Consider the following 134,317-nt stretch of genomic DNA (forward strand, 5'->3'; position numbering starts at 1 on the left):
CTAACCCATCTGGACAAGAGGAATACCTACGTAAGATACCTATGTATATACCTATGTAAGAATGCTGTTCATCGATTACAGCTCAGCATTTAACACCATAGTACCTTCCAAACTCAAACTCAACAACATCTACCCCTCGCTGATCCTCAACACTGGGTCCCCTCAAGGGTGCGTTCTCAGCCCTCTCCTGTACTCCCTGTTCACCCATGACTGCGTGGCCATGCACGCCTCCAACTCAATCATCAAGTTTGCAGACGACACTATAGTGGTAGGCTTGATCAACGACGAGACGGCCTACAGGGAGGAGGTGAGGGCCCTCAGTGTGGTGTCAGGAAAACAACCTCACACTCAATGTCAACAAAACAAAGGAGATGATCTTGGGCTTCAGGAAACAGCAGAGGAAGCACCCCCCTATCCACATCAACGGGACAGTAGTGGAGAAGGTGGAAAGTTTTTAGTTCCTCTGTGTACACATCACGGACAAACTGAAATGGTCCACACACACAGACAGCGTGGTGAAGAAGGCGCAACAGCTCTTCATCCTCAGGAGGCTGAAGAACTTTGGCTTGTCACCGAAAACACTCACAAACTTTTACATATGCACAATCAAGAGCGTCCTGTCGGGCTGTATCACCGCCTGGTACGGCAACTGCCGTAAGGCTCTCCAGAGGGTAGTGAGGTCTGCACAACGCATGCCCTCCAGGACACCTACACCACCCGATGTCACAGGAAGGCCAAAAAGATCAAAGGACAACAACCACCCGAGCCACTGCCTGTTCACCCTGCTATCATCCAGAAGGCGAGGTCAGTACAGGTGCGTCAAAGCTGGAGAGACTGAAAAATAGCTTCTATCTCAAGGTCATCAGACTGTTAAACAGCCATCACTAATATTGAGTGGCTGCTGCCAACATACTGATTCAAATCTCTAGCCACATTAATAATAAACAATTTGATGTAATAAATGTATCACTAGTCACTTTAAATAATGCCACTTTATATAATGTTTACATACCCTACATTACTCATCTCATATGTATATACTGTGCTCTATACCATCTACTGCATCTTACCTATGCCGCACGGCCATCGCTCGTCCATATATTTTTATGTACATATTCTTATTCATTCCTTTACACTTGTATAAGGTAGTTGTTGTGAAATTGTTAGATTACTTGTTAGATATAACTGCACGGTCAGAACTAGAAGCACAAGCATTTCGCTACACTTGCATTAACATCTGCTAACCATGTGTATGTGACCAATAAAATAGGATTTGATTTTGACACACACACACACACAATCCAAGCATGCACACACACACAAACAGGCATATACACACAGATGAGGGCTATTTCTCTCTCTCTCTCTCCAATTTCATTTAATTACATTTCAATATAAGGGGCCTTATTGGCATGGGAAACATATGTTATATTTAAAGTACAAAAGGGTAAATAAATAAACATAAATAGGGGTTGTATTTAAAATTGTTGCCCTATTCTTGTGGCAACAGGTCACAAATCTTGCTGCTGTGATTGCACACTGTGGTATTTCACCCAATACATATGGGAGGTTATCAAAATGTATTTGTTTTCAAGTTCTTTGTGGGTCTGTGTAATCTGAGGGAAATAATTATGTGTCTCTAATGTAGCCATACATTTGGCAGGAGGTTAGGAAGTGCAGCTCAGTTTCCACCTCATTTTGTGGGCACATAGTCTTTCTCTTGAGAGCCAGGTCTGCCCATGGCAGCCTTTCTCAATAGCAAGACTTTGCTCACTGAGTCTGTACATAGTCAAAGCTTTACTTAATTTTGGGTCAGTCACAGTGGTCAGGTATTCTGCCAGTGTTTCTCTCTGTTTAGGGCCAAATAGCATTCTAGTTTGCTCAGTTTTTTGTTAATTCTTTCCATTTGTCAAGTAATTATAGTTTCTCATGATTTGGTTGGGTCTAATTGTGTTGCTGTCCTGGGGCTCTGTTTGTGAACAGAACCCCAGGACTAGCTTACTTAGAGGACTCTTCTCCAAGTTCTTCTCTCTGTAGGTGATGACTTTATTATGGAATGTTGTGAATCACTTCCTTTTTATTTATTTTTTATTGAACCTGTATTTAACTAGGCAATCCAGTAAAGAACAAATTCTTATTTTTCCATTACTATGACCTACCCCAACCCGGATAGCGCTGGGCCAATTGTGGACTCCCAATCACGGCCGGTTGTGGTACAGCCCGGGATCGAACCAGGGTCTGTAGGGACACCTGTAGCACTGAGATGCAGCACCTTAGACCTCTGTGCCACTCGGGGGTTGTTGAATTAAATGTCTCTTTTCTGGATTTTTATCATTAATGGGTATCGGCCTAATTCTGCTCTGCATGCATTATTTGGTGTTCCACATTGTACACTGAGGATATTTTAGCAGAATTCTTCATGCAGTTTCAAAGGTTCTACAGCCTCAACATCGAGAGCATCCTGCCCAAAACATCACTAGGGCTAAGCTGCCTGCCATCCTGGACTTCTACACCAGGCGGTATCAGAGGAAGGCCCTAAAAATTGTCAAAGACCCCAGCCACCCCGTCATAGACTGTTCTCTCTACTACCGCATGGCAAGCGGTACCAGAGCTCCAAGTCTTGGACCAAAAGGCTTCTCAACAGTTTTTACCCCCAAGTCCTAAGGCTCCTGAACAAGTAATCAAATTGCTACCCGGACTATTTGCATTGCCGTCGTCCCCCCAACCTCTCTTTTATGCTGCTGCTACTCTCTGTTAATCTTATATGCATTCTCACTTTAACTATACATTCATGTACATACTACCTCAATTAGCCCGACTAACCGGTGCCCCCGCACATTGGCTACCTGGACTATCTGCATTGTGTCCTGCCACCCACCACCTACCTCAATTAGCCCTGTATATAGCCTCACTACTGTTATTTTTCACTGTCTTTTTACTGTTGTTTTTATTTCTTTACTTATCAATTGTTCACCTAATACCTTTTTATTTAAACTTAAAAATCGCACTGTTGGTTAGGGCCTGTAAGTAAGCATTTTACTGTCAGGTAAACCTGTTGTATTCTGCACACATGACAAATAAACTTTGATTTTATTTGAATTTGGTGTTTGTCCCATTTTGTGAATTTTTGGTTGGTGAGCAAACCCCAGACCTCACAACCATGAAAGGCAATGGGTTCTTTAACTGATTGAAGTATTTTTAGCCAGATCCTAATAGGCTCTATGCATTATAGCGCCTCCCACATTCTATTTTACTTCCTACCGGGTTGCTGACTTCCGGAGCGATTTACGCTATTGTTTTTACCATTAGCTTATTAGCTAGCTAACAGTCGTCGATGCATTTCTGACTGAAATAGTTTGCAATGCCTACGTTCAAATTACAGCCCCGCGAAGGACGTGCTAATGAACATTGTTCAGTGCCTCTGTGTTCAGGTTCTTCAAAATGTAATGGTATTGTGAGCTTCCGTAGTTTCCCAGTCGATGTAGAGCTCAGGAAGCGGTGGTTGGCGGCAGAACGTCGTGACAACTTTACTGTCACCAAACGCGCAAAGGTGTGTAGTACACATTTCGTCAAGAGTGACTTTGTCCATCTTTAGATTTGCAAACTACACCCACCTGATTGACTTCTGGCACTTGATTGAGCGGGCAGCAGAGACCAAGTTTATAAGAGTCACAAACACCAATCCATCTGAAACAAGTATTACTTGAAGAAAACCAGTAAGGGACAACTTAATTAAATGCAGTACTTAATATAGAATATTATTTGCTCTTACTGTAACTGTTCAACAGTATTAACGTTTTGTGCTATGGACTGAATGTAAGGACTTTATTGTACTAAAACGGTTTTCTTTATGTTCAGACCCTGCCATCAATCGACTAGTTCTTCATGTTTATTACTCATCTGTCACTGGGTCTGAAGCAGAAGGATTTGGCCCATCGGTTCAGGATCTAGCAATAGACAGTGAGACAGATTATCATCTTCCTCCGCTGTCTGCTTGGATCAGCACGGATATGGATCCCCAAGGAAATATCAACGTGCAGCTGCCACCTGAGTTTCAAGGACTATCCAGACACCCAGGTAGTGATCGACTGCACTGAACTCCGCTGCCAGACACCATCTTCACTGCTACTGCGGAGTGAGGTGTTTTCTTCCTACAAGTCACACTGTACCTTTTAAGGGCATGTTGGGAATGTCACCACATTGAGCTGTCACTTATGTGTCATTGTTGTATGCTGGATCTGTGAGTGACAAGGAGATAATCAAGTAGTCTGGAATTATTTCCTTACTCACCCCTGACATCAGCATTATGGTGGAAAAGGGCTTTCTAGTAGATTATATTGTTCCGTGCAAGGTCTACCAGCCAGCCTTTCTGTCAAGACACACACAGATACCAGCGCATGAGGTTAGGAAGACCCAATCCATTGCCAGGCTGAGAGTGCATGTTGAATGAATGATCCACAGAGTAAAGGAGCATAAGCTGTTTGACACAGTCGTCCCCCTGACCATCTCAGGCAGCATCAACCAATTATTTGCAGTGGCGTGCCTGTTGGTCAACTATCAAAATGGACCTTGGGTCAGAGCATAGGCCAAGCCAGTGTAAATGTACGCGTTTATTTGCTAGCAGCAAAATAATAATTTGTTTATCTATGACATGTATCAATAATTTGTATTGTAGAGAATATCTGTTTGTGTGGAGCTTGTATTGGCTTTAATTAGGCAGAGTTTAGGGGTGGGGGAAAGAAATAATTTAAACACAGAATAGCCAGAATGCAAGATTGAATACAATATTAGAGGTGTAATTGATTAACTGAACTGTTGAACATTTGCTGAAATACATTTTTTTTAACAAATCTATTCTACTGTAGTTTTCTTCACAAGAACATCAAAACTTATTTTTCATGATACCACTAAACTTGGCACACATTCAGGTGCGATAGAGACACTTCTGAAAGTGGTGGTAAAAAGAAAAGTGATCAACCTTCTCTCTTATAGTTTTTGAAACCTGTAGATCTTTATATATCCTTTCAACTAGGATGTCCTCATGTGCATAGATGACAGACACACCAGCTACAACCTGTGAGAAGGATTTGACCTTGCACCTGCCAGTAGTAAGCATGAGATCTCTTCAACTTCAGCTCTCCATTCTATATCTTCAGGTAAGGGCAGTCAACATAACTTGGTACATTTGGGCACTTGACCTCTAAGAGTCCAAAGTGCGGTCTCACACTGGGATCAAATATGATGCCATCTGGAGAGGATCCTAACCACGGAGCATCTGGGTGCACTACGAAGCCACACGGAAAGAGGTTAACATTCTTCAGTGTGCAGTACTCCTGTACAGCCCCTGGATCCATGGCTAGCCCCCTCTTCAGCTAGGCGGTCAGCTGAGGTCTCTCCCCGGACATGGCAAACCTCTCGAAAATGAGAGGATGTTATTCTCATTTTCCTGAGCTGATGCCATTCTGGGCTGCTGCTCTGCTCCCTTGTAGCAACCTCGACTTTGTGTGACATCTCTTAGGTTGTCTCTAATGCCTTGGCGTGGAACTGCTCCTGATGGCTAAGGACGTAAGCCCACTGGGAAGACTGAAGCCTGTAGCCATCTAATGGAAGTATTGGTGGAGCAGGGGCATCGTCAATCTTCACAATTTCACTGGTCTTTGGCTGTGGAAGTATAGGACAGCACACTGCCAGCTTGCAATGGCCCAAAGGCGGACTCAACCAGGGGCACGTCAGCTGACAATTCCATTGTTGTCACAAGAGGGGCAGTAAGAGGAGTAAAGTTGGCATACGTTTCTGAGATGCAGAGAAAGTCCATGTCAGGCATGTATCCATTGAGTGCTTTGTAGAGAGAACTTCTGTAAAACATTTTAAAACCTTAACATCCGGTTGGAGAGGTTACTATGACAAAGACTCATGTAACTTCTCCAGAAACCACAAGCCCGAAGGTTAAAATGAAATGGATTAAATATACAGATATTTTTCCCCCCAGTCTTTGTTCCAAACATTTGTCATTGCATCGTAAAGACGCCACTGTTTAGGCTTATCATCTGGATACAAAAAAATAACAAGAAAATTAGAAATAGAAGTAAGGTATTGTTTGCTTGCTAGGCACAGGTAATGGTTTGATGCTTAAACCTGTTGGATTGAGTTCAGTGGAGCACATCATAGCAACACTTTATAAAACAGAAAATGAAAATGAGCATTTCTTATTGGACTAGTCCCTCCATATTTTAGTCAATGTTCTGACATTTAGTGCAGAATGAACACTATAAAATATATTTTAAAATACATATTTAAACATATACACTGAGTGTACAAAACATAAGTATATCCATGAAAGACTGACCAGTTGAATCAAACCAAAATCTAATCGTAGTTGTCACGGGGCGGCAGGGTAGCCTAGTGGTTACCCTGCCACTAGGTAGCCTAGTGGTTAGAGCGTTGGTCTAGTAACTGGAAGGTTGCAAGTTCAAACCCCCGAGCTGACAAGGTACAAATCTGTCGTTCTGCCCCTGAACAGGCAGTTAACCCACTGTTCCTAGGCCGTCATTGAAAATAAGAATTTGTTCTTAACTGACTTGCCTAGTTAAATAAAGGTAAAATAAAACATGTGCCGAATACAACAGGTGTAGGTAGACCTTACCGTGAAATGCTTACTTTCAAGCCCTTAACCAACAATGCATTTCAAGAAATACAGTTAAGAAAATATTTACTAAAGAAACTAAAGTGAAGAAAAAAAATCTAAAAGTAACACAAGGAAATGACATAAAAATAGCATGCCTATATATAGGGGGTACTGGTACCGAGTCAACGTGCGGAGGTACAGGTTAGTCGAGGTAATTTGTAAAGTGACTATGCATAGATAGTAAACAGAGAGTAGCAACAGTATAAAAACAAAGGTGGGGTCAATGTAAATAGTCCGGGTAGGCATTTGATTAAATGTTCAGCAGTCTTATGGCTTTGGTTAGAAGCTATTAAGGAGCCCTTTGGTCCTAGACTTGGCACCCCGGTACCGCTTGCCGTGCGGTAGCAGAGAGAACAGTCTGACTTGGGTGATGAGTATTTGACCATGTTTTGGGCCTTCCTCTGACACCGCCTAGTATATAGGTCCTGGATGTCAGGAAGCTTGGTCCCAGTGATGTACTGGGCTGTACGCACTACCCTTACCACCTGGGGGCGGCCCGTCAGGAAGCCCAGAATCCAGATGCAGAGGGAGGTGTTTAGTCCCAGGGTCCTTAGCTTAGTGATGAGCTTCGTGGCTACTATGGTGTTGGACGCTGAGCTGTAGTAAATGAACAGCATTCTCAAAATAGGTGTTCCTTTTGTCCAAGTGGGAAAGGGCAGTGTGGAGTGCGATTGAGATTGCGTCATCTGTGGATCTATTGGGGCGGTATGTGAATTGGAGTGGGTCTAGGGTATCCTTGAGGATGCTGTTGATGCGAGCCATGACCAGACTTTCAAAGCACTTTGGCTACTGACGTGACTGCTACGGGGCAGTAATCATTTAGGCAAGTTACCTTCACTTCGTTGGGCACAGGGACTATGGTTGTCTGCTTAAAACATAGAGGTATTACAGACTCAGTCAGGGAGAAGTTGAAAATATTAGTGACGACACTTGCCAGTTGGTCCGCCCATGATTTGAGTACACATCCTGGTAATCCATCTATCCCTGCGGCTTTGTGAATGTTGACCTGTTTAAAGGTCTTTCTCACATCGGTGACCGAGAGTATTATCACACAGTCATCCAGAACAGCTGGTGCTCTCATGCAAGCTTCAGTGTTGCTTGCCTCGAAGTGAGCATGAAAGGCATTTAGCTCGTCTGGTAGGCTCGCGTCACTGGGCAACTCGCGTCTGGGTTTTCCTTTCTAGTCCGTAATAGTTTTCAAGCCCTGCCACATCCAACGAGCATCACAGCCGGTGTAGTAAGATTCAATCTTAATCCTGTATTGACACTTTGCTTGTTTGATGGTTTGTCTGAGGGCATAGCGGGATTTCTTATAGGCGTCCGGATTAGTGTCGTGCACCTTGAAAGCGTTAGCTTCTAGCCTTTAGCTCGATGCAGATGTTGCCTGTAATCCATGGCTTCTGGTTGGGATGAGAACGTATGGTCAGTGTGGGGATGACGTCGTTGATGCACTTATTTATGAAGCCGATGACTGGGGTGGTATACTCCTCAAAGCCATTGGATGAATCCTGGAACATATTCCTGTCTGTGCTAGCAAAACAGTCCTGTAGCATAGCATCCGTGTCATCTGAGCACTTCCGTATTGAGCGAGTCACTGGTACTTCCTGCTTTAGTTTTTGCTTGTAAGCAGGAATCAGGAGGATAGAATTATGGTCAGATTTGCCAATGGAGGGCAGGGAGAGCACCAGCTGTTATTGACACACAGACACACAGCCCCAACCCTTGTCTTACCAGACGTAGCTTCTCTGTTCTGCCGGTGCATTGAAAATCCCTCCAGCTCTATATTATCCATTTCGTCGTTCAGCCTCCACTTCGTGAAACATAAGCTATTACAGTTCTTAATGTTCTGATGGTAGGATAATTGTAATCATCAACTTTATTTTCCAATGATTGCATGTTAACAAGTAGAATTGATGGCAGTTGGAGTTTAGTCGCTCGTCACGGATTCTCAAAAGGCAGCCCAATCTGCGTCCTCTTTTCCTCCATCTTTTCTTCATGCAAATGTATCTGGGCCTGTTCCCGGGAGAGCAGTATTTCTTTCTCGTCTGAAATGTTAAAGGAAAAAGCTTATTCCAGTTCGTGGAGAGTAAACCTAGTTCTGATGTCCATAAGTTATTTTCGGTCATAAGAGATGGTAGAAGCAACATTATATACAAAATAAGTTTAAAAAATAATTTATAAACAATGCAAAAAAATGAACAAAATATCACAATTGGTTATGGATTGTAAAATGCATACAGTTGAAGTCGGAAGTTTAGATACACCTTAGCCAAATACATTTAAACTCAGTTTTTCACAATTCCTGACATTTAATCCTAGTAAAAATTCATTGTTTTAGGTCAGTTAGGATCACCACTTTAATTTAAGAATGTGAAATGTCAGAATAATAGAAGAGTGATTTATTTCAGCTTTTATTTCTTTCATCACATTCCCAGTGGTTTAGAAGTTTACATACACTCAATTAGTATTTGGTAGCATTGCCTTTAATTGTTTAACTTGGGTCAAACATTTTGGGTAGCCTTCCACAAGCTTCCCACAATAAGTTGGGTGAATTTTGGCCAGAGCTGGTGTAACTGAGTCAGGTTTTGTAGGCCTCCTTGCTCGCACACGAGTTTTCAGTTCTGCCCACAAATTGTCTATAGGATTGAGATCAGGGCTTTGTGATGGCCACTCCAATACCTTGACTTTGTTGTCCTTAAGCCATTTTGCCACAACTTTGGAAGTATGCTTGGGGTTATTGTCCATTTGGAAGACCCATTTGCGACCAAGCTTTAACTTCCTGACTGATGTCTTGAGATGTTGCTTCAATATATCCACATAATTTTCCTGCCTCATGATGCCATCTATTTTGTGAAGTGTACCAGTCCCTCCTGCAGCAAAGCACCCCCACAACATGATGCTGCCACCCCGTGCTTCACGGTTGGGATGGTGTTCTGTCTTGCAAGCCTCCCCCTTTTTCCTCCAAACATAACGATGGTCATTATGGCCAAACAGTTGAATTTTCGTTTCATCAGACCAGAGGACATTTCTCCAAAAAGCACGATCTTTGTCCCCATGTGCAGTTGCAAACCATAGTCTGGCTTTTTTATGGCCAATTTGTAGCAGTGGCTTCTTCCTTGCTGAGCGGCCTTTCAGGTTATGTCGATATAGGACTCGTTTTACTGTGGATATATATATTTGTGTACCTGTTTCCTCCAGCATCTTCACAAGGTCCTTTGCTGCTGTTCTGGGATTGATTTGCAGTTTTCGCACCAAAGTACGTTCTTCTCTAGGAGACTAAACACATCTCCTTCCTGAGTGGTATGACGGCTGCGTGGTCCCCTGGTGTTTATACTTGCGTATTATTGTTTATACAGATGAACGGGGTACCTTCAGGCGTTTGGAAATTGCTCCCAAGGATGAACCAGACTTGTGGAGGTCTACAATTTATTTTTCTGAGGTCTTGGCTGATTTCTTTTGATTTTGCCATGATGTCAGGCAAAGAGGCACTGAGTTTGAAGGTAGGCCTTGAAATACAGCCACATGTACACCTCTAATTGACTCAAATTATGTCAATTGTAAGTAAGAATTTCACGGTAAGGTCTACATCTGTTGTATTCGGCGCATGTGTCAACTAACATTTTATTTTATTTGAATTGAGGCTGTTCTGAGAGCAAAAGCGGTTGCAACTCTATTAGAAAGATATACCAAATTTTTTGCACACTCAGTGTATTAAAAACGAATGAGCATTGAGTAGTGAATTTAGTGTGATTTTATTTGAAGGTGCTTATGTGGTAGGTGTGAGCAATTGTGACTTAACTCTTTCCTCTTCTTTTATCGTCAGCCATTCTGTATGCATACATTTCTCCTGCACCTGCGGAAAACACACCCACCCCAACAACACCACCTACAAACCCAGAGGCTACTACTACCGATGTGTCCACCTTCGCATCTTCCACTGCTGATACTTACACCTCTACTCCAGTGACCGACCCAACATCTAACCCCACAGAGGCCACCCCCATATCCACCCAGGCCAACGAGGGAGCCCCAGAGCCAGTATTGTCAACTGGCCAGACAGTGAGTGTAACGCACACAGACACACACACCTTATCTATTCATTAACAGAACAGAGGAAGGGGGAACCCAATGAACCCAATGAAAGTGATACCACACTGGTTTATTGGCCATCATGTTTGTGTGTAACCAAATTCATTCAAATGCTACTATTCAAATTACTCTATTAGGCGGGAGCAGCAGTCCCAACTGCCAAATCAGAGGACAAAGTAGGTAAATAGATACAAAATGACGTAAAAGCGAAATAAAGTACAAATAAAACAGACAAACAAGGAGTTATACATCTGTCAATGAAAATGCCTGCTCTAGGCTACTCTGGCACCTGCAATCGTTTTTTTAATATTTTTTATAAACAAGTCCAAGTAGTCCTCCCTCTTTCAGCCGTTTACTTCCATTTGGTTCTTATTTAATATTTACCTGGTTGTACTGTAGGTACAGTGCATTTGGAATGTATTCAGACCCCTTGACTTTTTCCACATTTTGTTATGTTACAGCCTTGTACTGAAATTGATTAAATCGTTTTCTCCCTCAATCTACACACAATGCCCCATAATGACAAGCAAATACAGTTTTTTTGAAATATTTATTAAAAAACTGGAAGTATCACATTTACATAAGTATTCAGACCCTTTTCTAAATACTTTGTTGAAGCACCTTTGGCAGTGATTACAGCCTCGAGTCTACAGCTTGGCACCTGTATTTTGGGAGTTTCTCCCATTCTTCTCTGCAGATCCTCAAGCTTTGTTCAGTTGGATGGGGAGCTTCGCTGCACAGCTATTTTCAGGTCTCTCCAGAGATGTTGGATTGGGTTCAAGTCTGGGCTCTGGCTGGGCCACTCAAGGACATTCAGAGACTTGTCCCAAAGCCACTCCTGCATTGCCTTGGCTGTCTGCTTAGGGTTGTTGTCCTGTTGGAAGGTAAACCTTTGCCCCAGTCTGAGGTCCTGAGTGCTCTGGAGCAGGTTTTCATCAAGAATCTCTCTGTACTAGTCTCCTAGTACCTGCTGCTGAAAAACATCCCCACAGTATGATGCTGCCACTACCATGCTTCACCGTAGGGATGGTGCCAGGTTTCCTCCAGACGTGAAGCTTGGCATTCGGGCCAAATAGTTAAATCTTGGTTTCATCAGACCAGAGATAGTGTCGTATGTTTTTCCCCCAACACCACGTTCCCTCAATTTGTGTAGCAGACCCTCATGCCAAATTGAGTCAAAAGCTTTTTTTAAATCAACAAAGCATGACAAGACTTTGCCTTTGTTTTGGTTTGTTTCTTAATTAAGGTGTGCAGGGTCAATACATGGTCTGTCATAAGAACAAGGCTTCCCTGCTAAAAAAAGGTTGGAACCCAGTGTAAATCAATGATGCCTCTAGCCTCCCGTGTGGCGCAATGGTCTAAGTCACTGCATCGCAGTTTCCAGTGCTTGAGGCGTCACGACAGACGCGGGTTCGATCCCAGGCTGTGTCACAGCTGGCCATAACCGGGAGACCCATAAGGCGGCGCACAATTAGCCCAGCGTCTTCCTGATAGGCGAGGGTTTGGCTGGCTGGGATTTCCTTGTCACGTGGCGCTCTAACGACTACATCTGGACAGTGTTTCCTCCGACACATTGGTGCGGCTGGCTTCTCGGTTAAGTAAGCAGTGTCAAGAAGCAGTGCGGCTTGTGCGGTTTAGTAGGATGCATGGCTCTCGACCTTCACCTCTCCTGAGTCCGTAGGGGACTTGCAGCGATGAGACAAGATTGGGGAGAAAAAGGGGTAAAAATAGAAAATAATTCAGTTCAACACATCAAACTAATCAAATGTCTTGCTTTGGTGGAGGTGCTCACTAGATTAGTGTCGTAGGTGCAACAGTGCGTGAGGATGGTTCTGAAAGATGTGCCAGGGCTGTCTCGATCTCCTCAAGTACCAAAAGAAAGCACGGAGAGTCCAGCGAGACAAGGCCTCTTTCAGGGACCCTGGCTCAGCAACAGACACCTCACAAGTCCAGCTTCATTAAATAATACCCGCAAACACCAGTTTCAACGTCAACAGTGAAGAGGCGAATCCAGGATGCTGGCCTTCTCGGCAGAGTTCCACTGTCGGTGTTCTTTTGCCCATCTTAATCTTTTATTTTTATTGGCCAGTCTGAGATATGGCTTTTTCTTTGCAACTCTACTAGAAGGTCAGCATCCCGGGCTTGCCTCTTCACTGTTGATGTTGAGACTGGTGTTTTGTGTGTACTTTTCAATGAAGCTGCCAGTTGAGGACTTGTGAGGCGTCTGCTTCTCAATCTCGACACTCTGATGTACTTGTCTTTTTGCTCAGTTGTGCACCTCGGGCCTCCCACTCCTCTTTCTATTCTGGTTAGGTCAGTTTGTGCTGTTCTGTGAAGGGAAAAGTACACAGCGTTGTACGAGATCTTCAGTTTCTTGGCAGTTTTATTGCTTCTTTTTAATCAGAACAACAGTTTTCATCTAACATAATTGCAATGGGGTTTTCTAATGATCAGTTAGCATTTTAAAATGATAAACTTGATTTTGCTAACACAACGTGCCATTGGAACACAGGAGTGATGGCTGCTGATAATGGGCCTCTGTACACCTGTGTCGATATTCCATTAAAAAAATCTACCGTTTCCAGCTACAATAGTCATTTACAACATTAACAATGTCTACACTGTATTTCTGATCAATTTGATGCCATTTTAATGGACAAAAATGTAGGAATGAATTTGCTGCATCATTGGCTGTAAGTGACAACAACGAAAGTGATCACTGTATAGTTAAAGTATTCTACCTATGAACAACATAGTTATCTACAGTTCATTTTTGTCAATGGAATAGGCCATGCAGCTACAGGTGAACTTTTGTTTGATTGTTTCTTTGTTTATTACAGTTAGGGTTATGTTTAGGCATTGACCCCAAATTCTTAAGGTTAAGGTTTGGGATAGGCTGAAAACCGAAATATCAAAAACAACTTTCCATCACTGGATTAGAACATGCAACCGTTGGAATCGGAGGCAGCTGCTTGCGCCCATCCACAACGCCTCAGCAAAACCGAAACCTACTTGAACGTCACAGCGCTCACTGTTGCTCCTAGTGGCCGGTTTCCACATCTCCCTCACAAATGGATGTGCGTCTAATATTGACTTCTATCACGGGTGACCTGCTTGTTTACAACTACTTCTGGTACAAAGTCAAGGATACTTTCCTTTGGAAATAATTGGTATATGTCTTCAAGGTAATCGACCCAGAGAAATACCAAAGTATTTGATGCAAGAATTGTGAACACCATGTACGCCTCACAAAAGACCTCATCCAACATCAAGGGGCCCCATGTCCACTTTGACATTGCACAGGAAGTCAGCAGGACCATTGGAGGGCAGACAGACCTCATGCATCGATTTGATTAAGACTGTGAACAGAAGTCAGTCTGGAAAGCCCTCAATCTCAAGTAGATCTGAGGACATCAACCATATAGAAAGTGTGCTTCTTAATCAGAAGGTGTTTGCTTTGACCGCTGGCAGGTTCTACCAAAGCTTCCAGAACTTGGGAATAAACCTGTTGCACAAATTGGACTATGAGGACCTAGTGTTGTGGATCAGCAAACACAAACTGAAAATACACCGTGAAAAGAACACCTGTGTGCGCCATCTCAAGTGCAAGGTCATGTAATTTCTCTCAGGCATTTCCTGTGCTCTTTACTGACCAGCCTATATCTGGGTGGTTATTGTTGTCCTACATGCCTCTCCAAAAGACTTGAATTGCCCTCACATACGTCCTTGCAGTTGCATGAGGTAGCACAATTGTCGCCCCAGTCATGTTTGGGTGATTTTGGTTGCATGACCTTATCAAAGAGCTGTAACAATTTCACCCGCTTGCAGCTGGTACTGTTTGACACATACGCTCTTATCTTATTTAAAACCAACACGCTGTCTTCAATGGTACAGGATAAGTGAATGTGAGCTTGTGCCGTCCCTCCCCTCTCTTCCATGTGCCTGCATGTAGGACTCAAGGTCTTGAGGTGGTCCAGAGTTGACTAGATGACACCCTTAAAGTCTACCCCCATTCCCAGTGCTGAAGTATCCATCACAACTCAGATTAGATTACTCATCTTTCAAGGCTGCGATGATGTGCTCAGGTGTCTGTGTTCTGAGTGGTACGTCAAAAGCCTTTTTCCATTGTGTCCGCTGCTCCTCCTGGATGCACATTTCTCCACAAGGAAATGCTGAAAAACTTGGCTATACAGCAAAGAACAGTCTTCAATTCTCTTAGTATATGACAGTCCTTGCGGTCTCAGGCCCCTTTGGCTCCAACTCTGTGAGCAACCATGAAAACGTCTCTACAGGGTCAGACGACACGTTCACGGCCAGACTGATGTTGTTACTGTCAGGATTTTTCACCACCTCAACACATTGCTGCATGCCCAGGTGCTTCATTATGTTCTTTCTTGTAGCCTTGGAAGCTGTAGCTGTGACAGCCAATACAGGGACTGGAAGGAGTGGCCGCAGCTGTCCAACCACTACACACCACTTCCAAAAGCAGCCTCCTATCCCTGTGCCTTACTACTGGCTTTATAGGAAATGGGATAAAATCATGAAATTATCCATTAGTTGTCATAATAAAGGACTAAATAATACTGGTTCAATGACAATTGTCATGTTGAAGGTAGAGCGTGGCCTTTGTTAATTTAAAGGAGTGTCATTTTAAGAGGAGGTTCAACATAATTAAAAAAAAAGTGATATACTAGAATGCACAGAAACACAACTGATCAAAGAATTGGCACGTTTCAGGCATCACTAATTTTACAAGTCAAATAATCAAATCAAATCACATTTTATTTGTCACATGCACTGAATACAGCAGGTCTACAGTGAAATGTTTACTTATAAGCCCTTAACCAACAATGCAGTTAAAACATTTAAAAAAAAATTAAGCATAAGAAATAAAAGTAACATAATTAAAGAGCAGCAGTAAAATAACAATAGCAAGGCTTTATACAGGGGGTACCAGTTAGTCAAGTTAATTGAGGCCATATGTACATGTAGGTAGAGTTATTAAAGTGACTATGCATAGATAATAACAGAGTAGCAGCAGTGTAAAAGGGGGGGCAATGCAAATAGTCTTGCTTTGCGGTCGGAGGCAGAGCAGTTGCCATACCAGGCAGTGATGCAAAGAGTCAGGATGCTCTCGATGGTGCATCTGTAGAACCTTTTGAGGATCTGATGACCCATGCCAAATCTCTTCAGTTTCCTGAGGGGGAATAGGTTTTGTCGTGCCCTCTTCACGACTGACTTGGTATGCTTGGACCATGTTAGTTTGTTGGTGATGTGGACACCAAGGAACATGAAACTCTCAACCTGCTCCACTACAGCCCTATCGATGAGAATGGGGGCATGGCCTCCCGGGTGGCGCAGTGGTTAAGGGGCGCTGTACTGCAGCGCCAGCTGTGCCATCAGAGTCCCTGGGTTCGCGCCCAGGCTCTGTCGTAACCGGCCGCGACCGGGTCGCCCGGGTTAGGGAGGGCTTGGTCGGTAGGGATGTCCTTGTCTCATCGCGCACCAGCGACTCCTGTGGCGGGCCGGGCGCAGTGCGCGCTAACCAAGGTTGCCAGGTGCACGGTGTACCCTCCGACACATTGGTGCGGCTGGCTTCCGGGTTGGATGCGCGCTGTGTTAAGAAGCAGTACAGCTGTTTGGGTTGTGTATCGGAGGGCGCATGACTTTCAACCTTCGTCTCTCCCGAGCCCGTACAGGAGTTGTAGCAATGAGACAAGATAGTAGCTACTACAACAATTGGATACCACGAAATTGGGGAGAAAAAGGGGTCAAATTAAAAAAATCTAATAAAGAGAATGGGGGCATGCTCGGTCCTCCTTTTCCTGTAGTCCACAGTCATCTCCTGTTATCTTGATCACGTTGAGGGAGAGAATAAGGGCAGTGTGGAGTGCAATAGAGATTGCATCATTGGATCTGTTAGGGCGGTATGCAAATTGAGTGGGTCTAGCGTTTCTGGGATAATGGGATAATGGTGTTGTCAGCCTTTCAAAGCACTTCATGGCTAAAGACGTGAGTTCTACGGGTCGGTAGTCATTTAGTCAGGTTACCTTAGTGTTCTTGGGCACAGGGACTATGGTATTTTTCCACATTCTGTTGTTACAAAGTGGGATTCAATGGATTGAATTGTCATTTGTCAATGATCCACACAAAATACTCATGTCAGAGTGGATGAAAAATTATAACATAAATCTTGATTAGATAAATATTCAATCCCTGACTCAATAAATGTTAGAATCACCTTTGGCAGCAATTACAGCTGTGAGTCTTTCTGGGTAAGTCTCTAAGAGCTTTCCACACCTGGATTGTGTAACATTTGCCCATTATTCTTTTCAAAAATCTTTAACCTCTATCAAATTGGTTCTTGATCATTGCTGGACAACCCTTTTCAGATCTCGCCATAGATTTTCAAGCAGATTTAAGTCAAAACTAAAACTTGGCCACTCAGGAACATTCACTGTCTTCTTCGTAAGCAACTCCATTATAGATTTGGCCTAGTGTTTTAGGTTATTCTCCCAGTGTCTGGTGGAAAGCAGACTGAACCCAGTTTTCCTCTAGGATTTTGCCTGTGCTTAGCGCCATTTAGTTTATTTTTTATCCTTAACAACTCCCCAGTCCGTAATGATTACAAGCATACCCATAACATGATGCAGCCAGCACTAAAATATGTTGAGTGGTACTCAATAATGTGTTGTATTGGATTCGCCCCAAACATAACACTTGGTATTCAGGACAAAAAGTTCATTGGTTCGCCACATTTCTTGCAGTTACTTGTTGCAAACAGGATGCATTTTTTGGAATATTTTTATTCTGTACAGGCTTCATTTTCACTCTGTCAGTTAGGTTAGGTCAGTTAGGTTAGTATTGTGAAGTAACTACAATATTGTTGATCCATTCTCAGTGTTCTCCCATCACAGCCATTAAACTCTAACTGTTTTAAAGCCACAATTGGCCTCATGGTGAAATCCCTAAGCAGTTTCCTTCCTTTACGGTAACTGAGTTAGGAAGGACGCCTCTATCTTTGTGGTGACTGGGTGTATTGATACACCATCCAAAGTGTAATTAATAACTTCATCATGCTCAAAGGGATATTCAATGTGTGTTTTTTAAATATTTATATTTATCCATCTACCAATAGGTGCCCTTCTTTGTGACGCATTGGAAAACTTCCCTGGTCTTAGTGATTGAATCTGTGTTTGAAATTCACTGCTCGACTGAGGGACCTTACAGATAATTGCATGTGTGGGGGTACAGAGAGGAGGTAATCATTCAAAAATCATGTTAAACACTGTTATTGCACACAGAGTAAGTTCATGCAACTTCTGTGTCTTAAGCACATTTGTACTCCTGAACTTATTTTAGCTTGCCATAACATAGGGGTTGAATACTTATTGACTGAAGACATTTCAGCTTTTCATTTTTAATACATTTCTAAAAACATAATTTCACTTTGACATTATGGGGTATTGTGAACTAACACTGGCACTTGCTTCTTTCCGCCCTTACTACTGTAGCTCTGACTTAGCTGATAGCTACTTTATTGAAGAAAAATATACTTACTATGACTGTCGCACCTTGCTATCTCAAGATGAATGCACCAGAGGAGGCTGGTGGGATGAGCTATAGGAGGACGGGATCATTGATTCCACTCGAGCCATTACAATGAAGCGGAGCCAAACACATTGTTTCCATTCATACCATTCCAGCCATTACAACGAGCCCATCCTCCTATAGCTCCCCCCACCAGCCTCCTCTGCAATGCACTAACTGTAAGTCGCTCTGAGTAAGAGAGTGTGCTAAATTACTAAAATGTCAAATGGAAATGTAACCCAGTGACACAAAATCTCAATTGAATCTATTTTAAATTCAGGCTGTAACACAACAAAATGTGGAAAAACTAAAGGGGTGTGAATACTTTCTGAAGGCACTATATACGGCAACTCCAGGGCAGACAGCCAGGATGACAACCGGGATAGTGGACTGTGCACTGGAACATCCCAATACGAATCACAAATGCAGTGAGCCAGCGGAAGGTCATGTTGGATTCAAGCAGTCGTATTGGACTAGCAACGAATCAAAGCTTACTTCTTAATAATAAAGGAGGTGACTTAAGTGTCCAATCCTGGAGGCACACGTTATAACGCAAGTTATAACTGGTCTATAAATCAGCTACCAAAAATTCATAGTTGATATTTCCGCCTATTGTATCTTTGTGTTTAAAGGTCTATATTTCCAAGATGAATTAAGATATCCTAACGCTTTTTATTATTGTGTATATAGTGCAGACAATTGACTACGTGTATTCCACATTTTAGCAATTTATGAGCTTGCAATATTTGATTACATAAGATTTTGTGGCCCACTCTCCTTCAAGCCAGGCATTATTTTGCAGTTTAGAAGGTGTTTAATTTAGAGCCGATTACAATAGCCACAACATTTTTTAAAAATACATGTTTAACTGTATGTATTTCTGTCAGGCATCACCATGCAGCACTGAATGAGAGCACATTTGACTTGAAAAAGGTGTCTGTTAATTAGCTAACAAAAAGTCAAGCTTACATTCATCATAAATATTCATAGTTGATATTTCTGCCGGTTGTATGTCTGTGTTTACAGGTCTATATTTCCAAGATGAATTAAGATATCCTAATGCTGTTTGTGCATATAGGGCAGACAACACACTACTTGTACTGACATTTTTGCAATAGCAGGACAAACATAAGCACCCCCCAAAAAAATTATTATATTATATGTGAGAAACGGCATGGAATGTGTTTACAAATCCGAGCACCGAGAAACTGATGTGTACATGTGTGTATAGAATGTATATTGTATAGAATGTATATTGTGTAGAGTAGTGTAAAGCGAATATTAGCAACTGAGTGTATACAGTTGAAGTCGGAAGTTTACAAACACTTATGTTGGAGTCATTAAAACTAGTGATAGTTTTGGCAAGTCGGTTAGGACATCTACTAGTGTGCATGAAACAAGTACCTTTTCCAACAATTGGCTTTAGAAGCTTCTGATAGGCTAATTGACATCATTTGAGTCAATTGGAGGTGTACCTGCGGATCTATTTCAAGGCCTACCTTCAAACTCAGTGCTTCTTTTGCTTGACATCATGGGAAAATCAAAAGAAATCAACCAAGACCTCAGAAAAAAAAATTGTAGACCTCCACAAGTCTGGTTCATCCTTGGGAGCAATTTCCAAACACCTGAAGGTACCACATTCATCTGTCCAAACAATAGTACGCAAGTATAAACACCATGGGACCACGCAGCGTCATACCCCTCAGGAAGGAGATGAACATACTTTGGTGCGAAAAGTGTAAATCAATCCCAGAACAACAGCAAAGGACCTTGTGAAGATGCTGGAGGAAACCGGTACAAAAGTATCTATATCCACAGTAAAACAAGTCCTATACCGACAACCTGAAAGGCCGCTCAGCAAGGAAGTAGCCACTGCTCCAAAACTGCCATAAAAAAGCCAGACAATGGTTTGCAACTGCACATGGAGACAAATATCGTACTTTTTGGAGAAATGTCCTCTGGTCTGATGAAACAAAAATAGAACTGTTTGGCCATAATGACCATTGTTATTTTTGGAGGAAAAAGGGGGAGGCTTGCAAGACAGAAAAACACTTCCCAACCTTGAAGCACGGAGGTGGCAGCATCATGTTGGGGGGGTGCTTTACGGCAGGAGGGACTGGTGCACTTTACAAAATAGATGGCATAATGAGGCAGGAAAATTATGTGGATATATTGAAGCAACATCTCAAGACATCAGTCAGGAAGTTAACGCTTGGTCGCAAATGGGTCTTCCAAATGGACAATGACCACAAGCATACTTCCAAAGTTGTGGCTGAAGGACAATAAAGTCAAGGTATTGGAGTGGCCATCACAAAGCCCTGACCTCAATCCCATAGAAAATTTGTGGGCAGAACTGAAAAGGCGTGTGTGAGCAAGGAGGACTACAAACCTGACTCAGTTACACCAGCTCTGTCAGGAGGAATGGACCAAAATTCCCCCAATTTATTGTGGGAAGCTTGTGGAAGGCCACCCGAAATGGTTGACCCAAGTTAAACAATTTAAAGGCAATGCTACCAAATACTAATTCAATGTATGTAAACTTCTGATCCACTGGGAATGTGATGAAAGAAATAAAAGCTGAAATAAATCACTCGCCTATTATTCTGGCATTTCACATTCGTAACACTTTGTGGTGATCCTAACTGACCTAAGACAGGGAATTTTCATGATTAAATGTCAGCAATTGTGAAAAACTGAGTTTAAAATGTATTTGGCTAAGGCGTATGTAAACTTCTGACTTCGACTGTACATGTGTCCTTCAAGTTCTATATCAGTGTGAGGGGGCTCCTTGTGAGATCAAATGAGCCCTATATGTCACATGGCATCTAATGCCCAGATTGAGGAAGCGAGAAAGGAACAACATCCCTCTCTCTTTGCCTCTTTCTCGTCCACTCTGCCACTAAGCGAGCAGCCCATAAAAAAATGAATCCGGCTCTGAACAGCTGCTTTCTAAACATGATGCCGATTTTTGTCCTATGCTAATTCGATTTAGACTCTGGGGTGTTAATCCAACACAGCACCCTGTTCAACTAAAGCATCTAAGCAGCACTCACCAGCCTTGAGAAAAGGAAGATGAGTGGAAGCAGAAGAGACAGAGGTTGGGACAAGGGCGAGGGAGCACCGGAGAGGGAGCACCGAGATAAATAAATCTTGCCTCACTTTGGAAAGTAGAAGGAAGATCTGTTCAAGCAACGCTTCTCCCAGTACTTGATTATGGTGATATAATCTACATGCATGCGGCAGCCTCCGTTTTAAAACCTTTAGATTCAGTCTATCATTCAGCACTGAGTTTTATCACTGGGGACGATTTTCGTGCACATCACTGCATTTTGTATAGTTATGTTGGCTGGGAGTCACTGAGTACCAGAAGGGCCCAGCATTGGTTACTTTTTGTAAAGAGGTTCTGCAGGAACTGCAGATGCTTTTAAATGCTTTTAGTTTTTATGCCCCCAGCTCATGGGATAGCCTTCAGGACACCTATGCTCGCTGGTCTCCATTGGACAGTTTAGATTATAAGGGAGGTAATACTGTATGTGAGTTGTTTTTGATTTATTTTGTTGTATTTACTGTATTGATATTCATTGTATGTTTCCTTTTCGCAGAGCTCTCTTGCAGATAAGACCCTGGTCTCAATGGTGACCTATCCTCCTAAATAAATACCCACTTACACAAGCTTGAATATGCACACACACACACACACGTACAGTGGGGCAAAAAAGTATTTAGTCAGCCACCAATTGTGCAAGTTCTCCCACTTCAAAAGATGAGGCATGTAATTTTCATCATAGGTACACTTCAACTATGACAGATAAAATTAGGAAATAAAATCCAGAAAATTACATTTGTAGGATTTTTTATGAATTTATTTTCCACCATAATTTGCAAATAAGTATTTGGTCACCTACAAACAAGCAAGATTTCTGGCTCACAGACCTGTAACAACTTCTTTAAGAGGCTCCTCTGTCCTCCACTCATTTTCTGTATTAATGGCACCTGTTTGAACTTGTTATCAGTATAAAAGACACCTGTCCACAACCTCAAATAGTCACACTCCAACCTCCACTATGGCCAAGACCAAAGAGCTGTCAAAGGACACCAGAAACAAAATTGTAGACCATGCACCAGGCTTGGAAGACTGAATCTGCAATAGGTAAGCAGCTTGGTTTGAAGAAATCAACTGTGGGAGCAATTATTAGGAAATGGAAGACATACAAGACCACTGATAATCTCCCTCGATCTGGAGCACCACGCAAGATCTCACCCTGTGGGGTCAAAATTATCACAAGAGCGGTGAGCAAAAATCCCAGAACCACACGGGGGGGGCCTAGTGAATGACCTGCAGAGAGCTGGGACCAAGGTAACAAAGCCTACCATCAGTAACACACTACGCCGCCAGGGACTCAAATCCTGCAGTGCCAGACGTGTCCCCCTGCTTAAGCCAGTACATGTCCAGGCCCGTCTGAAGTTTGCTAGAGAGCATTTGGATGATCCAGAAGAAGATTGGGAGAATGTCATATGTTCAGATGAAACCAAAATATAACTTTTTGGTAAAAACTCAACTCGTCGTGTTTGGAGGACAAAGAATGCTGAGTTGCATCCAAAGAACACCATACCTACTGTGAAGCATGGGGGTGGAAACATCATGCTTTGGGGCTGTTTTTCTGCAAAGGGACCAGGACGACTGATCCGTGTAAAGGAAAGAATGAATGGGGCCATGTATCGTGACATTTTGAGTGAAAACCTCCTTCCATCATCAAGGGCATTGAAGATGAAACGTGGCTGGGTCTTTCAGCATGACAATGATCCCAAACACACTGCCCGGGCAACGAAGGAGTGGCTTTGTAATAAGCATTTCAAGGTCCTGGAGTGGCCTAGCCAGTCTCCAGATCTCAACCCCATAGAAAATATTTGGAGGGAGTTGAAAGTCCGTGTTGCCCAGCAACAGCCCCAAAACATCACTGCTCTAGAGGATCTGCATGGAGGAATGGGCCAAAATACCAGCAACAGTGTATGAAGACTTGACCTCTGTCATTGCCAACAAAGGGTATATAACAAAGTATTGAGAAACGTTTTATTGACCAAATACTTATTTTCCACCATAATTTGCAAATAAATTCATAAAAAATCCTACACAATTGGTGGCTGACTAAATACTTTTTTTGCCCCACTGTACATGCACCCACACATACCCTCTCTCTCTTTAATACCCACATTAACAAGATCAGTGACATAAGGATTAGTCTCCAGCCAGAAGTCACTGAGAAGAGAAATGGGGTGACTGACCTAGATGTAGAGGCAGGCTGAGGGAGAGAGAAGAGAAAGAGAGGCAGAGTTCAGAGGGAGAGACAGAGAGTAGAGACAGAGCAGTAGAAAGAGAGCACGAAGAAAGGCAGCAGGCAGGTTACCTCCAAATTAGCCCCACGCAAAACAACAACTATCCACTGTGTTTGGGCCAAGCTGCTGCTACTGAGAGGATTTAGACTTGGACTCACACACAATCTCCTATGGGAATATGTTCGTGGGGAGACCACCCCCCAGTGGATCAGGACTGACCTCATGGCCCGTATTCACAAATAGTCTCAGAGTAGGAGTTCTGTTTTTGCTTTATAATATCACAATGAATAAGATTGTATGGACGGGTGGGACCTAGTCCTTGATCAGCAATCCTACTGTGAGACATTTTATTAATACAGGCCTTGGGCATTTAGACATTTAGGGGGGCAGGTGCACAAGACATCCAAATGAATTATTGCCATTAATTTTGCTTAAAAATGCAATCTAATTAGACATCCACATCTCCATAATGGAAAGTGGTAACCCTCTTAGCTTAGCAAACCAAGTGACGGGCTGCCATTGTGTTGTTTTCTGCATTAAGGAATGGGCCCTTAATACTCTGAATTGTTTAAAGTCATGGTTAACTGGGCAACAAAATCCATTTATATAGATCATTTGGACATGACATGTAAAACATGCTTAATGGAGAAGATTAACCTAGATTGGTTTCTGTTTAAAAAATGCTAATAATATTAGCATTTGTTAGCAGAGACTAGTTGAACAAAGTGTGGATTGTAGTCACGGTTTGTCAATAAATTGCTTTCAAGATAAGGGAATAAATATCTAAACATGTAATTTCTCTGAACTGTCCCTTTAGGAGTTCATATTTGGCACAGGTGGAGAAGATTACTATTTTAATCAAAGCCATTTACTGTACAGGTGTGTTTGAATATTAGATAGAAAATTACACCATTTTGAGTCCTTGTTTTGAACAGATCAGGGTCGTAGACACCAAACGGACAAATACAGACCAAATGGGTTAGGGATTAGCTGAATTTGTCCAATAACAAACTCTAGTTTTTGTAGCAAAAAAAACATCTTTATTATTTACATTAATAAATATGACCCTGGGTTCAAATACTATTTTAAATCATTACAAATACTTTAGCTGTGCTTTATTAAGCTCTCCTGTTGCAATGGAACAAATGAAAAGTCACAAACATGCTCTGCAAACCCTGCAAACCTGGCACCCCAGGCAGGCTTAAGCAATACCTCAAAGTATTTGAAAGAGTTTCAAATAGTATAGGAACCCAGGTCAAATACTGTTTGAAGTCATTCCTAGTTATGTTTAAGCCTTTTACAACTGTACGTACAAACACTGACCTCGTTCTACCCCAGATGGTGCTAGACAGTCATCCATCTCTAAAGTCACAAATATGGTGACATTTGTTTAAATAGAATCATTTACAGAACGGAAGGTCAAGTGATAGTCTCATGTCTCAGTGGTGACCTTGAAATGAATGACGAAACTCCGGCTTAGGGTCTTAGAGACCTCGTTGTAGTGCATAAAAAAATAAATATATATTTTCACCGTCGGCATGGCGACTGCGCACGCACACACCCACTCTTCCCAACGTCCCCGGGAGAACCGCTATGGTTGAACCTCAACTCAATATCTGTATCCTGGCAGTGCAGCCTATGTGTTGTAGCTGAATCCATGGTGCCAATGGCTACTGTATACATATATACAGAGCAAGGCTCAAAAGTAAACTATCAGACCAGACACAGGCTTTTTAAGCTCGTTGCATAGGATCCAGGCGCTGTGTAGATCTATGTAGTCCATATATTAGCCGTATGACCAGGCTGCCAGGCTTTACGTAGCCTATATGTCCATGGCATGTAGCTTCACAGGCGTGAATGAGAGGAGGAGGCCAGCTCGTAGAAGAGCACGTAGGCATCACTGCTGCGGACCTGGCTGGATGACATGGGGCTCACCCTGTAGGGAGGACGCAGAGAACAAGTGTGTGTTAGTTAGAGCATTGTTATAGACACAGAGATATAGAAATATAGATAGATAGATAGATGCAGACACAAAACAGAGCCATTGAAAACAGAGCCATTGACTCCGAGTAGTAAAATGTACACCTTAGTGGTAGTATGATAATGTTAGAGGGTTATATAGGGTGGAGGGGGCATCATTACATACCTGGAGTCATTGTAGCTGTACCACTCCCCCAGGGCTGGGTTCCTGCAGTAGGCTGTGTAGTGGCCACCCAGTGTGTTCCCAGAGTGGTTGGACACCGCATAGAGATTATACACTGCATTCACTACACACACACACACACACACACACACACACACACACACACACGTGTTATGTCATTGACATCAGAGGCCTTCATTCAGTTTCAACAGATACCCTATCATTATTGAAAGACAATGCCTGTTTTAAGCCTGATTTACAAAGAGGATGGCAAATCTATAGACTATAAAGCAAGTCAGTTGAACTGTGTGGGTGTGTGTACTGTATGTGTCCTGAGTTCAATGAAGCCAGTTGATCTAGTCAGTCGAGCCAGTGCTTATATTAGACCACTCAATAATCAAGAAATGGCACTAAAAGCAATTCAAAAAATATTAAAGTAGCTGGAGACAGAGTGCTAGCCTATTTACAGGTCTTGTTGCGTGTGTGTGGGTACTACTTACTGCTGTTCTCGGAGGCAAATTCCCTCATGTCCAGCTCTTTGAGGGGGAAGTTGACATAGGTAGAGAGTTTACTGGTTCGGATGCGGTTCTCTGAGAAGCGCTTGAGGTCTGGGAGACAGGCTCCGTCAAGGACAAGCACATGTACAGCTCGAGCATAGTAGCATAGATACAGTAGCTATTGATAGCATGGTAGAATAGACAGCTATTGATAGCATAGCAGCATATATAGATATTGAAGTAGCGTTGAGCTATACCTGGCTTCCGTAGCTCAGCCAGCTACTGGGTTAACCCCAGAACCATAGACATTCATTACACTGTTTGAAACATAACATTACAATGATTTTGCCTGCAAAGTTCCTAGAATTAGTTAATTAGAAACAATTAATTCTAGCTCTGGTTATACTGTGTTATTGCTACTCTTCTACATCCTATGAAGTTGTCCTACTACTACAAGATTGAGAGTAATTTAATTGTTGGGGGAACCAATGTTGGGGAGGCCAATATGATGTAGTAGAAAGGATACGAAGCACAAGGATCTGGGGGAACTTCTGGATGGTGAACTTCTTCGTGCATTTCCTTCTGGCTTTACACCTGCAGCATGTCTAGAGGAGAGGAAGAGAGGGTTTGGTCATTACATGTAGAAACTCACAGTCTCACTCACTCACACACACACACTCACCCACCCACACCAAGTGCAGTAGACCCTTACCGGTTTTTCATCTCCATCCAGTACATCTTCTTTGGTGAAGAATCGCATGCAGTCTGTCAGACTCACCTCCCCTGAACCTTTCTGCGGACACAAACACCCTCAGTCAGACACAACTTTCACTGTTTCTTTGTGTGGGTGTGTACATGTATGTACACTGACCTTAGCGATGGGTAGTGACAAGTCCCAGAATGGATCGAACACTGTGGAGCAGTAACCACACTCACTGCAGGTCAGAGAGCTCTTCAGCTGGCCAACAAACAGATCTACACAGAGAAACAGACACACGATTATACACATAGGACATTACACACACACACACGTAATACACACTTTTTCTCAGTCACTCACCGACCACTTTGCTGTCCTCTCTCTCTAGGTATTTGTTCCACATTTTCTTCCCTTTCTCATTGTCACTGTGGAGGAGACAAACACAGATCCCAGGTGAGTTTACAGTCAAACAAGTTGTCCTCTAGAACAGACACACACTCACTCTAACATAGATCCTGGGTCAGTTTACATTAAACAAGCTGTCCTGTAGAACAGACACATTCCTCTCTAATACAGATCCCAGGTCAGTTTACAGTCAAACAACCTGTCCTCTAGAACATACTAGCACATAACGGTCTGAGAACCATATGTTTCTTAGAGTTTGGTGAAAGTGTGGTTGTCCTATGGTTATTTTGCATACAACCTTCCCACAACTTTCTGGGAATGGTCCAGGACAGTTGCTTGGCTTTTGGAAGATCCTCAGAACATTAAGGGAACTTGAAACCCCCCCAGTATTTTTGTGGTATTTCATTACTTTAACAGAACGTTTCCCATAAGTTCAAACATTTCATTTAAATTTTTGTAATGTTCTAGGAACGTTCTCCAACTGGTTTGACATTGTGAATGTTCTGAAATAGTTAAGACATTAAGATGCACACACTGGTTGAATCAATGTTGTTTCCATGTCATTTCATTGAAATGACATGGAAATTGACGTCTGTGCCCAGTGGGAATGTTCTTCTGTGGGAATTTCAGTATTTCGGCATGTTTCCTAATGGTTCTATTTAAAGTAATGTTCTCAAATCGATAAGAAACAATGTTCTTCCGTAGGAATTTCAGTACCTCGCCATAACTTTTTCTGCAGGTTTACTCATGGTTATATTTCAAATGATGTTCTAAGAAACAACGTTCTTCTGTGGGGATTTCAGTACTTCAGCAGAACGTTTTCTGCATGCTTCTATTTACAGTAATGTTCTCAGAACATTAAGAAAACATTCCATAAAAAACACAAAATAGCATTTTCATAATGTTATTGAAAAACATATACATTCTGTTCTGTGTCAAAAAAAACGATCCTCTTCTTGTTAAGTGTATTGAGGTGATATTAATGACTTTGTTTCCTTTGAAATAGGGTCCGTTTGAATTCACTACAATGAACAGCATTGTATGCGTAAAAAAACATGGCATCCTGGTGGCGTAGTGGACTAATTCCATGGATAGAGAACAGAAAATCATAGGTTAATGCCTAAGCAAATTCATTTCCATGTGTCCTATCAGTGCTTGGAGCTCAAAACCGTTACCCCAAATTAAGCTAGCAGTGTTATTAAGTCTTATTGCAACATGTTCTCAGAATGTTATTTAATTACCTTCAAATAACCTAGAATTTCCATTCTCAGAACGTTAATAAAACCTTCCAGGAAAACTTTCAGGGAATCATAGTAAAACATTATCAGAACCTCGCTGAAACCTAAAAATGGATGTTCCCAGAACAGGTCAAATGTTCACTTTAAAAAAAATTATATGATTCCCCTGTCAGGGAGCCATACGTTTCGTTCACAGCACCAATGGGAAACCAAACACATAAATTCCCACAACTTCCAAGGAACCAAATGTGCTAGTTGGGTCCTCTAACACAGATCACAAGTGAGTTTACAATCAAACAAGCTGTCCTCTCCAACAGACACACTCCTCTTTAATACAGATACCAGGTTGGTTTAAACTGGGGCACCCAGTCTTGGTAAAAAAGCACCTAAATACATGCTCTGGTACTTTGCTGACTAGTAAGTATTTTTGAAACCTGCAGCTTTGGGCTGTATATGTGGCAATGTTGTAGTTCATGCATGCATAATCTGTTTACAGAATTACTGACTTACTTCAATCAGCCACGAAGTACCTTGTTTGAAAGCAACTGTTTTCTGGAGGCTGTCCTATGCCATTTACCCCCACGTGGGCCAGCCCCCTAGCAATTCTAGTTACAGCCTCTCGCCAGTTGAGTGAGAGCTAGCAAGATGCACACAGTAGAGGAGAGAGCAATGACGTGGTGCACATATCCACACATTTGTGAAGTAGTGTACAATTTTCAGGGACCACTTTTGGCTCGTACACTACTTTCAGAACTACTGGCTAAAAACTATTCAAAAGTACCAGAGAATATCTTTAACCAATAAAACATGACTCATTATAAAGGCAGTTAACTGCCTGAATGCCATGAGGCATGTCTAGGCATGTCTAATCCGAGGAGAACAGGTCAGGTTCATTATCTACTGGGCACACACTGTTTGAATCAACATTGTTTCCATGAAATGCCGTAGAACCAACTTGGAATAGACGTTGAATTAATGTCTGGGCCCAGTGGGTAGGCACCAAACAGATGAAAACGGATTGAAAAGGTAAGGGACTAACCAGGCTTGTCCACTAAGAAACACAGATTTTCCTTTTCAAAATGGTTAAAACTACTGAACATGTCCCTGGGTTGGTGCTACAGGAGGTGAAACTTACGAGAGGTGGTCAATGTCCTCGGCCGGGAGCCTGGGCCGCACTGTGACCCTGTTGACCTCGTTGTGGAGGCCATCCAATAGGAAACGCAGGAACTCCTGAGCGTCCTGCTGACTAGAGGAGAGAGAGAGAGACTTAATTTCAAAATATTTCTTTTTTTTCAACCACAAAATAAGAAATGAAAATGAAAGATATTAACAGACATTAATGCCTTACTGGGAAAGGGAGAGAGAGCGAGATGCCGTTTTTAATAGCTAACACTAATTTATGAATTTGAGCTGTCGCGGCACACGTATGACCATAGAAATATAATTACTAAAACAGACCACAGCCCTTTTCTGAATTAACCTACTTGTATCCCACAAATTTGGGCGCGTATCTCTGGATCTGGGTCTTGAAGTCTGAGGGACTGATGGCCTCGCTGCTGACTGACGTCCATAGGGTCTGGGTGAGTTTGGCAAACTCTGTGTGTGTGAGAGAGAGAGCGAGAGAGACAGGGGAAAGAAAATGAGACCACTTTTAGAGCCCTTGTACTGTGAAGCAGAGGTCACATTGCAGGGGAGAGGAGCCATGTGAAGAATAACAATCAGGTAGAAGACAGACATTAGCTACTGATCAAATGTTAATAATTTCCAAACCGTGTGTGTGTGTGTGTGTGTGTGTGTGTGCTTGCGCAGAATAGCTCCTATAAATTTCAAATGAATTTATGACACAATCTGTCCAAGTATTAAGCATAGAGGTTATGTTACACATTAGAGGTCAGTATTATAGTGTCCCCAGGTGGTTCTGGAAATATTCTTAGGATGATAATTATGCTGCATAATCATAGTTAGTGCTTCTTTACACAATGTTGTCCTAAGGGAAATAACGGATTATTATTATGTTTTATTACCAAATAGTCCACACTGGCCCACTTCCAACCTTCTCAGAATTTGACAGTTGGTAACGTCCCAATGTTATTCTAACAATGCACTTTACACTCAGGCTTAAGTAAAGTGCTCCTTGTTGGATCAGTAGTGTGCCTTACCCTCCATGAGAGCGGCCTTGGCCCTGCAGTTGTTGTTGAGGTCGGTGCGGTGCGTGTTCCTCAGACAGTAGTCCCTCAGGTCAGGAGTGTTGCTCAGACACTGCAGGATTGAGTTCATGAAACACTACACCAGGACAGAGAGAGAGAGGAGAGACGACATCAGATCCACTACCAACCAGACCAGACATAAACAAAGTGTAAAAACAGACTCTTGTTTGAAGTAATGGTTTACTCACGGTGTTGCCGAGGTTTCTCAGTCCCACCAGGCCTTGAGGACTCTTGGAGTTCTTTTGAGGCAAAGAAAAGAGAGAAGCGGGTTAGAGCACAGCAGAAATCTTTCTTCACTCAGTGACACTATGGTACATACAAGAACATGGGACCAAACACGAGGTCACCAGTTTAAGCCTGCTCTTGTGAGTCAGGGAATATAACCCTGAGTACTGAAGTGAGTGAGTACTGAAAGAAACTGGTGGTATTACTATATACCCCTGCGGAGTATTTGACTCTGTTGTGAAAACACGGACATTAGAAACTGGGTAGTTCGAGCCCTGAATGGTGATGAAAGCCAATGACAAAACATTTATTTTTACTGCTCTAATTACGTTGGTAACCAGTTTATAATAGCAATAAGGGACCTCTGGGGTTTGTGGTATTTTGCCAATATACCACGTCTAAGGGCTGTATCCAGGCACTCCGCTTTGCGCTGTGCGTAAGAACAGTCCTTAGTCATGGTATATTGGCCATATACACCACACCCCCTCGGGCCTTATTGCTTAATTATACACAGTGCGTGAACTATATGGCCTTTGATGACAGTAGTGTACACTGACATGTTGGATGTTCACTGGAGTGGTGTAACGTTGTCTGAAGGGTATGGTATTACTACAGTAACACTACGGTGTAAGCACATAGAGCTGGGATGAGAATAGTCGGCATACTGAACATATGACAGCGTCTGGCGGCGTATACCGCATTCCGCATGTGTGCGAGAGACTCACGGGTTGTCACCCTGTCACACGGATCACATATGACATAGTATCACTGGAGAAATCTGCCACTGCTCTGCTAATCGTCACCATTCCAACAGGCTCCTATCACATGGTGATGTCACAGACCCTTTTTTATTTGTATTTATTTAATTTAACTAGGCAAGTCAGTTAAGAACAAATTCTTATTTACAATGACGGCCTAGGAACAGTGGGTTAACTGCCTTGTTCAGGGGCAGAACGACAGATTTTTACCTTGCTAGCTCAGGGATTCGATCTAGCAACCTTTTGGTTACTGGCCCACCGCTCTAACCACTAGGCTACCTGCCGCCCTTGAGGTGATAACTTTATAGCAGCCCACGTGATAGAATTCCGAGCAATGCCAAGCGTCAGCTGGAGTGGTGTGAAGCTCGCGGCCATTGGACTCTGGAGCAGTGGAAACGCGTTCTCTGGAGTGATGAATCACGCTTCACCTGCTGGCAGTCCGACAGATGAATCTGGGTTTGGCAGATAGAACGCTATCTGGCCAAATGCATAGTGCCAACTGTAAAGTTTGGTGGAAGAGGAATAATGGTCTGGAGCTGTTTATCATGGTTTGAGCTAGGCCCCTTAGCTTTAAGATTTCCCTTCACTGGAACTATGACATTCTAGATGATTCTGTGCTTCCAGCTTTGTAGCAAAAGTTTGGAGAAAGGCCTTTCCTGTTTCAGCGCGACAATGCCCCCGTGCACAAAGTCTAACCTTACGGGAACCCACTAGACAGACCAGGTCTTCCTTGAATACTGGGTTAAGCCATAAGCATATAGTTGCTTTACTCTATAAACTATAGACTTTTAATATAATTGTACATTACATTAATCAAATGTATTCATGAATCCCTTTTTACATCAGCAGGTCACAAAGTGCTATACAGAAACATAACATTTTAATAATTTAGCTGATGCTTTTATCCGAGCAAATTACAGTTAGTGCATTCATCTTAAGATAGCTAGGTGAGACAACCACATATCACCCCCCCCCCCCCCCATCAGCCATAATGTGTTAACATAATCTTCCCTGAATACTGGGTTACACCAGTTCTGGGTTAAGCAGGTTTAATGGATAATGCTGCTTTTCTGAGCTAACTGCTACATGTAACCCACTGTATACAGTGTCCCCGTAATACACATTGCTGTAATGGAGGGACATTTCCGGGAATTGGAAATTCTTGGAAGTTACACATTAATATGAAATATTCCTCTAGTGTTCTAGCTAGACTAGTCCAGATTGAAGTGGAGGGTTTGGTGAAAGTACATCTGCTCATCTGCTGACGAATGAAACACCTACGGGAGGCAGCACCCGCCTGACAGGACTGGGGTGGCATCACACGTGCATGTGGGTACAATATAAATACAAACAGTCAGGCACACACAGGCTTAAAAAGAACATGCACACACACACACACATGCCATAGAAACACACACGCCATAGACACACACACTGAATGAAGTAGAAACAGCAGTCAGATGCATGTGAGTCAGTGACTTTCTCCTGTCCCACCCCAAACCACTCCACATACTGTACAGTATGTAGCACCACAATGTCACTTCTCACACCCATACAGGTACCAAATTCCTCATACTTCTTTCTCAGAGTTCACTTTCCACTAGGAGAGCAGTGCAGGCACTGACTAAAGGCCAAATTCATTGAGCTGGAGTGCGAGTACTGAGTACAGACAGTGCTGCTTTACATGGCCCTTCAGAGAGCGTGTCTGGGCCCACTCCTCATCGTTAGCGCTGAGACGGACCATATGGCTTGAGCCGCATGCACAGGTCAGTTTCTCACACCCTGGGTAGAAATAGCACCAGAGCCAGGGACACTGTTACAGTGATTACTGAGGAGAGGCCTGTAGAGAATGGGCTCTATTGGCATGTGGCTCACTCAGAACATGGAGGGGGGGTCCAACAATAAAGGGCCCTGATTGGATAACGGCCCATCTGTTCTGAGGAGGCAGATATTCCATTGGTTGGCACAGGTTGAAAGTGTAAGAGTGGTGAGAACGCTGTGTTCTCCAACCTTGCTTTGCAGGACTAGTCACAGCCAAACAACTTGTGACTGGGCGCACACACGCACGCACACACACAAAACCCGCTTCATAGCTCTTTCATACACACACTCATACCCACATAAAGTTGGCATTTGGTGCACCACCCAGCAGCCACACCACCATAGGCGGACTGTACTGCCCATACCAATAAGACTAAAAACTGTGGAGGATAAAGAATTGATAACGTATTAGAACCATAGATAATGTTGTCAAAGCAGCAATAATGTTGCATTACGGTTATGCGATGGTTGTCACTGTGACGGTGCTGACTGAGGAACATTCTGCTCTCTAGATGTCCCAGTAAAGGACATCCATATCTTTAGGCCCTCAGCCCATTCTGAGGACCGACCCATGCACCCAGTCACCCACAGCTTACTGTACAGTACATGAGATAAGACAAGACGTTCTTGGAGACACAGGCTGACATTCCTTATCTATTGGTGTTCGTGCAACGTCATAAAACAACGTCACGCCCCTAATTGTTAGTATGACCCAGGCCAAATGGTGTTAAGTGTTCTCGATACCCTAACGTGTGTTGAGGTTATGTAACAATAGGCAAAATCAGGATATCTTCACCCACAAGTGCTGATGGGAATTTCCTCTATCAACCAGAGAACACGGTGAGGTAAGACAGTGTTCTTGGTCAAGTGTATACTGCGGTACGTTTGACTTTGAAGGGCTAAGCCGCAGTCACTGATGGCAATGATTATGAATGGTGGTTTGTTTGGTGTTTCATTGCGAGGTTTTGTGTTGAGAACTTGACTGATGGAAGGAATGATAGACAAGGTGCTATCGGGCATTGTGAGACTTTGGTTTGTCCACTAGGGGTCATCCTGTCATTTCCTCAGGGTTATTCATGTAAGGATTAATGAGCCGGTATTCATAAAGGGTCTCGGAGTAGGAGTGCTGATCTACGATCAGTTCCCCCATGTCCATGTAATCGTATTCTGTATGATCTTAAAAGCAAAACTAATCCTATATCAAAATCATACTCAGATGCTTGATACATACGGCCCCTGTCTATGTTGTATGTTATACAGGCCTTTAGGCCATTATCCATATATTTAAAAAAATACATTATTTCAAGAACGACTAAAGTACTGTGTAGTGTTAACGTAGTCTGTGCCACATCAGATTATCTTTTTCTTTAGGCCTAATTGTTCTCCTTTCAGTAGACTATAGTGCATGTTGCATTGGAGCTTCAGAAGGGAAAGGCACAAATTTGTCCCCGTCACTAATTCTCTGTACTGTACAGTGTAGCCTACATTCAGGGCCAAAAAAGAACAGCTGGAACGGAAGAAAGCAGGCCTATATTATGTGCATTACGGCCAGCGGTGCACAAACTCCTACTAGAGCAGTGGTTCCCAACCTTTTGCTGTTACTTCCCAGAGTAACCCAGGGGGTCCTGGTTGAGAAACGCTTGTGTACAGGATGCTCTGAGCTCTGTAAAAACTGCAGATTATGTAACCAAATAAACTGCACGAGGTTACAGTAAATTGACAGGCAGGCAGCTGTTTCGAGCACTGTTTTCAGATGCCCGATGACTTGAACATAATGCGAAACTATTCCTATTGGATTGAAACGATTGCTATTGAATGCTGTCATACCATATTTGGATCCACATTTGTTAACAACGCAACAACCTTGAGCCTATATTGGCCTGTGTAGGATGACAACATTCCACCACACAAAAGTGTAATTCTATTATTTTATATTATCACGGGTGTCGAAATAACATGTCACTTTTTTTTGGAGAGGATGTAGGCTTGCCTATTCGACCTACAGGTGCCGAATTTAAGTTAGCCTTGCTTCACTTTTGCTTTGGCAAATCAATAACTAAGCCACGGACCCGTCAAGATTCCAAGTTCCAACGTGGAAAGTGTAGTTTAAAGGGCTCAAGCTCTAAAAGCCATTTCATAACACATTTGATCTGTTGCTGACAGGGTAAAGTGACATTGTTATGCAAGTACGTAGACTATAGCTGCCAACATGATCCTTTCCTGAGGTTTATGTTGTTGATGGAAATGTCGCCTGTAACTAAAACAAATCTATTCGATGATAAATGTAAATATGAAATAGGCCCATAAGTCGAATATCAAAAATCGTCTGACAATATATTCGCTCAGTCACAATTTGGGCACCGGCTACCTGAATATGCCTTTGCTTGCATACCGAAGAGGCGCACTCACCTTGGCTTGATTAATAAGAAGACCCACAAATGTGGACACCAACATTGAGCGCGACATTGGAGGACTCTTCCTGCGCAGGTCCGTCTTTCGGAAGGGGAATGCGGTGACCGGCGGCTCCTCGGGCACGGTGACGGTGTACGAATGTCGCATACTAGGCATGATGGCGGTGTAGGCTACGGTCTATACAGCAGACGATACAATCAATTAGAGGTGGCGATGCTGAAAAGTTGTCTACCGCGGGTGCAACAGTAGCTGGTCCCTGTGTAACGTGGCTGCACTTGGTAAGGAAAATCCTTCGAAACACTTTAATGATCAAATAAAACAGGCGTTGATGATCAATTGTCGCGATTTGCAGTCCGTCAGAAGTGAGACAACCCGATAGATCAGGTAGTCAAGCCTATATACTAGCCTTTATTTATAAATAAACAGTAACATATAGGCCCCAACCGGCACTTTGCCTACCAGAATAACATTAGACCCCAAACTCAATATGGAATATCACTGCCTGCAGACTGAGGCCGATTCGGTTGTATAAGGTTCCACCTCTCTCAGTGTGGGTTGAATAAACTAGAGTCGGTGTGCAGTGCCCTTTCGTTTTACTATACAGCACACGCCCCCTCGGACTCAATAGACGTCACGAAGTATCTCATGCTTGTCGAGACGTCAAACGGCAGAGGACGAGACGTTCTCCCCATTCACAGAGGAGGATGAGGACTGAGAGGAGGGTGGTGGAAATGCATGACATATCCGTCCGTCTATAATAATATATGCAATTTAGCTAACGCTTTTATCCAAAGCTACTTACTGTCATGCGTACATTTTACGTCTGGCGGTCTCTCTATATAGATCAATTTATCCATCCATATATGTTTATACTTTGCCTTACAGCATTGGCTTCTTCCACCTTGACATGTGAATTTAGCTTGACAATATAATGCATAATATCAATGTAATGTCATAAGTAAAACCTATAACATGGTATGACAAGCATTATGTCATGCTTATGGCATTATGTCAATCAAAAGTCAATAACGTCCAACGTTTGTTGCTTGCAAAATTAGCAAACTAAAGCAACAGTTGATCCTAGCTCAAGCATTGCCATGCGTTTCTCTAGAATATTGTGAATGAATGACAAAACTGAGTCGCATTCACTAAGGATCAAACAGCGCGAAACATGGAGGGATCTGACCAATAAGAAACGTTGTTTTCGTTTTCCGTTATAGAACGTGTTGCTACGGTGTACAGTAATGAATACAACCCTGGGGTACAGTAAGAGCAATGTAACACATTACCCAATCAAACCTTTCCCTGGAACAGAGATTCTTTTTTTTATGCAAACAGATATTTGGCATACCAGGGTAGTGCTCATTAGGGCACACAGTCGAAAAGGGTTTCGCAACCGTGAACGAAAATTTGCTTTCCAGTCCAGGTATTCCCTTCCCCGTTTTCTGCCATTTATGCCGTCTAGATTTTTTCTGTTATGTGCAATTCACGATATATATCTCGATTTAAGTGTTCTCTAAATAAGCTTTTTGTACAATTAAAGGTAAAACACACTGCATTGCAAATAGTCAGCAATAATATAATAAATTCAGGGATTGTGAAATTATACCTAGGCTAAATATGTGCCTTCCACAACCATAAGACCAACTAATGATTTATTATTTTATAAAAAATAGATTAATCTGTCTTTTTTTAAATAATCACTGATCTGGCATTCAAGTCTGTCTATTAAAATGCCCTTTTTGTAAAAAATGCATAATGCACCCTGGGGGAAATGGCCAAAATATCATAAAATGGTATTTAAAAATTGTTTGACAGTATTTTATGTTTTTGAATCATAAAACTCCTACATTTGCTTTGAGTAATGCATGACCCTAGGGTGGCAACACATACTAAGTTATTTCAAATGGGTCTTTCTCCATTCTGATTGTTTTATACTGTTTAATAATAATAATTTCCTGCATTTTCATAACATTTCTCAATTTCCTGCACTCATTTTAGATAATTTCCACACTGTCACATAGGGCTACAAAATATAGAGGCCTTATTTGTAACCCAAATGTTGCAATTGCGATTTGACGTGCGATTTACATGAAAAAAAATGTGTGTGAACTGTTGGAATCATGGAAATATGTTTATTCTAATTCTATAGTTAGAATATAAATAATTGTGGGCACTTTGAATACAGTGCTGTTTGACATGACAACGAATGAAAATGCCAGGAAGGAGTTATTGTGACAGGGTAGGAACCAAAGTGTTGGTCAGTGTTTCCTAGGGGACCCTATAATCTGTGGCTACATGAAATGTTTCTTCATGCAGCCAAAATACTGCTCAAAAAAATAAAGGGAACACTAAAATAACACATCCTAGATCTGAATGAATGAAATATTCTTATTAAATACTTTTTTCTTTACATAGTTGAATGTGCAGACAACAAAATCACACAAAAATGATTAATGGAAATCAAATGTATCAACCCATGGAGGTCTGGATTTGGAGTCACACTCAAAATTAAAGTGGAAAACTACACTACAGGCTGATCCAACTTTGATGTAATGTCCTTAAAACAAGTCAAAATGAGGCTCAGTAGTGTGTGTGGCCTCCACATGCCTGTATGACCTCCCTACAACGCCTGGGCATGCTCCTGATGAGGTGGCGGATGGTCTCCTGAGGGATCTCCTCCCAGACCTGGACTAAAGCATCCGCCAACTCCTGGACAGTCTGTGGTGCAACGTGGCGTTGGTGGATGGAGCGAGAGATGATGTGCTCAATTGGATTCAGGTCTGGGGAACGGGCGGGCCAGTCCATAGCATCAATGCCTTCCTCTTGCAGGAACTGCTGACACACTCCAGCCACATGAGGTCTAGCATTGTCTTGCATTAGGAGGAACCCAGGGCCAACCGCACCAGCATATGGTCTCACAAGGGGTCTGAGGATCTCATCTCGGTACCTAATGGCAGTCAGGCTACCTCTGGCGAGCACATGGAGGGCTGTGCGGCCCTCCAAAGAAATGCCACCCCACACCATGACTGACCCACCGCCAAACCAGTCATGCTGGAGGATGTTGCAGGCAGCAGAACGTTCTCCACGGCGTCTCCAGACTCTGTCATGTCTGTCACATGTGCTCAGTGTGAACCTGCTTTCATCTGTGAAGAGCACAGGGCGCCAGTGGCGAATTTGCCAATCTTGGTGTTCTCTGGCAAATGCCAAACGTCCTGCACGGTGTTGGGCTGTAAGCACAACCCCCACCTGTGGACGTCGGGCCCTTATACCACCCTCATGGAGTCGGTTTCTGACCGTTTGAGCAGACACATGCACATTTGTGGCCTGCTGGAGGTCATTTTGCAGGGTTCTGACAGTGTTCCTCCTGCTCCTCCTTGCACAAAGGCGGAGGTAGCGGTCCTGCTGCTGGGTTGTTGCTCTCCTACGGCCTCCTCCACGTCTCCTGATGTACTGGCCTGTCTCCTGGTAGCGCCTCCATGCTCTGGACACTACGCTGACACACACAGCAAACCTTCTTGCCACAGCTCGTATTGATGTGCCATCCTGGATGAGCTGCACTACCTGAGCCACTTGTGTGGGTTGTAGACTCCGTCTCATGCTACCACTAGAGTGAAAGCACCGCCAGCATTCAAAAGTGACCAAAACATCAGCCAGGAAGCATAGGAACTGAGATGTGGTCTGTGGTCACCACCTGCAGAACCACTCCTTTATTGGGGGTGTCTTGCTAATTGCCTATAATTTCCACCTGTTGTCTTCCATTTGCACAACAGCATGTGAAATGTATTGTCAATCAGTGTTGCTTCCTAAGTGGACAGTTTGATTTCACAGAAGTGTGATTGACTTGGAGTTACATTGTGTTGTTTAAGTGTTCCCTTTATTTTTTTGAGCAGTGTATTTATGCTTTGCCTATTCCTCTTTGATTTATAAGATACTGTTGCACAAACAGCATGCTGATTTAGGCCTACACCATCACTGGTATCAGGCGGTATTAGCTATCTACGTTTGCTCTGACTAAGTATATTTATTAGCTAGATAGCTAGCTAGCTAACTAGTAATTGGCATTAGAGCCTAAAATTATTTAGCTAAACTTTCTAAGAAAAGACAAACTAGCTGTTTGCATATGTAAGAAACACAAATTAATAGTGTAATTATAGAACGCTTGTGGATTTATATTAAGAAGCAAAGTGGAAACAACAGTTGTGATCAACATTGTTGCATGTGTCACTCAATGAACAACAAATGTGTTCATTGAGTGACAGGGGGTGGGGCTAGGTCTGTGTGGAAAGTGGCATGGAGAGAGAGAGGTGAGGGATGACTCAAGTAGCGTGTAAAATATGCACACAGAATTTTGCATTTAACAACAAAAACATTAATATATTGTTATAGAAGGTAAAGTAAAAATCCAAACCGGTCAGTACATCAATACTGGTATATAGTCAAATCCGTTATACTGCCCAGACCTACTAATAATGACTAACTTCTTGTAGCAGGCATTATAGAAAATTAACACAGGTCTCAAACAATCTTCCAAGCACAAGCCAACGTGCTAGTGAGTAGCCAGCAAATCCTTGGGCAGCCAACTTTTTGAAGAAAGCTTGGAGTGATATTTTTACCTAGAAGGAGTCAGGGGGAAGAAAATTGTACTGTTTTAAATCTAATTACCTGGATTTTTACGTATTGGCTTAGGTCTGTGACCAGGGTAAAAAAAAACAGGTCAGGTGTATTCAGAAAAAAAAGTATAACTTTGTTACTCTGAGATTTTGGGGGGGATGAAATTTAAAGTATGCTAATATTTTTTACACATTTTTTAGGTGGTTTGACACTTTATTCAGAAGGTAATGAAATTAGATGGGGAGACAGGCAAATGGGAGAAACCGTGGGAAGGTCGGAAGCACGGATTGATCCCTATTCTCCAGTGGAAAGTTGTAGCTGGTAGACTAGTGGTTAGAGCATTGGGCCAGTAACCAAAAGGTTGCTAGATTGAAGTCTTAATTGAAAGGGAAAGCCTAAAACCTGCAGACACTAGGGCCTCCATGGAATGAGTTTGACACACCTGCACTACACCAATGCTCTGCACAGGAAATACTAATATTAATGGCAGTCGGTAACCAAATCATAGATTGCAGTCTCCTTGTCCATAGACTGCTTTCAAGGCAAGGACACACATTTTGGTGAACTCTCTTTAAATATGGCTTGTGGCCTCTCAGCTGGCGTGGTGGTCTAGGGCAGTGCTAGCTGTGCCACCAGAGACTCTGGGTTTGAGGCCAGGCTCTGTCGCAGCCGGCTGCGACCGGGAGATCCGTGGGGCGAAGCACAATTGGCCTAGCGTCGTCCGGGTTAGGCAGGGTTTGGCCGGTAGGGATATCCTTGTCTCATCGCTAACCAGGTCGCCAGGTGCACAGTGTTTCCTCCGACACATTGGTGCGGCTGGCTTCCGGGTTGGATGCGCGCTGTGTTAAGAAGCAGTGCGGCTTGGTTGGGTTGTGTTTCGGAGGACGCATGGCTTGCGACCTTCGTCTCTCCCGAGCCCGTACGGGAGTTGTAGCGATGAGACAAGATAGTAACTACTAACAATTGGATACCACGAAATTGGGGAGAAAAGGGTGTAAAAACTTTTTTTTAAAGGGCTGGAATAAAACCCTGCTTGCTCTTCAGAATGGTTGTCCACCCCTGATCTGTTTCCCAACTGCTGGGTGTTTGAAAATGTTCTTGTTATAACAATTAATTGATCAAAATCACCCAACCTTGAAGACAAATCTAATGTATATCAATATTTAGGTGGTTAATGCCAACGAGTTGAAGATTCTTGCCATCATCTTACTCGACATAGACAAAATATGATGAGTTTATGAGTTGTGAGTCCCCCCTACCATCTCTGCCTAGCATGTGCACAATACTGAAATGTCAAAATATATATTTGCGGTCTGGAGCATTTAATATGCAGGACGTAATATGTAGGACTTATTCAAAACTGCCCATGAATGGCTGCAGAAATACATAGCCTGATATAATTCATTTTCAAAGAGTCATATCAGATTTAAAATATGTGATTACAGTGGCAAAATTGGGAAGAAGCAGAATACAATAATGTCAGTGTGGGGAATAACATTAGTGTTCTCGCTGACAAGCACATGAATTACCCTTTATTTTAGCCCATTGTTAAGAATAAGAATTGTTCCATTGATCAGACTAAATAAAGTACATTGCTAATGAAATCTCATGACCAAAGTATGTTTATATTCATTATCTCCCCTCTAGAATCAAACGTACACTTTTGGGTTCACAATAACTTTGACAAAATTATGTTCATAGTTACAAATCAGGTCACCCTAGCAAACTTCCCAGCTACAACATACAGTATGTAGCTGCCTTTTAGCTGTCACAGCCTGCCAATCGTCAAACGAGGGGGACTGCAAGTGTGGATTAAATCGACTTTTGTGCATGCTGTTGAAAGGCTGCATTCTGCAATAGGACCCGGAGTAACAGCAACCTAATTTTGTTGACACCATTGTACATAAAACAGCGCTACCGTGCTGCTCTTTTTACAGTTTTATAAAGTCAACGGAGAACGTTCTCTCCATTCAGCTCCACTCTGATTTTGAGGGGCGGTTTTTTAAAACGCGCATCCAACCCCATAGATCCCGTATTTAACAAGACCAATCATATGCTTCAATGTGCCGCGGTTCACAGTGCTGTGACAAGACAAGACAAGACAATGATCGAGGTTCCGCTCTTGATGTAAAATTGAAGTCGCAGATGCCACGATGTCAAAGCGATATGGAGCACAGTTGAAAAGTTAACACTACACAATGGACTCATTAGAAAAATAAAAGCAGTAATTTTCGTTGCGTGATATATAAGAAGTGTGGCGTGCGAGGGTCAATAAATAACGTGTGTCTCACGGCCAATGAGTGAGAGTTGGCAGCTCTGTAATAATTTTATCCAATTTGGATCTATTTTGAAGCTAACAGGGTAGACCAGTTGACTTGTTATAAACACGCCCTTCTGTCCATCTGCAACAGTTTGAACAGAATGCTAGCCTGTCCACTTTGTTCAGATGTTGAAATGTCGAGTGGCTATCCGTATTTCCCCGAATGAGAACGACTTGCCAATTCGTTATATAGTTGTGTTTTATGCTTTAACACAGACTAGACAAATAATATAACAGTATTTGGCTAAAATGCTACTAGCGGTCCGTTTTATCTCAATGCCGCACGCAATAAACTGAGCATTAATTTTCAGGAATCAATGTTCATTGATACTCCCGTTTTTGTAGGTTCTGGTCTGCGCGCAATTTGAGTCTCAGTGTGTTTCGGAATTCATATGACTGATTTTGTTGGACCAAACCTCAAATGCAATTAGTGAGTTAAACCGCTTGTCAGAAAGGAAGAAGTGATCTCTCATCTTGGTTGTTGTGAGTGGCAGGAGGAGGGGCTTGGTGTGTGTGTGTGTTAATGGTAAGGTGCACCCGGACAGAGACCTGTATATAATGGGGAGATGCTCATGTCTCCACCCTAACAATGGGAGTCGTCCCAACGGCGAGAAGGCAGGATACAAGTATAGGTCCAAAATAAGACCATAGAAACACATTGGGTTTATTTTGGACAGTTAGGCGAGAGTAAAAACTCTCGCTTCGCCTCTTCCTCTCTGACACAGCACAGAAGGAGCGAAGGAGAAGAGACCAAAAATACAACATGAGAATAAGCGTACATAAACGCTCGTAAATGTAAAAATAAAACTCGATTAATGCAATACAGGCATACAGGCATCAAATATCGCACAATAAATCATTAAAATTAATTTGATATATCGCCCAGCCATACACTCAATCGTTATTATAAGAACTACGATAAACTGTGTTTACTAGCAGCCTTGAGGGCAGGGTCATAATATGACATATAGCACCTGCTCCAGATATGTATGTAATAGGGGTTAGATATTGAAATATCAGATATTATCATCATCAATAACCTACTGTCCGAACTCAACAGCCTGTCACAGTAAGGAAGCAGATATTTGAACACTATTGAGTGTATCTTACACTTGTCATTGAGTGACAGTGATTGAATGTGAAAAGGCTGCACAGCCCTTAGCCATGGTTTATTGGCCATATACACCTTCTTGGGCCTTATTGCTTAAATAGAACACACCGCCTAAGGGCTGTTCTTAGCATGACGCAACTTGGAGTGCCTGGACAAAGCCCCTAGCAGTGGTATATTGGCCATATATCAATACAGGTGTGCCAAGCTTGTAGCGTCATACCCAAAAAGACTCAAGGCTGTAATCGTTGCCAAAGGTGCTTCAACAAAGTACTGAGTAAAGGGTCTGATAACTTATGTAAATGTAATCTACAGTTGTTATTCATTTGCAAAAATGTCTAAAGGCCTGTTTTTGCTTTGCCATTATGGGGTATGGGGGGGGGGGGGCAATTTAATTTAAAAAAAATTAAAAGGCTGTAACCTAACAAAATCTGCAAATATATATTTTCCAAATGCACTGTATGCTAAAAATTTTTACTCCACTAGCACCCTATCAGTGAGGTATCTGTGTACATCAGAGATGTGTAAAACAGAATAGGTTTTAATAGTGGGAACCAGTTATCGAGATTTATCGGACAGACAGCGCAACTCAGTATGGAGCGCAGTTCACAATGCATGCATCATCTCATCGGCTGGTAACTTTTTTCCTTGTGACAGGTACATTTGCTGCACCATAGTCTATGCTACAGTAATATCAAATTTCATCCAAATAAATAATCCTGTTCAAGATACGTATATCGATGTCATAGCCTACCCCTTTCAGGTAATAATACATTCAATGCACTATTAGCCTTATATTTAGCTAATGATTGAATGATGGGTTAATATGCATAAGCTTCTAACTTATAGCCTCTGTACTGTTCTCTTGCACAATATGCATCTGCTCTCAGCTGTCCTCTCTCCTTCTTTGCAACATGGATTCAGGGGTAGACGTAACATAGTAAACAAAAAACCACGACACTTAAATTGGTATGATATGTTACATATGGTATGTATGAATTTGTCGATGTCCATCATTCATTTAATATGTTATGAATTACAATTCGTATGATACACTACGAATTACAAATCATACAATATGTTACAAATTTGCAATACATTAGCTAGGTTAGGGGTTAAGGTGAAGGTTTATAGTTAGGAGTTCAAGGTTAAAGGTTTAAGGAAAGGTTAACTAACATGCTAAGTACACTTACCAAAAATATAAACGCAACATGTAAAGTGTTGGTCCCCAAATTTATGACCTGAAATTCAAAAAAAATCCTAAAAATTTTCCACATGCACAAAAAGCTTATTTCTCTCAAATTTTTGGCACAAATTTGTTTACATCACTGTTAATGAGCATTTCTCCTATTCCAAGAGAATCCATCCACCTGACAGGAGTGGTATATCAAGAAGCGGATTAAATAGCATGATCATTATACTCTAAAATGTGCAGTTTTGTTACACAACACAATGCCACAGATGTCTCAAGTTGAGGGAGCGTGCAATTGGCATGCTGACTGCAGGAATGTCCACCAGAGCTGATTCCAGATAATTTATGTCTGTAATAAAGCCCCTTTGTTGGGAAAAACTCATTCTGATATGCTGGGCCTGGATCCCCAATGGGTAGGCCTATGCCCTCCCAGGCCAAACCATGGCTGCGCCCCTGCCCAGTCATGTGAAATCCATAGATTAGGGCCTAATTTATTTATTTAAATTGACTGATTTCTCTATATGAACTGTAACTCAGTAAAGTATTTGAAATTGTTGCATGTTGCGTTTAGATTTTTATTCGGGGTAGTTGCAAAGTAGCTAAAAAGTATTTACAAAGTTGATAATTAGCTAAAATGCTAAAGTTGTCCGTGGTGAGATTCGAACATGCAACCTTTGTGTTTCTAGACATTCTCATTATTATAGTTTTTTGCCCTAAGTAACCTTCTGTCTTATGTAACCATACCAAACTGAAAATATCATCCTAATTTGAGTGTCCCGGATTTATTTACTAAATTACGTCTAGTCTACAAGACCAGGCTTTTCTTTTAGCTCTTGTGGAGTCCCAGTAAAAGCTAGACTAGAATAGCTAGTTGAAACCTAGATTTTCCCAAATCTGTGGAGACTGAAAGGATCTTGATTGTTATCCATTCCTGAGAACGGGTTTGGTAACGTATGATTCTGAACTTAATTAATGAAGTTACATATGAAGGGAGTTTCTTTAAGATTGCTTTGTAAATAAATAAAAGAGAATGCAGCTCTCTTCTTACAGACAGAGAGGTCCATCCTACATTTCTATACAGACTACAATGACGAGTCCTAAAATTGTCCCGTGATAAAATTTATTGCGGAATGGTAGACTGCGTCCAAGGGTTCCAAAACAGAGGTTGACACATGCATGTAAACAACACCACCAAAAACCAATACAGGGAGAACCGTTGTTAGAACAAACCTTCTCCAATTGTCAATGCTGAGGCATGATTTATTTCGATATCAAAAATCAGTCTTGGATCTCAGCTTCTTAGTCAGATTTTCTATATGCGTTACAAAGGACAACTTCAGACATCAATCTAGATGGCACTTATATTTAGAAACAATATAATGCAAGCTCTTGTTTGTTCAATGTTAAACACAGCAGCCAAAATAACTCGCTATGAGTTTGAAAGAAGTGCGAGAACGATCAATAGGCTATAGCAGTTATTTATTCAGACCATACCCATTCAATCTTCATGAAGAGAAGCAAAACCCAGGGCGGACTGACCATCTGGCATTCTGTCAGATGGGCTGGTCCATTTTTGCGCAAAATGATCATTAACTGGCTAATAATGGGGACCTCAAGGAAAATAATGGGCCAGTGTGGACACCTCAAGGAAAATAATGTCTGGTGTGTTAGAAATGCCAACACCGGTTTTTGGTCCCAGAGGACAGCTAGTTTCCGTCCTCCTTTGGGTACACTGATTTCAATACAAAACCTAGGAGGCTCATGCTTCTCACGCCCTTCCGTAGATTTAAGGGGTCTACAGACAATACGCATACAGGGACGACTGAGCGTAGCACAGTGTTGCAATCTAATTCTGTGTCACAAAAGGGGCGGATCCTTATAATACGCTCCACAGTTTTTTTTCCTACCTGGAAATTGAGACCCGATGTATCATTTCTTGCGAAGACTGAGGGGCAGTATTGAGTGAGTTTTGCAACGGAAGTCCCGTCCGTGTCTACATCACATGTCCTCTGGTATTCTTTCTGGTAGAAACATAGAAAAGATGGACGTTCTTTTACTACTTGCAAGCTTCCTTTTTTGTGCTTTTTATTTTGAGATTTGCTAAGCGCAATTATGTTTATGTCCAGTTTGGAGGAGCGTCTGTGCGATCTGGTGAGACAATACAAGAACCTTTACAACCCTTCAATGCGGTTGTATTCAGACAAGCTAGCAAAAACAACAGCTGGAGGGAGATATCACGTAATTTAATCACCGATACTGATATCAAAGAAATATGGAGAAAGATTCGGGACCAAGCGGGCTGTGCCTTTTACTGAGGAGTGTCTTCCATCTGGCCACTCTACCATAAAGGCCTGATTGGTGGAGTGCTGCAGTGATGGTTGGTCCTTCTGGAAGGTTCTCCCATCCCCACAGGAACTCTGGAGCTCTGTCAGAGTGACCATCGGGTTCTTGGTCACCTCCCTGACCAAGGCCCTTCTCCCCCGATTGCTCAGTTTGGCCCGGCGGCCAGCTCTAGGAAGAGTCTTGGGGGTTCCCAACTTTTTCCATTTAAGAATGGAGGCCACTGTGTTCTTGGGGACCTTCAAATGCTGCAGACATTTTTTGGTACCCTTCCCCAGATCTGTGCCTTGCACAATCCTGTCTCGGAGCTCTACGGACAATTCCTTCAACCTCATGGCTTGGTTTTTGCTCTGACATGCACTGTCAACTGTAGGACCTTATATAGATAGGTGTGTGCCTTTCCAAATAATCCCCAATCAATTGAATTTACCACAAGTGGACTTTAATCAAGTTGTAGAAACAGCTCAAGGATGATTAATGTAAACAGGATGCACCTGAGCTCAATATCGAGTCTCACAGCAAAGGGTCTGAATACTTCTGTAAATAAGGTATATCTGTTTTTTATTTTTCTAAATCATTTGCAAAAATGTCTCTGAACTTGTTTTTGCTTCGTCATCATGGGTTATTGTGTGTAGATTGATGAGGGGAAAAAATTATTTAATCCATTTTGGAATAAGGCTGTGACATAACAAAATCTAGAAAAAGTAAAGGGATCTGAATAGTTTCTGAAGGCACCGTACATACACACACAAAGTGGCAGCGTTAGAGTATTGAACTGCTGTTTGGGGCCATGTGCCTGACAAATAAGTAACAAATGCTAATAGGAGTGTTAGTACACTGAGACGGAGTACGCACAGTGGTGTGGGCATGTGACCCATGGTGTTGGATGGATGCCACCTCTGGACTGCTGCTGCGAGAGGTGAATGGACTGAGAGAAAGCGAGGGAGAGGGGAGGGGCACAAGTAGAGGGGGAATTAATGAGAGCGAAAAGAGATGGATGAGAGAAAGTGGAGTGGGTGGAGAGAGACAAAGATATTTAAATGGATAGCTCACCCAAATTACATATTGGTTTCTTTACCCTGTAAGCAGTCTATGGACAAGGTATGACAGCAATCCATGCAGCAATCCAACTCACCTCTGTTATAGGCCTATTTCTATTTTGCCCTGTTTATCAAAAGTGTTGGAAAAATGTGTCAATAATCAACTGACTGGCTTTCTTGATGTCTATAGTATTCTCTCTGGTATGAAATCTGGTTTCCGCTCAGGTTATGGATGTGTCACTGTCACCTTAAAAGGTCCTCAATGTCGTCATCATTGCCCTTGATTCTAAGCAATGTTGTGCTGCTATTTTTATTGACTTGGCCAAAGCTTTTGATACGGTAGACCATTCCATTCTTGTGGGCTGGCTAAGGAGTATTGGTGTCTCTGAGGGGTCTTTGGCCTGGTTTGCTAACTACCTCTCTCAAAGAGTGCAGTGTATATAGTCAGAAAATCTGCTGTCTCAGCCACTGCCTGTCACCAAGGGAGTAGCCCAAGGCTCAATCCTAGGCCCCACGCTCTTCTCAATTTACATGAACAACATAGCTCAGGCAGTAGGAAGCTCCCTCATCCATTTATTGGCAGATGATAGTCTTATACTCAGCTTGCCCCTCGCCGGATTGTGTGTTAAATGCTCTACAACAAAGCTTTCTTAGTGTCCAACAAGCTTTATCTACCCTTAACCTTGTTCTGAACACCTCCAAAACAAAAGTCATGTGGTTTGGTAAGAAGAATGCCCCTCGGCCCCACAGGTGTGATTACTACCTCTGAGGGCTTAGAGCTTGAGGTAGTCACCTCATTGAAGTACTTGGGAGTATGGCTAGATGGTACACTATCCTTCTCTCAGCACATATCAAAGCTGGAGGCTAAGTTAAATCTGGACTTGGTTTCCTCTATCGTAATCCGTAATCGTTCCTCTTTCACCCCAGCTGCCAAACTAACCCTGATTCAGATGACCATCCTACCCATGCTAGATTACGGAGACATCATTTAAAGATTGGCAGGTAAGGGTGCTCAAGAGAGGTTAGATGTTCATTACCATTTGGCCATCAGATTTGCCACCAATGCTCCTTATAGACACATCACTGCACTCTATACTCCTCTGTATACCCGTCACGAGACTCACTGGTTGATGCTTCTTTATAAAACCCTCTTAGACCTCACTCCCTCCTATCTGACATGTCTACTGGACCCCTCATCCTCCACATACAACACCCGTTCTGCCAGTCACATTCTGTTAAAAGGTCCCCCAAGCACACACATCCCTGGGTCGCTCATCTTTTCTGTTTGCTGCAGCTAGCGACTGGAACGAGCTGCAACAAACACTCAAATTGGCCAGTTTTATCTCCATCTCTTCATTCAAAGACTCAATCATGGACACACTTACTGACAGTTGTGGCTGCTTTGTGTGATGTACTGTTGTCTGTACCTCCTTGCCCTTTGTGCGGTTGTCTGTGCCCAATAATGTTTGTACAATGTTTTGTGCTGCTACCACGTTGTGTTGCTACCATGTTGCTACCATGCTGTGTTGTCATGTGTTGCTGCCTTGCTATGTTGTAGTGTTGTCTCTCTTGTCATGTGTGTTTGGTCCTATATACTGTATATATATATATATTTTTTTATCCTAGCCCCCGTCCCCGCAGGAGGCCTTTTTCCTTTTGGTAGGCCGTCATTGTAAATAAGAATTTGTTATTAACTGACTTGCCTAGTTAAATAAAGGTTAATAAAAATAATACATTTGGTTTAGTTTCTAAATGCTAACAATTGAGCATTTTTGGCACATATCCCATTCTAGTCATGATACCGATATTAGCATGTTTTGCGCATCATGTTCAAATAATCTTATAATGGATTGGATTTATATAATGAGGCACTCAATGCCCTTTACATAGTAAGGGGTGAAACTCACCTCTTTCACCACCAATGTGTAGCACCGACCTGGGTGATGCACAGCAACCATTTGTGCCAGAGTGCTCACCACACATCAGCAAGCACGGTGGAGAGGTGAGGAGTGATAATTGCCAATTAGGAATGAGGGTAATGTTTAGGTGGCCATGATGGAATTGGGGCCCGGTTGGGAATTTAGCCAGGACACCGGTGTTAACACCCCTACTCTTACAATACGTGCAAAGGGAGATTTAGGACACCCGTTTAACATCCAAAAGACAGAAGTGACAATCAATTTGACATACTTTCGGATGATTTGAACATGATGCACGAAAAATGCTAATACCGGTATGACTGGAATGGGATTTGTGCCACAAATGCTAAAACATTAGCATTTAGAAACAGTGCCAGGAAAATAAAACCAAAGCATGGATAGCTGTCATACCTTGTCCTTTGTAATTTGGGTGAGAGAGCAGTGTTTCACAGACTGCCACGGAACAGGTCCACAACAAACCCGATGTCACTGGTTGCATGCCTGCATCACTGTGTGCATGTGTGTTTTTCTCCTCATTGTTTTTTGTTATTTATTTTAAAAAATAAAAATGTAACCTTCCTTTATGTTTTTCTCATTGAGATAAAATATATATTTTTCAAGAGAGACCTGGTCCACAGCAGCAGGGGGAACAATGTTTCAGACAAAACAACTTCGATACACTAACAACATTGAACAAACCTATAGACACACATACAGTACAACAATTACATATTACGTAAAAAACAAAAAAACAAACAACAACTTCACCTTGTTACTAGGTGAACGTGCACTTGCTGCATCTTTGTGTGTGTGTGTATGTGTGCGTTCACATGCGTGAGTGGGTTTTCATCTCAACAATTCCATTTTAACTTGGCTGGCATTTCATCTTTAAACAACCCACACATCACAAGTATGCAACAAACAAACCAGGCCTGACAGAGGAGGAAGGAAGAGCTCTTACCTACAGTGGAGGAAGGAAGAGCTCATTCAGGAGCTTGTGTCCTGGGCCAAGCACACACATAGACACTCTGAGGAGTTGGCTGTAGAAAATGTCCTGTAATATCCCTTCATGTAGCAATTCAAGTGACAAAGTACCTCTGGTATTTTCAGCAACACAGGCTCACTTACAAGTAAACATGGTCTGACCAACATGTTCTTAACTCCACTGAGCTGAACTTTCTTATGGCCTCAAGGTGTTAAGTCCCTGGCTGTGTCTGATATTGAACATATTCCCTACATTGCACCTTTCTTTTGACCAGGGCCCATAGATCTCTGGTCAAAGGCAGTGCACTGTGTAGGGGTCCTGGTCAAAAGGAGTGCACTGTATAGGGTGCCATTGTGGACGCACCTGTGTGGGGAAGTGGAGAAAAAGGGACTCAAATACAATGTAGGTATAGAAAGAGCCTATAGTGGACTACACATAATATGAGTACAACATGGAACTAGAGTATGGACTGTGTACGTTCACATAAGACTGACACAGTGGCACCGTTATGATGGGAACAGCAACAGCATTGGGCATGGGTACACGGTCAGTTTGTGGCCAAAGTGTAGGACATTACCCAAGAGCTTTTGGTCACTCAATGAAATGAGACTCAGCGGGAGTAAAACAACAGATCCCTTGTTTCACATCGTGTTGAGGCCAAGCAGAATGTTTATGTCTTATGTGGCATTGTGTCAGTCACATGTGAATGTACACAGTCCATGTCTAGTTCCATGTTGTACTCTGCCATGTTATGTGTAGGCCACTATAGGCTCTTTCTATACCAAATCAAATTGTATTGGTCACATACACATGGTTAGCAGAAGTTATTGTGAGTGTAGCGAAATGCTTGTGCTTCTAGTTCCAACACTGCAGTAATATCTAACAAGTGATCTAAAATTCATAGCGACGAGCTTATACACACAAATGTAAAGGGATGAATAAGAATATGTGCATATAAAATATATGGATGAGCGATGGCCGAACAGCATAGTCAAGATGCAGTAGATGATGTAGAATACAGTATATCCGTTGAAGTCAGAAGTTAACATACACCTTAGCCAAATACATTTAAACTCAGTTTTTCACAATTCCTGACATTTAATCCTAGTAAAAATTAATTGTCTTAGGTCAGTTAGGATCACCACTTTATTTTAAGAATGTGAAATGTCATAATAATAGTAGAGAGAATGATTTATTTCAGCTTTTGTTTCTTTCATCACATTCCCAGTTGGTCAGAAGTTAACATACACTGAATTAGTATTTGGTAGCATTGCCTTTAAATTGTTTAACTTGGGTCAACCATTTCGGGTAGCCTTCCACAAGCTTCCAACAATAAGTTGGGTGAATTTGGGCCCATTCCTCCTGACAGAGCTGGTGTAACTGAGTCAGGTTGGTAGACTTCCTTGCTTGCACATGCTTTTTCAGTTCTGCCCACCCATTTTCTATAGGATTGAGGTCAGGGCTTTGTGATGGCCACTCCAATACCTTGACTTTGTTGTCCTTAAGCCATTTTACCACAACTTTGGAAGTATGCTCGGGGTCATTGTCCATTTGGAAGACCCATTTCCAACCAAGCTTTAGTCTTGATGTTGCATCAATATATCCACCTAATTTTCCTGCTTCATGATGCCATCTATTTTGTGAAGTGCACCAGTCCCTCCTGCAGCAAAGCACCCCCACAACATGATGCTTCCACCCCTGTGATTTACGGTTGGGATGGTGTTCTTTGGCTTGCAAGCATCCCCCTTTTCCCTCCAAACATAAATATGGTCATTATGGCCAAACAGTTCTATTTTTTTTCATCAGAGCGGTATGACGGCTGCGTGGTCCCATGGTGTTTATACCCCACTGTATGTATGTATGTATGTATGTATGTATGTATGTATGTATGTATGTATGTATGTAGGTATGTATGTATGTATGTATGTATGTATATATATATAGAAGTTTACATATACACACACATATATACACATACATACATGCATACATACATACATACATACATACATACATACATACATACATACATACATACATACATACATACATACATACATACATACATACATACATACATGTAAATATGTGATTACAGAAGTTTACACATACATACAGTGGGACATAAAAGTATTTAGTCAGCCACCAATTGTGCAAGTTCTCCCACTTAAAAAGATGAGAGAGGCCTGTAATTTTCATCATAGGTACACTTCAACTATGACAGACAAAATGAGAAAAAACATATCCAGAAAATTACATTGTAGGATTTTTAATGAATTTGTGCAAGTGGGAGAACTTGCACAATTGGTGGCTGACTAAATACTTTTTTTGCCCCACTGTACATACATATTGTCATGACGTTGGCCTGGGGGAAGGTTTATGACAGTCATAAATACCTCTTTCCCCCTTTTTCCTCTCTCTACCCTACTGATTTTACATTTGCAAATTCTTGGTTAACAGAGATTCTGGGAACATCAGAAGGTGGGGAGAAATGAACTATATTCTGGTAATCCGACCAATTGAACATATGCGGTGGTACTTACTGAAGATGACAAATTCTACAATGGAAAGTCTACACATCAGAGTTATCGGATTCACATGGAATTGTTGTTCAATTTCAAATGTTTGAATAAGAAATTATTCGATGAAATGTGATTTTAGCTTCTAAAATGTGAGATTTGGGTTTTCATAAGATAGGGCTCTGCTCATCAGTGGCCCGCCCCTGTGAAGGGACATGGGCTATAAAACTTTTCAAACACGCCCTCCTCTCCCTTCCTATATAAAGCACTTAACGACAATATAACCTCCTGTTCCGAGGACGTGAGGACGACGGTCCGATGTCAGAAAGGTTCAGATAATAACTACAGAACGAAGCCAACATCAGCGTGAGCTTTGGTTGTGAATTGTATGAACTTTGAACTCTTATTCACTACAGAAGTGATACCTCCAAGCCGTTGAGTTAGCAACAGCCGCTGCAAACGAGGGTTAGGAAGGAACAGACAGAGTATCCCGTCTACCACACAATGACATTCTTACAACGTATTCAATTTACCAGCAGAGACATTCTTCAAAAGAACAAAGGACTCGGTTGGGCAACACGTTCTTCCATCTACCACCAACCTACCGAAGCGCAGCTCAGAGTAAATATTTATTGTATTATCCTTTTCCAAATGGGCGGTAATTTAGAATGCATAAGATACTGTATTTACGATAGCACAGCTTCGCCCTTTGTTCCTCAGTTTTCTTGCTCTTTCACTCAAACCCAGCCCTTTTCCTTTGTGTAACTAGCTGTCATATCTGTTCCGCCCGCTAGGGACATTTTCCTTTATGACGTAATTTGTAATCAAGTTATGATTAAATATGTGTATGTGTAAATCTGTGTGATTAGTTAGGTATTTAGTAAATAAATAATTAAACCCAATTTTGTATTGCTGATTAACTTCTTCGATATAGGGGGCGCTCTTTTAATTTTTGGATAAAAAAACGTTCCCGTTTTAAACAAGATATTTTGTCACGAAAAGATGCTCGACTATGCATATAATTGACAGCTTTGGAAAGAAAACACTGACGTTTCCAAAACTGCAAAGATATTGTCTGTGAGTGCCACAGAACTAATGCTACAGGCGAAACCAAGATGAAATTTCATACAGGAAGTGCCCCAGATTTTGAATGCGCTGTGTTCGAATGTCTCCTTATACGGCTGTGAATGCGCCAGGAATGAGCCTACACTTTCTGTCGTTTCCCCAAGGTGTCTGCAGCATTGTGACGTATTTGTAGGCATATCATTGGAAGATTGACCATAAGAGACTACATTTACCAGGTGCCTGCTTGGTGTCCTCCGTCAAAATTATTGCGTAATCTCCAGCTGCGTGCATTTTTCCATTTGGTTCAGAGGAGAAACCAAACTGGCACGAATTATTTATCATCGAATATATATGTGAAAAACACCTTGAGGATTGATTCTAAACAACGTTTGCCATGTTTCTGTCGATATTATGGAGTTAATTTGGAAAAAAGTTTGGCGTGGTAATGACTGAATTTTCGTTTTTTTTTCTTAGCCAAACGTGATGAACAAAACGGAGCGATTTCTCCTACACAAATAATCTTTTTGGAAAAACTGAACATTTGCTATTTAACTGAGAGTCTCCTCATTGAAAACATATGAAGTTCTTCAAAGGTAAATTATTTTATTTGAATGCTTTTCTTGTTTTTGTTAAAATGTTGCCTGCTGAATGCTAGGCTTAATGCTATGCTAGCTATCAATACTCTTACACAAATGCTTGTGTAGCTATGGTTGAAAAGCATATTTTGAAAATCTGAGATGACAGTGTTGTTAACAAAAGGCTAAGCTTGTGAGCCAATATATTTATTTCATTTCATTTGCGATTTTCATGAATAGTTCATGTTGCGTTATGGTAATGAGCTTGAGGCTACGCTCCCGGATACGGGATTGCTCGACGCAAGAAGTTAAACTTGTTAGCCAGGGTTCGTGCAGATAACCAAGAATTTACAACTTTCAGATGAGACTGAATTAAGATGACGATTAATATTGACTGCTATTGATGTGAAATATTACTAGGTCTTTAAGAGTTTATTCGGAAGATAACAGCTCTATAAATATTATTTAGTGGTGCCCGACACTCTAGTTAATTACATTTACATGATTAGCTCAATCGGGTAATATTAATTATGGAGAAATTATTTTATAGAATAGCATGTCATATCACTTAATCCGGCATAGCCAAAGACACGACAATATATATATTCACACAGAATACTCACCATGTGGTCATGCTGGAGAGCGGTGCAAACCCATCCCCTGGTGATATTTGTTGGGGTGTGGCTTAAGTCACAATTATTCTACAGTATTTTAATGTGTGTGTGTTTCGGTAGGTATCTCCAATGGTGGGGCAGCATTTATTTTTAGAAATATGTAAAAATAAAAAATAAAATAAAAAACTACTAATTAGATCAGTACAGTGGCTTGCAAAATTATTCACCCCCTTGGCATTTTTCCTATTTTGTTGCCTTACAACCTGGAATTAAACTAGATTTTTGGGGGGGGGGGGGGGGTGGTATCATTTGATTTACACAACATGCCTACAACTTTGAAGATGCAAAATAGTTTTTTTTATTGTGAAACAAACAAGAAATAAGAAAGAACTTGAGCATGCATAACTATTCACCCCCCTACAGTCAACACTTTGTAGAGCCACCTTTTGCAGCAATTTCAGCTGCAAGTCTCTTGGGGTATGTCTCTATAAGCTTGGCACATCTAGCCACTGGGAGTTTTGCCCATTCTTCAAGGCAAAACTGCTCCAGCTCCTTCAAGTTGGATGGGTTCCTCTGGTGTACAGCAATCTTCAAGTCATATCACAGATTCTCAATTGGATTGAGGTCTGGGCTTTGACTAGGCCATTACAAGACATTTCAATATTTCCCCTTAATCCACTTGAGTGTTGCTTTAGGTGTATGCTTAGGGTCATTGTCCTGCTGGACGGTGAACCTCTGTCCCAGTTTCAAATCTCTAGAAGAATGAAACAGGCCTCCCTCAATAATTTTCCTGTATTGAGCACCATCCATCACTCCTTCAATTCTGACCAGTTTCCCAGTCCCTGACGCTGAAAAACATGGATGGTGTTCTCGGGGTGATGAGAGATATTGGGTTTGCACCAGACATAGCGTTTTCCTTGATGGCCAAAAAGCTCAATTTGAGCCGTATCTGACCAGGGTACCTTCTTCCATATATTTGGGGAGTTTCCCCTCATGCCTTTTGGTGAACACCAAACATGTTTGCTTATTTTCTTCTTTAAGCAATGGCTTTTTTTCTGGCCACTCTTCCATAAAGCCCAGCTCTGTGGAGTGTACGGCTTAAAATGGTCCTATGGACAGATACTCCCATCTCTGCTGTGGAGCTTCGCAGCTCCTTCAGGGTTATCTTTGGTCTCTTTGTTGCCTCTGATTAATGCCCTCCTTGCCTGGTCCATGAGTTTTGGTGGGTGGACCTCTCTTGTCAGGTTTGTTATGGTGCCATATTCTTTCTATTTTTTTAACAAGTGACTTAATGGTGTTCCTTGGGATGTTCAAAGTTTCTGATATTTTTTTATAACCCAACCCTGATCTGTACTTCTCCACAACTTTGTCCCTGACCTGTTTGGAGAGCTCCTTGGTCTTCATGGTGCCCCTTACTTAGTGGTGTTGCGGACGCTGGGGCCTTTCAGAACAGGTGTATATATACTGAGATCACGTGACACTTAAATAAAGTCCACCTGTGTGCAATCTAACGAATTATGTGACTTCTGAAGGTAATTGGTCGCACCAGATCCTATTTAGGTGCTTCATAGCAAAGGTGGTGAATACATATGCACGCACCACTTTTCCGTTTGTTTTATTTTTTAAAGTTATTTTCAGATGATCATTTGAATCAGGCGTGTAGTGATAGGGGTGCACATTGTAGTTTTTACCATTTGGGTCTCCAGGAACAGGATTAAGAAACACTGAGTTAATATATTAATAAGAAAGAGAGTTCCAAACCTCTCTGCCAATATCAGCTAGTTTTCAGTTTTCCACTCAGACCACTCCCAGACAGTCCTAGCAAAATTCTTGCTTGAGAAATTGCTCTTTGCTAAGAAGCCATTTGTTTATTTTTTTACCTTTATTTTTTATTTTTTTAAATCAGAGTAAGTTACTTAATTGTTACGCAGAAATGGTTTGATAGTCAGATAAAAATGGCTGCACAGAACCTTTAAACATTTTTTTTTATTGCCTTCGATTTAATTAGAGCATATCATGATGTAAATAAAAGTTTGGAGACTCTGTTGTTTGCATGGTGGTAGGACTGCAATTTGCAGCACTTCTGTAGAACCACCCATATAGTGCACTACTTTTGACCAGATCCCTATGGGTCCTGGTAAAAAGTAGTGCACTTTATAGGACAGGGATCATCAACTAGATTCAGCTGCGGGTCAAATTTTTCTTGAGTGGTTGGTCGGGGGGCCGGACCATAATAAATAACAACATTTAGAAGCCCAAACAGATAATATTTGACTAAAACAATCATTTCAAACCTTGCTTACATTTGTAAACAATCACATTCAGAAAGTATTCATACCCCTTGAATTATTTCACATTTTGTTGTGTTACAGCCTGAATTCAAAATTTTATAAATTTAAGTTTCTCCCTTATCTACAAACAATATCCCATAATGAGAAAGTGAAAACATGTTTTTAGAAATTTTAGCTGATGTATTGAACATAAAATACAGAAATCTCTCATTTACATAACCTTTGGCATCGATTACAGCTGTATTTCTGGGTAAATCTCTAGGAGCTTTCTACACCTGGATTGTACAACATTTGCGCATCATTCTTGTCAAAATTCTTCAAGCTCTGTCAAATTGGTTTTTGATCATTGCTAGACAACCATTTTCAGGTCTCGCCATAGATTTTCAAGCAGATTTAAGTCAAAACTGTAACTCGGCCACTCAGGAATATTCAGTGTCTTCTTGGTAAGCAACTCCAGTGTAGATTTAGTCTTGTGTTTTAGGTTATTGTCCTGCTGATGAATTCATCTCCCAGTGTCTGGTGGAAAGCAGACTGAACCATGTTTTCCTCTAGGATTTTGCCTGTCCATAGCTTCAGTCCATTTCTTTTTTATCCTGAAACTCCCCAGTCCTTAACGACTACAAGCATACCCATAACATAATGCAGCCACCACTATGCTTGAAAATATAGAGTAGTACTCAGTAATGTGTTATGTTGGATTTGCCCCAAACATAATTTGTCTGGAATACAGTGTCAACTGCTTTGTCAATTTTTGGGGGAATTATTACTTTAGTGCCTTATTGCAAACAGGATGCATGTTTTGGAATATTTGCACTCTGTACAGACCTTCCTTCTTTTCACTTTGTCATTTAGGTTAGGATTGTGGAGTAACTACAATGTTGATCCATCTTCTCCTATCTCAGCCATTCAACTCTTTAGCTGTTTCAAATCACCATTGGCCTCATGGTGAAATCCCTGAGCGGTTTCCTTAGTCTCCGGCAACTGAGTTAGGAAGGACGCCTGTATCTTTGTAGTGACTGGGTCTATTGATACACCATCCAAATTGCAATTAATAATTTCACCATGCTCAAAGGAATATTTATGCCTTCTTTTTTTACCCATCTACCAATAGCAGCCCTTCTTTGCGAGCCATTGGAAAACCTCCCTGGTCTTTGTGGTTGAAACTGTGTTTGAAATTCACTGCTCGATTAAAGAGTACAGAGATTATTATTGAGGCTATAACACTTCTTTTGCACACAGAGTGAGTCCATGCACCTTATTATGTGACTTGTTAAGCACACTTTTACTCCTTAACATATTTTGGCTTGCCATAACAAAGAGGTTGAATAATTATTGACTCAAGACATTTCAGATTTGAATTTTTTCCACTTTTTCCAGTTTGACATTCTGGGGCCAGTGACAAAAAAATCTAGATTTAATCAATTTTATATTCAAGCTGTAACACAACAAAATGTGGAACATGTCAATGGGTGTGAATACTTTCTAAAAGGCACTCTGTCTCTCTATTTCCAAAATTAAAATCACTTGGAACTGATTTCCTGGAAAATAAAAAATTCAACTTGAGGGAGCAAATAAAACTATGCTTGGCCACCAGGAACCTTGATATAGAGAATATGTTTCCATTTGAGATGCAGCCCCAGAGTTCCTGACAGGGTCTTCTGACATCATCACCACCACCCACACTCTGCTCTCCGCTCCCAGCCAGCTGTCAATTACCGCTATCGCTACTAAGTCATCTCCCCCAATAGTACACTTTAAGGTGGAACATTAGCTGGTGGTGTTCCTGGGGGTACTGATTGGTTGGTGAGTGTCAGTGCCGTTGCTGCCAGCCAATAGGGCAGCTTTAGGGCGCCACATGTATCTAAACTATTCATTTTGACATGACATAATGTTCAACTTAGAGAACATGGCAATACATAGTCTCTGCTAATATGATCTTTCTGCCTTTTTTAATGGAGAAACAGAGAGAGAGAGAGTGAGCAAGATAAAATAGTGTGAAACAGAGAGAGGCAAAAGAGGGAAAGACAAAGAAAAGGCAATATAGAAAGTTCGAGTAAGAATGTTACTTTCTGGTGCTTATTGAGAAAATGTTGAACTACCTGAAACCAAGTGGTTTATTTCCTACTTGTTTCACTGAATCCCACTGCAATTTAAAAGGAATTTAAGCAGGTAATAATGAGGCAATAAAGCAGTTACCAGAATTTCCAAGTAAACACTACACTCCTAGAAACAGGTTTAGATTCTTAACGGGCTACAAACGCTTGTCACTGTAGTCAACAAAATTAAGGAGATGATTGTGGACTTCAGGAAACAGCAGAAGGAACACCCCTCTATCCACATCGATGGAACAGTAGTGGAGAGGGTAGTAAGTTTTAAGTTCCTCGGCGTACACATCACAGACAAACTGAATTGGTCCACCCACACAGACAGCATCGTGAAGAAGGCGCAGCAGCGCCTCTTCAACCTCAGGAGGCTGAAGAAATTCGTCTTGTCACCAAAAGCACTCAAACTTCTACAGATGCACAATCGAGAGCATCCTGTCGGGCTGTATCACCGCCTGGTACGGCAACTGCTCCGCCCACAACCGTAAGGCTCTCCAGAGGGTAGTGAGGTCTGCACAACGCATCACCGGGGGCAAACTACCTGCCCTCCAGGACACCTACACCACCCGATGTCACAGGAAGGCCATAAAGATCATCAAGGACAACAACCACCCGAGCCACTGCCTGTTCACCCTGCTATCATCCAGAAGGCGAGGTCAGTACAGGTGCATCAAAGCTGGGACCGAGAGACTGAAAAACAGCTTCTATCTCAAGGCCATCAGACTGTTAAACAGCCACCACTAACATTGAGTGGCTGCTGCCAACACACTGACTCAACTCCAGTCACTTTAATAATGGGAATTGATGTAAAATATATCACTAGCCACTTTAAACAATGCTACTTAATATAATGTTTACATACCCTACATTATTTCTCATATGTATACGTATATACTGTACTCTATATCATCTACTGCATCTTTATGTAATACATGTATCACTAGCCACTTTAAACTATGCCACTTTGTTTACATACTCATCTCATATGTATATACTGTACTCGATACCATCTACTGCATCTTGCCTATGCCGCTCTGTACCATCACTCATTCATATATCTTTATGTACATATTCTTTATCCCCTTACACTTGTGTGTATAAGACAGTAGTTTTGGAATTGTTAGTTAGATTACTCGTTGGTTATTACTGCATTGTCGGAACTAGAAGCACAAGCATTTCGCTACACTCGCATTGACATCTGCTAACCATGTGTATGTGACAAATAACATTTTATTTTATTTTATTTGATTTAGTTGTACCCTGTAAGATACATTCTTTGTACCTTTTTTATAGGAACATAAGTGCACCCCAGTTCATACCTCAGATAGTACCTTTCTTACATGTAGTCCACAAGTACAAAAGCATGCCTTTAGATAAAGTACATATAGCCTTTAGATAAAGTACATTTAGCCTTTATAGAGTGCCATCACAGTGACAGAGCCACTTGTTCCTTGTAAGTGGCATAAATGTACCTCTACCATAGACCACTTAAAAACTGGTTCAACACTTCCACTCAAAGGTGGCCAAAAATAACTAACTGAAAGCAACGCCCCCACTAAGCCACGCCGCCATTATAATTTCCCAGTGTGCCTTGCCTTTGAGTAAATTGTAGAGTTACCACCCATGACATGGTTGCTCAATTAGTTTGTTTTCAACCGAATATACAACTCTTTATGACAATAAATTACATCTCATAATGCCTTATTTTGAGGCCTAAATTCACCCTAATACAGTGATCATGAAACTCATGGTTTACAGGCCACATCAGGCCTACAAGTAGGTTTGCAAAATTCCTGTAACTTTACGGAGTTCCTCCTTATTCCCTCCCATTTCAAGGAATTTTCCAACCAAGATCTCTAGAAAAGTTGCAACCCTATCTAGGATATTCAACAGTTGGAATTTTTATTAGCCTGCAACCTGCATTCAGGATGAATGCCAGAATTAGGAACATTATGAGGAGACTACCTAAGCCATTTAAACTAGAAGAACCATTTCAGTAACAGGTGCAAAAAATGGATTAGTTTAGAAATGAGTTATTTATCTTTGTGTAGCATCAATCAATGCACATGCAAAAACACAGATATTTAAAACAATTCTAAAAATCAACCTGCAGTATAGCATGCTGGGAAATATGATCATGATTATAGTACAAATCTTCCTTTTAGGATAGCACCACAGTGACAAAGCCGTTAATTTCAATTGGCAAAAGTTAATTAAGTTAATTTCAAGTGGCAAATTGTATCTTATGGTGGGTATTGAGAGTATTAAGGGTTCACAAAATAAAAGTTTGTACCCTGGAAAACAGAAATGTACCTTCACCGTAGAATGTCATGACTGTACCTTTTACATTCAAAATATTGGGTTAAAAAATGTTCCATTATACTAGATTATCCACACATGTAACCTAAAAGAAAAGGTACCGAACAGTACCATGTGAGATCATTATGTGTACCTCGGAAGGTACATTGTGTATTTGGATCTATCTTTTTGTACGTCAGGGAACAATTTGTACCCTAACCGTACCCTTATTTCTAAGAGTCAGGTAAACACAAATGGTTCCTTGTAAGAAGAAAAGACAGACAGCGAGAGGACTGAGGTGTCTGGGCAGTTCCTTGTATACGTGCTAGAACCCACATGGACCTCCCCAGTCTCTGGTCTCTCTGGGTTCTGTCAGAGGTGGACATTTACATCAAAGAGCAGGTAAATGGTCACGCACACACACGGACACAGGAACAATGAATGTGCTGGTTAGACTAGAAGCCTTCATCCTAGGAGGACTCATCGGCCCTGACATCTATCTATATAGCTAGCGTGACACAGAAAAGCACAGAGGACAGCAGCAATTGTAGCCTTGATTTGATAGAGTCTTTGTTAACCTCACAGCTCTGTACAGACCATTAGGGAGACAGGTAAAGTTAACAGTTTATTGCTGGGTGGCCCAGAGCCATTAAGTGTGCGCTGGGCAGAGTCCAATGCCACGTAACTCCATCATGTACTTTGATGATGAATCAGGTATGATTGGATGGTAGATGACATCTGTCGTAAGTGAGATGTCCTTGATCTCTCTCACACACACACACACTGGATAAACCTGGTTGTTATTCAAGGCACACAATTAAACACGCCGGTTCTCTCCCTCCTGATGTCACCTCACCTCGCCAATATAGTATACCAGGACAGTTTAAGCCTGACCGCATTCCACAATCACTGTGTCACTCCAGGAAAGAGCTGTCTGGGTAAGGAAAGCTAAAAGACTCAAATGGCAGAGTTCCATTCAAGATCAATTTAACAAGGATATTTTAGAGACAGCAGTGGGAACTGAATAGATTTCTGTTAAAACGTTAGCATGGAAACTATTTATTTTGGGGACAATTACATTACCTACAGAATCCTGGGTCATATTCATTAGGGCAAACAATTGAAAACATTTTAGAATGTAAACGAAAATAAGCCTCTCTCATTGGACTGACCAAGTCCAAGTAGTGCCCACAGTTCATTTCAGTCTGTTTATTCTATTAGGTGCCTAATGAACATGCCCATGGTCTCAGTACTTCTCAGAGAAAGAAAAGGAAGAGGAGCGGTGTCTCTGGAAACAGTAACGCTAGGATGTGTCTTATTATTAATAAAGGTTTCCAAAAATGGCTGTAAAATCAAAAACATTACAGAAATGCATTAAAAACAATTCAATTGACCACACATACACTACCGGTCAATTTTTAGATCACCTACTCACTCAAGGGTTTTTCTTTATTTTTTCTATTTTCTACATTGTAGAATAATAGTGAAGACATCAAAACTATGAAACAGGACATATCACATTATATTTGAGATTCTTCAAATAGTCACCCTTTGCCTTGATGACAGCTTTGCACACTCTTGGCATTCTCTCAACCAGCTTCACCTGGAATACTTTTCCAATAGTCTTGAAGGAGTTCCCACATATGCTGAGCACTTGGTGGCTGCTTTTCCTTCACTCTGCAGTCCGATTCATCCCAAACCATCTCAATTTGGTTGAGGTCGGGGATTGTGGAGGCCAAGTAATCTGATGCAGCACTCCATCACTCTCCTTCTTGGTAAAATAGCCCTTACACCACCTGGAGGTGTGTTGGGTCATTATCCTGTTGAAAAACAAATGATACTCCCACTAAGCCCAAACCAGACGGAATGGCGTATTGCTGCAGAATGCTGTGGTAGCCATGCTGGTTAAGTGTACCTTGAATTCTAAATAAATCACCAACAGTGTCACCAGCAAAGCACCCCTACATCATAACACCTCCTTCATGCTTTACAGTGGGAAATCCACATGCAGAGATCATCCATTCACCCACACCGCGTCTCACAAAGACACGGCGGTTAGAACCAAAAATCTCCGATTTGGACTCCAGACCAAATGACAAATTTCCACTGGTCTAACGTCCATTGCTCGTGTTTCTTGGCCCAAGCAAGTCTCTTCTTATTATTGGTGTCCTTTAGCAGTGGTTTCTTTGCAGCAATTCGACCACGAAGGCCTGATTCACAGTCTCCTCTGAACAGTTGATGTTGAGATGTGTCTGTTACTTCATCTCCATGAAGCATTTGTTTGGGCTGCAATTTCTGAGGTTGGTAACTCTAATGAACTTATCCTCTGGAACAGAGGTGACTCTGGGTCTTCCTTTCCTGTGGCTGTCATCATGAGAGCCAGTTTCATCATAGCGCTTGATGGTTTTTGCAACTTCCACGTTGACTGACCTTCATGTCTTAAAGTAATGATGGACTATTGTTTCTCTTTGCTTATTTGAGCTGTTCTTGCCATAATATGGTCTTTTACCAAATACGGCTATCTTCTGTATACCCCCCAACATTGTCACAACACAACTGATTGGCTCAAACGCATTAAGAAGGAAAGAAATTCCACAATTTTACTTTTAAGAAGGCACAGTTGTTAAGAATGCAAAGAGTGTGCAAAGCTGTCATCAAGGCAAAGGGTGGCTACTTTGAAGAAGTAAAATATATTTAGATTTATTTAACACTTTTTTGGTTACTACATGATTCCATGTGTTATTTCATAGATTTGATGTCTTCACTATTATTCTACAATGTAGAAAATAGTAAAATGAAGAAAAAAACATAAATGAGTAGGTGTTCTAAAACTTTTGACCGGTCGTGCACGTGTTATGCAAGCCATAAAACTGAAATGCAAACTTACACACAATAATATTGACACAAACAAACCTACATATACATTAGAATACCTTCTCACCCACAGGCACACACTCTGAAATATCACACCCACTCTCTCTCTGCTCACATCTGAGAGAAAGAACACCAGTCATTACTAATATTCCTGATATTACCCAATAAATCACATGGTCTGCATCTCAAATGGCACCCCTAGTGTACTGATTTTGTCCAGAGCTCTGGTGAATAGTGCGCTATATAGGGAATAGGGTGTCATTCAGGACATAACCATGATGCCATGGAAGCCTCTGCGGGAAAAGTCATTCTAGGGAAACCTCCCATACTATTGCTAGATGAGGCATCATCACCCTGGCAAACAAACAAGACAGCACATCAGTAGATCAGGCTACATGACTCACATTCGCCACTCAGAAGATATGGATAGTCATAAGTCTACTCTCATCTAGGATGATGATACTGAGAAACAAACTGTCATAACAAACAACATACACTCAATAACCAATGATGTAGACACACCTTATTTTGTGGTTTGGCTTCTTCCACCTCTTACACTAGTGGGTTTTTTTTTTGCATTTAGGGTTTATCTTTCAATAGAAGATGGATGACAAGCTATGAAGGAAAAAAATATTGCAATATTGTCAAAACAATCAAATATATCATCAAAGATAATATCCCGATGTAACTATAGATTATTTCCCCCCTCATCACTACTATGAATAAGGCTAGTCCTCCATTCCATTTTTTTAAATGTATTATTTGAAACCAAATGAACTGATTTAGGACATAAAGGTCACAACTCATTTCACTGAAACATTGAAAAGGCTGTATAAAACCCTGAATAAATACAATCTATGATGACTAATAAGTGGGTTTGGTTATGGCAGAGGCTGAATGCCTACATATGGATCTCAGTCTTGTTGTCATTCTCATAGTAGTGGCACCGCCCCAGGTCACACTGGGAGTACAATTGCTGACAGTGCGGTGAATAAAAATGCAATTGACTGTAATTATTTTCAGGAGATTTTTAAATGTGCGTCTGAACAGTCATCAAAACCTGCTGCTTCTTAGAATGCAGGGTTGAATCCTAACTTGAGAGACATGCGCACATGCACATAACTCAAAGTATTACATTTGTGTCAATTAAAGTTTTGTGTGAAGGTTTCAAGTTGTTCAGTGCTCTCTAGTCTCTACCACTTTGGTACTTTATTGTCAAAGATAGTATTCCTTTGCCCTCTCTGTTGGACATAGGCAAGGATGCCATCAAGTGGTCTACAGTGAGTATTGAACAAATACCTAAATTATTTCACCTTAATGTCCTTGTGTGCTTTTACCACCGGCCCTGTCTTGAGAGCCCAGGTCGTGTCTACACTTGACACTTACATGCGACTTCTGCTATCAGAATACGAAGACCACATTGAAAAGACAGGTCACTGTGGTCTGATTGTGTTCAGATCTGGCTGACCACTTCAGAAGGTGGTCAGGGATGCACTGTGTGCGGATTTCTCCTCAGTCTGGACGCAATCATGTTACTGAAAGCGCATACAGTGGGCGATGTCATCAGGACTCCTCCCACAAATCTCCAGAAAACTTGTGTTTTGGGACCGAGAGGCACCTTTATTTAACTAAGCAAGTCAGTTAAGAACAAATTCTTATTTTCAATGATGGCCTAGGAACAGTGGGTTAACTGCCTTGTTCAGGGGCAGAATGGCAGATTTTGACCTTGTCAGCTCAGGGATTCGATCTTGCAACCTTCCGGTTACTAGTCCAACACTCTAATCACTAGGCTATCTTTTCATTCTAACGTTAGAAGAAATACATTCCTAGTGTGTGAGGAATGTGTTTGCTGGCCTCAAATGCTAGCCAGCTGGCTAATATTTCGGGGAAAAAATGTTTGATTGGCTAGAGTTATGCTAACCAGTTTGCAATCACTTTAGCATTGCTTGCTAGCTACAGAGGTTAGCTGGCTAGTTAGCTACTGTCATCAGTTGCTGTTGTGTTATTATCATATTTAGCCTGGCATTTGAATATAGCGCAGGAATAGGGAATCCGGACACACTGTGGACACATTTAAATATAGGTGTAGATGCATGACGTGTTCGGAATTCCTTGAACATAACTATGATCAGAATACTAAATCTGCATGCACTGTCAAGTTAAGACACGGCCCCAGAGACCTGGCAAGCAAAGCTAGTAACCTATGGAACCAATGCCACCATGGAACATCCAAGTCATATAGCTATCTTTATCTGCAGCTGATGTGCACCTTTAAATGTAAACTCAGCTAAATCACATTGCCACGAGCAGCACAGCAGATATTGAGATGAGTGAGATGCAAGACTTTTCAGTCACACACAGTATCTGTGCATGTACAAAGGTTTACTTCACGCTGTCACGGCGTGGTAGTCACAGAACCAAAACAGCTGAAGATGAGCCTTGTGCTTCCACACTCGTAGTTGTTGTGGAAATTGACCCACTATTGCTGTTTACTTTTGGAATATACAGTTAAAGTCGGAAGTTTACGTACACTTAGGTTGGAGTCATTAAAACTTGTTTTTCAACCACTCCACAAATGTCTTGTTAACAAACTATAGTTTTGGCAAGTCAGTTAGGACATCTACTTTGTGCATGACACAAGTAATTTTTCCAACAATTGTTTACAGATTATTTCACTTATAATTCACTGTATCACAATTCCAGTGGGTCACAGCTTGGTAGCCACTGCTCTAAAACCGCCATAAAAAAGCCAGACTATGGTTTGCAACTGCACATGGTGACAAAGATCGTACTTTTTGGAGAAATGTCCTCTGGTCTGATGAAACGAAAATAGAACTGTTTGGCCATAATGACCATCATTATGTTTGGAGGAAAAAGGGGGAGGCTTGCAAGCCGAAGAACATCATCCCAACCGTGAAGCACAGGGGTGGCAGCATCATGTTGTGGGGGTGCTTTGCTGCAGGAGGGACTGGTGCACGTCACACAATAGATGGTATCATGAGGGAGGAAAATAATGTGGATACATTGAAGCAATATCTCAAGACATCAGTTAAAGTTAAAAATGGAAGGCTAACAAAAACATTTGACACAAGTTAAACAATTTAAAGGCAATGCTACCAAATACTAATTGAGTGTATGTAAACTTCTGACCCCCTGGGAATGTGATGAAAGCAATAAAATATGAAATAAATCCCTCTACTATTATTCTGAAATTTCACATTCTTCAAATAAAGTAGTGATCCTAACTGACCTAAGACAGGGAATTTTTAGGATTAAATGTCAGTAATTGTGAAAAACTGAGTTTAAATGTATTTGGCTAAGGTGTATGTGAACTTCCGACTTCAACTGTACGTCATATTGCGGAGTCTACCTTTGAAGGCACTATAAATCAACTACAGATCAGCTCAGCCTCACAGTACACAACATTTTATTTTTTACGAATAATGGTATCAGTATTTCTCACTCACTCTCCTTCACCCACCATTCAACTATGCATAGAACTATGTATAGAACTATGCATAGAGTATGTACAGTACTTCCGTCCCACTAACTCACCTCAGAGACCCAGTAGGGAAAGCTATAGTAATCAGCTCTGGCTGGACTCCGTCCTCTGATGGCAGGGCAGGGCTGCTGGTCAGACAGCCCCATGGAGGCCAGGTCCTGGGTGAGGATCGACTGGCTGACCAAGCGATGCCGGCGGGACAAGGGCGAGGTGGACACCATAAGGTACGCCGGACGAGTCGGCGAGAGACCCCTACTACCCCCATTGGTGTTACTACGCTCCCCAACTGGCCGCCATTTGTTGGTGGCCCCCAGGGCTCGGCTGAAGCTTTCACTGCGCCGACTTGCCTGGGGGACCTCGATCCTGGGGAGGGGTAGCTGGGCTCTCCCCCTCTCTGGCCCTCTGTGGTTGTGGCTGGGGCTGATGAGGCCCAGGTTCCTGGAGGTGGAGATGGCGTACATGGAAGATGGGAACGGGAGGTGGAGAAGCTCTGATCCCCTACGGGGGTAGCTCATGGTGGGCTCATAAGTGCTGTAGTAGCCCAGGGGGTTGGAGCCGGGGCTGTACCTGGGGGTGGAGGACACTCGAGACATGCTGGAGCAGAGAGGTCAGTCACAGGGAATGATACAGCAGGGATGGATACCAAGACTGGAAGAGAGCAAGGAAGGAAGAGCATCAAGTACTGGTCTGAGGTAAAAGAGTTGGACCCCCCCTTAAGATACAGCCAATATAGCTGTCAGCTTCCATCTGAAATCAGATCTGTTGTTTTGAACAGATGTGTATTGGATACAGGTGGAAGATACACACTTTACGTGCTACACACAAAACACACACAGACGAGGCCGAATCTCACTGACACACATAGGCCCCCCCTAAAGGAGAATGGAAAACATGACACAAAAACACAGACATACAGATCACGTGCACACACACACACTGATACATTACAGATGCATGCATGCATGCATCTCACACACACACACACACACACACACACACACACACACACACACACACACACACACACACACACACACACACACACACAATATGAAAGTCCCAGTGTCACCCCTCTGGTTATGATATTCAAGACAACCAATGCGATGTTATGAGAACCTTGTTATGTCGGTGGGCACAAATGTGCACATTTGATTGGCTCCATAAATAACGTTACAAGGCTGACAAGGAAATCCACTGGCTGCCAATGTGCATGTTACTAATGCATTAATCAAATAAACTCAAACAAACACCTGTTGCTGTAGTCATGTCGTTGCTATAAACAATCTGAAAGACAAGAAAGAAAGCCTCAATTGGAGGGGGTAAAAAGTACCATAGCAACAGTAGTTGTCTTGTCCACCAATGTCCTTTTACATGGAAACAGATTTAAATCCAGTCGGTAACCAACGTTCGATTTACACTAAGCCAGTTAACGTTACATCATCGCAATGAGCTATTACTGTACAGTAGGCTATATAGAAGAAGTACGTTATCTCTCACCTTCGAAGGCACTTTTATGGAGCGTCCAAAACATGCATCTTCTGTGTCGATGTCAAACCAACATTTATTTTGCCCTTAACTATATCTGCACAGTATTTATTCTATGTTCCACTTTCAATCAAGATAGAGATCAAGTTGCAATGTCCTTGCGCGCAGTGTACGGAGCATGAATGCATGTAACAGGTAGGTGAGGTCTATTTCTTCTTCTTCTTCTTCTTCTTCAAATTTGTATTGGCCGATCGCAACCAACTTAAAAGGTGCTTAGAGTGCCACCTATGGTATTTGTGTGGCCCTATTACTCTACTCCTTTTATCTAGCCCTGTGTTTCTGCATACTTTTCTGTGCCCGGTTTCCCGAATTTAGGTTTCCTGAATTTAGGTTTACGAGTGTTTTGGCACAGGGTTGTGACAACTAAGGAGGACACTGTGTCCCGGTGTTGTTGCCATTCATGTTCTCCCTATTGAGTAGACTGTATCACGGTAACATCTAGATGGCTACCAATATTCCTTATTTATTGTGCAGTCTGCTATCCTTATCGCTGGCGACACTATGCTGTTACAGCTGCCCTGTGGCAAGCACCCTATTTTCCAAAAACACCGCTGCTCTCGTATCAGCTTTCTCCATTCAAATCTTAGTTTAGCATTAGAATTATTCCACAAAAATGACGAAGGATCAGCTGCTAGAAAGATATCACCTATGGCTGCAAATATTATAATGCTTACACCTACTATAATAATGCACTAAATCAAGATTTGGCACATCATTGCCCACTTTTTAGGCTCCCCATGACATATATTGAGACAAATTACAGACAGTATCCTATACAAGTAGTAAAATACTCAGTTGGTTAAACATGAAATGTATTTCAATATGATTGAAAAAGGCCTATTGCCTACTGTATTTATTATTTATTCCAGTCATCTTGGGTTTTAATTTGAAGCATTTTTTATATGTCTCTTGTTTGGTTCAATTGTGTTTGTAGTCAACTTTGTTCTGAAGTTATCTGTGTTAACAGAGAGGCGCATAAACCATGTGATTCTTTGTTTATTGGAGATCTTCCGTGTATAAATGACATGGGAGGGCAAAAAAAGCATCTAATGACCCAGTTAGCTGTTCTACCAGTCATCTGAGGAAGCCAGAGACGGGCAATATTTCTGATACTTGTATTTGAATTACGTATTTGAATTACTTCTGGATATTTTGTAGTTTGACACTGGTTTGAACTACACTTCATCTTGTATTTTGCATTTTCAAATACTGTAAATGAATTTTCAAAATACTAAATACTTTTCTATACCATTTTTTGTTTGTTGATCCAGAGCATACCAAATATGCTCAATGGGTGACATGTCTGGTGAGCATACAGGCCATGGAAGAACTGACATCTTCCACTTCCAGAAATTGTGTACATATCCTTGTGACATGGGGCCATGCATTATCATGCTGAAACATGAATGGCACAGTCTCTCTGTGCATTCAAATTGCCATCTATAAAAGGCAATTGTGTTCGTTGTCCGTAGTTTATGCTTGCCCATATCATAACCCAAACGCCACCATGGGGCGCTCTGTCAGCACAACACCATACACATGGTCTGTGGTTGTGAGGCTGGTTGAACGTACTGCCAAATTCTCTAAAACGACGTTGGAGGCAGCTTATGGTAGAAAGATTAACATTGAATTATCTGGCAAACTCTGGTGGACATCCCTGCATTCAGCATGCCAATTGCACGCTCCCTCAAAACTTAAGACATCTGTGGCATTGTGTTGTGTGACAAAACTGCACATTTTAGAGTGGCCTTTTATTGTCCCCAGCACAAGGTGCACCTGTGTAATGATCATGCTGTTTAATCAGCTTCTTGATATGCCACACCTGGAAAGTGGATGGATTATCTTGCCAAAGGAGAATTGCTAAAAGGGATATAAACACATTTTTGCAAACAATTTGAGAGAAATAAGCTTTTGGTGCCTATGGAAGATTTCTGAGATATTTTATTTCAGCTCATAAAACATGGGACCAAGATTTTACATGTTGCGTTTATATTTTTGTTCAGTGTAAAAATGAACAATTGCAAAGCATGCTGAATATTACTCTGATGAGCTCTGCCCCGAAACAAGGCTAATAACCCTTTGTGCTTTGCCGTTTATCTTTGGTATGTTCATTTTCACATATACACATTTGTATTTTGGTCATTTAGCAGACTTAACCTTTACTGAGAATGTTGTTGATGTTCGGGCTGGCTACATACAAATATATTTTTGTATTTTAAAATACAAAAGGCATGTATTTTAAGTCAATACATTGATCTTTATGGTATTTTGTGTTTGTATTTTGTAATTGTGTTTTCACATTTTTGTCCATATCATAATAAAGGTGGTTTTGGGAAACATCTCGGAGATTTAACGATGCTCCTACAAAGGTTCTAACGATGAACTTAGCCTTAAGATGCTTTTGGGAAACCGGGATCTGGAGTGTGAATTCATTGCGCTTTGTAGCACAAAAGGGAAGGGGGAAAGGATGGAAAAAGGAAAGAAGAATTGCCTACCAACGAACGCTACAGCCTTTAAAACCTCACCACTATTCCACTACTTGGTCCTATCTGATCCTACACAAGGCTGGCAGCCTGGGAGGACAGGACACTATCGTTCGGCACACCTTGTAAGCACTCTGCAGTACTTCTCTGTAACTGCCACCACAACATCTATGTTCTATGATTTACGTTCCATTTCTGCAGTACAGTTGATAACCATGGCTAAAATGCTAAGAAGCCAATCTTACTAAAATTCATGTTATTTTAGCCTGATCTCATAGATCATAGATTTGGTTGCGATTCTGCCATGGGCCGGAGAGAAAATGTGGACATTTTATAAAACAAATCCATGCAATTCTACTCATTTTGCCATGGGGCAGAGATACATTTTTGCTGTTCTAAAGCAAGTTTCCTGCAGTTCTACACATTTTGCCATGGGGAAGACAGAACATTTTGCAATGTTATAACAAATGTTGTGCAATTCTATTCATTTTGCCATGGGGCAGAAATAAATGTTTGCAGTTGTAAAGTTACATTTCCTGCCATTCTACCCAATTTTCCATGGGTTGGAGAGACATTTTTCAGTTTTAAAATTAATTTCCTTCAATTCTACACATTTTGCCATGACTATTGCCATGTTAATTACATCTGAGTGAAAATGACTAACAAATTCACTGGGGGCCGCCTGGAGGTCAGGTTGCCCGGTCCGTATTCGGCCACAATTACTACAAGCTTAGATAACTGGCTAGACTAACTTACAAGTCTAAATATTGCTAGCTGACATGACTAATTTAGGGACTGTCAGTGACTGACCACACAAGAGAAAAACTGTTGAAGCACAACCAAATGTTGAACTTGCACCTTGTGTATTATACTATTTTAACTACCAACAGTAAGTTGAGACCCCAACTGAGTTCCTAAAAAAATATATAGTAGTAATAATTTGGGGTCTTCACTGCCTCAGCATTATACACCTTCTGTACTACTCTGATCCTGGCAACATCAACCTACCTTTCTCTCTCACCGGACACTTCTGATCTCCAGTAAAAAAAAATGTGTTACATGTCTTTTAGACCCGCCCATCACACGGTAGTTTGGGCAACGAGATACCCATGTCCTGCACACGCTCACCTGTAGAATTTCGTGCCAATTTATCATTCACCTGTACAAAGTCAAATTACCGGTAAGCATATTAACATTTGTAGCACTTTCACAAATGTTTACCATATAATTAATTGAGTTTCTGTATATTTGTTTAAATGTTTTTTTCCAACTGTGTTTTAACCCCTTTTTCTCCCCAATTTCGATCTTGTCTCATTGCTGCAACTCCCCAACAGGCTCGGTAGGCGAAGGTCAAGTCATGTGTTCTCCGAAACATGACCCGCTAAACCACCATTCAACTGAAGACCAAGGTCAGCCTAGCCTGCAGGTGCCCGGCCTGCCACAAGGAATTGCTAGAGCGATGAGCCAAGTAAAGCGCCCCCAGCCAAACCCTACCCTAACCCGGATGACGCTTGGCCAATTGTGCGCCGCCCTATGGGACTCCCGATCATGGCCGGTTGTGATACAGCCCAGGATCGAACCCGGGTCTGTAGTGACGCCTCTTGCACCGCGTTACAGTGACTTAGATCCACTCAGGAGGCCCCGAGGCCCTTTTTAAGAAACATTGACCTAACAGAAACACAATGGTAATTATGAAAACCATTCAGTTTATTCTGGAAATGGTATTGCTTCTCTAAAATGGGATGGTTGCCTTTCTTGTCTTGCTGCTTTTTTGGGTTACTTAATTATCCAAACTCAATGTTTAAAGGCCATTTGAAATTCATACAATATCACATAAAAAAGCCTGTATTAACAATATGTACATTTGTACATAATGAAAATGTAATGAAATCCTCCGATATTTTCTAAAAGAAAATTGTTATTGCTAGCTATATGGAGCGCAGTGAGCCTCCTTCTGTGTCATTCATTGTACAAAAACATGACCTGTTCACGTGCTGAGAACCGCATAGGTAGGCACATTTGACCCAGGTCACTTTGATATTTAGCTCATACTGATATCGGTCTGGAGAACTGGTTCTACATCGGTCTTTACAAAAATGAATGTTGTAAAAAAAAAAAACCAAAATACATTTTTGAGAATTAATTTCACCTTCACAATATTATTATCTTTTCAATCAAATGTATCTGAAAGCATCATTTGAAACATTTGTTATTTTAGAACTGTTTCCAATTGAGCTGGCACATGTGCCATGAAGTAGGCATGTAAAATGTCAGTGGGACATGACCAAACACTTTGGTAGTCAAGACACATCCACCAGAGCAGGTATTCCCAAACTGGGGTGAGAGTACAGGGGTACGCGCAATGCCGTCGGGGGTACGCCAAACAAAAATGTAATTCACATGTATATTTTTTTCACATTCTTCACATTTTCAAACAGTACATTTATATTTTCCAACGGGGCTATACATTTGAGTGAGTTTTTTTTCTTGTCTGAGTAGCCACGATTTACTGCCGAAAATAATATTAAACCATCTCGTGTTCAGCGAAATAACAACACAATGTAAAATACAGGTAGCCTAGTCAAATAATTAACATCCAATCACATTAACCGTTACTCTTGCGCAGACATTTAGAAACAAAACATGACCATTTGAAAAATAAGCTACGTTAATTTTTTGAGCGAGAACAAAGATGACTTTCGAGTAGTAAGAGAGGTATAAAAGCAACAGATACCACTAATAAGGAGGGGCTAGAAGCATATTATATGTTGAGCTAACGAATGGCTAGGACAGGCAAGCCCCATACTATTGTGGAGGACTTAATTCTTCCTGCTGCCGTGGACATGGCTGGGACAATGCTGGGGGGAAAGGCCCAAAAAAACTATACAGACAATGCCTTCATCAAACAACACCGTTTCATGGCGCATCAGTGACATGGCAGGAGATGTTTTGAAACAATTACTGCTTCGCATACAAGCCAGTGAATTATATGCGTTACAGCTGGATGAGTCAACAGATGTGGCGGGCCTGGCACAGCTCCTGGTATATGTCCATTACATTTATGGGGGGTCAATTAAGGAAGACATCCTCTTCCGCAAACCACTGGAAACCAGGACAACAGGAGAGGATATGGACAGCTTTGTGACATCAAATGGACTTTGGTGGTCAAGATGTGTTTGTATCTGTACTGATGGCGTAAAAGCCATGACAGGGAAACATAGTGGAGTGGTAATGCGAGTGCAAGCAGTTGCTCCCGACGTCACTTGGGTACACTACAGCATCCACCGAGAGGCTCTTGGTGCCAAGGGAATGCCTGACAGCTTGAAAGACGTTTCGGACACTACAATGAAAATGGTTAACTTTGTTAAAGTAAGGCCCCTGAACTCTCATGTATTTTCTGCACTATGCAATGATATGGGCAGCAACCATTTAACGCTTTTACAACATACAGAAGTGCGCTGGTTATCAAGGGGCAAAGTATTGACATGTTGTCACGAGAATTTTCAATCCCAATGATGATAACAAACAATTATTTAAGCTTCGACCAATCCCAGAGGTTTGTAAGACCCTGGGTTTAATAATAATTAGGCAAAGACTCAGCTTCTGCAAATGGTTCATAAGGTTTATTCAGAGAACGTTCTAAAGTCCACCAAAATGTGAGCAGTTTTTATAACCCCCCCATATACACGCACACATACACACACAGATAAGAGAGACCTTAGAAGGAGCCTCTTTCCTGATGTCCTTTGTACTCTCAACTCTCACACCACTACACAGCAACACAATGGTCTAGTCACACATATTATGGAATTATGACTACTAACACATTTCATACAATTATATGATTTCAGGGTGGAATCATTAGTCATTACTTTAAACATATAAATTCCCTTATTACATGTTTTTTTTAATGTTCACTTGTCTGACTGTAACGCCTGTTGGTGGAAGAAGTGGATGACCAAGGTGCAGCGTGGTACATGTTCATGCTTTTATTAGAACTGAACACTGAAATAACAAAAAAATAACGAATGAAAACCGAAACAGTCCTGTGAGGTGCAGAAAGACACAAAACAGAAAACAACTACCCACAAAACCCATGTGGGAAAAAGATACCTAAGTATGGTTCTCAATCAGAGACAATGATAGACAGCTGCCTCTGATTGAGAACCACACCCGGCCCAAAAAAAAGAAATACAAAACATAGACAATTAACATAGAATGCCCACCCTAGTGACACTGCCGCTTGCATGAAGACGAGTTTCTTACACGACTGGTCTATCTGGGTGATGTTTTTTCTCACCTGAATGATCTGAATCTAGGATTACAGGGACTCTCCACAACTATATTCAATGTGTGGGACAAAATTGTAGCTATGATTAAGAAGTTGGAGCTCTTCTCTGTCTGCATTAACAAGGACAACACACAGGTCTTTTCATCATTGTATGATTCTTTGTGTGCAAATGAACTCAAGCTTACGGACAATGTCAAATGTGATATGCGAAGCACCTGAGTGAGTTGAGTGAGTTGGGTGCACAATTAGGCAGGTACTTTCCCGAAACGGATGACACAAACAACTGGATTCGTTATCCCTTTCATGCCCTGCCTCCAGTCCACCTATCAATATCTGAACAAGTGAACCTCATTGAAATTGCAACAAGCGGTTCTGTGAAGATTTAATTTAATCAGAAGCCACTTCCAGATTTCTGGATTGGGCTGTGCTCAGAGTATCCTGCCTTGGCAAATCGCGCTGTTTAAACACTGATGCCCTTTGCAACCACGTACCTATGTGAGAGTGGATTCTTGACCCTCACTAGCATGAAAACTAAATACAGGCACAGACTGTGTGTGGAAAATTATGTAAGACGGAGTCTCTCTCCAATACAACCCAACATTGCAGAGTTATGTGCATCCTTTCAAGCACACCCTTCTCGTTAACCTGTGGAGAGTTATTCACAATTTTCAATTAACAAATAAAGTTTTATAATTTATGTAAGATGGCTAAATAAAGAGCAAAATTATAGATTTTTATTATATTATTATTTGTGCCATGGTCCCTTAAGAGCTCTTTGTCACTTCCCACAAGCTGGGTTGTGACAAAAACTCACACTCATTATTATGTTTAATAAATGTATCGTATAGTGTGTGTGTGGCAGGCTTACGATGATGGCAAAAAACAACATTTGATAGTGTGCTGGCCTTGGCGCTACAGGGGATATGCAGCTGGAGGTTGAATGTTTGAAGAGGTATGGGACTATAAAAAGTTTGGGAACCACTGCACCAGAGCATTACTTTGTATGACTCATACTGTAGTTTCAGATTAGGGGATTAGGGGCTGAGAAGGGAACAGGTATTCGATTCACATACACAGCCTCTGATTCACACATAAATAATGATACAATTATTTTAAAAACATGTTAGCAACCAAGCTTTGCTATCAAAGATAAATGTACGGAAACTATCCCCTCACCTCTCATAAAAAACACTGTATCTAGCACTAACTCACTAAGCTGTTTGTTAAATGAAATATACCGACTTTCTGCCGTCTAGCTAAAGTATACGTGAATAGAGAGACTCTTTTGGAGGGCTTTTTCCATTGTGATCCAGTGCCCCAGTCTTGTGAGTTGTTTTTTTGTTTTTGTTTAGTGCAACTGGTGGGAAGTGCCTGTCTGCTCTGTGATTGGTTGCTGTGGCAGTCTCTGTGACAGTGAGTAGGAAGTGTAGATGTCTGCTCTCCTCTCCTCTCCTCTTTTTTTCGTGTTATACTGCTCTCATCTTCTCTTTTTATCTGTCTCTTTCTCCCTCCTCTCTCTCTGACTGTCCGCCCAGGGTTAGGAGAAGAGGGAATTGTGTGTGTGAGTGAGGAGCACGGAGACCACGGTGCTAAGAGCCAGAGGGAAAACAAGGGGTCGAAGGTCAACGCTGGAGCTGACAGCTGCATGGAGGGAATAAAAAAATAGAATGTCTTATGAAGGTTAGAATAGAAGGTCAGATGAGAAACAAGAGAACCCAGGTGGTATTGGGATCAAACATAATTTTTTGGTGTTACTTTACATTATGGTCCCGAAATAACCAGGAATTACTTAAAAAGCAGACGGTAAAATGGCAACAATACAGTATTAATGATTTACGTGCTTGTTTCTTGAAGATTGATTTATATCCATTTTGTATTTGATTAACAAGTTGTTACCAATGGTGTTGTGTAAGTGGGTCGTTCCACCAATTTGGTGCCTCTTGAGATCTGTAACTTGGTGAACAATTACTTTTCATTTCACCTAATTTTCACATTCTTTAATAATGTTCAACTTTTAAAAAAAATAAGAAAAAAAAGACTAGTACATTAAGTGCCAAATAAAGTAACAGGGTTGACGATTTTATCTGAAGTCAACCATAAATCCCCTTGTGACAGTGGAAATGGACGCTTGTGTGCAACAGAGAGGGACAATTGAATGCAAGCTTCATAATTATAATTTTTTCAAGAGCAGAACCAGCTCACTTGCTTTTATGGTATGATTTGACTATTAGATGTTCACTCTTTCTTTAGAATCATTTTTTTCAAAGGAATAGTTTCACCATATTAAAACAAGAGTACATGAAACAGGGTTGACCTTAAAATAAGGGTCAGTTTTTTACCTTCAAATGAATTACTAATGACATTTTTAGAAATTACTTTGCTAAAGCAACAAAATAACTAGGGCTTTACAAACATTGTGACAATTTTGAGAAATGTAGTGCTTAAAATCTTCCAGGATGTCACAGAGGGTGAACTGAGAAAATACTGAATTTTGGCACTTTAGGAAGTCTTTATCCATATTGAAAATGGATTTATTGAATTCTCCATGTAGTCTATATTAAAGGGCACTTCAGTGAATATAACAGGCTTTTAAAAGTAAATAATGGTGCACAATTTCTTCTTAAAATATCAAAGGGACACAAAAGGCAATCATTTTGTGGAACGACCCAAGAACAAGAAAGTACCATTGATACCACATCATTTCCTAGTTAATAACAAGTTAATACCAGTGGAAAAAGTACTCTAAATACTGGAAAACAATATTTAAAAAATACTTTAAAATGTAACTTTCTAACACATCTCTGATCAGAAAGGGAATGCTCCTCCAAGTCGTGAACTGGTTGTCTTTGTAACAGGGTATCTCTATTCTATAATTAGGAGATAATACTCTACTATCCCCTACTTTTCTTGTAGCTATGGTTTGGTGATTTGTAAACCATGAGATGGGCGGCATGGGCCACATGAAGTCAACACACTCCTGAGGCAATATATGTTAGAATCACCTTTGGCAGCAATTACATCTGTGAGTTTTTCTGGGTAAGTCTGTAAGAGCTTTGCACACCTGGATTGTACAATATGTACAATACGTTATTTTATTTTTTTAATTCTTCAAGTTGGTTTTTAATCATCGCTAGACAGCCATTTTCAAGTCTTGCCATAGATTTTCAAGCTGATTTAAGTCTAAACTAACTAGTCCAATCAGGAACATTCAATGTCCTCTTGGTAAGCAACTCCAGTGTACAGTAGATTTGGCCTTGTGTTTTAGGCTATTGTCCTGCTGAAAGGTGAATTCATCTTCCAGTGTCGGGGAGCTGTTCTTGTCTATTAATGTTCAGTATTATGTCATGTTTCATGTTTTGTGTGGACCCCAGGAAGAGTAGCTGCTGCTTTCGCAACAGCTAATGGAGATCCTAATAAAATACCAAATACCAAAGCAGACTGAACCAGGTTTTCCTCTAGAAATTTGCTTGTGCTTAGCACCACTCCAGCCGAAGCTTGGCATTACGTTTCTTTTTTATCCTGGAAAAAACTCCACAGTCCTTAATGACTACAAGCATACCCATAACATGAGCAGCCACCACTATGTTTGAAAATATGGAGAGTAGTACTCAGTAATGTGTTGTAATGGATTTGCCCCAAACATAACACTTTGTATTCTGAACAAAAAGTAAATTGCTTTGCCACATTATTTTGCAGTACTACCTTAGTGCCTTGTTGCAAACAGGATGATTGTTTTAGAATATTTTATTTTGTACAGGTTTTCATCTTTTTCCTTTGTCAATTAGGTTAGTGCTGTGGAGTAACTACAATGTCGTTGGGTCAGTTTTCTCCTATCACAGACATTCAACTGTTTTAAAGTCCCCAATGGCCTCATGGTGAACTCCCTGAGTGGTTGGTTTCCATCCTCTCTGGCATCCGAGTTAGGAAGGACACCTGTATCTTTGTAGTGACTGGTTGTATCGATACACCATCCAAAGTGTAATTAAAACTTCACCTTGCTCAAAGGGATATTCAATGTCAGCTTTTTTTTTTACCCACCTACTAATGTGCACTTCTTTGCGAGGCATTGGAAAACCTCCCTGGTCTTTGTGGTTGAATCTATTTTGAATCTAGTTTGAAATTCACTGCTCGACTGAGGGACCTTACAGATAATTGTATGTGTCACAGATGGTTGGTGGCACCTTAATTGAGGAGGACGGGCTTGTGGTATTGGCTGGAGTGGAATGAGTGGAATGGTATCAAATACATGGTTTCCATTCCATTTGCTCCGTTCCAGCCATTGTTATGAGTCGTTCTACCCTCAGCAGCCTCCACTGGGATGTGTGAGGTTGTCATTCAAAAATCATGTTAAATACTATTACTGCACACAGAGCGAGTCCATACAACTTATTATGTGACTTGTTAAGCACATTATTACTCCGGAACTTATTTAACCTTGCCATAACAAGGAGTTTAATATTTATTGACTGATTTATTGACATTTCAGCTTTTCATTTTGACATTATGGGGTGTTGTGTGACACAAACTCTCAATTTAATACATTTTTAATTCAGGCTCTAGCAACAAAATTTGGAAAAAGTCAAGGGGTCTGCATACTTTCTGAAGGCACTGTAAGTACCTTCAAAATGAAGACAGAATATGTGCCCACTGTACAGTGCGCGGGATCAATGCATTTTCAATTCAGTCTATTGAAATGGAATTGACCCAATCTCTCGTACATTGTACTTCCTTTTTTCTTTGCCAAATTCCCATATTATGCAGAAATCCTGATTTGAGGATTACATTTTTCTTGCTTATTCCCTTCTGATTCCGATAATCTTCCAACCGGAATTTCTGTAAAACCTGGGAATTTTGGGAAAGTTAACGGAATTTTGCAACTCTAGTTACTGTTAAAGGAATTTTTCTTCATTGAACCTATGGAGCTGGGAAACATGTTTGTTATGAAGTTGCTCTTTATGACAGAATGGTACAATTAGGTGATGTAAATGTATTTTTAACAAAATTACACTCCCTTAAAGGCAGTACTCGTAGAATTACCCATATTATTTATTAGCACTCTATAGACGTGAGAGGATGATGTGTGTCTACCTCGACAGCTCTTTCCATCCCTCTGCAGCATCCCAGTCACACAGCTACACATAGCTCCCATTCCTTTACTGGTGCAGATCTGCTCACAGCCTCCGTTACCCACCTCACACCAGTCCGACTCTAATATGCACACATAAACACAAAATTATTAATCACACACATACTGGTATTTACACAAACATAATGCATGCATATGTTGCAGTTGGGCATCAGACACAGACAATACACACACACACATTCATACATTAAGGTGACATGTCTGTATCACATACACACACACTACACACACACACACACACACACACACACACACACGTGTACCTCTTCTTCTGATGGGTCCTACAGTGAGGATCTGCTCCTTGTGATCGCTGTAGTCTGAGTACATTCTCCTGTTGTGGGGACAGTTCTGCACACACACACACACGCATGCACACGCATGCACACGCACGCACACACACACACGTGAATAACGTAGCCATTGTAAGCTTAGCCATTGTATTAACACTTTGGGACAGTTTCCTGGACAGATTAAAGTGGTTCTTGATGTAATATCGACCTGTGTTTAGTGGTCACCACCATGTTCAGTGTGCAGTGTTCAGGATCTCCTCACCACTTTGCAGGCATTGGTCTCGTGGTCACACAGTGACACGTCACAGTGAAGGTGGACCTCACTGTAGTCCCCGATGAACTTGAAGACGGTGACGTGGAAGCGACAGGTGAGGGACACCCCGTTCTCAGCCATGCCGATGGTATTGTCCTTGACGTTGGGACAACTTTGGAACAGAGAAGGAGAAGTTAGTGTGGTCCTTTCCTTTGTTGTCTTACAATATCCTACAGCCAGGATTTCTGGAAAACCTGGTAATTTTGGGTGTCACGACATCTGCCGAAGCGTTCAGTGGAGGTGGACGCGTCTGAGACTGGGTTAGGAGCTGTGCTCTCTCAGCGCTCGGGTACGCCACCGAAGCGCCACCCCTGTGCCTTCTTCTCGAAGAAATTCAGCCCGGCGGAGCGAAACTATGATGTGGGGGACCGGGAGCTGTTGGCTGTCGTCAAGGCCTTGAAGGCGTGGAGACATTGGGTTGAGGGGGCTAGACACCCTTTTCTCATCAGGACTGACCACGACAATCTGGAGTACATCCGGGCGGCGAGGAGACTGAACACTCGCCAGGCAAGGTGGGCCATGTTTTTCACCCGTCTTGTGTTTACCCTTTCTTACAGACCAGGCTCCCAGAACGTTAAGGCAGACGCATTGTCCCGGCTGTATGACACAGAGGAGCGGCCCATGGATCCCACTCCCATACTCCCCACCTCTCGCCTGGTGGTGCCGGTAGTGTGTGAGCTGTACGTGGACATTGAGCGGGCGTCACGTGCAAAGCCCGCTCCCCTCCAGTGTCCAGCTGGGCATCTGTATGTCCCGTCTGCTGTCCGCAGCCGGCTGGTCTATTGGGCTCACATATCACCCTCCTCTGGTCATCCTGGGATCGGTCGGACTGTGCACTGTCTTAGTGGGAAGTACTGGTGGCCCACTATGGCTAAGGATGTGAGGGTTTATGTTTCCTCCTGCTCGGTGTGCGCCCAGTGTAAGGCTCCTAGGCACCTGCCCAGAGGTAAGTTCCAACCCTTACCCGTTCCACAACGGCCGTGGTCGCACCTGTCGGTAGATTTCCTAACCGATCTTCCTCCTTCACAGGGAAACACCACGATCCTGGTCATTGTGGATCGTTTTTCTGTCGTTTCCTTCCTTTGCCTGGTCTCCCTACAGCCCTACAGACTGCGGAGGCCCTGTTTACACATGTCTTCCGGCACTACAGGGTGCCTGAGTTAATAGTGTCTGATCGGGGTCCCCAGTTCACGTCGAGGGTCTGGAGGGCATTCCTCTCTCCCTTCCAGTGTGTATTGGGGTATCAGCCGGTTCTGGCTCCTTGGGTCGGAGTCCCCCCGATTACCGCATTAACACCTCGTTCCATGTGTCTCTCCTCAGGCCGGTGGTAGCTGGCCCGCTCCAGGAGTCTGAGGTCCCTCCGCCCCCTCTGGACATTGAGGGGGCCCCGGCGTACTCCGTTCGTTCCATACTGGATTCGAGATGTCAGGCGAGGGGCCTTCAGTACCTCGTGGACTGGGAGGGGTATGGTCTGGAGGAGAGATGCTGGGTTCCGGTGGAGGACGTGTTGGATCCTTCTATGCTGCGAGAGTTCCATCGTTTCCATCCGGATCGCCCTGCGCCTCACCCTCCGGGTCGTCCCCGAGGTCAGTGTCGACATGCTGCTGGAGCCGTGTGTCAAGGGGGGGGGGGTTTGTCTCATCTTCCACCACACCTGGTTTCAATCCCATCAATTACATGTTGTGTATTTAACCCTTTGTTTCCCCTCATGTTTTTGTCGGTGATTGTTTGTATGTTTTGTGCAAGTCATTCTGGTGTGCGATGGGTTTTGTAGCCTTTTATATAAATTTTTGTATATATGGGTTTTCTGAGTTTTATTTAGCATTTATGCTCCGTTTATATCAAGTTCACTCTCCTGCGCCTGACCTCCCTGCCATCAGCACGCACCCATTACATAGGGAAAGTTGCAAGAATCTTCTGAGCCAAATAATGGATAGGGTGCTGTTTTGGCCGTAGGTGTTGAGCCTACCCTTTCTCTATGAGGACGTAGCGGAGGTGGTCGTTGCTGTAGCGGGATGGCGTGGCCCAGCACATATTGACGATGAGGATGAGCTGGTCCTCGTCGGCCCCCTCCACAAACACCCCCACAAAGATGACGTCCCGTGTGCTCAGCACCACCTCACCCTCGCGGTACGGTTGGCGGTACGAGGAGTTCTTGTACAGCGCCATCTTAGTGATGAAGTTGCCTTCCTGGGTGGGGAGGGTGAGGTTGATAACACTGGAGAGAGGGAGAAAGAGAAAGCGAGAGGGAAGTTGGGAGAGAGAGAGAGATAAGGTGGGGAGGAGATAGGGAGAGGGAAGTCAGGGAATGGAAAGCATTGGTTGTGTGCAATCTCTTGTCTCCTTGTCCAATGTGACATGGCACATACTGTATATCTATCATTCAAATAAATGTATAGATACAAAACCAAAATAAGTAAGTATTCTAGATTTCCTGCTAATTCCCTTCCGATTCTGGGAATCTTACAATTGGGATTTCTGGAAAGCCTGGGAATTTTGGGAAAGTTTGCAACCCTAGTTTAGAGAAAAAGAAGGTCCTCTAACCTGAGCATGGGCTTGAGCACGGTCTCCAAGGATATCTTGATGTCTAGCTCGTAGGCGCAGGTAAACTCCACGTTGATTGTCTTGTCCCTGGTGATGATGTTGCCTGTGTTGTTCACACTCTCGATCCACACCGTGTTCTTGTACATGATGTGTGTGCCGTTGGACTGGTAGAAAATAAAATGTTCACATTTGGAAGATAGAAATTCCAGACAATAACCGTCATTACAGTAGGTATAGTATGACTATTGATCTGGGAAGAGATTTCACTAGTAACATGGAGCCCTACTGGCAATTTGGATACACTGCAAAAAAAACAACTAAGCAAGCCTAAATACACTGTATATACAAAAGTATGTGGACACCCCTTCAAATTAGTGGATTCAGTTATTTCAGCCACACCAGTTGCTGACAGGTGTATAAAATCGAGCACACAGCCATGCAATCTCCATAGACAAACATTGGTTGTAGAATGCCCTTACTGAGGAGCTCAGTGATTTTCAACGTGGCACCGTCATAGGATGCCATCTTTCCAACAAGTCAGTTTGTCAAATTTCTGCCTTGCTAGAGCTGCCCCGGTCAGCTGTAAGTGCTGTTATTGTGAAGTGGAAACGTTTAGGGGCAACAACAGCTTAGCCGCGAAGTGGTAGGCCACACAAGCTCACAGAATGGGACCGCCGAGTGCTGAAGCAAGTAGCGTGTAAAAAAAATAAAAAAATTGCCTGTCATTGTTTGCAACACTCACTACCGCGTTCCAAACTACCTCTGGAAGAAATGTCAGCACAAGAACTGTTCATCGGGAGCTTCATTAAATGGGTTTCCATGGCCAAGCTGCCGTACACAAGCCTAAGATTACCATGAGCAATGACAAGCGTTGTCTGGAGTGGTGTAAATCTCACCGCCATTGGACTCTGGGGTGATGAATCACGCTTCACCCTCTGCCAGTCCCGACGGACAAATCTGGGTTTGGCGGATTCCAGGAGAACGCTGCTTGCCCCAATGCATAGTGCCAAGTGTAAAGTTTGGCGGAGGAGGAATAATGGTCTGGGGCTGTTTTTCATGGTTCGGGCTAGGCCCATTAGTTCCAGTGAAGGTAAATCTTAACGCTACAGCATACAATGACATTATAGATGAGTCTGTGCTTCCAACTTTGTGGCAACAGTTTGTGGAAGGCGCTTTCCTGTTTCAGCATGTGCACAAAGCGAAGCCCAAACAGAAATGGTTCGTCGAGATCGGTGTGGAAGAACTTGACTGGCCTGCACAGAGCCCTGACCTCAACCCCATCGAACACCTTTGGGATGAATTGGAATGCCGGCTGCGAGCCATGCCTAATCGCCCAACATAAGTGACCGACCTCACTAATGCTCATGGCTGAATGGAAGCAAGTCCACGCAGCACTGTTCCAACATCTAGTGGAACGCCTTCCCAGAAGAGTGGAGGCTGTTATAGCAGCAAAGGGGGGACCAACTCCATATTAATTAACAGATCTACCCTATTGGCTATACGCAGATTCTCACCAGGAAAATGGAGCTCTATTATCCCTGAGTCACAAGCCTAAGACGTATTCACCACCTGTAGGTGGAAGTAGCACTCTAACCACTAATCCAGGATCAGATATTTTTTCATCCCGCTAATGATTACAGTTCTGATTAAAGGTAGACTAATCCGACTGTAGATCTGTGGCTACCTATCTGATACAGCAACACTGTTCCTTTGTGTTGTTTATGTGGAAGGAGACCACTGATACAGGGACAGATATGTTATCACACCCCTAATGATAAAGGTTAGAATTGAAAAATGATCCACTGACCCTCAATCTGTGGTTAATTACCTGTACAATGGAGCCGCAATGGCCCTTGGAGTTGTTGATGTGAAAGGAGATGAAGTCCTCTCCCTCAATGCCGGGGCAGTACTGGTCATTGATCCTCACATCCTCACGCTCGAAGCCCAGCTGGAAGAGCTTGCACTTGGAGATGGACACCTCCATCTGGGCGTGCTTACATGTCACCTCCGCCTGGATTATGTCATCCTCGCCTTGCGGGAAAACACAGGGCATGAGAATCATAAGAATACAGTAGCTACCCAGTATTCAGTTTCTAGACTTGGGCTTAAGTCGTGTTCAAACAGTTTACTCCCATTTCATGCCTAGTGAACACAACCCAGGTATTTCTTGTAAGAGATTTGATCAAAATGTGACCGAGTAGGATAAATAAATAACAGAGATTTAAAAAAATACATTTCTACATTTGGCTCTATTCTTGTCTGGCCCTACAATCACCCCCCCCCCCCCCCCCCCCCCTCGCTCACCCCCTTCTCTCGACTTCCCCACTCTGCCCCCTCGCACTCACCACCAGCGTTGTTGGGCAGCTCAGGGCAGCCACACAGGTCTCCCCCGTTCTCCTGCTCACACATGTTGTTGGTGCAGATCTCTCCTGCACAAGGGTCGTAGATCCATTCTGCTAAAGACAGATCCAGGAACAATGTTAGCTGTCACACCACTAACACTCAACCATGAGAACACAACTGAACTGACTGTCATTCTTGAATAGCCTGATGCTCAGTTTAGAGAAACATAAATTTAATTTCCCTGAAATTTCCTCCACGGACTCCAACGCATGCTCAAAGTTTTGGATCCACACCCAAGTAATTCATTGACCCCACGGCTACACCTCAGTTAACTGTGTATCATCTGCTTAACAATGAAAGCCATAACCATTGCATAACGTGTTTTGTGCTTTACATCGCCCTCTGGTAGCATGTGTAGTAAGAACAATAACGGACCTACCCTGCGGAACTCTGTATGTTACCTTAAAGTAGGGGTATTCAAATCTTACCCTACAAGTTCCAGAGTACTGCTGGTTTTCTGTCCTACCTGATAATTTAATTGCACACACCTCCCAGCTAACAAAAAAATTTTCCCACAACTTTGGAGAATGTTCCCTTCAGAGTCTCATTAGGTCATCACCTAATATTTTCATATGAATATTCCAGTGATGTGCAAGAACTGTTTCCCAGAGACCATTCCCTTAATGTCAAACGGAACTTACCCAGAACATGGTTAGCATGTTCTCAGAATATTCTATATTAATGTTGTGGGACACTTTTCATTGGAACGTTGTAAGAACATTCATGTGTCTAGTTTTCTGAGGGTTAGGAGAATATTCCATCAACGTCACAACCAAACACACATAGAACATAGTTGATGTTCTCGGAATATAAGATATGAATGTTCTAGACACGTTTCGTGGGAACGTTGAAAGAACAATCCTGTGTTCAAATGACATAGTTTAAAACAGGACGTTCTGTCAAGGTCCTCTGGCGGTTTTTGTCTAGTTCCCAGCTTGTTCAGAGGGATGTTCCGAAATACGTTTTTAGGACTTCGCCTGATGGTCCCAAAGAAACAAAAAATAAACATGTTTCTTTACACACCACCTCCTTTTACTTTTCCGAGCCAATCAAAGCCCAAATCGGTGAACCACTGATCCATTCATAGCTCTTTGTCTGTTGGCAAGGTCAGGGACACCCACACATAAACAGTGTTTTTAACATGTTTTGAACTTACATATTTGCAGGGACAGATTTAGGCAGGGGCTTACCGGGGCTGAAGCCCCTTGGCCCAGGTTCCAGAGGAAACAAAAATATATATAATTATAATAAAGGAAATATATACTGTATATATTATATATGTAGTGTATACTTAAGTGATAATCCCAGAGAAGCCGGTGTTTGGAGGATATATTCGGCACAGTTGTTACCGTGCCAATATATCATCCAAACACAGGATTCGAGGGCATTATCACTTTTATACAACCGGTTACCAACATGTTTAAATAATGATTGGCATATTTTTATAAAAAATGTTATTCACAAAATATAGTCCCGAAACAAATCTAGGGTTGCTACCCAAGCCAGCTGGCTGAATGACCCAGTCATTCAGTCTTTTTGTTCTGTATGTATGGACGCGACCCAGCCGTTCATTCGAAATGTTGCTTGCTAGCTAGCCAACTACGGCTAACAGTGCAGACAGAATAACAACAGTAGCTGCATTTGTTTAAGGTGTTTTCTAGTTACATTTATTTGGACAATGAGCCAATGAGGCACGATTTCGCCTGGCATAGAAAATGTGCTCATTAGGACACTGTTGTTCAGAGGAGTTCGCCTCTGCACAACACAATAACCTCAAACTGAAGCTGGAAAGACTGCAAGCTAGCTGCACTTCGTTTCGTTTGACCTTTTTTCAATTGACATTTCTTTGTATATATCCATAAAAATGATGCCAGCTCATTCATGATTTCGACAGGCTGAAAAACACTGCCTGCCTCTCTCTCTCGTCCCAACTCCTACAGGTTCATTACTATGGGACAGTTGAAGATCACATTTGAATATTGAAACAATGTTGCAGATGTCAGAGAGACAGACAGCAAGGTTTATATAAATGTCCACTGTTGAAAACCAAATGCTAGACTAAAAGAAATGTGAGATAATGACTAGATACTTTTTACAGTGGAGATCAAATGTATAACTTCCCTGCCTGAGCTGATGAAACAGTGGATTGCGCAGTCAGATGGAACAGAGTAAATAGGCATTTTAACGTCATATATTTAGCCGATGGTATCTTGTGGAATAGACATTGGCTGGAATGCGCTTTTAACCAATCAGCATTCAGGATTAGACCCACCCGTTCTATAAACATATATATACTACCAATCAAAAGTTTGGCCACGCCTACCCATTCAAGGGTTTTTCTTCATTTTTTAAACTTCTTTCTACATTGTAGAATAATAGTGAAGATATCAAAAATATGAAATAACACATGGAATCCTGTAGTAACCAAAAAAGTTTATTTTGTAAAATACCATATTATGGCAAGAACAGCTCAAATAAGCAAAGAGAAACGACAGTCCATCATTACTTTAAGACATAAAGGTCAGTTAATGCGGAACATTTCAAGAACTTTGAAAGTTTCTTCAAGTGCAGTTGCAAAAACCATCAAGTGCTGTTGATGAAACTGGCTCTCGTTAACTCTAAGTTCATTATGCTTCATAGAGTTCAAGTAACAGACACATCTCATCATCAACTGTTCAGAGGAGACTGCATAAATCAGGCCTTCATGGTCGAATTGCTGCAAAGAAACAACTAAAGGACACCAATAAGAAGAAGCGGCTTGCTTGGGCCAAGAAACATGAGCAATGAACATTAGATAGGTGGAAATCTGACCTTTGGTCTAATGAGTCCAAATTTGAGATTTTTGGTTCCAACTGATGTGTCTCTGTAAGACATGGAGTAGGTGAACGGAGGATCTTTGCATGTGTGGCTCCCACTGTGAAGCATGGAGGAGGAGGTTGGATGGTGTGGGGGTGCTTTGCTGGTGACACTGTCTGTGATGTATTTTGAATTCAAGGCACACTTAACCAGCATGGCTACCACAGCATTTTGATACACCATCCCATCTGGTTTGAGCTTAGTGGGACTATCATTTGTTTTTCAGCAGGGCAATGACCCAACACACCTCAAGGCTGTGTAAGGGCTATTTGACCAAGAAGGAGAGAGATGGAGTGCTGCATCAGATGACCTGGCCTCCATAATCACCTGACCTCAACCAAATTAAGATGGTTTGGGATGAGTTGGACCGCAGAGTGAAGAAAAAGCAGCCAACAAGTGCTCAGCATATCATGAAGCTGTTTGAGAGAATGCCAAGAGTGTGCAAAGCTGTCATCAAGGCAAATGGTGGCTACTTTGAAGAATCTACAATATAACACTTTATTGGTTACTACATGATTACATATGTGTTATTTCATAGTTTTGATGTCTTCACTATTATTCTACAATGTAGAACATTTTACATATAAAGATAAAAACCCTTGAATGAGTAGGTGTGTCCACGGTGTAAACTTCATAATAAATAAATGTGACTGGTCAATTGTGTGAGTTATCCAACCACAGGAGCCCACTCTCAATGTTTAAAATACACCAGAGAGCATCATTTTGCCACAGAGGATCAATAGTTTATAAAAAATATAACTGCACAGGCACATACAGGTATCTGCCAAAATAGAGGGAACACCAACATAAAGTGTCTTAAAAGGCTGCAAGAACAGCTTCAATGAGCCTTGGCATAGATTCTACAAGTGGTCTTAACTGTTACGGAGTTGGTTCCTGGACAGGAACCTCTGAAATTAATTTCAGAGCGCCACCTATAGTACTCGATAAAACTCAAACTTTCATTAAAACACACACACAAGATACTCATTTAAAGCTACACTCATTGTGAATCTAGCCAACATGTCAGATTTGTAAAATGCTTTTCGGCGAAAGCATGAGAAGCTATTATCTGATAGCATGCACCCCCCAAAATACCTGAACGAGACCTAAACAAAAGATTTTGCGGTAGCCGGCGCTACACAAAACGCAGAAATAAAATATAAAACATTCATTACCTTTGACGAGCTTCTTTGTTGGCACTCCTATATGTCCCATAAACATCACAATTGGGTCTTTTTCCCGATTAAATCCGTCATTGTATCCCCAAAATGTCATTTTATGAAGGCCGGTCTGATCCAGGAAAAATCACCTTTACGAGACACAACGTTACTTTTTAAAATAAAAAAAGTTGCCTATAAACTTTTACAAATCACTTCAAACTACTTTTGTAAACCAACTTTAGGTATTAATAAACGTTAATAATCGATCAAATTGATCACGGGGCGATCTGTATTCGATAGCAGCAAGTCTTGAAATCATCGTCCATTTTTCCACTTTCATAACTTCCTCCGGTGCGCCCCAAGACAGGAAGTGCCTATACGTCATCTCACCAAGGATAAACCAGCCATGAAATGCCAGTACTGGCGACATCGTGCGGAAGCTGTAGGCATTGTAATCGGAACCTCATCTATTTTACATTGACTGGCGGATGAATATTTTTTTTGTGTTTTTGGTGAACAGTTTTCCCTGGGATTTTTACTCCTAAACTCGTTCTGTTATAGCCACAGACACTATTTAACCAGTTTTAGAGACTTCAGAGTGTTTTCTATACACACATACTTATCATATGCATATATTATATTCTTGGCATGAGTAGCAGGACGTTGAAATGTTGCGCGATTTTTTTACAAAAAGCTGCGAAAATTCGCATCATCCCTAACCTTGCCAGGAAAATGCACCCAACACCATAACATACTTTTTATCCCTTGTTTACTCAAGTGTTTCCTTTATTTTGGTAGTTGGCGGTATGTCTACAATTAGGAAGGCAGCAGTTTGGGCAGCATGTGCACTAAATATACAGCTTCTTGCGTTGTGGCCATAAACATTTAATCCATAGAAGGGTTTTATAACCTCTTACCTTGGCAATTTGACTGTTAAACTCATGGGTACACTAGCAATGGATGCCAGTCCTCCTGACTTGAATGGGAGCTTTGACTGACTATGGTTGGTTGAGGCTGTCGGTATGCCTCTTTTGCAGATTTCAAAATACAATTGCGGGAAAAACGTACCGTTTGGAAAGCAAATGCCTACTGCTGGAAATACTCATCTCTGTACAACCAATAGATTTTATTTTTCTCAACACCCAATTTTTTGCTAACAGCAGAACAGTTTTTTCAAAGTAGCTCATCTTGAGATGGGCTATTGCCACGACGAGCGCATCGGCCATCCCGTGAGTAGCCTATGGCTTCACCTTTATCATTAGGGGAGTCAGTGTGCCACTGGAAATGTTAGTTAGTAGCCTACTGTAGCATATATATATATATATATATATATATATATATTCTTTAACATGTTTTATCAATATTCACCCTTGTACCTCCCCTTGTAACCCTTTCAGAGACCCATTCTCTCCTCCCAGTGGCGCCATGCCCCCATGACCGTCCCCATGCCTGTGCCCTTACAACAATTCTCCTGGGCAATCCACTTGGTGGTGAGCGTGCCTAGGGAGCGGCAGGCCTCGGCGTAGGCAGCCAGCGAGCCGCACACCTGGGCCTTGTGGTGGTTGTAGCAACCGTCCAGGTAGCAGGACTGGTAGAAGGGCCTGGGGTCCAGCAGGCCGTGGCAGGGCTGGAAGAAGCCCTTCATCTGGGTGAGCTTGTGGCACCCCTCCTCGCCCTGGAGGCCCAGCACAGCTGTGTTCTCACACGACTGGGCCAGCGCCATGTACTGGGTCTCATCGCAGCTGGAGTGAGGGAAGGTGAAGAGATGGGAGGTAGAGGTAGAGTTGGGCAGATCCATCCATGCTTTTGAATGCACCAATGATACAATATGTTTCAACTAGCACCACTACATTCTCCATAAATCCTAGGACATTCTGGACGTTGCTAAATAACCAGCAAACACATTTTGTAATGGCTTGGAGGAAGCAACAACACCATAGGATGTTTTTTTTATATATATTTTTTAATAGAACTGTCAATTTAACCACTAACTGTCTATCTCTCCCATGCCCCCCCCCCCCTTCCCCATGGCTCCTCTCCCCCTCACCTGTTCTGCATGCCATTGGTCTTCCAGCTCTGGGCCAGCTCCAGGGCGCTGATGGCCGGCTTCCCACGGGAGGTGATGTAGTCGTCAGTAGGGTCTCCATTGAAGTTGCCGCAAAGGCCGCACACCTCACAAATAATAATACATGCTATTTTATAGCTCTCTTAGTTATTTTCTAAAACCCAAAGATGCTTTACAATAACCAGGTAATGTTCTACATAATGCTTACATAATGTTCTCCAACCATAAGGGAAAACAACAACAAACCTTGTTTTGCAACCGCTGGCCCATAGTGATGCTGAGCGTGTTGAAGCGGTTGTAGCGCACCTGGATGTCCTGGGGCGTGTCGATGACCAGGAAGCCCTCCGATGTGGAGACGCGCGTCATCAGGCCCGTGACAAAAGGCAACGACACAGGAGTGCCGTTCACCTGGTTGGGGGGAGGACAAGCTGTGAGATTCATGCACTCGTGGTCAGACTTTTTAAGTACACACACACACAAATAATTGTATGATAGATGTAACTATACACATGACTCACCATCCAACCTCAAACTAATAAAAAGCACCCACATTTCACATGTATTCTCTCCAAAATAAACAGATGATAGCGATGCAAAAAATTAAATGCACCTGTTGACATCACCCCCACCCCAAATCATCTTCCTGCGGCCATGCACTCATCCATCCAACCATCTAACCACCCTTTAAATCTACCCTCAATCCCTCCCCATCACCTTCACGGTGCTCCCGGAGATCAGGATATTCTCCTCGTTAATATAGAGGTATGCATGGGAGATGGTGGTGAGGTTGGGTGTGCTCCACTTGTCGAAGTTTGCGATGAGCTGAAAGGAGAGGTCAGGTAGCTTGTGGCAGTTGGTGGACAGCACGAAGGAGCAGGAGGCAGGCAGGCGGAGGGACGCCCCATCAAAGGTCCTGAAGACACCGCCACCGGACGCCACGCAATGCTGCGAGCGCTGGGTGAAGCAGCCGCGCACGTCATGGCGCAGGGCGCACTCCTCCTCGGCCTTGCAGCGGCGCGGGTCACACTGGATGAGATTACGGCCGATGCACTGGCAGCGCTTGGTGCAATCACTGTTCCAGAACAGCTGTTTGGGCTGGAGGAGGGATAGCAAGCGGAAGGGGAAAGGAAACAAACTTAATGAACTCATTTTACAATATATATTTTTAATGCCTTTCCTTGCTCACAAAATAGATTTAAATCCCAATGGAATTTTACCTGTATAAATCAGTGCAAAAAAAACCTTGCCCGCGCTACAGAAGGCTCATATATATATATATATATGAAAAATCTGAAGGAAAAAATAAATAAATATATATATTACATTTTTTTTCCTTCAGGGGGGGCAATAGTACCCTCAGCACCCGTACTTGCTGCGAATATGTTTCCAGGGAGGTTTTTATTAACACTCTGAGAATGGAAATTATAGGTTATTTGGAGGTTTTTGAATAACTTCCTTAAAACTTACACTGAATGTTTCAATAAGACTTTTAACAACACCGCTAGCTTATTTTGGGTAAACTTTTTTTTACTCCAAGCAGAGATATGAGACATGGAAATTAATTTCCTTTCACATTAATTGTGCAAACACATGTATTCAGTGAGATTCAACCCTATAATCTTAAATTCTCTATCCATTGAATTTGTCCACTGTGCCACCAGGATGGAGCTAGCATGCAATGTCTTTTTACGAATACAAAGCTGCTAATTTTAGTCTATTAAAACAGACCCCATTTCAAAGGATACAGCTCTCATTAAGATCAGGTGTGACCAATTAGTGGACCCCTGAACACTTAACAAGATAGAGAATAGAGAGAGTTTTGTTTATGCTGAGAACAGAATTTATATGTTTTAATAACGCTCTTACAACGTTTTCTGAACGTTACTAAAGTTCTTGTGGTTTTTATGGAAAGTTTACATTCTCGGAACAATTTGAGAACATGACTTTAAATAGAACCATGTGGAAACCTGTAGGAAACTTTATGCTGAAGTACAGAAATTCCCACAGAATAACGTTTTGTTAACGCTCTTGGAATAATTTTTATTTAATTTTTATTTTACCCCCTTTTCTCCCCAATTTCGTGGTATCCAATTGTTAGTAGTTACTATCTTGTCTCGTCGCTACAACTCCCGTACGGGCTCGGGAGAGACGAAGGTCGAAAGCCATGCGTCCTCTGAAACACAACCCAACCAAGCCGCACTGCTTCTTAACACAGCGCGTATCCAACCCGGAAGCCAGTGCACCTGGCGACCTGGTTAGCGTGCACTGCACCCGGCCCGCCACAGGGGTCGCTAGTGCACGATGAGACAAGGATATCCCTACCGGCCAAACCCTCCCTAACCCGGACGATGCTAGGCCAATTGTGCGTCGCCCCACGGACCTCCTGGTCGTGGCCGGCTGCGACAGAGCCTGGGCTCGAACCCAGAGTCTCTGGTGGCCCAGCCCTAGACCACTGCGCCACCCGGGAGGTCCTTGGAAGATTTTGAGAACATTCCCAACGTCAAAATGTGACCATGTTTGAACTTTTAGGAAATGTTCTGTTAATGTAATGAAAGTTTTTCTGTCAAGTTCCTTAAATGTGCTGAGAATGTTTCAAAGCCATTGGCACCATCAGACCAACTCCTTGAATGGCCTACTCCATGAAGTTTACACTAATGAAGTTTACACTAAAAAACATTATTTACCTCAAAACATATTATTTTTACCATTAAGTGTGTGAACCTTACTGTATTTATACGCAGGGTTTTGTTTTTCAACAGAAAAAGTAAAAAAATAGCTGGAGTGGAGAGAGACTACTGTCTGTGTGACTGACTCACCTCATAGTACTTGCCGTCATTGTAGCAGCCACAGTTCTGGGGCCGGACGCAACCCTTGCCATTGAGGACGTATCCCTGGTCACACTGGCAGCCCTCCACACAGTCTTGGGTGCACTCCCTCTGGCCGCGGGCTGGGGCGCACTGCGGTTGGCACACTGACATGCAGCTGGAGTAGTGGCTGTTGGCTGGGCACGTCAGCACTGGGGAAGGAGAAAAATAAGTATGTCTTTATATGGGTAAAGGAAATGTGAGTTGTGTCCAAAATGGCACCCCAGTCCTTATGTAGTGCGCTAGGGAATATGATGCCTTTGATTGAGACACAGATATGACGATTACATGATTCATTTACCTGGCATTGGTTCTCTGGACAGATTACAGTTTGGGTGCAAAGTGGAGGATAGATGCAGAATACATAAGAACAAATGTTAAAATATCAGTTGGTTATTCGCTTGACAGCGTACTGTATGTCATTGTGTAGGACGGTAACATAAAGCTGCTGCTTTGTGATTCATCTCTCCTTTACTCATATGACTGAGAACTCTATGTAACCTTGGTGAAAGTATCCGTTGTTATTGTTGGGCACTAACTTCTAAACTCCTGAGGGTATGGACATCTATTGAGTAAGAAAGGGGAGTGCAGAAAGTTAACATTTTGTAAGAACATGCTATTGTAAAATCTCATGTATCCTATGGAGAGGAGGAGGGCAATGGTTCTGGTTTCAGTCAACAGATAAGGTAGGACAGGCTTGAGTTGGGGAGGAGTGAGGAATTTTGGCCGAGGTCAGATGAGTCCAGGTCAGATGAAGTGAGAAAGAACAGGCACCACTAAAGTCCTGTCTAGCAAACAGAGATGTATTGGTTGTCCCAGATGTGCAAGGAGGAGACTCAGCATAGGAGGAAGGTATAAATATATGTGCTTGTGTAAACATGTTTTGTCTTTGCAGCTGTTTGACCCAGTGGGTGAACAAACTTGGTTTGAGCTTTGACCAGTTGTCCGTTAGTTTTTCACTCTGTTTGTCAGAACCTAATAATATCTAATAGGCTATTACTACTGAGGAGTAGTCCCATGTAAGATAAGCCTCCACCTGGGCTGGAAAGAATTAAACTCAACTCAATCTACTTGATTCCTGCCTCAATTATTATTGTGCTCACCACAGGGCGTGTCAATCCTCCAGCCTAACACACGCACCCCCTGGGTCTGGCATGTGCTGGTGTAGATCTGCAGCCAGTTGCAAATGGTCCCCGAGGCACCCCGGTCCAGGCATGTGTCCTGCAGGCAGTTCTGGTAGAAGAACGCCGGCGCCACCTTGCTGTGGCAGCGCGCAAACACACCGCCGCGGTCCACGATCAACCCGCACAGACGCACTGCCTCGGGCTCCACAAACAAGTGCAGCCCATCGCCCAGGTGGAATCGGATTCCCGTGTAACCCCCGCCATCAACATTGATTCCTCCTCCCTCACCATCTTGGGCCACGCCTTCCATGTAGGCGTCCGCGACGAGTAAAGGGGCATCGGTGCCACCAAAGCCTCTGTTGACCAACCCACAACGTGGGCACGAGTCGCCGCAGCCCACCTGGCAGAATGTGTCTTGCTCAGCCCAGGCCATGCCCCAGTTGCTGGTGGTGAGTGCGGGTGGAGAGGAAAGTGGCATGCCCTGGCACAGGCCGCAGGTGGTGTTGTAGAGGCGTCGAGGCAGCGTGAGCAGTAGAAGGGTGTTCCAGTCGAAGGCAACCTTCAGGCCAAAGTCCGTCTCCAACACCAGCTGAATGCCGAAAGTGAAGATGTGGACCTTCCCCGGCCCCAGCTTCAAAGGCAGGTACAGACGTTCCTTATTCACCTGGGGGAGAGCATGGGAGAGTGAGTCATGACTGTGTGTGTGTGTGTGTGTGGGGGGGGGGGGGGGGGGGAGTGTTGTGTGTGTTATAACTAGCAAGTGTGAGTGTATAGGATTGAGTGTGTGTATTGTGGTTCTCCTCAGATCTTTGGGTTGGTTTGTGAACCTTTTACAATTGTCGCTCAGGTCACCAGTTATCCTGAGCCCAATCCAGTCTTATAAAAGATGCCAATGGAAATAAGATCCGCCCTGAGCCAATCAAAGAGGAATTCACTCTTCGCTCCGCTATTCAATCGGCTTCATTAACAAATAACTCTCCCTCACATGTCTCTGTGAGATTCACAACACATCAGTCACACTGGAAGGATGAATATGCATTGAAATGAAAAGTGTCAAGACATTGTAAGAACACATTTCTCCTGTCTTTTTTTCAGTTTCCGTGCTTCTCCACCTGCATTGCTTGCTGTTTGGGGTTTTAGGCTGGGTTTCTGTACAGCACTTTGAGATATCAGCTGATGTACGAAGGGCTATATAAATAAATTTGATTTGATTTGATTTGATTTGATTCAGTTGGATTCTCTGAAAAGCATTGGTAAGATTCTTGGCCTGTTACTTACCACATGTTTTTCTTCCTAATAAAGTCTAACAAGACTGACTGTGCCCCAGGCTTTTCACCCTACTGAGTGGAACCGAGCCAAGTCAAAACAAATTTTACTGAGCTGGCCTAGTTACGCATCCACCATAGTTTCTGGAATCGTGCTAAAAAAGGACAATGGGAAATGAAAATATCTGAGCCAATACAGTTCAATTCAGGATGGAAAGGTAGTGTGAAAAGTGTATAATACACTCACCGTGATGGTGTGTTTATAGCTCCGAGACACCTCAATCTCATAGCCGTAGACTTCCAAGATGAACCCCCTCACCCAGATGGCTTGCCCCGTGTCCCTCTCCTCGTTCCGGGCTGACAGCTTGAAGCGAGGGAGGTCGGCGCTGGTGCTCGTCTTGGGTCGGGTGGCGGTGCTCTGGTCCATATCCTCCTCTCCCGCCACTCCGCTGTTGCACCTCGTTGTAGCCAGGATCAAGGTACAGCTACTCTGCAGCTCGAAGGGTACACCTCCGAATGGCAGGAAGTGGCTGTAACCAGCGGCAATGCACAGCGCTTCGGTGCGCGGCTGGCAGAAGTAGAGGCCCTCAAGGCCCTCCTGGCAGTACTCACCCTCCTGGCACGGTGTCAGCGTGCAGTAGACGCGGTTGTCCGAGCCATTGCAGAAGCAGCGCTCCTGGCACTCCCAGTCATTCCAGAAGATCTGGTTGGTGGCCAGCTGCCGGCCCCCAGAGCTGATGCAGCCGCAGTCGCTGCGCGCCACGCACTGGCCGTTGTGGAGTGCAAAGCCCTCCCTGCACTGGCAGCCCTCCCGACAGGACAGTGGACACAGCTCGGCGAGCTCGTCCAGGCCCGCGCAGGTCAGTGGGCAAGCGCTGGTGCACTCATTGTAGTAACTGTTCTCCGGACAGGGCAAGGCTGCGGGAAGGGGAGAGAGGGGTGGGCAGAGAGAGATGAGAGTGGGGTAATAGACAAATAGAGAGAGAGAGATAGAGGGATTGTAAAAGAGAGTGAGAAAAAAGGAGAGAGACATAGAGAGAGGTCAGGACAGAGATAGAAACAGAAACAAGAGAAAGGGCTATTCAGAATTAGCAGAGCCAAGGTTTGGTTAATAAACGAAAAATACACAATCAGTCCATCACTCAACATCACTCCAAGGTGGTGGCGAGGGACTAACTCACGGCAATTGGTAGCACTCCTCCAGGCAGCAAGGTCCACCTGGGCATCCTGACAGGCCGAGGCATATGCCTGCAGCGAAGAGCAGAGCACAGAGCGGTTTCCCTCCCGCATGCACATGTTGTACAGGCAGTTCCGGAAGAACGGCGAGGGGTTGACGGCACCGTGGCACGCCAGGAAGGAGCTGTTCCCCAGGTCGTTGATGTTGCCACACATCCACGGGCTCTGGTAGAGCCGCAGGTCCGTGCACATGCGGTACAGGTCGTCGCAATCGCCATTGCACGTCAGGTCGTCAGCGATGGCCCGCCAGCCCTCAGTGAAGAGTTCGAGGGATTCGGCCAGCCGGCCGTTAGGCAGACGGAGATCGTCGCTGGCATTTCCGTTGAAGAGACCGCACAGGCCGCAGGTGGCGTTGTAAAAGAGGGTAGAGAGAGAGATGTTGAGGAGGCCCTGACGGGTGTAGCGGACTAGGACCAATCCACTGGACTCCACCACGGTAGCGTTGCCAGGGGCGCGGTAGATCATTAGGGTCTCCAGTGGGTGGACATAAGGCAGTAGTACCAGCTCACCGTTCAGCTGGGATTTAGACACATCATAACATTATGTCATAGAGAGGTAGTAGCAGCAACATTCAGTCACTGTAATGTACAGTAGTGCAGTGATATATCTGTTACGTAGTTACCCATTTTCAATCAGTAAGGCTGGTCCGAATGGATCTTTTCATTCATCTAGTAAACTCATAATTCACATCGCTTCCTATCTCACTCATCAGCATAGCAGGTATTTATATGGCAGGGGTTATAATGATACCTTGTCAGCATGGCAAGTATTTATAGTATAGTGTCTTAACGTTAGCTCGTTAGCATAGCGTCACGCCTCTTCCTCCTTTTCTATTAGCAAGCGTGTGGAATATCATTCACCTATTCACTCGTGCAATAATCACTATCTTTCTTTCAACCAATGGGCATGAATCTACGGGAGTATTTATATGTCAACTCAAACCTTGTTTTGCAGCAACAGTCGTCCAATGACCTATCTCCCCACAACCACCAGCATAATAACCTTAAGACCCGTCATTGGAACTCCTTTCCCGCAGCATAGGGCAACCTGTCATCAGCATCTTGCTCTGGGGAGCATTCCTTGGAGACAAAGCCTACACCAAACTATTCAATAAAATTCCTTACTATATTATCTCTGTTGTCATTCAGTTAAGCCTGTATTCAATTGAACTTCAAATTCCAGCTAAATTACTTTGAGAAAGGTATTCATCTCATGATGACAGACTTTCAGGGCCAGTTTCCCAGACTCATATTTAGCCTACTCCTGGTGTAAAAATAGAATGCTAAATGAAGTTTCTCCACTGAAAGTGATTCTTAGTCCAGAAGTAAAGTTGCCTTGGGTCCAGTGGAGGCTGCTGAGGGGGGACTGCTCATAATAATGGCTGTAACGGATCGAATGGAATGGCATACAATAAAACGGAAACCATGTGTTTGATACTATTCCACTTATTCTACAACATCCATTACCATGAGCCCGTCCTCCCCAATAAGGTGCCACCAACCTCCTGTGCCTGGGTCTGGAAAACCTACCCACAATGTAGCACAATATCAATGCTCAGATCATCTTTACACATACTTTTGTATGTTTATTTGTCTGGAGACTGCATTTTCTCTCAATCGGACTGAGGTAGCACCAAAATAGCCTGGTCCCCATACTGTATATTTGGAATGACAATGAACAAACACAGAGAAAAGTTGGCTAAAACACAAACAGACTGGAGCACCAGGCTATAATACTGACCTTCACTGTGTCAAAGTCCGATCCACCCATCTGGGCCTCCAGGTTGGCCACCCTGACCACCACGGGCCGCATCCAGTATGGACCCTTGTTTACCAGTCGCCGGCCCATCTTTACTTCCACAGCAGACACGTTGGCCGGCATTGGCCCACACGACCTCAGCAGGTAGTAGGAGCTGTCATCCGGGAAGGGCATGGAGGTCCCGTCGAAAGAGGCCGTCACAACATTCTGGCCTAGAGAACACACCCCCTCCCTGCGGGGGTAACAGCCCAACAGGCCGAACTCTGTCACACACACCTCGCCTTCTCTACATGAATCGTTGAAGCAGGAGACTTCGCCGTTGGGCCCACAGACGCAGCGCAGGGTGCACTCTCCACCCTCGCCATCAGGGCCCACCCAGAAAGTGTCGTTGAGAGGGTAGTAGAGGCCCTCATGTTCGCAGCCGCAGTCCTGGTGCCGGACGCAACGGTTGCCACTCAGCACGTGTCCCGGGTCGCACTGGCAGCCCTCTGTGCAAGGGTGGGTGCAGTACAGGTGGGAGGTGAGGTCCGAGCATGAGGCGGCGCAGGCACTGGTGCACACCTGGTAGTGGCTGGACTCAGGGCATTTCAGGGCTGGCAGCCATTCAAAGGGGAAATAGGATGTTACTGTATTTAACAAATCATATTAAGCTAAGATTGTTATGCTGTTATGTGCTACATGATTACATGATTACATAAGTTACATTATGATATTAACCACATCTAAGGGAGAGATCGACATTTACTGGGGGGAGTGGTGGTCAAAAATAGGGGAGGGTTGTTAAACTGCTGCAACTGACAGTTGAACTTGAGGTGAGGAAGACCGTTTCAGGCCTACCAGAGTAACTAATATCTAACAATATAGTGTTTATCATTATACAAATTATAAGGATAGAACATTTACAAATTACCCTCCATCTGTACATCTATATCTGTGTAGTAGACGCAGTAACCATCTGACATAAAGAAATCATCTGACATGCTCAAATCTCTGACAGCTAAACCGTGAGGTGGACAATTATTGTTTTAGTAAAGTAGCCTAAAACCCCTCCAAAAAATAGACTATGAAGTGTTGTATATGCTACACATCGGAACACAAGGAATAGTGTATTTGTAATTTGTTATAGGCTGTTATTAAGGACACGTAAATGTGTCTTATTTGGCCAACATCCCTCGTTCATCGATGGTGCTGCCTGCGCCAGGTTGAATTTGAATGCATATGGTAGTCCATTAAATTTCTCAAATGTTCGGTAAATTAAAATCTTCCCTGTTATGTTGTCCGGTGCCAAATTATCCTAAAGGAAACTCTGAAATGGCATATTGTTATTATGAAGAATTTAGGAAATTCGCATGAAAATCTGTCGCCAATTGGATGGAAACCTAGCTATAGACATGCTGAAAACTCTGGAAAGTTTGCTAGTCCAGTGTCACTTTAATTATTGTAACGAATGTCGTCGGGAGAAGGAGAAGAGCACCAAGGTGCAGCGTGGTAAGTACAGTTCTGCAAGGTGCAATACACGAAACAGAAAACAACTACCCACAAAACCCATGTGGACAAGAGCTACCTAAGTATGGTTCTCAATCAGAGACAACGACAGTCCCTGATTGAGAACCATACCCGGGCAAAAACAACGACATACAAAAACATTTTTAAAAAGCCTCTCTATGGCCAGGGCGTGACAGTACCCCCCCCCCCCCCCCCCCCCCAATGTGCGGACTCCAGCCGCAAAACCTGACTCTATTAAGGGGAGGGTCCGGGTGGGCCTTCTTTACGGCGGCGGCTCGGGTGCGGGACGTGGACCCCGCTCCACCTCAGTCTTGGCCCACTTAGGTGGCGCCTCTGGAGCGGGGACCCTCGCAGCGGGCCTCGGACTGAAGACCCTCGTAGAGGGCGCCACTGGACTGAAGTGCGCCTCTAGACTGAGGGGCTGCGATTCTGGCGGCTCCGGAGTGAATGGCGACTCAGGCGCCTCTGGACTGACGGGCGCCTCTGGCGCCTCTAGACTGACGGGCGGCTCTGGAGGCTCTGGACAGGAGGGCGGCTCTGGCAACTCCGGACAGGTGGGCGGCTCTGGGAGCTCCGGACAGGAGGGCGGCTCTGGCAGCTCCGGACAGGAGGGCGGCTCTGGCAGCTACGGACTGGAGGGAGACATGGTTCTGGGAGCAGGCACAGGACTCACCAGGCTGGGGAGACATACAGGCAGCCTCCTCCTTGGCCGAGGCACCGGATGCACTGGGCCGTGGAGGCGCACTGGAGGTCTCGAGCAATGAGCCTGCACAACCTGTCCTGGCTGGATACCCCCTGTAGCCCAACAAGTGCGGAGAGTTGGAACAGGCCGCACTGGGCTGGGCTGTGCTGGCGAACCGGGGACACCGGGCGTAGGGCTGGTGCCGTATAATCCGGGCCCGGCATTATCCCTCCTGGCTCGATGGCCACTCTAGCCCGGCCGATTCGAGGAGCTGTGATGTAGCGCATCGGGCTATGCGTGCACCCTGGGGACACCATGCGCTTCACCGCATAACACGGTGCCTGCCCAGTCACTCTCTCGCCACTGTAAGCACGGGGAGTTGGCTCAGGTCTCCTACCTGACTCTGCCAATCTCCCCGTGTGCCCCCCTAATATTTTCTGGGGCTGCCTCTCGTACATGTTACCTCGAGCCAATTCCTCTTAGTGTTTCCGCTCCGCTCTAGCTGCCTCCAGCTCCTCTTTCAGACGACGATACTCTCCCAGCTGTGCCCAGGGTCCCTTGCCGTCCAATATTTCCTCCCATGTCCAGGAGTCCATTACACGCGGCTTGGTCCTTTGGTGGTGGGTAGTTCTGTAACGAATGTCGAAGGTTTAATAAATATGAATACTTGAACAAAAACAACAAACGAACAGTTCTGCAAGGTGCAATACACAAAACAGAAAACAACTACCCACAAAACCCATGTGGGCAAGAGCTACCTAAGTATGGTTCTCAATCAGAGACAATGACAGACAGCTGTCCCTGATTGAGAACCATACCTGGGCAAAAACAACGACATACAAAAACATAGAAAAAAGCACATAGAATGCCCACCCTAGTCACACCCTGACCTAATCAAAATAGAGAATAAAAAGCCTCTCTATGGCCAAGGCGTGACAATTATGCCTTCACATCATGGTTCACCAGCAGCCCCAAACTTCTAAAGAATAAGCTACCAGCCAAACAAAGTTGTAAGAATTGTACTTAAAATCATCCCTCATACTCATCTGAAGGTTGAGCATTTATTCATCTCTATATCTATGTAATTATATATTAATTATGTAAAAAATAAGTCCCGCAATCCAAAGTTTGGACATACCTACCCATTCAAGTGTTTTTCTTTCTTTGTACTATTTTCTACATAATCTGTGGAATTTCTTTCCTTCTTAATACGTTTGAGCCAATCAGTTGTGTTTTGACAAGGTAGGGATGGTATACAGAAGATAGCCCTATTTGTTAAAAGACCAAGTCCAAATTATGGCAAGAACAGCTCAAATAAGCAAAGAGAAACAACATTCCATCATTACTTTAAGACATGAAGGTCAGTCAAAACAGTACATTTCAAGAACTTTGAAAGTTTCTTCAAGTGCAGTCGCAAAAACCATAGAGCGCGGTTGATGAAACTGGCTCTCATGAGGACTGCCACAGAAAAGACCCAGAGTTACCTCTGCTGCAGAGGATAAGATCATTAGAGTTACCAGCCTCAGCTCAACTTGGCTACCACAGCATTTTACAGTGATACGCCTTCCCATCTGGTTTGCGCTTAGTGGGACTATCATTTGTTTTTCAACAGGACAATGACCCAACACACCTCCAGGCTGTGTAAGGGCTATTTGACCAAGAAGGAGAGATATGGAGTGCTCCATCAGATGACCTGGCCTCCATAATCACCCGACCTCAACCCAGTTGAGATGGTTTGGGATGAGTTGGACCGCAGAGTGAAGGAAAAGCAGACAACAAGTGCTCAGCATTTGTGGGATCTCCTTCAAGACTGTTGGAAAAGCATTCCAGGTGACTACATCATAAAGTTGCTCGAGAGAATGCCAAGAGTGTGCAAAGCTGTCATCACGGAAAAGGTTGGCTACTTTGAAGAATGATTTGTTTAACACTTTTTGGTTACCACATGATTCCATATGTGTTATTTCACTATTTCACTCTTCACTATTATTCTACAATATAGAAAATAGCCAAAATAAAGAAAACTCTTGAATGAGTAGGTGTGGCCAAAAACGTTTGCCTGGACTGTACGTATGTCAGATCTTCCCAAGGAGACGTCCTGTAGTGGACCAGCTACCACCGGCCTGAGGAGAGAAAAATGAAACGAGGGGTTAATACAATAGTAAGAGGGGAGCTGTAACCTATAACACACCTCGTTTATTATCCTCAGGACTTTAAATGGCCCCACAAACCGCGGACCCAGCTTCCGGCAGGGCAGACAGAGAGGCAGGTTTCGGGTCGAGAGCCAGACCCGGTCCCCCGGTGCGAACACGGGGGCCTCACTACGGTGGCGGTCAGCGCTCACCTTCTGTCGCCCACCGGCCCGTTTAAGGGATTCCTGGACGTCTCTCCAGGTCTCCTTTGAGCGCTGCACCCAATCCTCCACCGCAGGAGCCTCGGTCTGACTCTGATGCCACGGTACCAGGACCGGCTGATAGCACAACACGCACTGAAACGGCGACAGGTCCGTGGAGGAGTGGCGAAGTGAATTCTGGGCCATCTTGGCCCATGGGACGAACCTCGCCCACTCCCCAGGCCGGTCCTGGCAATACGACCTCAGACACCTGCCCACATCCTGGTTCACTCTCTCCACCTGCCCATTGCTATCGGGGTGAAAACCAGAGGTCATGCTGATCGAACCCCCAGACGCTCCATGAACGCCTTCCAAACCTGGGAAGTGAACTGGGGACCCGATCAGAAACTATATCCTCAGGCACCCCGTAGTGCCGGAAGACGTGTGTAAACAGGGCCTCCGCAGTCTGTAGGGCCGTAGGGAGACCGGGCAAAGGGAGGAGACGGCAGGACTTAGAGAACCAATCCACAACGACCAGGACCGTAGTGTTCCCCTGTGATGGAGGAAGATCGGTAAGAAAGTCCAGACAGGTGTGACCAAGGCCGCTGTGGAAAGGAGAGGGGCTGTAACTTCCCTCTGGGCAGGTGTCTAGGAGCCTTACACTGAGCGCACACCGAACAGGAGGAAAGATAAACCCTCACATACTTCCCCCTAAGAGCCCGCACTGTCCTCTCAATCCCCAGATGACCAAAGGAGGGTAGCGTGTGGGCCCACCTGATCAATCTATCCCGAACACCAAGCGGGACATACCTCCGACCCGCTGGACACTGAGGTGGAGGAGGTCCTAACCGAGACGCCCGCTCGATGTCCGCTTCCACCTCCCATAACACCGGTGCCACCAGACAAGAGGCCGGAAGTATGGGGGTGGGATCGATGGACCGCTCCTCGGTATCATTGAGAGGGGACAGTGCGTCGGCCTTCGCGTTACGGGAACTTGGTCTGTAAGAGAAAGTGAAGCGAAATCTGGTAAAAAACATCGCCCACCTTGCCTGACGATTATTCAGTCTCCTCGCCGCCCGGAGGTACTCCAGATTACGGTGGTCAGTCCAGATGGTCCTAAATGTGGTTTTCCACTCATCTCAATCCCGGATTCGCACCAAGTTATACGTGCTCCTAAGATCCAGGTTTGTGAAGAAGCGTGCTCCGTGGAATGACTCCACCGCCATGGCGATGAGAGGTAGCGGGTAACTGAACCCCACTGTGATGGAATTTAGACGTCTATAGTCAATGCATGGACGCAGACCTCCCTCCTTCTTCTTCACAAAAATGAAACTCGAGGAGACAGGTGATGTGGAGGGCTGAATGTACCCCTGTACCAGAGATTCGGTGACATATGTCTCCATAGCCACTGTCTCCTCCTGTGACAGGGGATACACGTGACTCCTGTGAAGTGCGGCATTCACCTGGAGGTTTATTGCACAATCCTCCAGTCGATGTAGTGGTAATAGGGTCGTTCTCTTTTTACAGACGGCGATTGCCAAATCGGCATATTTGGGGGGGGGGGGATCAACCCTGACCCTAACGGACTATCTAGGGGAAGGCTTGGTCTATCTGCACCAAGGGAATCCCTAACTTCCACGTGAAACCGCGGTCCATAAAACTCCCCGCTGCGCCTGAATCGACTAGCGCCTTATGCTGGGAATGAGGGGAAAACTCAGGAAAGGAAATCAACACATACAATTGACCAACAGGGGGCTCTGGGTGAGCCGGGTGCTGACTCACCTGAGGTGTTCGAGCCGTGCTCTGCCTGCCCTCTCGACTCCCAGACGCTCCTCCAGCACCGGTCAGCAGTGTGTCCTCTCCGACCACAACTGGTGCAGGAGGTGGCTCCACCTCCGGTGGCCCTTGCAGCAGCACCCCCTAACTCCATGGGTGTCGGAGCAGGAGTGCTGGGGGGTGGAACAAACAGACCCTGATCAAGACGCCTGCGAGCAGCCAGCAAGTTGTCCAGCCTGATGGACATGTCTATTAGCTGGTCCAGTGTGAGAGCGGTGTCACGACAGGCTAGCTCCCTGCGGACGTCCTCCTGCAGGCTACACCTATAATGGTCCATCAGGGCCCTGTCATTCCACCCCGTGCCGGCAGCCAGGGTCCGGAACTCCAGCGCAAAATCCTGTGTACTCCTCGTCTCCTGCCTTAAGTGAAACAGCCGTTCACCCGCAGCTCTGCCTTCTGGTGGGTGATTAAACACCGCCCGGAAGCGGCGGGTGAACTCTGGGTAATGGTCCCTCGCCGAGTCCGGGCCCTCCCAGACCGCGTTGGCCCACTCCAGGGCTTTACCCGAAAGCCAGGAGACGAGGACATTGACACTTTCTTCTCCCGAGGGGGTCGGGTGAACGGTCGCCAGGTAAAGCTCCAGCTGGAGCAGGAACCCCTTACACCCGGCAGCCGTCCCATCGTAGTCCCTCAGGAGAGCTAGCCGAATCCTGCTGGGTCCGGCCGCCGCCGGAGAAGGTGTTGTTGCAGGCTGGCGAGTGGCTGAAGATGAGGTAGGGAGGCCGCTCCTTTCCCATCTCTCCATTCTCATTAACACCTGATCCATAGCTGTCCCCAAACGGTGTGATACCGCCGTGTGCTGTTGAACACGTTCCTCCATGGACGGGGTGGGCGCGTCCGCTCCTGCTGACTCCATGATTTAGGGTGCAGGATTCTGTCAGATCTCCCCAAGGGGATGTGGGTGTGGAGTCAGGCACAGGAGAAACAAGTAGCCACGAAACCCCACTCAGACACAGTCCAGGGAAAAACCACCTGTTAAACATGAACTGATGAAAACGAAACCCAAACTCACTGATAGTCAAACGAAAACAATTCCGCACAAAACCCCAAGGGAAATGTCGAGATAAATACCCCCCCTAATTAACCAAAATGAAACCAGGTGAAACACAAAACAGACATAACCAAAAGAAAAGGAAAAAGGACCGGTGGAAGCTAGTAGACCGGCGACGACGACCGCCGAGCGCCGCCCGAACAGGGAGAGGAGCCACCTTCGGTGGAAGTCGTGACAGTATTTATTTTACTGACAAATTCAATCAATCAATCAATCCAAACTGTGAAGCAGCAAATTGATGAATGGAAAGAGACATATGTTACAAAATACCAAAAAGTTTAATGACATTCGGAGATTGTCAAGCCAAGCCTTCGATACTAGGTAAGCCTACAAGGTAGGGAGGGATATATTTTCTGTTTGTCAAGATTGACATGGTCTATTTATTGTGGTGTTAAAAACGCAGAACATGATATTAAAGTGCTATCCACTTTTATAAACACAGTTATGTTATTTGTGGTCATAAACATTATTTTCAGTTAATTATATGGGGGGAGGGTGTTCAATTTATTTTACGGTATAAGGGGAGTCATGTCAAAATATTTTAAACTTTGGGGAGGGGTGTGCATATTTTTTTATGACACTGGGTTGGACCAGCCCCTCCCACCCAGTAAATTTAGATACATCACTAACAGAAACAGTAGGTAACATATTTATTTTAAGGATAGGTAGCTATAAAAATGTCCAAACAAAACCATTTCTACCCGACATATAGATTATATACATCGGGAGAGAAGAGCACCCACCACAGAAGGTGTGTGACCTCCAGGTTCGTATGGTGACCCCCAGGGCTTGGCAGGCTAAGGCGTAGGCCTGAATGGCCTGACAGAGGGTGGTAATGTTGTCCTTGTTGTTGCACATGTCGTAGACACAACTATAGACAAAGGCCGTTGGGTCCACCACTGCCCTGCAGTCCCTGAAAGGCCCGTCCGTCTTGTTGATGATTCCACAGTAGTCCGGGCGGAAGTAGAACGCCTCGGTCAATGGTTCACAGACACTGCAGTTCTGGGCACAGCCGTCTGTGCAGCGCCAGTCAGCGTCCTCCGCCCGCCAGCTGCCACCCAGCGCCACTACGCTCTCGGCCAGCGAGCCGTCGGGCAGCACAGGGTCGTCGGCAGGGTTGTCGTTATAGTTACCGCACAGGCCGCATGTGTTGTTGAAGTAGGAGCTGGGCAGGGAAATGGAGGCGTAGTGCTGCCCATCGTAGGTCACCAGGAGGCCGAAGTCGGTCTCCAGGGCGACGGCCATGCCCGACTGGTACACCCTGACTGCACCTAGCTGGAGTTGGACTGGCAGTGTCTTCATCAGTCCATCCACCTTGAAAAGGAGAGGTAGGAGATTCAGGGCAGATTATGCAGGACAGTACCACATAAACACCAAATTAGATTAGATAGCCCAGCTAACAATTCTAGAGAAAGATAACTTTTTTGTAATGTTACCTGTAATGTTCCCCAGATGTTTGAGTGTCCAGTTTTCTGTTAGTTAGGGGAACATTCTATGTATGTTAGCAAAAACCTCCTGAGAACCTATTTAGCATGTTTTGGCAAACATTCCCTAAATGTCAAACATAACTTACACAGAACATGGTTGCCATGTGCTCAGAACATAATATATGCATTTTCTAGACATGTTTCATGGGAATATTTCAAGAAAATGTCTTTGTATTAGTTGTCAGGACTTCACCTGATGATCCCAAAGAAACGTTCACCCTCCAAAAAATTCACATTACACATTTCGCCTTGTTACTGTTGCTGAGCCCGTCAAGGCCCTGATTGGTGAACCACTGATCCATTCACAGCTCTTTGTCTATTGACAATGTTCGGGACACAGTGATTTCAAATGACATATTTGACACTCTTTGAAAAACATGATTATACTGTGCATGTTGAATTATACAGTCATTATTATTCAGCATGTCCTCACCTCGGAATTTGAAGTCACAACCTCTTGGTTCACGGCATTCTGATATTTATGCTACGCCACCATGTCTGTGTCAGTTACAGTTAATCTGAATATTCTCTCATCATTTATTTGATGTACTTATTTCAGCAATGTTAGGGCTTTCTATATAGTGATCTATTGTTGGTGGGGCATTTTACCTGGTTTTAATGTTACTCCTCAATCACTATGATCAATAAAATGGTTTTTCTTGGGTGCACTTTAAGAGATTTACTTCAAAGTGCATTTCAAGCAGACGATGGAGAGATGCTCATGTAACGGAGTTAAGAACATGCCTTAACCTCAATCCACAGCTAGCTTGAAATAATTTGTGCTCAAGGGTTAATCCTGCAGGTTCCCATCTTTCATTGAGAAACACATTTCTATTAGATCAATTACAGGTGCTGCAAATGTTGCCAAATAATGACATTAACATACTGTATACTGCTAATAATGTGAGTGTGACTCCCCTAGCAGGTCACAAACCCAGGCCACAAGCACCAATGACGAATGCCCTAACCACTGTCCCAATAAGGGTTAACCCGAGAGCAGGTGCTTATTGGGCCAGTATAGTCTGGCACTGTCCAGAAACAAACCCTAACATCGTCTTCCTAGGCACTTGTGTAGATCTGAAACATCTGGATATGTGTAAGCAATAGGGTGAATACACTTTGAAGGAAATCTCAGCTCTGTTATAGGCACACAAGAAAAACAGGTTTAAAAAAAATCATAATTGCGAATCAAGAGTAACATTAAAACAAGGTTATATGCCCCACCAACATTAGAAAACTATATAAAAGCCCTAATATTTCTGAAATAAGTCAATCAAATGAATTAAGAGAGAATAGTCCGATAACACAGACATGGTGGCGTAGCAGATACTGTACATCAGAAGGCTGTGAACCAAGAGGTTGTGAGTTCAAATCCGAGGTGAGGACATGCTGAATAATAATTACTGTATAAATGAACATGCACAATGTAATCATGTTTTTCATAGTGGGTCAAATATGTAAGTTGAAAGCACTGTGTGCGTGTTCCGAAAATGGTCAACAGATATAGAACAGTGAATGGATCAGAGCCTTGATGGGCTCGGCCACAGTAACAAAGGGTGCTGTGTAATAATTAAACAATTGGGTTTCTGTGGGACCATCAAGCGACGTCCTGACAGCTGATACACAGGAATGTTCATGAAAGGTGTCTAAAACAATATCTTATATTCTGAGAACATTTCAACCATGTTCTTTGTATGTTTGGTGGGACATTGATGGAATATTCCTATGAAAACTTTAGGTAACGTCCGAATGAATCTCTTGGAGAGCGGTACACAGGATCTGCTGGTCTTACCTGTCAAACTACATGACCAGACCACTGTTATGTACCTAGCCTCCCAAAGACATCTGACCTATAACCATCTGACCTATGGCAAATTGACAAGACTGTGTTAGCCCGCTGAGCTAAAACCTAGACATCCCTACATATTTGTCCTCCTTGGAAGTGCTGCTCTGCTCACCTGTATTGTGCCCTGGCTGCCCTTAGGCAGGATGACTCTGTGGTCGTACACCTCCACAGTGACATCTCTCAGCCAGGACACAGAGGCCATGCCGCGGTTCTCATTCTTGGCCTCCACGCTGAAGAAGGGCAGGCCAGCCACCTCCCAGCAGGGCCGAGCTAACAGGTAGGAGCAGGTGCCCTGGAAGTGGTAGAGGAAGCCATCAAAGGTGTGGTAGTGAGGGTCGCCGAAAACCACACAGGTGCTGGTGCGCGTAGACTGGCAGTAGAAGGCACCCTCCTTCTGCTCACAAGTTTCCAGCTGGCTGCACGGCGCCTCCCGGCAGAGCACCTCGTTGTCCATGTCCAGGCAGCGGCACCGCTGGGAGCACTGGTCGGACAGCCAGAAGATCTCACCGCGCCGATAGAACCGCCCTAGGAGAAGATATGGACAACGAGATATGATATGGGTCTCCCCAGCCATGATGTTTTTTAAATAAGGGGACTCATGCTGTGTTATGAGGAGAGTGATTCAAGTTTACAGAAACTGTCTACATGGACTTGACTAGTACCTAGACAATTGAACCTAGACATTTGACCAGTGTGTCAAGTCTTTGTTATGTTATACATTTTGCCCACCATTGTAACTGCAGCCATTGGCAGGGTCTATCAGGGCAGTGTCTACACGGAAGACCCACCGGCCAGGCAGGTTTACATTGGTCGTCCTCTCGATTTCAACCACGGCATTGGAACGGGACCCAGGTAGGTTGAGGAAGTTACCGATTTCTCCTCCATTAAAACCTGACTGGAGAGGGGAGAGATTGGGAAAAGGCAAGTGAGGAGGTTATCACTTTCATAGAGGTGGGAGGCATCAAGATGGATGTGCTGTATTTTAGCTATATCTGGGAGGTTGTGATTGGTCTGACATGTTTTAAGGGTGGTATATGGGGCACCTTTAGTGGGCTGATGTGTTTTAGGGGTGGTTTATGGGGCATCATGATTGAACTGATTTGTTTTAGAGGTGGTAAGTGGGGCGTTGAGATTGAGATTGAGGGGATTCAATTAAGCTATGACTGTCACGTGACAGGGTGAGGAAGGTGCGCCCTGCACAAATTGAATGGTAATCTGTGCTGCTCTGTCATATTGTCAACAATGCAGAATAGTGCATTGTACAACATCTATTTCCCATAAAATATAGATTCAAATTTTCAAACTAGTTATCATTGGGAAGTCAGATAAAGCATTTTTTAAAATCAAAAGCAATCCATTCTGCATGTGAAAACACAGAATCTTACTTATTACTCCACGCGCTTAACGGGGCACCTGGCTCACACGGAGGGAGGCAGTCCGGTTCCAAATCAAATGCAATCAACGCTAACCCGGTTCACCTGGGGCATGCCAGAGGCATTAATCAAATCCCCTCATTGGTTTGATGTGTGTCAGGGGTGGTATATGTAGGTTATCATGATCGGACTACCTGTGCTGTGCTACCACCTAAACCAGTCAGAGGGTCTCCTCCACTGGCTGTGCCTGTGCTCCAGTTGATCTCTCCATAGTTGAACATGGAAAAGCATGACAGACCGTCCGATATCAACACAACCTGAAATGTGTTCACCTATAGAGAGGTGAGAATGTGCAAGCATATGGTAAGTTCAATAGTTAGACAAAACAAAAATTCACCACCTGGCAGAATTGACCTTTTAACCGAAACAAACAACCCCTATTAGACTAAACAAATACTTACCGAGAATTTCAGAGAGATTTCAACTTGAGACGACTACATATGAAAAGTTACTCTCAGTTCTGCACAAGCATCACACAGAGACACATGAATAAAAACATTTATTGTAGGATAAATGGTACTACCAGTGGCCATCGTCCGCATGCATGCAGGTGTTTTGTGTGTGGAGCATATAGCAGCCTGGGATTCGTGATTGTGGTTATTTTACCGGGGTGGTCTGACTGCCTCCGTAGAAGGTGACCTGGTGCCAGGTTGTGATGAAGATCCAGGTGGCTGTGAAGGTGGGCATGTTCTTAAAGTACTTGCGGATTTCTTGTGTGGCCCGCTCCAGTAGCTCTGGGTCTGTGCTCTCACGGTAGTACACGTCTCCACGGATGCCGTTGTGCACGTCTGCCCATAGTGGGGCAATGAAGGATCTGCTGTCACTCAGGGGGAAGGCCTCGGGGGTGAACTGGCTCACCTGTACTTCGAAGGAGATCACACCGTTGTTGTTGACCTGCAGAGATAGAGAGAGAAAGGGAGGCACAGTCCCAATTGATTTGTTGATGAACAGATTGATGATCAAAATAACAATTATTGGTTAGATGGATGATATGGTGGATCAACATTTCTCTCTTATGAGTTGGGGATATTTACTGGTATTGAAGGAAAGAAGGGGTAAATGGGAGCTTACATAGATGGAGCGGTAGGGGTTATTGAAAAAAATGAACGGCATGAGTATAATTATTTCAGTGGAGCTCCCATCATCCATCTTGGGTGTCTCCAGATCTTGGTAGGTAGGCCCATAGGGGTACATGATCTCCTGAGAAAGAGCTGAATGAAGGGGAAGACAACTGCCGTAACAGATCGAGCAAAGAATGGGGAACAACTGTTCATAAACATATAGACTACTCATGTAGTACATTTTGGTGATTTCAATCAAGATAAGAATAAAGTCATGCTTGTTTAACCAGAAAGAAAGGGAAAATAACGTATGTCTTCTAAACATACACAACTTTCACTCTTTCGTAATGGTCTATAACACAATGATCCTCGAGCAATTTGCTCTGATCTTATATCTCTAGATAAGATACAGAATCAGAATCGGAGCCACGTCCCTCACCTTCTCTCTGAGAAAAGAAGCTGAAGAGGTGGAAGAGAATGACTGGAGTGCCTGGTCTGGTCATTCTAGATGGAGGAAATAGACAGATTGAAGTAAGGCCACTGAGGACAATGAGAGTGAGAATAATTAATTGAGGGCAAGGCATTTAATGAGAGGGATTCAGAAAGGTGTTGTTGATTCAGTTTTCTGATTGTTCCAAAGCCATAGACCCACAAAGCCTCATGAACCACATCACCAGCAACTTGAACCATATCTCTTCTAGGAGGCTGATACCAAAGTGACTCACAGAGACAACTCCTCATTAAAAAAAGCGTTTAACAATAGCACTGGGGAGCGAGAGACAACTGGCCAGCCGGTCGACGATGACACGTAACTTCTTTAAGATCAGTCTCCCAGGTCTCCCGTGGGGGTACCCCCGCCCTTCTCTCTGCCATAGAGGCCCATTAGAGGAGCCTTGAAAAGGCCCCATTATGGGTTCAGGAACAATGTGTCAGGATCACATTTACCTTGCGGTCCCGTGTGAGTGGACCAAGCTAGGAACCCTGTGGGCCAACCCAAGCCGCTCCAGCGTCTCCTTGTCTGAGGAAGGAAGCTAGGCCTGGGACCTCATTACCATGTCTGTTTAGGAGCCATGCCTTGTTGGCTAAAGAGAGGGCAGCGTAAACAGTGGAGCACTAATGGCTTTAATTGAGCTGGCTTGAATTGCCAGGATCCTTACTTTGGCACCTCGTTGGTGCCTGGCTTGGCAGGCTTTCTACTACAAAATTATAAAGAAATATATATAAATTGCAACAATTTCTAAGATTTTACTGAGTTACATTCTCTGTCAAAACCTATTAATACAACAGTAGCTAAGATGGGGAGAAGTCTGTCCATAATAAAGCACTGCTCTGCCTTCTTAAGAACACTATCAACAAGGCAGGTCCTTCAGGCCCTAGTTTTGTTGCACCTGGACTACTGTTCAGTAGTGTGGTAAGGTGCGGCTGGCCCTTAAATGTACACCCACAGCTAACACTAATAATATGCATGTCAATCAGAAGTGTTGACAAACTGAATGTACTGAGTTGTCTGTTTTAACTACTAGCACACAGCTTGGACACCCATGCATACCCCACAAATCAAATCAAATTTTATTTGTCACATACACATGGTTAGCAGATGTTAATACGAGTGTAGCGAAATGATAGGGACATGCCACCAGAGGAAATGTTGTATTGTAGATATGCAGTGGTGTAATAATGATATATGATATACTGTTTTATCTTTTGTTTTATATGTAAGTGCCTTAATGTGCCATGGCAGCAGCTAATGGGGATTCCTAATAAATATAAATGGGTACTATGTCTGGTGAGTATACAGGCCATGGACGAACTGGGGCATTTTCAGCTTCCAGAAACTGTGTACAGATCCTTGCAACTTGGGACTTTGCATTATTATGCTGAAACATGAGTTGATAGTGGTGGATGAATGGGCCTCAGGATCTCATCACGGTATCTCTGTGCATTCAAAATGCTATTGATAAAATGCAATTATGTTTGTTGTCCGTAGCTTATGCCTGCCTGTACCATAACCTCACCACCATCATGGGGCACTCTGTTAATTAACAACGTTGACATCAGCAAACCGTTCGTCCACACGACGTCATACACGTGGTCTGCAGTTGTGAGGCCTGTTGAACGTACTGCCAAATTCTCTAAAATGTGTAATGGAATTTTAATGTTTGTGCTTTTCTGATAACACACTTCTGTCTTCTATTCATGTGCTGTTCTAATAACCCATTTCTGTGTTCATACAAGTGACTGATTTAACAAATCCTCACTTATCAGTATCTGCAATTTGGCAGAATGCCCAGACCTTGTTTTGAGAACGAACTAAAGATATCTCAGTTTCAAGTTCTCAGCTTAGAGAGAAGAAGTCTCGTGAGCTACTGGTCTGTCACATGTTACAAACCAGTATTGTTCGGTCACATGAATGAAACAAAATGGTAATGATTAATTAATTAAATCATGCAAAAATAACTTGTCTGTGTATAGCCGTATATAAGACAACTCCTGGGTCTGCCCAGGAAGAGCTCGTGATTGACATGTGTACTATGGTGCATTGAGTTGGTTGGAACCAAATAAAGGATGATTAATTTAAGATTGACTTCAAACGTCCCAGTGTAAGTTTTTCCATGACAAATGACATTGGAGGCAGCTTATGGTAGAGAAATTAACATTAATTTCTCCGGCATCATCTCTGGTGGACATTCCTGCAGACAGCATGCCAATTGAACGCTTCCTCAAAACTTGAGACATCTGTGGCATTGTGTTGTGTGACAAATCTACACATTTTATATTGGCCTTTTATTGTCCCCCGCACAAGGTGCACCTGTGTAATGGTCATGCTGTTTATTCAGCTTCTTGACATGGATGAATTATATTGACGAAGGAGAAACGCTAACGAACATGGATGTAAACAAATGTGTGCACAAAATGAGAGAGAAATAAGCTTTTTGTGCACCTGGAAGATTTCTGGGAACTTTTCTTTCAGCATAAAACATGGGACCAACACTTTACATGTTTCATTTATACATTCTATACTGAACAAATGTACTGCCAAGTTGATCCAAGGGACAAGACCTGATCTAATTCAAAGCAGCATTTGATTGAATGGTAGTAGAATGTTAAATTAATGGTTATCATAAATTGAATGTAAAAATAAAGCTTACATTTGCATCCTGTCCAGAGCTCTAAAATAAATAAATGTATAGCACTGGTGCTCCCAACATATACAAGTTAGGAGCACAACATAATATCTACGCGCACCAGAATAATTTTAAATGTATATTGACTGAATTGTAACATAAATCAAATAAAAATGTTGGTATGCAGATGTTATAGCGAGTGTAGCGAAATGCTTGTGCTACTAGTTCCGATAGTGCAGAAATATCTAACATGTCATCTAACAATTCCACAACAACTGCCTAATATACATAAATCTAAATAAAGGAATGGAATAAGAATATATACATATAAACATATGGATGAGCAATGACAGAGGCATAGGCAAGATGCAACAGATGGTATAAAAATACAGTATATACATATGAGATGAGTAATGCAAGATAGGTAAAAATTATTAAAGTACCATTATTAAACTGACCAGTGATCCATTTATTAAAGTGGCCAATGATTTCAAGTCTGTATGTCGGCAGCAGCCTCTATGTGTTAGTGATGGCTGTTTAACAGTCTGATGGCCTTGAGATAGAAGCTGTTTTTCAGCCTCTTGGTCCCAGCTTTGATGCACCTATCCTGACCTCGCCTTCTGGATGGTAGCAGGACGAACAGGCAGTGGCTCGGGTGGTTGATGTCCTTGATGATCTTTTTGGCCTTCCTGTGACATCGGGTGCTGTGGGTGTCCCGGAGAGGCGGGTAGTTTGCCCCTGGTAATGCGTTGGGCAGACCGCACCACCCTCTGGAGAGCCTTTTTTTTTTTTTTTTTACCTTTATTTTACTAGGCAAGTCAGTTAAGAACAACTTCTTATTTTCAATGACGGCCTAGGAACAGTGGGTTAACTGCCTGTTCAGGGGCAGAACGACAGATTTTGTACCTTGTCAGCTCGGGGATTTGAACTTGCAACCTTTCGGTTACTAGTCCAATGCTCTAACCACTAGGCTACACTGCCGCCTTGCGGTTGCGGGCGGTGCAGTTGCCATATCAGGCGGTGATACAGCCCGACAAGATGCTTTCAAATCTGCATCTGTAAAATTTGTGAGGATTTTAGGTGGCAAACCAAATATCTTTAGCATCCTGAGGTAGAAGAGGCACTGTTTGTGCATTCTTTATCAGACTGTCTGTGTGGATGGACCATTTCAGTTTGTCCGTGATGTGTACGCCGAGGAACTTCAAGCTTTTCCCCTTCTCCACTGCTGTCCCATCGATGTGGATAGGGGGGTGTTCCCACTGCTGTTTCCTGAAGTCCACAATCATCTCCTTTGTTTTGTTGACGTTGAGCGAGAGGTAATTTTCCTGACACCACACTCCGAGTACCCTGACATCCTCTCGTCGTTGTTGGTAATCAAGCTCACTACTGTTGTGTTGTCTGCAAACTTGATGATTGAATTGGAGACGTGCATGGCCACCAGTCATTAGTGAACAGGGAGTACAGGAGGGGGCTGAACACGCACTCTTGTGGGGCCCCAGTGTTGAGGATCATCGAAGGGGAGTTGTTGTTTCCTACCTTCACCACCTGGGGGTGGCCCGTCAGGAAGTCCAGGACCCAATTGCACAGGGCAGTTGAGACCCAGGGCCTCAAGCTTAATGATGAGCTTGGAGAGTACTAATGTGTTGAATGCTGAGCTATAGTCAATTAACAGCATTCTTACATAGGTATTCTTCTTGTCCAGATGGGATAGGAGAGTGTGCAGTGTTATGGCAATTGCATCATCTGTGGACCTATTGGGGTGTTAAGCAAATTGAACTGGGTCTAGAGTGACAGGTAAGGTGGAGGTGATATGATCCTTGACTAGCTTACTCACGTCGAACATGGAGATGGAGAACTCACAGTCCTTGGTAGCAGGCCACGTCGATGGCACTCAATTATTCTCAAAGCGTGTGAAGAATGTGCAATGTTTGTCTGGAAGCAAGACAACGGTGTCCGTGTCCGTGGCGTGGCTGGTTTTCTTTTTATAGTCCGTGATTGTCTGTAGACCCTGCCACATACGTCTTGTGTCTGAGCCAATGGATTGCGACTCCACTTTGTCTCTATACTGACATTTTGCTTGTTTGTTTGTTTGCCTCGGAGGGAATAACTACACTTTGTATTCAGCCATAATCTCAAATCACCTTTCCATGGTTAAATGAGGTGGTTCATACTTTCAGTTTCGCGTGAATGCTACCGTCTATCCACGGTTTCTGGATAGGGTAGGTTTCAATAGTCACAATGGGTACTACATCTCCTATATACTTCCTTATAAACTCAGTCACCGTATCCGGAACATATCCCAGTCTACGTGAACCCAACAATCCTGAAGCGGGGATTCCGATTGGTCAGACCAACATTGATTAGGTCTAAGCACGTGTACTTCCTGTTTATGTTTCTGCCTATAGGAAGGGAGGAGCAAGATGGAGTCGTGGTCATATTTGCCGGTGGAGGGCTTTGTAAGCATTCTGGAATATTTGAATAGAAATGGTCGAGAGTCTTAGCAGTGCAAGTAGTACAGTCAATATATTTATAGAACTTCGGCAGCCTAGTCCTTAAATTTGCTTTATGAAAATCCCCAGCTACAATAAATGCCTCAGGATACGTGGTTTCCAGTTTGCATAAAGTCCACACAATCTCCCATAATGACAAAGTGAAAACATTTTTTTATGTTTTTGCATGTTTATTGGAAATGATAGACAGATATAAATATATTTGATTTGATAAATTATATATATAGCCCTTCTTACATCAGCTGATATATCAAAGTGCTGTACAGAAACCAAGCCTAAAATCCCAAACAGCAAGCACGGTGGCTAGGAAAAACTCCCAAGAAAGGCCAACACCTAGGAAAAAACCTAGAGAGGAACCAGGCTATGAGGGGTGGCCAGTCCTCTTCTGGCTGTGCCGGGTGGAGATTATAACAGAACATGGCCAAGATGTTCAAATGTTCATAAATAACCAGCATGGTCAAATAATAATAATCACAGTAGTTGTCGAGGGTGCAACAAGTCAGCACCTCAGGAGTAAATGTCAGTTGGCTTTTCATAGCAGATCATTGAGAGTATCTCTACCGCTCCTGCTGAGAGTTGAAAACAGCAGGTCTGGGACATAGGTATTCATACCTCTGAGTCAACAATTTGTAGTAGCACCTTTGGCGGCGATTACAGCTTTGAGTCGTCTTGAATGTGTCTGTATCAGCTGTATCAGGATTTTCTCCCATTTTTCCTTGCAGATTTTCTTTAACTCAGTTAAGTTAGATGTGGAGCGGCGGTAAACAGCAATCTTCAAGTCGTTCCACAGATTTTCAATGGGATTCCAGTCTGGGCTTTGGCTGGGCTACTCAAAGACTTTCACATTCTTGTTCTGAAGCCATTCCAGAATTGCTTTGGCTGTATGCTTGGGGTCATTGTGCTGTTGGAATGTAAATATTCACCCCCAGTTTAAGGTGGTTTACACGCTGAAGCAGGTTCTCATCAAGGATTTGCCTGTATTTGGCTCCATTCATTGTTCCCTCTATCCTTAGTTTCCCAGTCCCTGCTGCTGAAAAGCATCCCCATAGCATGATGCTGCCACCACTATGCTTCACAGTAGGAATGGTGTTAGATGTGTGATGAGCTGTGCCTGGTTTGTGTACCTCAAGAGACTGGTGGTGTTTCTATACTGCATGCACAGTAGCAGAGTTTGCCAAACAAAAGATCATCCGATTGATACATATCATCATGGTATCACATGGCCATATCTCCATATTACAGAGCATGTTTACGGAAGACAGGGGGGACCACCTTTGCTAATTAGCTATCTAGCATGCTCCGAACACCTGTGTGTAATGGAAGAAGGCTGCCAGAAACGTGTTGGGCACTGAAAAATACTGTCGGCTACAACTGTGACTGCCAGTTAAAACAGTGTACAGTAAGTGTGTATTTTGCAGTTGGGAAATTATTTTGATGTGTAGAGGGCTTTATGTTTCTAGAACCGTAATGCAATTGAGAATCGATTCACGTTTAGATATTTGGCTGTTTTGTTTGCCAGAGCCAGTCTACATATGAAAATAGCATATATCCTTGGACCGGAGTAACGTTAGGCTCCATAAGAGCACATCTTGGGCTAAGGCATTCACATGCATTATGTCGTCAGAAAGTTGCAAGAAATACATATCACTGATGCATTATTCAATATTCTTTCATATTCTTTACATGTAGGCTTTGGATTGAACAAATCTGCGAACTCATGTTAATTTATGCAAATATGAAAATGGTTATATTTCCAAAAGTATAGATAGTGGTGGTCCGAACATCTCCATGTTGGTTTGGTGTTGATAGCTTAAACGGTGTAGAAGGAGATAGGTGTAGAATTTTGAATTGTTTTACCATTTGAGTCTATGGGCTTTTCTTTGTCGTTGAATTGGGAGCTCATTTAAATATTGCTATTGTTCAAAAAGTATAAATGCTATCAAAATATTTTCTCAAGCAATCAGAGTTGGGGTAGTCTATTTTTTAAAATTGGTTTTGTGTTTACAGCTTAAACCGTTTAAGCGTGATGTATGTAAACACCTTTGATCTGAGTGCTTTGATCTGTATGGGGGGGGGGGACTTGGGGGACTTGGGGGAAATGGCCATTGCAATTTGGGGTACAAAAGGCCTATTGTGACCGTGATCAGTTTTGCGGATTGGTTAGGAGGGGTGGTGGGCCATGGTATAACCAGTTTGATGGTTGGGTTGTAGTCTGTTCAGAAAACCTCAAACCTTTAAGTTTAAAATGTTGTTTTAGTGTAAGCCAGAGATGTGAATTTAAAATTATGCCAATCATTGTTATTTTATTTGTAAACAGAGAAAACACTCCTTATATTCAAAATGACAAGAAATGTGTTTCACAGGAGAGACTAGGGTCCTTCAGCGAGAGTGAATTTCAGGATGATAGCTTTCTGAAATACTACATTTCTTGTGATGGTTGTATTGTATAAAAAACATTCATAATAATATAATTTATTTCTACTTCTGTCTGTGTCTGTGTCTCTCTCTGTGTGTGTGTGTGTGTGTGTGTGGACATGTTTAACTATACCTGTGACCTATTGGGGACATTTTGTTAGTCCCCACAAGGTAAAATGCTATATCTTGGGGGCTTAGGGTTAAAGTATAATTAGTGTTAGAATTAGGTTTTGAAGTTAGTGTAACATTATCCTCAACGTGATCTCTGAGGAATGTGATGTGAATGAATTATCTCTTCCAAATCTACACGGCCATCTCTTTAATGCGTGTACAGTATTCAGCCTGATGGTAAATTGTGTTCAGGTGTGCCAAGATTAGTGGACCCTGGTGAGAGGGGACCATTGTTCAGTCATCGCCCTGTCGTCACACTTTGTCAACACAGAGATTACCACAACCCCTATTTTCACTCCTTCAGTTCCCCCACACATTATCTGACAGGCATTTACTCCATAATGTTTCAACAGAACAATTGAGATAAAGCCTGGGGACTGCACTGAGGGTTGTAACAAAAAAGGGCTCTTATAGTGGTGTAAACACAACCCCTCTGGGGCCACAATCCAGTGCCCTAAACTTCTGACTGTATCAGGAGGAGTCTACTCTAGCTACAACAAATAGAACAGAAAACAACTGTAGAAAATCATCCAATTCATGCCAATTACATCTAGCAGAACATTCAAATAATGCAGCATTATTGCCATGCATCTTCTAGACATAAATAGATTAAGGAATGTTGGCTAATGCTCCTGAGATACGAAATGACAGACTGATAAACTTCTAAATCACAACATTAGCACATACATGTTGTCAAGTCAAAAACTATAGTGCCGGATGCTCAGCAGTAGGCATTATTAGAACATGCAACATCAAATCCTAATACAGTATTAACTAATGACACAGAGATGCCATTATTCTAAGACCAAATGCCAAGGATGGCACTGTCATCTTCCCTATGCGACATCACCATACACATGTTCATAAAGCAGTATGAAGTCCTCTTTGCTCTCATGTCCTGCTTTCCTAAGAGCTGAACTGGGTGAGGCTATAAACTGTCATGAAACCTTAAATACAACATGGCTACCAGTAACAGGGATAATCCACCATGTTAGGAATTTCTGTATTATCTTTAAAAGAACTATGAAATTCCAAGGATAAACGAGTTTGAACACACACCTGTCCGGGAGTCAGATTCAGATGTAGCTCACCTGTCCATCAATCGGTGATGCACGTGTTGGAGGGAAAGGGAGAAAGACAGAAAGAGAGCTAGAGGACGAGGTAGATAGATGGACCACTCACCTGTCTTCAGAACACGGACATTTAACCCCTCACCACTCTCACCAGCCTTCCTCCAGTACACAGATGTGTTCCATCCAACTGGGAACCATCCACAGAGTTTAAAAGAAGTGAAGAGAGGCCTGGAAAAAGACGGAGGGGTGGCAGTTGTTATGGTGATAATGGGAGGGGAGGAGGGGGGGGGGGGGGGGGCGTCCAAACAGGGGGGCGCTTCTCGTTCACTTCCAGCAGGATTACCGGTACTGTTAAAATGGGAGTCCCAGAAAACAGCGAAAATCCTTGCCTAGGGCATGCAATGGATATCGAAAGGAGCAGGAAGAAAGAGATTCCTTGTATGAGAGGGGCGGCAAAAGTGTAAGCCCCTGCCAAAGCTCTGGAAGGAACTTTACTAAAAGAGGCAGGTGCAATTTTTTTACCAGGGATAGTGTTCAACTTAATCTGAGATCAAAGTAGTAGGTAGGGAGGGTCTCTTTGAGTGGGCAGAGAGGGAGAGGGAAAGTGAGGGAGAGCAAATGAGATATCCTGGAAATGAGGGCAGAAAGACTACACAAGCAAAGGCAAATTATTGAAACCAAACCTTATTCCCCTCCAATCATGGAAGACAAAACAGTTACAACAAAGAGGATTTCGGACATAGATGCCAGCCCCTTGGATTGAGTCCTGATTCCTCCCCTCAGCCCTGTCCGTGTCTCTGTATGGCTAAAGCTTTCCACCTGAGAAGCTCAGACCCAGCCAATTTAAATGTTTTATTTCACCTTTATTTAACCAGGTAGGCCAGTTGAGAACAAGTTCTCATTTACAACTGTGACCTGGCCAAGATAAAGCAAAGCAGTTAGACAAAAACAACAACAGTTACACATGGGATAAACAAATGTACAGTCAATAAAACAATAGAAAAGTATATATATAAATATATACAGTGTGTGCAAATGTAGTAAGATTAGAGAGGCAAGGCAATAAATAGGCCCACAGTGGCGAAATAATTACAATGTAGCATTAACACTGGAGTGATAGATGTGCAGATGATGATGTGCAAATAGAGATACTGGGGTGCAAAATAGCAAAAAAAATAACAATATGGGGATGAGGTAGTGTCGTGGAAATTTCCTCTATTTACCAAATCATGGGAGCAAACCACACACACACGTCAGAGTTAGTTATAAAAGTCCATCTTTAATTATATGAGCTCTTATCACAATCCTGTGACTCTCAGATAAATTCAGTGTCTCCCCAGTGAATTTTCTGAGAGTCCCCTTACAATGCAACTGAGTTCCTTTAATAGCAGACACACATAGTCAGACAGCATAGACATAACTCATCGTTCAGCTTTGTCTCCTTTCCCAAACCTCAGAACCATAAACCAAATCCTCGATATCAACAGGCATATATCAAATTGTCATTTATATACAACCAACTCAAAATACAACCTCCTGGACAAACTCACAGATAGGAGACTGACCCTACAGGTCAACAAAGAGGGAGCATAGAATGATTCCAGACACTGCAACCCCTCCTTTCCCCACTTGGAAAGGTAAGGAGTAAAAGATATGTTTACACATGATGACACTTTGACCTCTCCCCTCTCATGTGGCCCATGCAACTTAGTCCTGACATAGAACAGATAACTGCCAATGGCCACCACTATAGTACAACAAAATTCATTCTTATGAGAAGTAACTTACACACATTTGATGAATATTAAACATCTTACAAATGTTACCAACAAATTCTGATAATTCCACGACAGTAGTTGGGTGGGAAATTTACAGATGGGCTGTGTACAGGTACAGTGATCGGTAAGCTGCTCTGGCAGCTGATGCTTATAGTTAGTGAGGGAGATATAAGTATCCAGCTTCAGTGACCTTTGCAATTCGTTCCAGTCATTGGCAGCAGAGAACTGGAAGGAAAGGCGGCCAAAGGAGGTGTTGGCTTTGGGGATGACCAGTGAAATATACCTGCTGGAGCACGTGCTATGGTGGATGTTGCTATGGTGACCAATGAGCTGAGATAAGGTGGGGCTTTACCTAGCAAAGACTTATAGATGACCTGGAGCCAATGGGTTTGGCAACGGATATGTAGCGAGGGCCAGCCAATGAGAGCATACAGGTCACAGTGGTGGGTAGTATATGGGGCTTTAGTAACAAAACGGATGGCACTGTGATAGACTACATCCAATTTGTTGAGTAGAGTGTTTGAGATTATTTTGTAAATGACATCGCCTAAGTCAAGGATCAGTAGGATAGTCAGTTTTACGAGGGTATGTTTGGCAGCATGAGTGAAGGATGCTTTGTTGCGAAATAGGAAGCTGATTCTAGATTTAATTTGGGATTGGAGATGCTTAATGTGAGTCTGGAAGGAGAGTTTACAGTCTAACCAGACACCTAGGTATTTGTAGTTGTCCACATATTCTAAGTCAGAAGTGATGCTAGTCGGGCGGGCAGGTGTGGGCAGCGATCGGTTGAAGAGCATGCATTTAGTTTTACTGGCATTTAAGAGCAGTTGAAGGCCACGGAAGGAGTGTTGTATGGCATTAAAGCTTGTTTGGAGGTTTGTTAACACAGTGTCTAAAGGGCCAGATGTATACAGAATGGTGTCGTCTACGCAGACGTGAGGTGGATCAGAGAATCACCAGCAGCAAGAGCGAAATCATTGATATACACAGAGAAAAGACTCAGCCCGAGAATTGAACCCTGTGGCACCCCCATAGAGACTTCCAGAGGTCCGGACAACAGGCCCTCTGATTTGACACACTGAACTCGATCTGAGAAGTAGTTGATGAACCAAGCGAGGCAGTTACAGTGCCTTGCGAAAGTATTCGGCCCCCTTGAACTTTGCGACGTTTGCCACATTTCAGGCTTCAAACATAAAGATATAAAACTGTATTTTTTGTGAAGCATCAACAACAAGTGGGACACAATCATGAAGTGGAATGACATTTATTGGATATTTCAAACTTTTTTAACAAATCAAAAATGGAAAAATTGGGCGTGCAAAATTATTCAGCCCCCTTAAGTTAATACTTTGTAGCGCCACCTTTTGCTGCGATTACAGCTGTAAGTCGCTTGGGGTATGTCTCTATCAGTTTTGCACATCGAGAGACTGAATTTTTTTTCCCATTCCTCCTTGCAAAACAGCTTGAGCTCAGTGAGGTTGGATGGAGAGCATTTGTGAACAGCAGTTTTCAGTTCTTTCCACAGATTCTCGATTGGATTCAGGTCTGGACTTTGACTTGGCCATTCTAACACCTGGATATGTTTATTTTTGAACCATTCCATTGTAGATTTTGCTTTATGTTTTGGATCATTGTCTTGTTGGAAGGGAAATCTCCGTCCCAGTCTCAGGTCTTTTGCAGACTCCATCAGGTTTTCTCCCAGAATGGTCCTGTATTTGGCTCCATCCATCTTCCCATCAATTTTAACCATCTTCCCTGTCCCTGCTGAAGAAAAGCAGGCCCAAACCATGATGCTGCCACCACCATGTTTGACAGTGGGTATGGTGTGTTCAGGGTGATGAGTTGTGTTGCTTTTACGCCAAACATAACGTTTTGCATTGTTGCCAAAAAGTTCAATTTTGGTTTCATCTGACCAGAGCACCTTCTTCCACATGTTTTGTCTCCCAGGTGGCTTGTGGCAAACTTTAAACGACACTTTTTATGGATATCTTTAAGAAATTGCTATCTTCTTGCCACTCTTCCATAAAGGCCAGATTTGTGCAATATACGACTGATTGTTGTCCTATGGACAGAGTCTCCCACCTCAGCTCTAGATCTCTGCAGTTCATCCAGAGTGATCATGGGCCTCTTGGCTGCATCTCTGATCAGTCTTCTCCTTGTATGAGCTGAAAGTTTAGAGGGACGGCCAGGTCTTGGTAGATTTGCAGTGGTCTGATACTCCTTCCATTTCAGTATTATCGCTTGCACAGTGCTCCTTGGGATGTTTAAAGCTTGGGAAATCTTTTTGTATCCAAATCCGGCTTTAAACTTCTTCACAACAGTATCTCGGACCTGCCTGGTGTGTTCCTTGTTCTTCATGATGCTCTCTGCGCTTTTAACGGACCTCTGAGACTATCACAGTGCAGGTGCATTTATACGGAGACTTGATTACACAGGTGGATTGTATTTATCATCATTAGTCATTTAGGTCAACATTGGATCATTCAGAGATCCTCACTGAACTTCTGGAGAGAGTTTGCTGCACTGAAAGTAAAGGGGCTGAATAATTTTGCGCGCCCAATTTTTCAGTTTTTGATTTGTTAAAAAAGTTTGAAATATCCAATAAATGTTGTTCCACTTCATGATTGTGTCCCACTTGTTGTTGATTCTTCCCCAAAAAATACAGTTTTATATCTTTATGTTTGAAGCCTGAAATGTGGCAAAAGGTCGCAAAGTTCAAGGGGGCCGAATACTTTCGCAAGGCACTGTATCTAAGGAACCAAGGTTATTGAGTCTGCCGATAAGAATGCGGTGATTGACAGAGTCAAAAGCCTTGGCCAGGTCAATGAAGACAGTACAGCACAGTACTGTTTTTTATCGATGGCGGTTATGATATCATTTAGGACCTTGAGCGTGGCTGAAGTGCACCTATGACCAGCTCGGAAACCAGAAGGTACGGTGGGATTCGAAGCGGTCGGTGATCTGTTTGTTAACTTGGCTTTTGAAGACCTTAGAAAAGGCAGGGCAGGATGGATATAGGTCTGTAACCGTTTGGGTCTAGAGTGTCTCCCCCTTTGAAGAGGGGGATGACCGCGGCAGCTTTCCAATCTTTAGGGATCTCAGATGATACAAAAGAGAGGTTGAACAGGCTAGTAATAGGTGTTGCAACAATTTCGGCTGAAAATTTTAGAAAGAGAGGGTCCAGATTGTCTAGCCCAGCTGATTTGTCGGGGTCCAGATTTTGCAGCTCTTTCAGAACATCAGCTAAGTGCGGGGGATTTGGCAAGTTGCTGCGGGGTTGCAGAGCTGTTGGCCGGGGTAGGGGTAGCCAGATGGAAAGCATGGCCAGCCATAGAAAAATGCTTATTGAAATTCTCGATTATCGTAGATTTATCAGTGGTGACAGGGTTTCCTAGCGTCAGTGCAGTGGGCAGCTGGGAGGAGGTGCTCTTATTCTTCATATACATATACAGTGTCCCAAAACTGTTTGGAATTAGTGCTACAGGATGTAAATTTCTGTTTGAAAAAGCTAGCCTTTGCTTTCCAAACTGACTGTGTATATTGGTTCCTGACTGCCCTGAAAAGTTGCATATTGAGGGTGCTATTCGATGCTAATGCAGTATGCCACAGGATGTTTTTGTGCTGGTCAAGGGCAGTCAAGTCAAGAGTGAACCAGGAGCTGTGTCTGTTCTTAGTTCTACATTTTTTGAATGGGGCATGCTTATTTAAGATGGTGAGGAAAGCACTTTTAAAGAACAACCAGGCAACTTCTACTGACAAGATGAGGTTGTTTATTTATCTTTATCTTTTAAGTATTTTAGGGAGCGTTTGACAGTGATGAGGGGTGGTCATTTGACCGCGGACGCATTACGGACTCAGGCAATGAGGCAGTGATCGCTGAGATCCTGGTTGAAGACAGCAGAGGTGTATTTGGAGGGCAAGTTGGTCAGGATGATATCTATGAGGGTGCCCATGTTTACAGATTTAGGGTTGTACCTGGTAGGTTCCTTGATAATTTGTGTGGGATTTAGTGCATCTAGCTTAGATTGTAGGATGGCCTGGGTGTTAAGCATATCCCAGTTTAGGTCACCTAACAGTACGAATGTGGAAGATAGATGAGGGGGCAATCAATTCACATATGGTGTCCAGGGCACAGCTGGGGGCTGAGGGGGGTCTATGACAAGCGGCAACAGTGAGAAACTTATTTCTGGAAAGGTGGATTTTTAAAAGTAGAGGCTCGAACTGTTTGGGCACAGACCTGGTTAGTAAGACAGAACTCTGCAGGCTATCTCTGCAGTAGATTGCAAAAAGAGAGAGAGAAACAAAGAGAGAAAAACCACACACAGGCTTAAACCCTGCTTTTTCAAGACCTTGGGTAGTTCTACTTACAGAATTAACATGAGTCACTTTGGACACACTGTGTTCTCTTTAATTAGGAATGGCCTCATTTACATGGGCACACAGCGCACCTCATTTCCATAGCTCCTGGAGAGATAAGATCCATTCTGATAGGGTCTGGGAAGGAGAGGGGACTCAGTTGGGTCTTTGTTGCAAGGGGGACAGTGGAGGTAACTGGAGCGAGGGGGAGCAGGACGTGTCAAAGGCTGCAGGACTGAGGGCTGACCTGGGGCTCCCATTGACCAGTGTAGGGGCTCTTTGTGGTGGATTATTTTACTCCTCCCATGCGTTGTTGTGTAAATGCAAATACTCTTTACCAACCTGTGAAAAGAGAGCAACACACCAAAAGGGGACAAAAAAAAACATGTTCCCAGTGGGCCTGCCGGGACCGAGATCCTCCTGTGCTAACGGCCGGTGTTTTGGGAAATGTCTAAATGTCGAGGACGGGGAGAAGTAGGAGGAATTGAGATGGGGACAATAGGCCTGATTTTCTCACTTGAACTCCCACTCTCGCATGGACTCACACACACACACACGCGCACACACTTCATTAGCCAACATGATAGTTTACTTTATTTAACTAAGCAAGTCAGTTAAGAACAAATTCTTATTTACAATGACGGCCTTCCAAAAGGCCTCCTGCGGGGACCGGGGCCTGGGATTAAAAATAAATAAAAAATACAATTAAGGACAAAACACACATCACAACAAGAGAGACAACGCAACACTTCCATAAAGAGAGACCTAAGACAACAACATAGCAAGGCAGCAACACGTGACAACACAACATGGATAGTGAGAGGATAAAGGTCTTTAACTCCCTCTCCCTCCATTTAGCTCACTGGGAATGGGGACAGTGTTGTATAATCGGTTGTTACATAGTGAGCTCAGCTGAGGTGACGTTGCATATTTGCCCCATGTAAGGTAGCACACATCTATTCCTCAATGAAGAACATATATTTCTAGGAACAGTCTTGCTGACAAGGAGGTTTACTTCTAAATGGTCTGATTGTAGTTTCAATTGTTAAAAGTTGAGAAAATAAAATAGCAATGATTGAAACGGACTGATCAGTTATATCAATAAGTCATAAAAGCATTACATCAACAGTTTCTGTGGGACCACCCAGTGACAGGTGAGGGTATTTTGTGGGAATAAAGTCTGGCGCATTGAACATCAAAAGTTCTGGAGAGCCCATCAAGCTTGATCTTCCAAAAAATGGTCCTTAGACTGGGTTACGGGTGAGGTCAGTGTGAGAGACATTCAATCCCCAGAGTGGGCCACTCCATATCAACCCTCTAACCTCCCACCTATGCCCAGCAGTTAGCCTTGCCTTGCCCTCCTCTCTTCTTTCCTCCACAATGTAGAAACTCCTTGTGGTAACCCAAACCTCACATTCCCAAACGACTCCTACTCCTGGGCACACAATTGGCTCCGTTCAGCCCTCACTGCCCTTGCTTCTGCTCCATAACGCAATGGGGGAGATCAGGATACAGCCTCCCCGGGCCAGGTCTAGGGTACGGGACAAGGGTGCGATGAGGTAACGCAACATCTCAACCCCCACCACCTCCCAACTTTGGCGTGACCCTGCATTAACGGGACAGCCCTGTTGTCACAGCCTGGTAACCCCAAGCCAGCCAAGTGTTCCCTCTGTAGAGGAACTTGAACTTGCGGCCCTGCTGCTCCAGTCAGAGAAGGCCCAGGCCGAGGGGACCTCAGCCCCATCTGTTGCGTAGTGACAGAGCCTCTGCTGGGACTGGAGGTTGGGATTGGGAGCCGGCGGGCTGGGTGCTTTAAGCAAACACCCAGAATTGGCGGAGTGTGACACTGATGGCATCAGTCAAATGTGTCTTGTGTGGTTCACACACTGCCTGGAAGATGGGGAGTGAGGGGAGGAGGAGCTTTCGGCATCTCCAGGCTTGGTGACACCAATTAAGCCTGATTACCTTGCAGCCAAGTTGTTGCAGTGATCTGGGCGGTTGTGAGACTGGACTGGCTCGGCTCCAGTTGGAAGACTTGTGCTCCATGGTGGTGACTTCAGTACGTACATTACCGCTCAAAAGTTTGGGGTCACTTAGAAATGTCCTTGTTTTTGAAAGAAAAGCTATTTTTAAAATATTGTATAATAGTGTCTATTAAAATAACAAAATTGATCAGAAATAGAGGACAGAAGCCAGAAGAGGACTGGCCACCCCACATAACCTGGTTCCTCTCTAGGTTTCTTCCTAGGTATTGGCCTTTCTAGGGAGTTTTTCCTAGCCACCGTGCTTCTACACCTGCATTGCTTGCTGTTTGGGGTTTTAGGCTGGGTTTCTGTACAGCACTTTGAGATATCAGCTGATGTACGAAGGGCTATATAAATAAATTTGATTTGAAATACAGCGTAGACATTGTTAATGTTGCAAATGACTATTGTAGCTGGAAACGGCTGATAAAAAAATAAAAAAATAATATCTACATAGGCGTAGAGGCCCATTATCAGCAACCATCACTCCTGTGTTCCAATGGCACGCTGTGTTTGCTAATCAAAGTTAATCATTTTAAAAGGATAATTGCTCATTAGAAAACACTTTTGCAATTATGTTAGCACAGCTGAAAACTGTTGTTCTGATTAAAGAAGCAATACAACGGTCTTTCTTTAGACTAGTTGAGTATCTGGAGCATCAGCATTTGTGGGTTCGATTACAGGCTCAAATTGGCCAGAAACAAAGACTGTTCTTCTGAAACTTGTCAGTCTATTCTTGTTCTGAGAAATTAAGGCTATTCCATGCGAGAAATTGCCAAGAAACTGATGATCTTGTACAATGCTGTATACTACTCCCTTCACAGAACAG

The 134,317-nt window shown here is 43.2% G+C and overlaps 2 protein-coding genes across 4 annotated transcripts; both read right to left on the bottom strand.

Moving 5' to 3' along the window:
- Positions 1-23,417: 23,417 nt before the first annotated feature.
- On the bottom strand, positions 23,418-71,157 carry LOC109892914 (ubiquitin carboxyl-terminal hydrolase 2). 3 transcript variants are annotated; one of them, XM_020485795.2, is made up of 14 exons: positions 70,960-71,157; positions 70,713-70,746; positions 69,516-70,110; positions 31,077-31,127; positions 30,841-30,964; positions 30,166-30,277; positions 29,817-29,927; positions 27,399-27,463; positions 27,210-27,313; positions 27,051-27,131; positions 26,865-26,943; positions 26,342-26,449; positions 25,845-25,965; positions 23,430-25,634 (listed from the first exon to the last, which is right to left on the bottom strand). In XM_020485795.2, exons 3-14 carry the CDS (start codon positions 70,053-70,055, stop codon positions 25,544-25,546), a joined length of 1,587 nt encoding a protein of 528 aa, XP_020341384.1. In that variant the 5' UTR covers positions 70,056-70,110; positions 70,713-70,746; positions 70,960-71,157; the 3' UTR covers positions 23,430-25,543. The 3 variants fall into 3 exon arrangements, with proteins under 3 accessions (XP_020341386.1, XP_020341384.1, XP_020341385.1); XM_020485796.2 differs by lacking the exon at positions 70,713-70,746; XM_020485797.2 differs by lacking the exons at positions 69,516-70,110; positions 70,713-70,746; positions 70,960-71,157 and adding an exon at positions 36,102-36,722 and having other exon boundaries at positions 23,418-25,634.
- A 7,450-nt stretch (positions 71,158-78,607) lies between these two features.
- On the bottom strand, positions 78,608-116,539 carry LOC109892912 (alpha-tectorin-like). The gene is given in 22 exon segments (XM_020485794.2): positions 78,608-79,422; positions 83,542-83,642; positions 85,500-85,720; positions 86,044-86,238; positions 87,903-88,105; positions 88,420-88,530; positions 93,955-94,235; positions 94,541-94,665; positions 94,805-94,966; positions 95,273-95,653; positions 97,375-97,574; positions 98,526-99,210; positions 100,059-100,619; positions 101,030-101,563; positions 102,788-103,398; positions 110,953-111,523; positions 113,655-114,067; positions 114,272-114,437; positions 115,110-115,247; positions 115,582-115,869; positions 116,047-116,186; positions 116,476-116,539. Coding segments are annotated over 22 exon segments (6,255 nt in total). The 3' UTR covers positions 78,608-79,318.
- Positions 116,540-134,317: the final 17,778 nt, after the last annotated feature.

The sequence above is a fragment of the Oncorhynchus kisutch genome, linkage group LG6 (genome assembly GCF_002021735.2).
Source record: "Oncorhynchus kisutch isolate 150728-3 linkage group LG6, Okis_V2, whole genome shotgun sequence".
Lineage (NCBI taxonomy): Eukaryota > Metazoa > Chordata > Actinopteri > Salmoniformes > Salmonidae > Oncorhynchus > Oncorhynchus kisutch.

Bases quoted from the DNA above. Each gene is read 5' to 3' on its own strand.
- LOC109892914 (XM_020485796.2), bottom strand. From the start codon at position 70,055: ATGTCTCGAGTGTCCTCCACCCCCAGGTACAGCCCCGGCTCCAACCCC. The intron at 27,464-29,816 runs GTAAGTTTCACC...TCTCCTCCACAG, and splicing joins GAGGACATTGACCACCTCTC to TGACAATGAGAAAGGGAAGA. The intron at 26,450-26,864 runs GTATCCTTTCTA...CCTGTCTCCCAG, and splicing joins CCCCCAGATCCTTGTGCTTC to ACCTCAAGCGCTTCTCAGAG.